The sequence below is a fragment of the Bolinopsis microptera genome, chromosome 7 (genome assembly GCF_026151205.1).
Source record: "Bolinopsis microptera isolate Bmic1 chromosome 7, MBARI_Bmic_1.0, whole genome shotgun sequence".
In the NCBI taxonomy this organism is placed as follows: domain Eukaryota; kingdom Metazoa; phylum Ctenophora; class Tentaculata; order Lobata; family Bolinopsidae; genus Bolinopsis; species Bolinopsis microptera.
Window position 1 is genome coordinate 10,761,128 of NC_087078.1, and position 117,495 is coordinate 10,878,622.

General features: G+C 39.2%; 6 protein-coding genes, 1 long non-coding RNA gene and 5 other non-coding genes across 13 annotated transcripts; 7 read left to right on the forward strand and 5 right to left on the reverse strand.

Moving 5' to 3' along the window:
• Positions 1-6,213: 6,213 nt before the first annotated feature.
• On the forward strand, positions 6,214-19,070 carry LOC134818686 (basement membrane-specific heparan sulfate proteoglycan core protein-like). Its single transcript, XM_063828325.1, has 23 exons — positions 6,214-6,281; positions 6,800-7,036; positions 7,204-7,382; positions 7,639-7,843; positions 8,059-8,162; positions 8,329-8,480; positions 8,657-8,804; positions 9,024-9,201; positions 12,520-12,641; positions 13,334-13,496; positions 13,628-14,129; positions 14,490-14,724; positions 14,867-15,172; positions 15,486-15,725; positions 15,974-16,300; positions 16,441-16,767; positions 16,928-17,053; positions 17,202-17,252; positions 17,392-17,552; positions 17,879-17,946; positions 18,077-18,204; positions 18,345-18,671; positions 18,832-19,070. The coding sequence occupies exons 1-23, from the start codon at positions 6,214-6,216 to the stop codon at positions 19,068-19,070; spliced, it is 4,593 nt and encodes a 1,530-aa protein (XP_063684395.1).
• Positions 19,071-49,377: 30,307 nt separating this feature from the next.
• LOC134818575 (uncharacterized) lies at positions 49,378-54,572 on the reverse strand. The gene is made up of 4 exons (XR_010160675.1): positions 54,040-54,572; positions 53,470-53,576; positions 50,589-50,747; positions 49,378-50,003 (listed from the first exon to the last, which is right to left on the reverse strand). It is a non-coding gene; the product is annotated as an uncharacterized LOC134818575 (long non-coding RNA).
• A 2,539-nt stretch (positions 54,573-57,111) lies between these two features.
• On the forward strand, positions 57,112-60,096 carry LOC134818867 (acid ceramidase-like). 2 transcript variants are annotated; one of them, XM_063828563.1, is made up of 9 exons: positions 57,112-57,356; positions 57,496-57,587; positions 57,844-57,915; positions 58,051-58,227; positions 58,362-58,492; positions 58,640-58,823; positions 58,988-59,120; positions 59,238-59,378; positions 59,436-59,527. In XM_063828563.1, the coding sequence occupies exons 1-8, from the start codon at positions 57,140-57,142 to the stop codon at positions 59,372-59,374; spliced, it is 1,143 nt and encodes a 380-aa protein (XP_063684633.1). In that variant the 5' UTR covers positions 57,112-57,139; the 3' UTR covers positions 59,375-59,378; positions 59,436-59,527. The 2 variants fall into 2 exon arrangements, with proteins under 2 accessions (XP_063684633.1, XP_063684632.1); XM_063828562.1 differs by having other exon boundaries at positions 59,238-60,096.
• Positions 60,097-62,921: 2,825 nt separating this feature from the next.
• Positions 62,922-65,826, forward strand: LOC134818868 (large ribosomal subunit protein mL37-like). The gene is made up of 6 exons (XM_063828564.1): positions 62,922-63,094; positions 63,277-63,368; positions 63,683-63,794; positions 64,046-64,228; positions 64,539-64,687; positions 65,142-65,826. The coding sequence occupies exons 1-6, from the start codon at positions 62,931-62,933 to the stop codon at positions 65,582-65,584; spliced, it is 1,143 nt and encodes a 380-aa protein (XP_063684634.1). The 5' UTR covers positions 62,922-62,930; the 3' UTR covers positions 65,585-65,826.
• Positions 65,827-66,176: 350 nt separating this feature from the next.
• On the reverse strand, positions 66,177-67,052 carry LOC134818687 (carbohydrate sulfotransferase 10-like). The gene has a single exon (XM_063828326.1). It carries the CDS (start codon positions 67,050-67,052, stop codon positions 66,177-66,179), a length of 876 nt encoding a protein of 291 aa, XP_063684396.1.
• Positions 67,053-68,135: 1,083 nt separating this feature from the next.
• On the forward strand, positions 68,136-117,008 carry LOC134818869 (splicing factor 3A subunit 1-like). Its single transcript, XM_063828565.1, has 19 exons — positions 68,136-68,255; positions 68,676-68,799; positions 69,049-69,223; positions 74,190-74,296; positions 78,057-78,216; positions 81,317-81,391; positions 82,474-82,552; positions 82,763-82,911; positions 83,040-83,192; positions 103,078-103,159; positions 103,403-103,588; positions 103,862-103,953; positions 104,216-104,355; positions 104,614-104,762; positions 108,340-108,524; positions 109,009-109,112; positions 109,468-109,594; positions 113,145-113,252; positions 116,596-117,008. The coding sequence occupies exons 1-19, from the start codon at positions 68,204-68,206 to the stop codon at positions 116,695-116,697; spliced, it is 2,349 nt and encodes a 782-aa protein (XP_063684635.1). The 5' UTR covers positions 68,136-68,203; the 3' UTR covers positions 116,698-117,008.
• Trnam-cau (transfer RNA methionine (anticodon CAU)) lies at positions 74,627-74,698 on the reverse strand. Its single transcript has one exon. It is a non-coding gene; the product is annotated as a tRNA-Met (tRNA).
• Positions 75,375-75,446, forward strand: Trnam-cau (transfer RNA methionine (anticodon CAU)). Its single transcript has one exon. It is a non-coding gene; the product is annotated as a tRNA-Met (tRNA).
• On the reverse strand, positions 76,051-76,162 carry Trnal-caa (transfer RNA leucine (anticodon CAA)). Its single transcript has 2 exons — positions 76,125-76,162; positions 76,051-76,096 (listed from the first exon to the last, which is right to left on the reverse strand). It is a non-coding gene; the product is annotated as a tRNA-Leu (tRNA).
• Trnal-caa (transfer RNA leucine (anticodon CAA)) lies at positions 76,467-76,578 on the forward strand. The gene is made up of 2 exons: positions 76,467-76,504; positions 76,533-76,578. It is a non-coding gene; the product is annotated as a tRNA-Leu (tRNA).
• On the forward strand, positions 77,584-77,695 carry Trnal-caa (transfer RNA leucine (anticodon CAA)). The gene is made up of 2 exons: positions 77,584-77,621; positions 77,650-77,695. It is a non-coding gene; the product is annotated as a tRNA-Leu (tRNA).
• On the reverse strand, positions 100,412-103,185 carry LOC134818871 (uncharacterized). The gene is made up of 2 exons (XM_063828567.1): positions 103,065-103,185; positions 100,412-101,550 (listed from the first exon to the last, which is right to left on the reverse strand). The coding sequence occupies exon 2, from the start codon at positions 101,529-101,531 to the stop codon at positions 100,440-100,442; it is 1,092 nt and encodes a 363-aa protein (XP_063684637.1). The 5' UTR covers positions 101,532-101,550; positions 103,065-103,185; the 3' UTR covers positions 100,412-100,439.
• Positions 117,009-117,495: the final 487 nt, after the last annotated feature.

The window sequence follows — 117,495 nt, forward strand, 5'->3', positions numbered from 1 at the left end:
ATTGACCAATTCCTTGATAGGCTGCGAATCGTTGGACGTAGGAGTAGAAGTGCCATCATCCTTGGAGTGATTGTTCACGCCACACTTTCGATTGTAGAGATCATTGAAGAATTTGTGAAAGAGGAGAAGATCGTAGATGTCAAAGGGTTCCTCATCTTTGTACTGATCAGATAGCCGTTTGAGCGCTGCCCAGTTAACCTCACCACATTCGTTTATCTTCTGGTTCATCTCGTACAGAAATTTCCCCTTTTTCGTCCTCTTGATTTTTCGGTACTCCTTTTTTCTGAGAAAGTGCTGGTCACGAAGGAAGTTGCTGTGTGGGTTACTGTTGGCATTTCTGTCAGCTCTGTTGGCTTCCCTTTTAGCATGTTTGCAGCTTTGGTCAAACCATTTTTTCTTGCTGGTGCGTTTGCCGCTTTTGGTCGTAGTAACCGAATTCGCAAGATTGTGGTATGTTGCGACTACGTCTTCATTAAGCTGTGCAGCTTCGTTTGCCGTATTCACTGGTTGATTAAGGAGGCAGTCCATTTTGTCTTTGAATGGCTGATCACTCTATGCTAGCCGGAATTTAGTTGCTGTATCGGCAGAGAGGTTCTCTGATCTGTTCCATTTAAAAGATTTAGGAGCATCTTGGATATCTGGTGATTCAAGACTGGTAGAAATCCTTCTTGAAGGATTTGTGGATATTGACATAGATAGCGCCCTGTGATCGGAGTATTGAGAGATGCTCTCAATTTTCAGGTGGCGGACTCTGTCGTGAAGACTCGTTGAGACGCAGATGTAATCAACTGTGCTGACGCCATGGCGCTGAATACAAGTGGGTTCACCGAATATATCACCGAGAGTTCTACCATTGAGGATGACTAGGCCTGTCGTTTGGAGGAGTTCAATGAAGGGTCGCCCATTCGTGTTTAGCTTAGGGTCTGAGTTATTGCGTTTAGCCAACTGTTTAAAGAAATGGGGGTCGATCTCGGTGTCTTTCATTTGACTATGGTCAGACAACATGTCGTCCAGGGTGCCAGTTCTAGCATTGAAATCCCCGAGAAGGATGACATCCTCGTTGAGCGGTACACCCGCCAAGAATTCTTGAAGATACTCTAGAGTTGTCATACTGTCTTCAGTTTCTAGACCTTTTCTTCGCTTCTTGAAGGATCCATTAGTGGGTGAGTCATAGACGTTGATAAGATAGGTGTTTCGGTCTAGGTCGAAGTAGTTAGCTTTCAGTTTAACTACAACGATATCTTCCGTGGAGTTCATACGAACATTGGTTACACCGGCTTTTAAGCTTTTGTGTACTCCTATACATACCCCTCCTGAATTTGATCCCTTCCTGTTAGAATTAAAGCAACAGTAGTTACTTATGTTGATCTCCCCTTTTGTTTCTTGCAGAGCAAAAATATCGTGGTTGTCGAAGAGCTCACGAATTTCGGGAATGTCAACCTTGGCTCCTTCAACTTTGTCCCGAGAGTGGTTGATATTCCAGCACAGGAACTTAAGGGAGTGGCGGGACCTCGTTTGTGTGGGTTTAGTCATTGCTAAACCTGTTGGTGCTGCGTCTTGTAGTTGTTTCATCATTGTCGTGGTAGCTTATTCGGGGGAGGCGCAGGGTCTTCCTCAGGCCCTCCCGGAGGCGAAGCCAGAGCATGTTTTGACCTCTCTGTCTTAGTTCGAATCCTGTGTTGAACGAATAAAAGTTTTGATCGCCAATTTTGTCGTTGGTAAAGGTGAAGATCCTATCTTTGACATCCGGCCTGTGTTCGCGGAGCCAACTAACATGGTTTCTAGTCTCCTCGTTGACGACACGTATTCTTTCATTAATGCTAAAATCATTGGAGGAGGGTATCAGCGCTGAGAACCATATTTGGGCCTTTGTGGTTTTTAGTAGATGTTCGTAGAGTTCCTTCACATTACCCACAAGGCTTGATTTCTTCTTGAGGAAATCATTGCTCCCTGTGTGGATATAAATGCACTCCGGTCTGAGTCGCTTTATAGTATTGTTAAGCTGCTTTGTTTTTTTCAGCATGTCTGAATAACTATTTGCTTTAAAGCAGTGAACATTGAACTGACTGTTAAAGCGCCTTGGATCAAATTTGTCAAAGCTCTCGTCATGGACCAGAAGAACTGTGTGTCGCCTGTAGCTTTCCGTAGCTTTAGCGGCAGAGTTTGCTTCATTAAGACCCCGATCGGGGGTGTTGGTTTGCTCTACTTGGTGTCCAGGATCATTTGTTCGGCTTCTACTGTTGAGGCTCCCTTGATTTAGCCTCATTTCTTTAGTAGGTCGATCATCTTTGGGGCCCCTTTCATTGTGGTTTTTCATGTTCTGCTTGTTTGCCACTGTGAATCGTTTGTTGTTGCTTTGTTCGACCACCTTTACCCAGGAAGTCACTGATTGGTTGGGCTCGTTTTCTCCTAGACGTGCTGTGGCATTACTGGAACTGTTACTGAGTGCACTGGGTTTATCGCGATTGGATGTTGACTTAGAGTTCACTGTGAGAGGACTGTTGGGTGCCACGGTTATGTTGGTCGCTGCAGGTTGGTCAGCAGTATTTAGTGCTTGTATAGTGTCCTCTAAGTTGATCTCCAGGGCTTCTATTCTCGTCCTGTTAGAAGCGCTTGTGGTATCAATTGCATCGACGATGGGGCGAAGCTCGTGTTTGAGTTCTTGGGTTAAGGCATGAGATTGGTTGAGTGCAGACTTGGCAATTCCCTTCGTGGCCTTCGTCAAGTTTTCTTGGCCGATCTCGAGGGTCTCAATCCGCTTTTTGTGAGCGGAATTGGCAGATGTTGAATTGATCAGTTTTTCGAGAATTATGTTCTGCTCATCTACTGCTGCTCTGAGTTGATCGAGGTCAGCCCGTATTCCATTCAGCTTGGTGTCAATTGGGCCAACCTTGTTTTTAAACAGGGATGACATGCTTTTTTCAGATGTGGTTGGGGACGACAGGATAAGGTCAGAGATTGCTTTTTGTTGGAGCATCTCTTCCTTGAGTTCGAGCAAACTGTCCTGAAGTATAGACATTGAATGTTTTAGCTCTGAACAGTTATTGCAACTGGTCTGGGTCAGGTGATCATCAGGGTTATTATCACGAGTTGATTGGTTTTCAACGCTGGTTCCAGTACTAGGGTCATTGGTGGTGATCCTAGCATCATGTTTACCAGAAGCATTATTTGCATCAGAAGTAATTCGCTGAGATTCCTGATCACATCACCCAACCTTGCTGCGTGCTGACACCACCCGCACACTTATCAATACATGCAAACTTTTGATCTCGTTGATCAGCTGACATGAATCATATCCCGAAATAAACAAGCTCTGTCACTCTATTACGCCATCCAACTAGCGCTGGATGGCGACAACTAGCGCTATCCAGCGCTAGTTGCCGCCATCCAGCGCTAGTTGTCGCTATCCAGCGCTGGATAACGCTATACAGCGCAAAATATATATGTTCGATAATTGTCGCTATCCAGCGCTAGTTGTCGCCATCCAGCGCTAGTTGCCGCCATCCAGCGCTAGTTGTCGCTATCCAGCGCTAGTTATCGAACTGTTTTCTGCGATGGCCAGTTGCGCTGGCCATCGCAAACTATCGGGTGCAACAGTGTCGCATAGCCAGCGACAACTAGCGCTGGCCAGCAAAGTTGGCCAGCGCAAAATTTTTGCCAGTTGCAAAATGTTTGCGATATTACTCGTCAGCTAGCGCTGTAACCCTTGTTCCCTAGCCGTGCCTTAACCGTGCCTTAGTTAACCACTTGTTTGTTTATATGAGTATTGCTGAAAGCACAGTGTAAGGCCTACACGGACCGCCTCTAACTAGCCAATCCCTGTTTACATGCCGTGTAGCAGGGGACTAGAAATATGTTATATTTCCCCAACCGTGCGTTAACCGTGCGTTAACTGTGCCTTAAGCGACCATAATGGTTGCTTTTGGGCAGTTTGTGCCTTAACCGTGCCTTAACCGTGCGTTAACCGTGCGTTAACCGTGCCTTAAGAACCGTGCCTTATGTAACCCTTGTGCCTTAACCGTGCCTTAACCGTGCGTTAACCGTGCCTTAACTGTGCTTTAACCGTGCCTTACCGTGCGTTAACCGTGTTATGCCACACTACTGAATTGCCTTTCGTTTCCTTGTTAGCTTGTTACTTGTTAGAGAGTGAGAACCGTGTCTTCGAAGGAATTTGTTACGAGAACTTTACAGATCAACGATATAATTTAAGCTTCCTCTTATTTTTGTATTTCAGAGTTGACGATATCCTCAAGTGCACCGTCGGTAAAGTCCGGTGAGGCTGGACATATCACTTGTACTGTTGAATCTAGGGACGTCGGAGTTGCTATCCAGTGGTTTAAAGGCGACTTAGATACCCCTCTAACAAGTGACGATACCACTTACACCATATCAACTACACTGGCCACCTCCTTTGAAGTCGATGGGATAACAAAAATTTCGGAGTCCGATCTGATTGTTTACAGTTTTGATGCTACTGACGTTGGGTCCTACTCATGTAGAGTTGATTATGCTGATCCGATTCTAGATGATTCTTCTACTGAAATTACCTTGAATATCCTTGGTAAAACGTTTTATTGAATACATTCTGATTCATTAAGTCATTTGGCAGATAAATATCCGTCATGACTCATGAGCTAAAATCAATACTAAACAACAAAATTTGAAAGTTGTATTACTACTAAATTGTTATGATCAAGGACATATTCTTACCAAATAATGTTAATTACAAAATATTGTCGTCATGTCGTCATTGTCGTCATGTTAATCTCAGCTCCGTTCAGATCTATTGGTGACCCCTACAGAAGCCCAAATCGTATCTGTCACTGAAACTCTTCAGATGTCTTGTTCGTTGAATTTAGATCCAACTTACACTTCCAGGACCTTGAGATGGAAACTAAATGATGCCGATGTTCGTACTGCTTTATTTCTTTGATTATGTTAATGTAGTGAGTATTAGGAACCGACCGATTAGGCTTTTGGCTGCCGGACTGGATTGGCTTTTCGGTCTTCCAAATTCTTTAAACTTTTTTCCCACGTTTCATGCTACCCTGTTCATTAATAGCAAAAAATATTTGTTCGGTTTTCCGAAGTCTGCATCTACCCCTCGATACACAATTTTGGACTCGAGTCTTCCCCTTGTAATGTGATCTCAAAAGGCAGGCCGCCCCTTTGCAACACGAGCTCGGAAGCGGGAGCTTTGCCCTCAGAGGTACGTATCGAATTCGAGAATGACTCGGGCATTATGGAAAATTAATTCAAAAAAATCGTTATGTTTTTTCGAATTAGTTTTCCATAATTTATATAATTACATAAGCATAAAATAAAATATTTACAGCAAATACTTGGAATGCTAAAAACGAGACATTTTACGGTTCAACTTATATCACGATTTTCCATTACCTGGGGACCTCAGGCTATCATGTTCACAATCTTATAGCATGAGATTCGGCGGAATGACAGGCTGAGCGCGGCCCAGTAAGATTTTCCAGAGCTTCAGTCACATTAGCAAATATTTTCTTATCGTTAAAACGTGACATCATGATTACTACCTGCCGGCTAGAACACTTACCAAACGTAAACAACAAATCGGTCATCTTGCCTTTAATTGATCTGTTCGCGGAATTCAAGAATTTCCGGAACTTTAGCAACCTAAAACTAAGCAGTTTTGGCTCCGAATCTGCTCGGTAACCAGAGATCTGTGAATCTCAGTCATAATGTCATAATGTGAGGTACGGGAAATAAAATACTTTAAAGCTGACTTAAGAAACCAGGAAATTAATTTTACTTTCCTAAAATTAAATCGTTGATTTTATTTCAATATCACTTTTTTTTTCAAACATTAATCCAATACATGTGCAGAAAGTTGGAGATTTAAATTTTGGAAGCATGTAGGGATCGAGATATGATATTGATCGTAAATACAAAAAATACTCTAGCACAATTGTAACTGCAGTTTTACAGAACTCTAAATGCTTAATGAACACACTTGCAGGTACTTCTCGTATTCACACTCAGAATTGAGTTTAGTTATTTTCCAATACGAGATTGGGGACGGGTTCTATAAACAAACATACAAAGTCACAAATTTAAAACATGTTTTTCTCCACGTTTCATACTACCCTGTTCATTATTAGCCGAAAATATTTTTTGGTTTTCCGAACACCTGCCCCTTGATACACAATTTTGGACTCGAGGCCTCCTCCTTTACTTGCAATGCGATCTCGGAAGGCAGGCATCCCTTTTCCAAAACGAGCTCGGAAGTGGGAGCTTTGCCCTCAGAGGTACGTATGTTATAATTTTTTAAGGATTCGAGTCAAAATTTGACGAAAACTATGCATTTCAAGATTTTAGAAATATATTTTTTTGAAGAAATATCCGGCAAAATTTTCGGAAACCGGACCGGAACCGGAACCGGATATTGAAGCCGGATTCAGCCGAATATCCGGTCGGTTCCTAGTGAGTATAATGTACAATTATCCGTGGTTACCGTAACTCGTTAAAGTGTAAAAACTAGGTTTATAGCCTCCAGTATGTTATTCATAACAATTATCCTGCACTAGGTTAACTCTGGTATCAGCACCTCTACCTCCAGCACATTCTACACTAACATAACATTTATCCTGCACTAGGTTAACTCTGGTATCAGCACCTCTACCTCCAGCACATTCTACACTAGCATAACATTTATCCTGCACTAGGTTAACTCTGGTATCAGCACCTCTACCTCCAGCACATTCTACACTAGCATAACATTTATCCTGCACTAGGTTAACTCTGGTATCAGCACCTCTACCTCCAGCACATTCTACACTAGCACCCTCTCCATCTCAACTGTAACTCTGTCTGATATTGGAACTTACAGCTGCATCGCCACATACACACACAGTGATGGATCCAACCCTGTTGTTTTGAGTGGAACTGTTGTGGTGACTGTGAGAGGATTTGAGACCCATCCTGCTGATCAGACAGCAGATCAAGGGTCGGATGTGGTGATGAGTTGTGTGGTTGTCGGGGATCAGAGGGCCAGCATCTCTTGGTGAGTACATCACGACACTTCCATGCGTGTTTCTCATTATCACACCGGCTAGTTTACCCAGGAAACTAACTTAACCTCTACTCATGACACATGTTTACCCAGGAAACTAACTTTACCTCTACACAGGACACATGATTACCCACGAAACTAACTTTACCTCTACTCAGGACACAAGATTCGGAGGACTTATCAGGTGACGAGGATGTATACGATGAGCCCAACAAGAAGACCACAAGCACACTGACTATCAGATCAGCAGTAGCAGATAATACGGGGGTGTATAAGTGTAGGGCTGACTTTGGGGGGACTGTTGTTGAGAGCGACACTGCTACTCTCACTGTCATTGGTAAGGACGCAGTTGAGAAACAATAATATGTTCTACGATAGTAACTCGCAGTTGAAATAGCTAAAGTATCTTCTTTTATTTTGTGGTCACCGGTTTCTTATGCCAGGTTGGCCCCCTTAGAGGAACTATTAAATATTTAACCCCATTAGCTTCCCTTAAAGGGCTACCACATATTCTCCTTATTTCTTCTTTTCATTCTCTTTTCTTACCCATCAAAATCTTTAACCTTTTCCACATAATAATAAATACCTTTCAGATATTGGCATTATTGGAGACCCCACCAACGCAGCGTACCTAGTAGGAGAGGATGCTGTTCTATCCTGTACAATAAGGAACCCAGCCAGCTCCACCCTTACAGTTACCTGGTACAGGGCTGTTGGTCAGACTGACACTCCCCTGGATCTGACCCTCTTCAACTTTGATTATTCTAACCCTGCAACTTCAACCCTCACGTTTTCTTCGTGAGTTTTATAATTCTTTTTTTCCCCGTAAGTTTAATGATAAATGACATGATGGTTGATTTCATATCGATTTGATTGATTTCATATCGATTTCATTCAAATTGCTCCGGAATTTATTTTTCCTCGAGAAAGTACATTCGTTTAGCCATTAAACCACTGTATTTTCTTAACTGATCGGATAGAGACTAAATTTGAACACTCCTTGTACTCAACAGAGCGACAATGGATAAATCAGGTGTTTACAAATGTGAGGCTGATTATGTGATTAGTGGTCAGACTTTCACCAAAACAAGTGGAACTGCTAATCTATATATCAGAGGTTCGTTTAGGGTGCCAGTAGGTTATGAGCTTTGATACTCCGTCAAAAGATGTTACAAAATTGCATATCATTATCCACCATTTTTATTTGGATATACACATAAATTATACATTATTATCATACACATGAGATCAGCTCCACAATCATACCATATTATACTTTACAGAGCTGTCGAAAACACTAAACGAGTACACGGCTGCTAATTCCTTGGGTGGATCACAAAGATTTACTTGTGAGTATCATGGAGACGATAATGTGGAGGGCGTCACGTGGGTTTACAATGAGGGAGCTCTGCCGGCTGGTTACTCTGTTACTCAGGTAGAGTTATGGTTGTTATCTTCAGAATCTGAAGTAGTCGTTTTCATAAGATCTGACAATTTGTATGAATATTTGTTATCTTCATGGCCCACTTCTTGATCAAATACGAAACCTCTGAATTAAATTTATTTGTGTAATAAAAAGAGTACATTTTTAGTTCAATTTCAATGTCTTAGGGCAGTTACGGAGGAAATACGGAGAAATGGGAAACAGTTTTAACAGTAGACCCGATTTTAAAGTCCAGTGGGGGAGCGATTAAATGTGCTTTCTCATTCTCCGGAACCGGCCAGGACATAACATCAACCACAACCTTTAGGGTTCGATGTGAGTTAAATTAATGATTAGTTGTAATTTAGTTTTAACAAATTGATTGACCATGTCAATCCCTCACACATTAACGTCAACTCATCTTAAGAAGGCTTGACAGCTCCGGAGGGGCTTTTGAACAGTAAAATTAGTGTTAGTTTGTAAGGAACAATAACAGTAGCTTTTAAAACAACACGTGTTATCCGTCTTCAGCTTAGAAGCTCCTTATTATTTCAGCTGTGGATCCTCTGGACGCGGAGGTTTTATCTAGTTTAGAATCGTACACTGTTACCTGTACCTACAAGGGAAATGATGAGCCCTCTGTGTTGTGGGTGGTAGCTGGGTCAATCGTATCTGAATCTGATGAGGGAATATCTATAAATACCGGATCTGTGAACCACGACACGAATGAAAGGTATGATTTTCAATTGAACGTGATTCGTGAGTCACTTACTTTGTTACTTTGTAGGGTTTCATAGAATCCTCTATCGGGCCATCGAAAAAGTCGACCCCCCGGACAGTGTAGAAACTGTTTTATCACCACTCCAATCAAGCAAGGAGTTTCCATTCCGACGGCTGTATCCTGGAGCTGGAGGCTCGTCCGGAAATGACTTCACAAAGTTCGTTAAAGCTGCTTTGAATTGCATAGGATCCTCGATGGTGTGCATATGTGTTGAGATTACATTCCATAATCGAGGTCCAGTGACTGCAAATGAGTTGTCATGTAGTGCTTGATTACGTTGACTGCTGGACTTAGCTATACTGGGCACAACTGCTTTTTGTCCATGTCTGAGAGTCACCGAGAACTGGATACCAATATCATTAGGGCACTTGCAATGCAGAACTTTCCACATGTTGATGATTAAATACCGTTCTCTTCTTCTTTGCAATGACATCAGATCTAGGGCCTTTAATCTCTGCCAGTAGTTGAGGTGCTGGGTGCCATCTATTTTCGATGTAAACGTACGCTGAATCCCTTCTAGCTGTTGGATGTCCTTGTTCTTAGAGCAATTCCACAGAGGACAGCAATACTCCAGATGGCTTCTAACGAGAAACTTGTACAGAGTCATCATGGTGGCTTTGACTCTCGTTTTGAACGCACTTAGCACCCAAGAAGCAACTTTTCCTGCGCGTTCAGCTATCCTGTTGACGTGTGGGGTCCAGGACAAATCAGCGGAAACTGTCACTCCTAGATCTTTCACCGTTTGAGTGGGGTACAGCATGTTTCCGTTAGACACTTCATATGTTTGAGCTTGGATGGCGAATGGATGATCAAACAAGGAATTCTTGGACAATGCTTGTGAACAAGAAGCTCGAACTTATCCTCATGAAGGGCCATGTTGTTGCACTTAGCTCAATTAACAACAGAGTTGAGATCATCCTGCAGGACATCTTTGTCGGCCAAAATGTAGATATGCTTAAGAATCCTAGTGTCATCAGCAAAGAATCTGATGACAGACCCTTTAACACATAGCTTTATATCATTTATGAACAGAATGAATAACAGTGGCCCAAGAACGGTGCCTTGTGGAACTCCACTGAGGATTGCGGCAGCAAACGATGATACACCATCTAACACAACACATTGCTTCCTTTCAGTCAGGAAGGATCGGATCCAGTTTACCACCTTCTCATGAAACCCCAATCTCTTCATTTTCAGAAGCAGTAACCGATGATCGACCTTATCAAAGGCTTTGGCAAAATCCTGATATATAGCGTCAGTGTCTGCATTTCTAGTAAGACCTTGAACTATATCGTCTACGTGACTTAACAGCTGGGTAAGGCAGCTTCTTCCTGAGCGGAACCCGTGCTGGTTGTTGCAGAGTAACTGATTTTTCTCAATAAAGTCAACCATAACACCGTCACCACGGAGGATACGTTCGTACACTTTGATGATGTGCGAAGTGAGAGCAACTGGTCTGTAGTTGACTGCCTTGGCCCTGTCACCCTTTTTAAATAGTGGTGTAATGTAGGTGTCTTTGTAGAACGATGGCACTGTACCGTTTTCAAATGATTCCTCCCAAATAATTCGTATAGGAGAACACAACTCCTTAGCACAGTTTTTCAAGAGAGTTGTAGGTATTCCGTCTGGTCCACAAGCAGAATCTGTAGAGATACTTTTTATAGCTGAAATGATATCTTCGTCACTAATTCTAAAGTCCTCTAGTTCTTGTGGGTGCTGGATAGAGGGAGGGGAGAAAACCGGATCCTTAACATCAGGAGAGGTCGGATCGCTAAACACAGAGCTGAACTGTTCCTGCAGCAGATCGGCCATTTTCTTGGGGTCTGTGGTTATCTCCTGGTTGCTATCAAAGAGCATGTTAATACTGGATTTGATCTTCGACAGAGACTCAGCATAACTGAACAAGAACTTGGGATTTGTTTTGATCTTTTCTACTGCCCTGGATTCCTTTTCATCAAGTCTCTTGGTATGGGCACATCGAATATCATACTGTAGGAGTGCAACCTTGTTCCTAACATTTCTGATGTGATCGTCAGGTGCACCATTGTTGACTAAGGCATTCATCCTTGCCTTGAGTCGGTTCCTTTTACGCCGCAAAGCATTGGTATGTTTTGGGCGCCCAGAAGGTTTAACCTTTCGGGGAACATGAGACGAAAATATCTGAAAGAGGGTCTCAGTAAACAAGGCTGGGAAGTCTTCAAAAGAGCATGAAGAACGAAGTTGAGACCAGTTAGTGTCTTCTATCTCGTCTCTGAGCGAGCTGAAGTCTGCTTGGAGAAAATCAAGGCATCTGTACGAGTTTTCATCAAACTTCGGCACTGCTGATTTCTCCTGTTCAAGTGGATTATATGCTAGCATAACATCTACCACGTGATGGTCTGACATTGTTGTGGTTTTGCAGTCAACATTTCTAACAACCCGGTTGTTGTTAGTAATAAACAGGTCCAAAACATTGTTTCCTCTCGTTGGACACATTACGTACTGACTCAGCAGATGATCAGACATGAAAGTTAAAAAATGCTGTGCTGACTGCTGAATTTCTTGCGTGCCTCCAGATTGAACACAATTTGTCTGCCAGTCAATTGAGGGTAAGTTAAAGTCTCCAGTCATCATGATATCGTAGCTGTCGTCATTAATACTACTGATACACACGGAGAAAAAACTGAGGAGTGCTTTAAAGCTTGACAAGGATGCATTAGGCGGACGATAAGCCACAGCAACACATGTCTTTATAGTGCTGAAACTACAGAAAAGTCCCTCACACGTGCCGTCATCAAACGTGTTACACTCACTGACCGGTAAGTTGACATGAGAGTAGAGTAGAACACCCCCTCCCACTCTTGCATCAAGGTCGCTGCGAGATACCGTTGTGCGTCTGACATATAGGACTTGAGCCACGTTTCCGTAAGTGCTATGAACGGTAACGAGTGGTTTCTGGATTTCTTATCCTGAATAAGAGCTGAGATTTCTGGCACTTTCCATCTACTCGTACTTGATGCACTAGGATTCATGGACTGGACATTTAAGACGAGGCATGAGGAATAAGGGGCACGTGTGTCCTCTGAGGCGGTAGGAACTGCGGGTACTGGTAGTGCTATAGTGGGAGCGCTGTTCCTGGCTGAAGAGGTGGAGGTGGTCTGGGGTAGTGGTAGGGCATTTGAGTTTGAGAGAGTCACACAATATTTTAATTATCCAGCTGTTATTTGTCGAGTGAGAACTTGATACTGTTGACAAATATTTCTTTTAAAATGTATCAAACATAATATCCAGGAACGATCAGCTGATTGTCTCGGGACGAATTTATTCAGATGCCAGCAAACCAATCACCTGCAAATACATGTTCACGGACCCCGCGGCAGAACTAACAGCTTACACTGTGTTGAAGTTCAGAGGTTTGTTCGAAATGTTGGATGTAAATTCGTCCAGACAAATAATCAACAATTTTTGAAATAGTCACTGATACAATTTTAATATCAAATGGTTGTCGGCCGCTTAAAAAAGCAGAGTTGTTTACAATTGAAATAACAGACAAAAATACAGAACTAAAATGTACCTCATCATGTGACACTGCAGTCTCAATAGACACCTCCATAACATCTACAAATCGAACACTAGTGTGTACTGCATGTCCTATATGCGGCGGCGAAGAGGAGGCTGTCCCTAGTAACTTCGTCGGACAGTGTCCAGCTGTAGCACAGCTGAGGGGGCAGCACTTTCAGGACTACAACCTCTCCGTCAACGACATATTCGACAACCAACACATTACCACTATTGTAAATTTCGCTAACCACACCAGACGCTTATTAGTGCCAGAGGAACAAGATCAAACAGGAGTGACTTAAAGCTATCACAAACGCGGTCCAAGTCACCCTCTCTGGTCATCACATTAATAAACACTAATACATCTTCACACCATCACCACCTTAACACATCCACCCATTTTACCCCGGTAATCGGTATCCATCAGGGATACTACACCCAGACGCAGACAAAGCATCTTTATGTTATCCTCTCGTCGGCCAAGAGGTCCAGCCTCTCTTTAAAAAAATTGAAATGCAGGTGATTTTAAGATAGTTATTTTCAGGTTTGACGAGCGGATTGAACTCAAAATACTACTCGAGTGGAGCAGCCGTCATAATGCAGTGTGGACTTGGAGTTGGTTCAGAAGGTGCAGATCTAGGTGAAGATCTACCTGCAGGTGCAGATCTACCTTCTTCAGAAGGTGCTGCACCTAGATCTACCTTCTGGTACGTACAAAGTTGTTATTGAAAAATGGTTCATCATGAAGGTGAATCATAAATAAAAACTATCGGGAAAATTATGAGTAACAATATAATCCATATCATTTATCATCAATCCATAATTCCTTCTACCTCAGGTACAATATCGACGTAGATGCCAATGACCCCCTAGTTACGGGCTCTACTTACAAGGTAACAACAGATACCGAGGTAAACAACGGACTCTTCAAGACCACACTGACCATCAAAGAAGAGGGAATCACCACAACAAATGCTGGGGTCTACATGTGTATGTTCTCTGTATCTGATAGTGAGAGTTATGCATCTAAAGGCAGACTTATAGTGGGGCTTGTTCGCACACTTCCTTCCGAAGACAGGGTATATAGTTACGCTAATGCAGGGTTGCAGCTCAGTTGTATTCTTGATGCGAGTGATGAGGTGTCTGCTATTACATGGTCAGGTCCCGATGGGAAGATAGACCCTTCGCAGTATAGTAGTGACCAGGACGACCCCAACACTCACATTCTGACCCTAACAAGCCGAGCTTCCAGTGGTGAATACAGGTGCTCGTTTGTTTTATCTGAGGGAAATGTACCTGAGGGTATTTTCCCTGATGTGAACTTGAACCTGGTAGAGATGGTAAGCTCAGCTGCTATTTACAGCACCTACGGAGCTGGAATTTCTGTCACACTCACCTGCCAAGTTACCTCTCCCAGAGAAGTTGATCTCTACTTCCACGATGGTTCCCAAGACATTAGTTCAACAAATTCATACTATAGTGGTCCAACAAATTCATATTATGAAGATGGTAGGACAGTCGCAGAGTATGTCATCACAATTGACTCCTCAAACAAAGAAGGTATTTTTCAGTGCAATAAAAGCGCAACAGAGTTCAGTCCGACCTCAAGTACCCTTACAGTGTTCTCGATAACAGAGCCACTGACTTCACCAACTCGGGGTAACATTGGAACAACTGTAACCTTTACTTGTACCGCTCAGTTCCATGCAGATCTGACTGTTCCTGAAGTATCATGGCTGAATGGAGACATTGCAACTCAAGAGACACCTGAGGCTTTGGTGGTAGCAGAAGATAGCTCTACCATTCAGAGCAAATTGCCCATTACCATATCCCTGGAAAACGACAACAGTGTTTACAAATGTGTCATTACTTACAGCGGGCTTGCTACTCATGCTGGGAACTCCCTGGAAAATTCAACAACCGTCATAATGAACAGTAGGTTAATTACAGCTTTATAGACAGAGCATATTTCCTCAAAAACTTCAGTTTTATAAAGCCAGTTTAATTGTAAACATTCTTTTAAACAGAAACTTGTATCGTTCATTACTGTGATGTTACCAGCACCACATTTCCCTAGAGATTGTAACCAGCTCCCTCGACGCCCCTGTCCAAGTGTTCGCCGGAGACTCAACCACACTCTTCTGTCTTGCCACGGCAGCACCAGGTGTAGATATTAAGTGGAGGAAGAAAGCGGCAGATTACACCGGACAAAACCAGAACTACATCACTCTGATAGCTGAGCAAGAAGATTATGACATCCAGACTGGCACTAGGAAAAGTATTTTGACTCTGTCTTCGCTGATGGGAACTGATGCTAGTGACTCTATTGAGTGTTATGATGATACTGTTGGGATTTCTGAAGTAATCACTTTAGAAGTTATCGGTGGGTAAAATCTTTGTAATTATTTACATAATTTACATAATATTATATTTTAATTAAAAAAACATTTACTTAATACAGTTTTTTTATAAACGTAACATTATAGTCCTCACAATACGCAGACTCCGAGCAGTCTTATTAACCCAAAGATCTCACTGTCACTTTATTTACTTAAGGTTTGTTCTTTAGATCGGTATGTATGGAAATTGAAAAGAAACCTTGATAAACAGTGCATAACGTTTAAAATTTAAAATCTTTATTTTCATGGCTACAGGTTATTTTGAAATCATATTGATAGGAAAATTCGTAACTTCAGAGGTAGTCGCAAAAGATAGCGAAGTTCTCAAGGACACAGCGGCAACAATATCTTGTGTAGTGAACGGCCTGACAAAGCAATTGGACGCAGTAACATGGGAGAAACCTAGTTCGGGTGGTGTTATAACTCACGGTACTGCTGCTGAGGACTATCAGATTGCCGTTGGAACTTACGATTCTGGTTCAAACAGTCAAACTACAGTTCTGACAATTCCTGCCTCTGCAAACGGGGCTGATGCTGGTTACACATGTGTCATTCAATGTGACGAGCATGGAAAAGACATCAGGGGGGTCTGAAGAGAAAACTAATGTTAACTCGAACGTGTTCAGTGAGTATCTTACTAATATTAACTTTATACGGATGTTCAGAAGTTTAATTTTGTTGATTGTGAAGGCACTAACCATACTACACCAATGCAGTTTGTCTAACAGCCGGTTTAGCTAATGATATTAAATGATCTTGAAACCATTTATCTCATATTATTTCAGCTATCACTCCTGTTGACATGTCAGCAACCACCGCTGTGGATCAGACATTGGTCTGCAATATCGGAGACGTAACTACAGCTGTTACTGTATCATGGACGAGTGGAGATAACACCCAAATAACAGACGGTCAGGGAGGATACACTATCACGCAAGGGACAGTTAGCAGCAATATCCAGGAATCTAGTCTGACCATCACAGCTGCTACGCTACAAGCACAGGACTACAAGTTCAGCTCCGTGATATGGAAGTGTGCAGCTAAGTCCTCACAATACGCAGACTCAGAGCAGTCTGAATACCAAGATCTCACTGTCACTTTCCTTACTTTAGGTTTGTTCTTTAGATCGGTTTGTATGGAAATTGAAAAGAAACCTAGATAAACAGTGCATAACGTTTAAAATTTAAAATCTTTATTTTTATGGCTACAGGTTATTTTGAAATCATATTGGTAAGAAAATTCGTAACTTCAGAGGTAGTCGCAAAAGACAGCGAAGTTCTCAAGGACACAGCGGCAACAATATCTTGTGTAGTGAACGGCCTGACAAAGCAATTGGACGCGGTAACATGGGAGAAACCTAGTTCGGGTGGTGTTATAACTCACGGTACTGCTGCTGAGGACTATCAGATTGCCGTTGGAACTTACGATTCTGGTTCAAACAGTCAAACTACAGTTCTGACAATTCCTGCCTCTGCAAACGGGGCTGATGCTGGTTACACATGTGTCATTCAATGTGACGAGCATGGAAAGACATCAGGGGGGTCTGAAGAGAAAACTAATGTTAACTCGAACGTGTTCAGTGAGTATCTTACTAATATTAACTTTATACGGATGTTCAGAAGTTTAATTTTGTTGATTGTGAAGGCACTAACCATACTACACCAATGCAGTTTGTCTAACAGCCGGTTTAGCTAATGATATTAAATGATCTTGAAACCATTTATCTCATATTATTTCAGCTATCACTCCTGTTGACATGTCAGCAACCACCGCTGTGGATCAGACATTGGTCTGCAATATCGGAGACGTAACTACAGCTGTTACTGTATCATGGACGAGTGGAGATAACACCCAAATAACAGACGGTCAGGGAGGATACACTATCACGCAAGGGACAGTTAGCAGCAATATCCAGGAATCTAGTCTGACCATCACAGCTGCTACGCTACAAGGATTGACTACAACTTCAGCCCGTGATATGGAAGTGTGCAGCTAAGTCCTCACAATACCCAGACTCAGAGAAGTCTGAATACCAAGATCTCACTGTCACTTTCCTTACTTTAGGTTTGTTCTTTAGATCGGTTTGTATGGAAATTGAAAAGAAACCTAGATAAACAGTGCATAACGTTTAAAATTTAAAATCTTTATTTTATGGCTACAGGTTATTTTGAAATCATATTGGTAAGAAAATTCGTAACTTCAGAGGTAGTCGCAAAAGACAGCGAAGTTCTCAAGGACACAGCGGCAACAATATCTTGTGTAGTGAACGGCCTGACAAAGCAATTGGACGCGGTAACATGGGAGAAACCTAGTTCGGGTGGTGTTATAACTCACGGTACTGCTGCTGAGGACTATCAGATTGCCGTTGGAACTTACGATTCTGGTTCAAAGAGTCAAACTACAGTTCTGACAATTCCTGCCTCTGCAAACGGGGCTGATGCTGGTTACACATGTGTCATTCAATGTGACGAGCATGGAAAGACATCAGGGGGGTCTGAAGAGAAAACTAATGTTAACTCGAACGTGTTCAGTGAGTATCTTACTAATATTAACTTTATACGGATGTTCAGAAGTTTAATTTTGTTGATTGTGAAGGCACTAACCATACTACACCAATGCAGTTTGTCTAACAGCCGGTTTAGCTAATGATATTAAATGATCTTGAAACCATTTATCTCATATTATTTCAGCTATCACTCCTGTTGACATGTCAGCAACCACCGCTGTGGATCAGACATTGGTCTGCAATATCGGAGACGTAACTACAGCTGTTACTGTATCATGGACGAGTGGAGATAACACCCAAATAACAGACAGTCAGGGAGGATACACTATCACGCAAGGGACAGTTAGCAGCAATATCCAGGAATCTAGTCTGACCATCACAGCTGCTACGCTACAAGGATTGACTACAACTTCAGCTCCGTGATATGGAAGTGTGCAGCTAAGTCCTCACAATACCCAGACTCAGAGAAGTCTGAATACCAAGATCTCACTGTCACTTTCCTTACTTTAGGTTTGTTCTTTAGATCGGTTTGTATGGAAATTGAAAAGAAACCTAGATAAACAGTGCATAACGTTTAAAATTTAAAATCTTTATTTTTATGGCTACAGGTTATTTTGAAATCATATTGGTAAGAAAATTCGTAACTTCAGAGGTAGTCGCAAAAGACAGCGAAGTTCTCAAGGACACAGCGGCAACAATATCTTGTGTAGTGAACGGCCTGACAAAGCAATTGGACGCGGTAACATGGGAGAAACCTAGTTCGGGTGGTGTTATAACTCACGGTACTGCTGCTGAGGACTATCAGATTGCCGTTGGAACTTACGATTCTGGTTCAAAGAGTCAAACTACAGTTCTGACAATTCCTGCCTCTGCAAACGGGGCTGATGCTGGTTACACATGTGTCATTCAATGTGACGAGCATGGAAAGACATCAGGGGGGTCTGAAGAGAAAACTAATGTTAACTCGAACGTGTTCAGTGAGTATCTTACTAATATTAACTTTATACGGATGTTCAGAAGTTTAATTTTGTTGATTGTGAAGGCACTAACCATACTACACCAATGCAGTTTGTCTAACAGCCGGTTTAGCTAATGATATTAAATGATCTTGAAACCATTTATCTCATATTATTTCAGCTATCACTCCTGTTGACATGTCAGCAACCACCGCTGTGGATCAGACATTGGTCTGCAATATCGGAGACGTAACTACAGCTGTTACTGTATCATGGACGAGTGGAGATAACACCCAAATAACAGACGGTCAGGGAGGATACACTATCACGCAAGGGACAGTTAGCAGCAATATCCAGGAATCTAGTCTGACCATCACAGCTGCTACGCTACAAGCACAGGAAACAAGTTCAGCTCCGTGATATGGAAGTGTGCAGCTAAGTCCTCACAATACGCAGACTCCGAGCAGTCTGAATACCAAGATCTCACTGTCACTTTCCTCACTTTAGGTTTGTTCTTTAGATCGGTTTGTATGGAAATTGAAAAGAAACCTAGATAAACAGTGCATAACGTTTAAAATTTAAAATCTTTATTTTCATGGCTACAGGTTATTTTGAAATCATATTGGTAAGAAAATTCGTAACTTCAGAGGTAGTCGCAAAAGACAGCGAAGTTCTCAAGGACACAGCGGCAACAATATCTTGTGTAGTGAACGGCCTGACAAAGCAATTGGACGCGGTAACATGGGAGAAACCTAGTTCGGGTGGTGTTATAACTCACGGTACTGCTGCTGAGGACTATCAGATTGCCGTTGGAACTTACGATTCTGGTTCAAAGAGTCAAACTACAGTTCTGACAATTCCTGCCTCTGCAAACGGGGCTGATGCTGGTTACACATGTGTCATTCAATGTGACGAGCATGGAAAGACATCAGGGGGGTCTGAAGAGAAAACTAATGTTAACTCGAACGTGTTCAGTGAGTATCTTACTAATATTAACTTTATACGGATGTTCAGAAGTTTAATTTTGTTGATTGTGAAGGCACTAACCATACTACACCAATGCAGTTTGTCTAACAGCCGGTTTAGCTAATGATATTAAATGATCTTGAAACCATTTATCTCATATTATTTCAGCTATCACTCCTGTTGACATGTCAGCAACCACCGCTGTGGATCAGACATTGGTCTGCAATATCGGAGACGTAACTACAGCTGTTACTGTATCATGGACGAGTGGAGATAACACCCAAATAACAGACAGTCAGGGAGGATACACTATCACGCAAGGGACAGTTAGCAGCAATATCCAGGAATCTAGTCTGACCATCACAGCTGCTACGCTACAAGCACTGGACTACAACTTCAGCTCCGTGATATGGAAGTGTGCAGCTAAGTCCTCACAATACCCAGACTCAGAGCAGTCTGAATACCAAGATCTCACTGTCACTTTCCTTACTTTAGGTTTGTTCTTTAGATCGGTTTGTATGGAAATTGAAAAGAAACCTAGATAAACAGTGCATAACGTTTAAAATTTAAAATCTTTATTTTTATGGCTACAGGTTATTTTGAAATCATATTGGTAAGAAAATTCGTAACTTCAGAGGTAGTCGCAAAAGACAGCGAAGTTCTCAAGGACACAGCGGCAACAATATCTTGTGTAGTGAACGGCCTGACAAAGCAATTGGACGCGGTAACATGGGAGAAACCTAGTTCGGGTGGTGTTATAACTCACGGTACTGCTGCTGAGGACTATCAGATTGCCGTTGGAACTTACGATTCTGGTTCAAAGAGTCAAACTACAGTTCTGACAATTCCTGCCTCTGCAAACGGGGCTGATGCTGGTTACACATGTGTCATTCAATGTGACGAGCATGGAAAGACATCAGGGGGGTCTGAAGAGAAAACTAATGTTAACTCGAACGTGTTCAGTGAGTATCTTACTAATATTAACTTTATACGGATGTTCAGAAGTTTAATTTTGTTGATTGTGAAGGCACTAACCATACTACACCAATGCAGTTTGTCTAACAGCCGGTTTAGCTAATGATATTAAATGATCTTGAAACCATTTATCTCATATTATTTCAGCTATCACTCCTGTTGACATGTCAGCAACCACCGCTGTGGATCAGACATTGGTCTGCAATATCGGAGACGTAACTACAGCTGTTACTGTATCATGGACGAGTGGAGATAACACCCAAATAACAGACAGTCAGGGAGGATACACTATCACGCAAGGGACAGTTAGCAGCAATATCCAGGAATCTAGTCTGACCATCACAGCTGCTACGCTACAAGGATTGACTACAACTTCACCCGTGATATGGAAGTGTGCAGCTAAGTCCTCACAATACCCAGACTCAGAGAAGTCTGAATACCAAGATCTCACTGTCACTTTCCTTACTTTAGGTTTGTTCTTTAGATCGGTTTGTATGGAAATTGAAAAGAAACCTAGATAAACAGTGCATAACGTTTAAAATTTAAAATCTTTATTTTTATGGCTACAGGTTATTTTGAAATCATATTGGTAAGAAAATTCGTAACTTCAGAGGTAGTCGCAAAAGACAGCGAAGTTCTCAAGGACACAGCGGCAACAATATCTTGTGTAGTGAACGGCCTGACAAAGCAATTGGACGCGGTAACATGGGAGAAACCTAGTTCGGGTGGTGTTATAACTCACGGTACTGCTGCTGAGGACTATCAGATTGCCGTTGGAACTTACGATTCTGGTTCAAAGAGTCAAACTACAGTTCTGACAATTCCTGCCTCTGCAAACGGGGCTGATGCTGGTTACACATGTGTCATTCAATGTGACGAGCATGGAAAGACATCAGGGGGGTCTGAAGAGAAAACTAATGTTAACTCGAACGTGTTCAGTGAGTATCTTACTAATATTAACTTTATACGGATGTTCAGAAGTTTAATTTTGTTGATTGTGAAGGCACTAACCATACTACACCAATGCAGTTTGTCTAACAGCCGGTTTAGCTAATGATATTAAATGATCTTGAAACCATTTATCTCATATTATTTCAGCTATCACTCCTGTTGACATGTCAGCAACCACCGCTGTGGATCAGACATTGGTCTGCAATATCGGAGACGTAACTACAGCTGTTACTGTATCATGGACGAGTGGAGATAACACCCAAATAACAGACAGTCAGGGAGGATACACTATCACGCAAGGGACAGTTAGCAGCAATATCCAGGAATCTAGTCTGACCATCACAGCTGCTACGCTACAAGGATTGACTACAACTTCACCCGTGATATGGAAGTGTGCAGCTAAGTCCTCACAATACCCAGACTCAGAGAAGTCTGAATACCAAGATCTCACTGTCACTTTCCTTACTTTAGGTTTGTTCTTTAGATCGGTTTGTATGGAAATTGAAAAGAAACCTAGATAAACAGTGCATAACGTTTAAAATTTAAAATCTTTATTTTTATGGCTACAGGTTATTTTGAAATCATATTGGTAAGAAAATTCGTAACTTCAGAGGTAGTCGCAAAAGACAGCGAAGTTCTCAAGGACACAGCGGCAACAATATCTTGTGTAGTGAACGGCCTGACAAAGCAATTGGACGCGGTAACATGGGAGAAACCTAGTTCGGGTGGTGTTATAACTCACGGTACTGCTGCTGAGGACTATCAGATTGCCGTTGGAACTTACGATTCTGGTTCAAAGAGTCAAACTACAGTTCTGACAATTCCTGCCTCTGCAAACGGGGCTGATGCTGGTTACACATGTGTCATTCAATGTGACGAGCATGGAAAGACATCAGGGGGGTCTGAAGAGAAAACTAATGTTAACTCGAACGTGTTCAGTGAGTATCTTACTAATATTAACTTTATACGGATGTTCAGAAGTTTAATTTTGTTGATTGTGAAGGCACTAACCATACTACACCAATGCAGTTTGTCTAACAGCCGGTTTAGCTAATGATATTAAATGATCTTGAAACCATTTATCTCATATTATTTCAGCTATCACTCCTGTTGACATGTCAGCAACCACCGCTGTGGATCAGACATTGGTCTGCAATATCGGAGACGTAACTACAGCTGTTACTGTATCATGGACGAGTGGAGATAACACCCAAATAACAGACAGTCAGGGAGGATACACTATCACGCAAGGGACAGTTAGCAGCAATATCCAGGAATCTAGTCTGACCATCACAGCTGCTACGCTACAAGGATTGACTACAACTTCACCCGTGATATGGAAGTGTGCAGCTAAGTCCTCACAATACCCAGACTCAGAGAAGTCTGAATACCAAGATCTCACTGTCACTTTCCTTACTTTAGGTTTGTTCTTTAGATCGGTTTGTATGGAAATTGAAAAGAAACCTAGATAAACAGTGCATAACGTTTAAAATTTAAAATCTTTATTTTTATGGCTACAGGTTATTTTGAAATCATATTGGTAAGAAAATTCGTAACTTCAGAGGTAGTCGCAAAAGACAGCGAAGTTCTCAAGGACACAGCGGCAACAATATCTTGTGTAGTGAACGGCCTGACAAAGCAATTGGACGCGGTAACATGGGAGAAACCTAGTTCGGGTGGTGTTATAACTCACGGTACTGCTGCTGAGGACTATCAGATTGCCGTTGGAACTTACGATTCTGGTTCAAAGAGTCAAACTACAGTTCTGACAATTCCTGCCTCTGCAAACGGGGCTGATGCTGGTTACACATGTGTCATTCAATGTGACGAGCATGGAAAGACATCAGGGGGGTCTGAAGAGAAAACTAATGTTAACTCGAACGTGTTCAGTGAGTATCTTACTAATATTAACTTTATACGGATGTTCAGAAGTTTAATTTTGTTGATTGTGAAGGCACTAACCATACTACACCAATGCAGTTTGTCTAACAGCCGGTTTAGCTAATGATATTAAATGATCTTGAAACCATTTATCTCATATTATTTCAGCTATCACTCCTGTTGACATGTCAGCAACCACCGCTGTGGATCAGACATTGGTCTGCAATATCGGAGACGTAACTACAGCTGTTACTGTATCATGGACGAGTGGAGATAACACCCAAATAACAGACAGTCAGGGAGGATACACTATCACGCAAGGGACAGTTAGCAGCAATATCCAGGAATCTAGTCTGACCATCACAGCTGCTACGCTACAAGGATTGACTACAACTTCAGCCCGTGATATGGAAGTGTGCAGCTAAGTCCTCACAATACCCAGACTCAGAGAAGTCTGAATACCAAGATCTCACTGTCACTTTCCTTACTTTAGGTTTGTTCTTTAGATCGGTTTGTATGGAAATTGAAAAGAAACCTAGATAAACAGTGCATAACGTTTAAAATTTAAAATCTTTATTTTTATGGCTACAGGTTATTTTGAAATCATATTGGTAAGAAAATTCGTAACTTCAGAGGTAGTCGCAAAAGACAGCGAAGTTCTCAAGGACACAGCGGCAACAATATCTTGTGTAGTGAACGGCCTGACAAAGCAATTGGACGCGGTAACATGGGAGAAACCTAGTTCGGGTGGTGTTATAACTCACGGTACTGCTGCTGAGGACTATCAGATTGCCGTTGGAACTTACGATTCTGGTTCAAAGAGTCAAACTACAGTTCTGACAATTCCTGCCTCTGCAAACGGGGCTGATGCTGGTTACACATGTGTCATTCAATGTGACGAGCATGGAAAGACATCAGGGGGGTCTGAAGAGAAAACTAATGTTAACTCGAACGTGTTCAGTGAGTATCTTACTAATATTAACTTTATACGGATGTTCAGAAGTTTAATTTTGTTGATTGTGAAGGCACTAACCATACTACACCAATGCAGTTTGTCTAACAGCCGGTTTAGCTAATGATATTAAATGATCTTGAAACCATTTATCTCATATTATTTCAGCTATCACTCCTGTTGACATGTCAGCAACCACCGCTGTGGATCAGACATTGGTCTGCAATATCGGAGACGTAACTACAGCTGTTACTGTATCATGGACGAGTGGAGATAACACCCAAATAACAGACAGTCAGGGAGGATACACTATCACGCAAGGGACAGTTAGCAGCAATATCCAGGAATCTAGTCTGACCATCACAGCTGCTACGCTACAAGGATTGACTACAACTTCACCCGTGATATGGAAGTGTGCAGCTAAGTCCTCACAATACCCAGACTCAGAGAAGTCTGAATACCAAGATCTCACTGTCACTTTCCTTACTTTAGGTTTGTTCTTTAGATCGGTTTGTATGGAAATTGAAAAGAAACCTAGATAAACAGTGCATAACGTTTAAAATTTAAAATCTTTATTTTTATGGCTACAGGTTATTTTGAAATCATATTGGTAAGAAAATTCGTAACTTCAGAGGTAGTCGCAAAAGACAGCGAAGTTCTCAAGGACACAGCGGCAACAATATCTTGTGTAGTGAACGGCCTGACAAAGCAATTGGACGCGGTAACATGGGAGAAACCTAGTTCGGGTGGTGTTATAACTCACGGTACTGCTGCTGAGGACTATCAGATTGCCGTTGGAACTTACGATTCTGGTTCAAAGAGTCAAACTACAGTTCTGACAATTCCTGCCTCTGCAAACGGGGCTGATGCTGGTTACACATGTGTCATTCAATGTGACGAGCATGGAAAGACATCAGGGGGGTCTGAAGAGAAAACTAATGTTAACTCGAACGTGTTCAGTGAGTATCTTACTAATATTAACTTTATACGGATGTTCAGAAGTTTAATTTTGTTGATTGTGAAGGCACTAACCATACTACACCAATGCAGTTTGTCTAACAGCCGGTTTAGCTAATGATATTAAATGATCTTGAAACCATTTATCTCATATTATTTCAGCTATCACTCCTGTTGACATGTCAGCAACCACCGCTGTGGATCAGACATTGGTCTGCAATATCGGAGACGTAACTACAGCTGTTACTGTATCATGGACGAGTGGAGATAACACCCAAATAACAGACAGTCAGGGAGGATACACTATCACGCAAGGGACAGTTAGCAGCAATATCCAGGAATCTAGTCTGACCATCACAGCTGCTACGCTACAAGGATTGACTACAACTTCACCCGTGATATGGAAGTGTGCAGCTAAGTCCTCACAATACCCAGACTCAGAGAAGTCTGAATACCAAGATCTCACTGTCACTTTCCTTACTTTAGGTTTGTTCTTTAGATCGGTTTGTATGGAAATTGAAAAGAAACCTAGATAAACAGTGCATAACGTTTAAAATTTAAAATCTTTATTTTTATGGCTACAGGTTATTTTGAAATCATATTGGTAAGAAAATTCGTAACTTCAGAGGTAGTCGCAAAAGACAGCGAAGTTCTCAAGGACACAGCGGCAACAATATCTTGTGTAGTGAACGGCCTGACAAAGCAATTGGACGCGGTAACATGGGAGAAACCTAGTTCGGGTGGTGTTATAACTCACGGTACTGCTGCTGAGGACTATCAGATTGCCGTTGGAACTTACGATTCTGGTTCAAAGAGTCAAACTACAGTTCTGACAATTCCTGCCTCTGCAAACGGGGCTGATGCTGGTTACACATGTGTCATTCAATGTGACGAGCATGGAAAGACATCAGGGGGGTCTGAAGAGAAAACTAATGTTAACTCGAACGTGTTCAGTGAGTATCTTACTAATATTAACTTTATACGGATGTTCAGAAGTTTAATTTTGTTGATTGTGAAGGCACTAACCATACTACACCAATGCAGTTTGTCTAACAGCCGGTTTAGCTAATGATATTAAATGATCTTGAAACCATTTATCTCATATTATTTCAGCTATCACTCCTGTTGACATGTCAGCAACCACCGCTGTGGATCAGACATTGGTCTGCAATATCGGAGACGTAACTACAGCTGTTACTGTATCATGGACGAGTGGAGATAACACCCAAATAACAGACAGTCAGGGAGGATACACTATCACGCAAGGGACAGTTAGCAGCAATATCCAGGAATCTAGTCTGACCATCACAGCTGCTACGCTACAAGGATTGACTACAACTTCACCCGTGATATGGAAGTGTGCAGCTAAGTCCTCACAATACCCAGACTCAGAGAAGTCTGAATACCAAGATCTCACTGTCACTTTCCTTACTTTAGGTTTGTTCTTTAGATCGGTTTGTATGGAAATTGAAAAGAAACCTAGATAAACAGTGCATAACGTTTAAAATTTAAAATCTTTATTTTTATGGCTACAGGTTATTTTGAAATCATATTGGTAAGAAAATTCGTAACTTCAGAGGTAGTCGCAAAAGACAGCGAAGTTCTCAAGGACACAGCGGCAACAATATCTTGTGTAGTGAACGGCCTGACAAAGCAATTGGACGCGGTAACATGGGAGAAACCTAGTTCGGGTGGTGTTATAACTCACGGTACTGCTGCTGAGGACTATCAGATTGCCGTTGGAACTTACGATTCTGGTTCAAAGAGTCAAACTACAGTTCTGACAATTCCTGCCTCTGCAAACGGGGCTGATGCTGGTTACACATGTGTCATTCAATGTGACGAGCATGGAAAGACATCAGGGGGGTCTGAAGAGAAAACTAATGTTAACTCGAACGTGTTCAGTGAGTATCTTACTAATATTAACTTTATACGGATGTTCAGAAGTTTAATTTTGTTGATTGTGAAGGCACTAACCATACTACACCAATGCAGTTTGTCTAACAGCCGGTTTAGCTAATGATATTAAATGATCTTGAAACCATTTATCTCATATTATTTCAGCTATCACTCCTGTTGACATGTCAGCAACCACCGCTGTGGATCAGACATTGGTCTGCAATATCGGAGACGTAACTACAGCTGTTACTGTATCATGGACGAGTGGAGATAACACCCAAATAACAGACAGTCAGGGAGGATACACTATCACGCAAGGGACAGTTAGCAGCAATATCCAGGAATCTAGTCTGACCATCACAGCTGCTACGCTACAAGGATTGACTACAACTTCACCCGTGATATGGAAGTGTGCAGCTAAGTCCTCACAATACCCAGACTCAGAGAAGTCTGAATACCAAGATCTCACTGTCACTTTCCTTACTTTAGGTTTGTTCTTTAGATCGGTTTGTATGGAAATTGAAAAGAAACCTAGATAAACAGTGCATAACGTTTAAAATTTAAAATCTTTATTTTTATGGCTACAGGTTATTTTGAAATCATATTGGTAAGAAAATTCGTAACTTCAGAGGTAGTCGCAAAAGACAGCGAAGTTCTCAAGGACACAGCGGCAACAATATCTTGTGTAGTGAACGGCCTGACAAAGCAATTGGACGCGGTAACATGGGAGAAACCTAGTTCGGGTGGTGTTATAACTCACGGTACTGCTGCTGAGGACTATCAGATTGCCGTTGGAACTTACGATTCTGGTTCAAAGAGTCAAACTACAGTTCTGACAATTCCTGCCTCTGCAAACGGGGCTGATGCTGGTTACACATGTGTCATTCAATGTGACGAGCATGGAAAGACATCAGGGGGGTCTGAAGAGAAAACTAATGTTAACTCGAACGTGTTCAGTGAGTATCTTACTAATATTAACTTTATACGGATGTTCAGAAGTTTAATTTTGTTGATTGTGAAGGCACTAACCATACTACACCAATGCAGTTTGTCTAACAGCCGGTTTAGCTAATGATATTAAATGATCTTGAAACCATTTATCTCATATTATTTCAGCTATCACTCCTGTTGACATGTCAGCAACCACCGCTGTGGATCAGACATTGGTCTGCAATATCGGAGACGTAACTACAGCTGTTACTGTATCATGGACGAGTGGAGATAACACCCAAATAACAGACAGTCAGGGAGGATACACTATCACGCAAGGGACAGTTAGCAGCAATATCCAGGAATCTAGTCTGACCATCACAGCTGCTACGCTACAAGGATTGACTACAACTTCACCCGTGATATGGAAGTGTGCAGCTAAGTCCTCACAATACCCAGACTCAGAGAAGTCTGAATACCAAGATCTCACTGTCACTTTCCTTACTTTAGGTTTGTTCTTTAGATCGGTTTGTATGGAAATTGAAAAGAAACCTAGATAAACAGTGCATAACGTTTAAAATTTAAAATCTTTATTTTTATGGCTACAGGTTATTTTGAAATCATATTGGTAAGAAAATTCGTAACTTCAGAGGTAGTCGCAAAAGACAGCGAAGTTCTCAAGGACACAGCGGCAACAATATCTTGTGTAGTGAACGGCCTGACAAAGCAATTGGACGCGGTAACATGGGAGAAACCTAGTTCGGGTGGTGTTATAACTCACGGTACTGCTGCTGAGGACTATCAGATTGCCGTTGGAACTTACGATTCTGGTTCAAAGAGTCAAACTACAGTTCTGACAATTCCTGCCTCTGCAAACGGGGCTGATGCTGGTTACACATGTGTCATTCAATGTGACGAGCATGGAAAGACATCAGGGGGGTCTGAAGAGAAAACTAATGTTAACTCGAACGTGTTCAGTGAGTATCTTACTAATATTAACTTTATACGGATGTTCAGAAGTTTAATTTTGTTGATTGTGAAGGCACTAACCATACTACACCAATGCAGTTTGTCTAACAGCCGGTTTAGCTAATGATATTAAATGATCTTGAAACCATTTATCTCATATTATTTCAGCTATCACTCCTGTTGACATGTCAGCAACCACCGCTGTGGATCAGACATTGGTCTGCAATATCGGAGACGTAACTACAGCTGTTACTGTATCATGGACGAGTGGAGATAACACCCAAATAACAGACAGTCAGGGAGGATACACTATCACGCAAGGGACAGTTAGCAGCAATATCCAGGAATCTAGTCTGACCATCACAGCTGCTACGCTACAAGGATTGACTACAACTTCACCCGTGATATGGAAGTGTGCAGCTAAGTCCTCACAATACCCAGACTCAGAGAAGTCTGAATACCAAGATCTCACTGTCACTTTCCTTACTTTAGGTTTGTTCTTTAGATCGGTTTGTATGGAAATTGAAAAGAAACCTAGATAAACAGTGCATAACGTTTAAAATTTAAAATCTTTATTTTTATGGCTACAGGTTATTTTGAAATCATATTGGTAAGAAAATTCGTAACTTCAGAGGTAGTCGCAAAAGACAGCGAAGTTCTCAAGGACACAGCGGCAACAATATCTTGTGTAGTGAACGGCCTGACAAAGCAATTGGACGCGGTAACATGGGAGAAACCTAGTTCGGGTGGTGTTATAACTCACGGTACTGCTGCTGAGGACTATCAGATTGCCGTTGGAACTTACGATTCTGGTTCAAAGAGTCAAACTACAGTTCTGACAATTCCTGCCTCTGCAAACGGGGCTGATGCTGGTTACACATGTGTCATTCAATGTGACGAGCATGGAAAGACATCAGGGGGGTCTGAAGAGAAAACTAATGTTAACTCGAACGTGTTCAGTGAGTATCTTACTAATATTAACTTTATACGGATGTTCAGAAGTTTAATTTTGTTGATTGTGAAGGCACTAACCATACTACACCAATGCAGTTTGTCTAACAGCCGGTTTAGCTAATGATATTAAATGATCTTGAAACCATTTATCTCATATTATTTCAGCTATCACTCCTGTTGACATGTCAGCAACCACCGCTGTGGATCAGACATTGGTCTGCAATATCGGAGACGTAACTACAGCTGTTACTGTATCATGGACGAGTGGAGATAACACCCAAATAACAGACAGTCAGGGAGGATACACTATCACGCAAGGGACAGTTAGCAGCAATATCCAGGAATCTAGTCTGACCATCACAGCTGCTACGCTACAAGGATTGACTACAACTTCACCCGTGATATGGAAGTGTGCAGCTAAGTCCTCACAATACCCAGACTCAGAGAAGTCTGAATACCAAGATCTCACTGTCACTTTCCTTACTTTAGGTTTGTTCTTTAGATCGGTTTGTATGGAAATTGAAAAGAAACCTAGATAAACAGTGCATAACGTTTAAAATTTAAAATCTTTATTTTTATGGCTACAGGTTATTTTGAAATCATATTGGTAAGAAAATTCGTAACTTCAGAGGTAGTCGCAAAAGACAGCGAAGTTCTCAAGGACACAGCGGCAACAATATCTTGTGTAGTGAACGGCCTGACAAAGCAATTGGACGCGGTAACATGGGAGAAACCTAGTTCGGGTGGTGTTATAACTCACGGTACTGCTGCTGAGGACTATCAGATTGCCGTTGGAACTTACGATTCTGGTTCAAAGAGTCAAACTACAGTTCTGACAATTCCTGCCTCTGCAAACGGGGCTGATGCTGGTTACACATGTGTCATTCAATGTGACGAGCATGGAAAGACATCAGGGGGGTCTGAAGAGAAAACTAATGTTAACTCGAACGTGTTCAGTGAGTATCTTACTAATATTAACTTTATACGGATGTTCAGAAGTTTAATTTTGTTGATTGTGAAGGCACTAACCATACTACACCAATGCAGTTTGTCTAACAGCCGGTTTAGCTAATGATATTAAATGATCTTGAAACCATTTATCTCATATTATTTCAGCTATCACTCCTGTTGACATGTCAGCAACCACCGCTGTGGATCAGACATTGGTCTGCAATATCGGAGACGTAACTACAGCTGTTACTGTATCATGGACGAGTGGAGATAACACCCAAATAACAGACGGTCAGGGAGGATACACTATTACGCAAGGGACAGTTAGCAGCAATATCCAGGAATCTAGTCTGACCATCACAGCTGCTACGCTACAAGCACAGGAAACAAGTTCAGGCTCCGTGATATGGAAGTGTGCAGCTAAGTCCTCACAATACGCAGACTCCGAGCAGTCTGAATACCAAGATCTCACTGTCACTTTCCTCACTTTAGGTTTGTTCTTTAGATCGGTTTGTATGGAAATTGAAAAGAAACCTAGATAAACAGTGCATAACGTTTAAAATTTAAAATCTTTATTTTCATGGCTACAGGTTATTTTGAAATCATATTGGTAAGAAAATTCGTAACTTCAGAGGTAGTCGCAAAAGACAGCGAAGTTCTCAAGGACACAGCGGCAACAATATCTTGTGTAGTGTACGGCCTGACAAAGCAATTGGACGCGGTAACATGGGAGAAACCTAGTTCGGGTGGTGTTATAACTCACGGTACTGCTGCTGAGGACTATCAGATTGCCGTTGGAACTTACGATTCTGGTTCAAAGAGTCAAACTACAGTTCTGACAATTCCTGCCTCTGCAAACGGGGCTGATGCTGGTTACACATGTGTCATTCAATGTGACGAGCATGGAAAGACATCAGGGGGGTCTGAAGAGAAAACTAATGTTAACTCGAACGTGTTCAGTGAGTATCTTACTAATATTAACTTTATACGGATGTTCAGAAGTTTAATTTTGTTGATTGTGAAGGCACTAACCATACTACACCAATGCAGTTTGTCTAACAGCCGGTTTAGCTAATGATATTAAATGATCTTGAAACCATTTATCTCATATTATTTCAGCTATCACTCCTGTTGACATGTCAGCAACCACCGCTGTGGATCAGACATTGGTCTGCAATATCGGAGACGTAACTACAGCTGTTACTGTATCATGGACGAGTGGAGATAACACCCAAATAACAGACGGTCAGGGAGGATACACTATTACGCAAGGGACAGTTAGCAGCAATATCCAGGAATCTAGTCTGACCATCACAGCTGCTACGCTACAAGCACAGGAAACAAGTTCAGGCTCCGTGATATGGAAGTGTGCAGCTAAGTCCTCACAATACGCAGACTCCGAGCAGTCTGAATACCAAGATCTCACTGTCACTTTCCTCACTTTAGGTTTGTTCTTTAGATCGGTTTGTATGGAAATTGAAAAGAAACCTAGATAAACAGTGCATAACGTTTAAAATTTAAAATCTTTATTTTCATGGCTACAGGTTATTTTGAAATCATATTGGTAAGAAAATTCGTAACTTCAGAGGTAGTCGCAAAAGACAGCGAAGTTCTCAAGGACACAGCGGCAACAATATCTTGTGTAGTGAACGGCCTGACAAAGCAATTGGACGCGGTAACATGGGAGAAACCTAGTTCGGGTGGTGTTATAACTCACGGTACTGCTGCTGAGGACTATCAGATTGCCGTTGGAACTTACGATTCTGGTTCAAAGAGTCAAACTACAGTTCTGACAATTCCTGCCTCTGCAAACGGGGCTGATGCTGGTTACACATGTGTCATTCAATGTGACGAGCATGGAAAGACATCAGGGGGGTCTGAAGAGAAAACTAATGTTAACTCGAACGTGTTCAGTGAGTATCTTACTAATATTAACTTTATACGGATGTTCAGAAGTTTAATTTTGTTGATTGTGAAGGCACTAACCATACTACACCAATGCAGTTTGTCTAACAGCCGGTTTAGCTAATGATATTAAATGATCTTGAAACCATTTATCTCATATTATTTCAGCTATCACTCCTGTTGACATGTCAGCAACCACCGCTGTGGATCAGACATTGGTCTGCAATATCGGAGACGTAACTACAGCTGTTACTGTATCATGGACGAGTGGAGATAACACCCAAATAACAGACGGTCAGGGAGGATACACTATTACGCAAGGGACAGTTAGCAGCAATATCCAGGAATCTAGTCTGACCATCACAGCTGCTACGCTACAAGCACAGGAAACAAGTTCAGGCTCCGTGATATGGAAGTGTGCAGCTAAGTCCTCACAATACGCAGACTCCGAGCAGTCTGAATACCAAGATCTCACTGTCACTTTCCTCACTTTAGGTTTGTTCTTTAGATCGGTTTGTATGGAAATTGAAAAGAAACCTAGATAAACAGTGCATAACGTTTAAAATTTAAAATCTTTATTTTCATGGCTACAGGTTATTTTGAAATCATATTGGTAAGAAAATTCGTAACTTCAGAGGTAGTCGCAAAAGACAGCGAAGTTCTCAAGGACACAGCGGCAACAATATCTTGTGTAGTGTACGGCCTGACAAAGCAATTGGACGCGGTAACATGGGAGAAACCTAGTTCGGGTGGTGTTATAACTCACGGTACTGCTGCTGAGGACTATCAGATTGCCGTTGGAACTTACGATTCTGGTTCAAAGAGTCAAACTACAGTTCTGACAATTCCTGCCTCTGCAAACGGGGCTGATGCTGGTTACACATGTGTCATTCAATGTGACGAGCATGGAAAGACATCAGGGGGGTCTGAAGAGAAAACTAATGAACTCGAACGTGTTCAGTGAGTATCTTACTAATATTAACTTTATACGGATGTTCAGAAGTTTAATTTTGTTGATTGTGAAGGCACTAACCATACTACACCAATGCAGTTTGTCTAACAGCCGGTTTAGCTAATGATATTAAATGATCTTTAAACAATTTTATCTAGTAAATTTTATTTTACAAAAGCCCAAAGGTCTTTCGTATTTGGTCGTTTCATTATTTCTAAATGAAATGTTTGTCCAAATTTTATTTTATATAGCCCTTGAGAAATCCTGCTCCTATGTAATTATGTAAGATAGCAGATTCCCAATACCACTATTACTAATAGTAATATTAATGAGACAGTACAGCTTTGTTTGTTAATATTGTACAATGCTTGTAATTTACGGACCGAAAATCGTCTTTTATTTTTATGACTACAGTTTATTTTAAAATCATATTGGTAAGAAAATTCGCAATTTCAGCGGTAGAAGCAAAGGACAGCGAAGTTCTCAAAGACACAGCGGCAACAATATCTTGTGTAGTGACAGGCCTGACAAAGCAATTGGGGGCAGTAACATGGGAGAAACCTAGTCCGGGTGCTGTTATAACTGATGATACTGAAGGTTATCAGATTGACATTGGAACTTACGATCCTGCCACCAACATTCAAACTACAATTCTGACTGTACCTGCTGGTGAAAACACGGCTGATGCTGTTTACACATGTGTCATACAACCTGACGAGCATGGAAAATCATCAGCGTCTCCACAAAAGACTGATGTCAACTCTAATGTTTTCAGTGAGTAATATTGATACATTTTGAGAACCACAATGTGTATAACGAGCTGTCTTATTCGAATTTTGCAGCAGTAATCTTTCTTGATTTAGGCTATTTTAGTTACAACTACATGTAATGATATTTTAACACATTTAAGTGTGCGTTAACCGTGTGTTAACCGTGTGTTAACCGTGTGTTATTTGACCACCGATAGTTTACCAATTTCCTGGCTATTGCAGTTGGAGGGGGTGTTTTAATCCAATCTTACTATATATAAAGCGAGACGATATATATTTATCCGTGCCATTTTACTGACACCACGGCATCAACTTTAACGCAAATTTCCGCAAAACCCGTAAAATATATACAACTGAAACTTTTTTGACTGGGTCAAATGCTTTACTGGCCTCCAAATCAGCATGAAAAAATAAAAAATAGGCCAAGAAATAGGAGTTTTAGAGCCCAAAATGTGGTACCCCAAGTGGTGTCAAAAACGCGAATTAAATAGGTAATAATTATTTTGGTTTCTTGAGTCTTGACACCATTTTAGGGTTATACGGGTTCCTGCTAGTAATACGAAACAGCCAAGGTTTTATTTGTTATAACTATTGACGGTGGCTCGATGAACGCATTTGGTTTCTTTGTGGACACAATCGAATGATTTTGCTGCTGCTGATATAGTAGAAGATATTTAATTAATTTCAATACACTCACTCGACAGAGAGCAAGTATAAAAGGGCATAGAAAGTTTTAGCTTCGTAAAGTTGCCCCTTGATGTCAGTTATTTCAGTTATGAGCTCCAATAGAACAAATGTGATTCTGTCTATGAAAGGAACGTCGTTGAATTCACTAGGAATGTTTTCCAAGGGGGCCGCACTTCATTGTGGCACATTGCCCAGGCTTTGTATCTGTTTTTCGACCAGTTATTTTGATTATTTGACCCCTGACCCTCCGAATCAGCTGCCAGTAGCTGCAATTGATCTTCACTCAGTGGTCGCATGTTCATGAATAAAAAAGGATCAACAAAGGATCTAGCAACTGACTAGCGACTGACAAGTTTGGAAATGTTCAGATTTGGGATCGTGCCAAAGTGTGCAGCACGTGTCGACGAGATTTAGTGCATATAATTCCCCGAAATAGTTCCAAAATCCAAGCCTAAGTCATGCACGATCCTCTTATGAGAGATGTAGTAATCTGGTGGATTCGTGAAGTGTTATTGAGTCTCATGATTTGATAGTTCTTTCATTCAAATTTCTGATCGTTTCTGAATAAACTCAATCAGAAATTTGAATGAAAGAGATGTAGTAGCTACATTTCAATCATTGTGGATATAGTAAAACCATAGAATACCCTTGTTAACTCGATGTTTACATTTATTTTAAAGGTATCTAAATCTTTGTTTTTATAAAATCTAATTGCAGCGCTATCTACAATGGATACTGTGTACTACAGCCCCACGAGTATAGAGGTGACAGTGGAAGGACGTTATGAGCCACAAATAATTTGGTTCATTGGAGGACAGGCGTACAGCTCTCAAGATAATCCCAATTTGACCCCAACAATTTCATCGGTATGGTCTGGGTCCAAAAAGACCTTTAATCTAGCGTTCGATATGAGTGGGTTTGAAATATCTATGTCGCCGTTCACAGTTCGAGGAACTGTGTCTTTCGGAGACACCACTGATTCAACCTTCGACACGGTTACAACCAACATCTACAAGAGAGGTTTTCTATTTGTTTTCTTCTCTTATTCATTGTCTCATTTAAGTTTATGATTCGATATTGCTGAAGCTTGAGTGATATCTAACTCTCATTTAACCTTAAGATTTTAATCTTAAATATGAATTTATTTTCATAGCTGTATTGTACCTAATTAATGCCCATCCCAGAGTTTGTTGAGAGCCTTCCAGCCTCAACAACATTCCGCAACGCTGACATCCCGAAAGAATTCTTATGCTCTGCTTTGGGCGAAGTCAAGGAATTACTTACGTTGTCTTGGAAAATAGGTTTGTTTCTAACGATCTCCTGTTGCTCACATTCAATGTAATGTACACATTGTAACTCGTCCCTTTGTAATATACACCTTGCAACTCGCTCCTTTGACTGTGATACGTACGATACATAAATTTTATGACCGGTCAGTTTTGTCAACACTGAAATGCAAGTATCCTTTTTCTCGTGCTAATTAAAATTACACACTAAAGAACGATACCACCACTCAACAGGAGATGTACTAGTAGATGATGAGGTAGAGCACGTGACCCTAACAGATGAGTCAGACAGCAGCTCCACCACCACCAAGATCAGCAAGTTGACAATAACAACCAACAAACCAACTTTCAACGCTCAGTTCAAATGTATCGCTACCTGGAGTGGCGTAAATGGAAAGTCGATCGAGTCGACGACTGACGTTAACGCTGTCGGAGTAGCCGTAGATGAGTACACGTTCAGCACCGGTTCCTCTGGAGACGGAGTGATAAGTTGTGTGGTGTGGGGTGATTCACCCCCACACTCTGTCACGTGGTCTAACGAAAGGGGTGATGCTATCACCAACCAACCTGATGAGGTAACTGCCATAGATAGCCGAGAATTAATAGTCTCAATGTACGATTTTTGAGCATGATTTTGATTATATGTTTTGATGTCTTCCAACTTTTAGTTCCCAAATGACCCAACTTTCAGACAGAAATCGCAGAGAGTATAACAGAAGGCATTACTTACACCCACACGCTCACTGTTAAGAAGATGACGTTTGGGGATCAAGGAAAGTACACCTGCTCAGTTGTGTTTGTGGAAAACGAAACCCCCGTTAATGTCGTCACAACTCTTAACAAGCTTTGTAAGTTGATTATCAGTGATATTCAAACATCTATCCATCATGTTGCCAAAATTATATTTACATATTGGTATTGTTTTATGCATGTAAAACGGATCGTTTGCCCGCCAATTTGATTGTTTTCAATTGTTCGAAATATATATGTATATATATAATATATATATTCAATAAATTCACTGCTAAGTGATTAATTTTCAGCTGCAAGTTTCGAACCAGCAACACCATATTTCGTCCACGAGAAAACTGTCCAGTTCTCCTGCGTGTACAACGGTTTGGATGACCCGCAGAAGATCGAATGGTTCAGGGTAAATGAATACGCCGATATTAATTAATAATTAAACCGAAATAAACTGAAAATCTAAAATATCTTAAAAAGATGTCTTGTGAAAAACTACGTTTTCTTTTGTTTTTGTTTCATTGACTCGTTAAAACCATCACCATAAAGAGCTACGATCTCAGAGTTCAACAGACGATGCTGAAAACCTAATCAGCAACAGTGATGCTAAGTACACCATTACCACTGGCAACTTCAAAGAGGCCTTCAGTACGAAGACTAGCGTTATCACTGTAGAGAATGTTGAAGTTACTGACAGTGGCGACTACACCTGCAAATGGACCACCGAAACCTTCAATCCTAAGTCAACAATGGTAGTCTCTGTTCGATGTAAGTGATTCTGTATTTAGCACGGTGTTCCTCAAGAGTTGTGAGCCTTGTCATGATTTTTTATAATTTCTATATTGTTCCAGAATTTTCTGCTTTACAAAATTCAATCATATTACAAACAGAAACAATTTCAGTGCTGACCACTCTCTACAACGGCATACAGCACTCTACAACGGTATACAGCACTGACGGGTCAATAAAGATCACGTGCAACTATGAGGGTACAACGAGTGGCACCATGGAGTGGTACTATAATAGCCAGAAACTGGAAGATGCTGCTGATGATGCCATCACCATCAACCCTGGTTCCCTGCAGAGCAATGCTCAGCAGTACACTTTGACAATTACTGACGTTACTCCTCCTGAAAATACGGGGTCTTACAGCTGTGTTCTCTCGTTCACAGACGGGGACAGTCTGCGAGCAAGCACGGAGGTTGTGGTGCGAAAATCATCCTCAGTCGACAGAGCGGGCACTGCTGAATCCACCATAGTTGTAACTGGTGATGACCTTTCTGCCAGATGCCTTATGGAAGGTGACAAGGTTCCCTCTGGAGTGACATGGACTAAAGGTGGCGATAATATCGTGTTCGATGGATCCGTTAAGATAGAAAACACGAATACCAAACAACTGGAAAGCAGCATAAAGTTTTTCAGCAACATAACTATAAAAAGCTTCAATTTTGCTGACGAGGATAGTTACATCTGTAGCTTCATTTTTGAGGACGGTATTAATGTGCAATCAACAATAGAGGTCGTGTCTGCTAAAATTACCAACAATGAATGTGAGTTTGTAGACATCCGAACCGACACCAGCAATACCTTAACCTGTGCTTACCATGGTAGTAGTGCTGCCACTGCTGTTTCCTTTACTCTACCAGACGACTCAGTTGTTGCTGGAGTATTGGCTGAATTCAGCGCTGGAGGGGATGCCAGTACGGCAGGTTCCCAAACGGGTAGTTACGCTGTATCTAGTGTGAGTGAAGCGTCCAGTGGTTCGTACAAGTGTACCTTCACTTTAACAGGAGGGAAGACTGTGGAGTTCATTCAGAGACTAACTGCAAGGAGTAAGTAAAAACTGAAATGTTTATATAATTTCCATTCGCTTCTCCGCGAAATGTTGACTCCAGAAATTAAACATAAAGTGTGCTTATTAACCTTGAATGATCTTCGTGCAGTAACAACAAACGTTATTTCAGAGGCTGTCATCGAATCATCAGCTGGTCTAAATGCAAATCTCATCGTACAGGATTCTATAACTCTGACTTGTACCGTTGCCTCTGGTGCACGGTCCTTAGACTGGTTAGTGTAGAACTTGTTGCAGAACTATTCAGGTCCTTCGTATAATTTACATTTGATTCAAATTTCAGGTTTCAATATGTTCATCCTCCGATGTGCTATAACATTCCATCCATTTTCTTAATTTTAGGTACAAGGGAGCGGTCAAGCTGATCGAGGAGGAAGATTACGAACGAATAAAACTGTCAGAATCAGACGACTTGGTTTCCAAAATAACTTTTGACATCGCTGACGACAGCGCAGGGTCATACACGTGTCGTGCGGTTCAGTACGACGACTTCTGCCCTACCGAGGAAACGTTTGACTCGGAACCGGTTGCGGTGTCAATCATAGCGGCCGCTCTGATAACAAACCCTGCTAGTGCCACCGCTTATGGTGGTGCAAGCCACGTGTTTGAATGCGTGTTCCCTAATCCATTCGGAACTGATAATAACGAAATCACGTGGTCTTTCAAAAGTGCTGGGGATTCTGTTGCTAGGGTAAGTTTTGACATTATGTTTTGGTCCTACCAAAAATAAAAATGAAAATATCCAATCTCGTCGTAAATCTGATGTACATTTTTTACCGAAGTACTGATCACATCTAACGAGCAAACTCATGTTTCATGTTAGCAGTATATTATAGTGACTGCAACAAATAAAATCCGGTGCCTTCACTAATACTTTTCTCACTCAAATTTATCCCATAATCGCAGCCGATGATAGGAAATGGAGATGTGTACAATGACCAAAGTGAGAGAGTAATCGATGGAACAAAGGCATCTGACAGCTCGGTTGCAAATAAAATTTCAACCACCCTCACCATCGGAAGTGTTAGTCAAATCCTTCAAGTGATATCTGAGATTGCTGTTTAAGTATTTGCCGTTTCAGAGGTTTCTTTGACTAACTTTCGGACGCATTTAAAAGCTGGATAATCACCAAGCCTTTGCTGATATTTGAATTGTTAACTTTACAGGTAAACTCGGAAGCAGCAGGAGAGTATATCTGTTTCATAAAGTGGGGAAGAATATTCATCAAGTCCGCACCCGCCACACTAACAGTACGAGAAATCTCTTCTCCGCCCGAAACAACCAACGTGGCCAAGGGAGGAGAGGCTAAGTTCACTTGTAAAACTTCCGGTGACAGCGCAGCGTTAATCACTCTCCACAAGACAAGTAGTGATGAGTCAGTTGGTACAGTTGTTGTGACTGAAGCTACATCTGGTGACATTGTGACTACCACTGGAATATTGACCATTGCTGGTGTCACAGCTGTAGATCACGGTATTGAGTATTATTGCAAAGCAGCTTGGGGTGAAAACACAGTGGAATCAGGTAACGTGTTCTTATCTGTTTTGGATATAACGAGCTCAACAGAAACTGTGTGGGGCCTCGCTGGTTATGTACCGGTTTTCAAATGTTATTCAGATGCTTTGCTCAAAGTAAACGCGAACGGCGATCCGTATTTGGTCAACAAGCAGAAGACATACGCCGATGCTCAAATAAGTTGGGAGTTTTTTGACACTTCAGACACATCCTGGAAATCAACTGCTTCAAATTCACGGTGAGTGCATGCTTGAAAATATGACCATTTTAAACTATATTAAATAAGATAGCAGCTGAATACTAGGGGTATAAACTCCCTGCGTTGTGGCTTGTTTGCTGTACATAATCTAAGCTAAAGCGAGTGGTCGCTGAACTTAAGTTTAAATCTTCCCGAATGGAAATTCGTGTATTTTATTCAAAAACTAAATCTTAAACTTGCCCCTAGATTCGTGGTTAAGACATCGATGAGAAGCGTTGATGGGGTAAATTTGTCTCCTATGTCTCTCAATAACCTGGAGGAAGTTGATAACGATCTGAAAGTAAGATGTAACATCGCCTACCAAACAGATGCAGCCAACAACTTCTACGGAGGTACAGTCACCTCAGGAGAAATGACCATGAAGATCAGTTCCATCACATCCTTCACTTCCTCAAAATCCGACCCACTGGTTGGAGAAACCATCACTCTAACCTGTACTGCAACCGGAGAAACTGCTCCTACTTTCTCTTTTACAACCCAAGGGAAGAACCATTTCGACACTACTTTCTTTAAGTTGGTGAAGGCTGCAACTGTTACTTCAGTCGATTCAGTACACACTGCGGAATACACTACAGAGACTCTCAGGGTTAACACGATGATAAATGGACAAGTTTTCAACTGTCTGGTAAGAAGACAATAAAAAAAAGATTATTGAATACGTTTCAAACTTTACAGAGTACAGCAATTATAACGTATAAAATAAACTCGAATAAATTATTGCCCCCGTCTGTAAAATTTGACGGGAGACCAAACATGGTACTGCACAGTACAATGTGCCCGCAATTACATGGCCCCGATATGATTACAAAAATGTGAAACAAAATTGTGAAAAAATAAATGTGTGGTGAAGAATGTGAAACAGTTCAAATTTCTTCAGACGATGCTGATACACTGTTTTTATCAAAGCTGACAATCTTATTGTTCCTTATTAAATGAACTTTGTTAGGCTCTGCTTTCCTCTTCTCTTTCAATTCCTCCCAGAGCTTCTTGAAAGCTTTCCTTTCTTCCACTGATCTGTCCGGGCAAATGTAGATACTTCCCTCTTTTGTGCGTAGAAGTTTATAAGCTTCCCTCAGCACCTAAGCAGCCATATCAGATAGCTTAGTAGGTCGTGATGTGTCAGCTCAGACCAACTTTACAACAGTCACGAAATGAAGTTTTCTCGTTTATCTCACCAAGAACAGCAACTTTGTTTTCTAACTTCTCACCGTCGGATTCACTTATTCCATAGATTACGACGTTTCTGCTTCTTTCATCCTTTTGAGCTATTGTTTTAACTGCAGTACATATCTTCTTTGGCGTAAGAGCAGCTGCACAAGTCTTCTTCAGGGCAGATAAATATGATTTCATTTCTGTCTGCACTGTTGTTTGGACTGACTTGAGTTCTTCGTCCTTCTTTTCAATGAGCTTCTTTTGCAAATCAATGACAGTTTTCTGCTCCGCGATAAATGAAATGTTTTGTTTATATACTCTCTCCGCAACCATTTGCAAATGAGGGGCTGCATAACGATTCAGAATGAAACAAACAGTTTTCAGCCAATCACACAGTTTTTCTTTCGAAACTGATCGCTTGTTCAGGTTTTTTTATACAAGATCACCGTATTCTTTAACATCCAGTTCGTGGCACATTTCATTAAAAACACTGTTTGTAGCTCTCGCTACCTGATCTGCATTCCTAATCCTATATTCCAACGTACAGTTCTTGTATGCAGGATTGTATACAACTACAATATTTTTGTAAATAATCAATATTTATTGAAAATGCATAAATCTTGATTGATAGAACAATGCAGTTCAGCACATTTTATCCATTTTTCTTATCGAGATTCGCTATATTATTTCAGGCTGACTACGGATTAGCTCAGAAAACAGAAAAAGAATTGACAGTCACAACATATTTCAATTGTGCTGATGTCACATGGAAATCATTAAATCCAGGTAAGGCATCACTCCTGATCTTAGATCATAGAACTTTTAAAGAAAATATTATATTAACAATCGCCCTGCAAGCATCGGATTTAATAACGCTCTGGTTTTGGTTTCTTTGGACCAACTTCTTGCCAAGAGTATATGCAACTTTAATACTTGTACTTGTAAGTAGATCTACGATTGGGGTTAAGTCAAGTTAAGGGTTGAAGAGTTCCAGGTTCTGATAAACCTATCAACATGCATCTGAGTCAAGATATGCACAACTTTTTAATTCTTACTTCAAAACTCACCTACCCTTCCATACAGATGGAAATGGAGCGACAATAGCAGAGGAAGATCTTGGTGATGGTTCTCTGAAGCAGACTATAACCTGCCCTGTTAACTCAGACCAAGCTAGATTTGAATTAGTTACCCGTGAGTATTATTACTAAACGTTTTACACAATCTGTTGAAAATAAGCATAATTACACATCCAATTAACGTTATCTTTAGAACCTTGCCCGTGTTTTATTATTGTGGTATCACTTTCCCTATTCATAACCAAAACTCAAGCTTTTTATATCATTTTCCAGCACCCGGCTCGGCTGCAGCAATAACTTGCACCAAGGAGACTGGAAAGTATGACAACTTCCTTGCCCGGTGCAAAGAAACAAACCCATTGTCAACTGGTACGGGAATACAGAAGATGGTTGTTGCAAACAGCGCAGAGCAGGTGCTTTTTTGTTTATTTGTTAATCTGTTTATATGCTTTATTTAGTATTTATTACATTCCATTTATTTGTAAAGTTTTCACAGGTAAGAAAAAGAGGCTTGTAAATAGGCCGCTTTTTCTATATATAACTATAAGCCGCTTTTTCGCCAAAGAAAGTTGTACTCGTTGTAGATGTACCTGTCACAACTTTAACAGTATATATTTCAGCCAGCGCCTTGCACTGCCGAAGCAACTGGTGAATATTCGATTGCAATAATGAAAGAAAAACTGAACTCACCGGACGATAATGTTTGTGGTTTTAGACATCAAGTTACGTGTTTGGGTGACGGAAGTAAGTGTTTTCTGTAGTTTTACGAGTTGATAAAATCATCGTGGTGACTGTTGACGATGATAATAAAACTGGTACATTCGCGTGTTTATGACGCATATATTCTCAAAACTTATTATCTAAAATGCACCATAAACTTGATAAAGTGCCAAGCGAAGGCACTCACGTGACTTTAAGTGAACATCTATGAACCATCATTGTACCGCTTACTACAAAACACTCCCCTCACAGCGTGCACTCTGGATACAGACAAAACAGATTGTCGTTACGAGGACGGCAAGGTGATTATAGAGTACTTTGTTAACTTGACACCTGGTGTTTGGACTCCCGCTGAGAGATATCCTCTCATAGTAGTGAAAAATAAAATTCAGTTCTGGAGCTGTTCAAACAGTTATAATAAAAGGTAGTTATTAAAAAGTTATTATTTATATTAAAATAGTTATTATATTTATATAATATACAGTCATTTTATTCAGTGAAGGGACCGTATTCTTTCTTAATATTAACCAGAATATTCTACGAGATATATTGAAAGATATTAACTTTAAGAAATATTGAGAGATATTGGGAGATATTGAGAGATATGGAAGATATGGAAGATATGGAAGATATGGAAGATATGGAAGATATGGAAGATATTGATAAATTATACTCGTAATCGGTAAACAGTAAATTTATGATATTTATCAGACGAAGACGAGGTGTTGATGATCCCGACTACGACTTTGAGCAAAGTAATGATAATTCATCCATAGCTACAGGTAATTGGCTGGAATTGAGCTGGTAAAATCAAATTGCTTCCTTGCCAAATACAAAGTGAGACTTCTTATTTTACTGATTCCCCAGTCTTCCCCACTAACATATATTTCTAATAATAACCATATTTTATGATTAACGTGTATCTGTACAGATGATTCTGAGTCAGTCCACCACCTAGCAGCTACAACCGTGGGGGTGGCGACCGTGGTAGCTATCACTGCCTTACTTTCCTTCCTTGTAGTCAGGTGAATTTACATTCTTCTTAATTGCAATGCATCGGTTTTATTTATGATGGGGAGTGGGGACCAATTATTTATGATCTATGGCAAACATATTGTTTAGAATTTAACTATTGGATCTACATATTTTAATTGGGTGCACTTCAATATAAGCTAGAGAAACAGTTCACTCTGTGTGAACATGACAATCACCATGTACACTTGTAGACTGCACTAGCAAAATAATTTCTATCATGATCTGGGCATATTGAGATTCATAGTGTATGTAACCTAATTTAATGGCAATTATATAATATTACTACTTTTGGCCCACCCTGTATTAGTAGCTTTATTGATTTTTTCGTTTTTTCAGATTAATAAAACGAAGGTCAGAAGATGTTTCTACACCCTAGAAAAATCACAAAATTTGTAAAGTATACGCGTGACGTTTACTAAGTTACTTTGAGAAAGAAGGCTTCGCTCTTTGATTTTTATTTTTTATTAATGACTGCTTGAAGTTAAAGAAACTTTTTGTTGACTATCTGAGATGTCTATGATTTGATTTTTACAATACTGTATGCTTGTAAATTACCTTTGTACTTTTTTCACTGTGTTAGGTTCTTGTTATGAAATTAGTATTAGAATTCCATTAATTAATTTTACATTTTCTCAAGAAAATAGGTGCATAATCCATATTCTGATCACATGTCAGAACTCAAATTGTTTTTGATCCATTACAAATATCATTGATCGTTTATATATATAATTATATTTATATCGTAATTAGATTGATGTTACGTTTATATGCTTTGCAGATTGTATTTAAATTTATATGATTGTTTAAAAAAAGAAAGCTAAACTAGAATTTGCATAATTATATAGGTTGGTGTCATAGCTGATAGCTGTTATGAAGCTTTGTCATGTTCATTGTTCGAAATAAACCTTGTTGAGATTGAATTTTATGCTGACATCACTGGATTACTGATAAAGAGAGTCTTGAGTTGGCTGTTGCTCAAGCATAGAGTGCTTGGGTCTGGGACCTGACAGCGCCCTAGATTACAATATTTTAAATTTATGATAATATCTCATGCCCTGAAGTGTGTTTTTTGTACTAATTTACTAACACTGCAATAACTTTCTGTTTTCAATATCAGCTGACTGACGCCGAGTAGGGTATTTTGGCCGTTCAAACTCAAGACTTTTAAGAATTGAAGCAGCCGTATTGATCCTCCAAACCTACAACTTTCAAGAGTTAGAATTAGCTGCATTTTGCCGTTAAAATACAACTTATACTGTTTTACTTCATGATTTGGCCGTAATTCAAAAGCCAATTTGACAAGAAGTGGAGCTCACGGTCTCACTTAACATCACTTATCGCTCAGTTGAGCGATCATGTCTTGCGACTACTTATAGACAGCAATACAGGCATATGATCCGAATACGAAATATCCTTGTGTTTGGCAATTGGCATGTAGTAGCCCTAATTGGGTACTTCGTCATCAGTTATAATATAAGTTTATTTTATAACCTGAACATTATCAATAATTGACGCGGTTTTTGACATAAAGACCACGTCTACAGGCTTAACCCTAGTGAAAAATATTACCAACTTCCTTTATCTTTATACGGCCATGTCAAGTGCAAAATATGTAACAAAGCAAAAACAAAGAAGTGATAAGAGCTTCGCGTAAAGGGAATGGCGTGCACAATAACAACTGACGGGGCCCTTTTAGAAATATTTTTAAATCAAGTTCTTGTGTAAAATTATTTAGCACGCTTGCAATCGTTTCGAAAAACGTTAATTAATTTGAAAAATAATGATCTGATCGTTTTGAAAAACGTTCATATTTTTCAAAAGGTTAAAGAAGGTTTTCAAAAAGGCCCAACGGAAATTATATGCTCGATGCGCTAGGGCCCCAAATACTAATAGTAATAAGCGTATTTTTACCGTAGAATTCATTAAAAGTAGTTCTGAGATGATAACTGATATGGAGTTTGGCTGTGTCATATCAGGTGTCCACCGAGCGGTTCTGCTTTGTATCACGTTGTGACTCCAACGTCGTTTCACAGTCGTTCTTATGATACATGGGGAGCCGCGCACTCATACAACGTATGACAAGGGCTCATCGGGTCACTTATTGACCATTGTTAATGGTCTGGCCCGGCGCGCGCTACTTCTTAGCACTTGCCATGCCATCGGGCCATAATATTTCGAGAAGAAAGCAGCGCGCGCTACTTCGAAGAAAGTTAGACGAGTAATATCCGTCAAGTCACTGACAATCACTGTAGTTGAGCGACCCTGTCTTGCGACTAGACAGCAAAAGGCATACGATTTTTATACGACAGATCCTTAAGTGTTTGGCTTGCAATAGCTATAATTGGGTACTTCGTCATCAGTTATGCGTTATGATACCCATGCCACCAAACCTTACTGCCTGGCGGGCTTGCTATCACCTAACCATGTGCTTTTGCGCCACTGCGGGCGTGCTTGTTTCACCACCGGGAGGCGGTCGTGCGCCATTTCAAGCCGAACGGCTTTGGATAGAGCAAGGGCTTGCTAGAGGTGATTATTTTTCAATAGCATGATCAATGATTGTCGTCGCGCCTTAAGGCCCTTTAGGCATGAAAATGATCTAGATCGGTGTGTTTTTGGACGTTGATTCCGAATCACCCCCCATGACGTAGGGTTAAAATGCTTCCCTGGAGAGTTATGGGCAAAAAACCGTTTTGGTCACGTGACAGGCTAGTAAGAGCCTTTCATGGGTGATGGGCCAAATAAAGGGTCGCAGCTTTATAATTTTGCAATTTAATGTGGTTGTCATGACTCCATTCATGGTGCATGGATGAATTCAGAATTCAAATTATAACAGTCCACTTGCAGATGGAAAAGCAGCAAGCTCTACGTTCAACGTTACGCGCGACGACAATCATTGATCATGCTATTGAAAAATAATCACCTCTAGCAAGCCCTTGCTCTATCCAAAGCCGTTCGGCTTGAAATGGCGCACGACCGCCTCCCGGTGGTGAAACAAGCACGCCCGCAGTGGCGCAAAAGCACATGGTTAGGTGATAGCAAGCCCGCCAGGCAGTAAGATTTGGTGGCATGGGTATCATAACGCATAACTGATGACGAAGTACCCAATTATAGCTATTGCAAGCCAAACACTTAAGGATCTGTCGTATAAAAATCGTATGCCTTTTGCTGTCTAGTCGCAAGACAGGGTCGCTCAACTACAGTGATTGTCAGTGACTTGACGGATATTACTCGTCTAACTTTCTTCGAAGTAGCGCGCGCTGCTTTCTTCTCGAAATATTATGGCCCGATGGCATGGCAAGTACTAAGAAGTAGCGCGCGCCGGGCCAGACCATTAACAATGGTCAATAAGTGACCCGATGAGCCCTTGTCATACGTTGTATGAGTGCGCGGCTCCCCATGTATCATAAGAACGACTGTGAAACGACGTTGGAGTCACAACGTGATACAAAGCAGAACCGCTCGGTGGACACCTGATATGACACAGCCAAACTCCATATCAGTTATCATATCAGAACTACTTTTAATGAATTCTACGGTAAAAATACGCTTATTACTATTAGTATTTGGGGCCCTAGCGCATCGAGCATATAATTTCCGTTGGGCCTTTTTGAAAACCTTCTTTAACCTTTTGAAAAATATGAACGTTTTTCAAAACGATCAGATCATTATTTTTCAAATTAATTAACGTTTTTCGAAACGATTGCAAGCGTGCTAAATAATTTTACACAAGAACTTGATTTAAAAATATTTCTAAAAGGGCCCCGTCAGTTGTTATTGTGCACGCCATTCCCTTTACGCGAAGCTCTTATCACTTCTTTGTTTTTGCTTTGTTACATATTTTGCACTTGACATGGCCGTATAAAGATAAAGGAAGTTGGTAATATTTTTCACTAGGGTTAAGCCTGTAGACGTGGTCTTTATGTCAAAAACCGCCCATGCAAAATTATACTTTTCGGGATAACTCTTGACCAGGCGCGAGCGCGCGCTACTTCGTAGCACTTGCTACTAACATTTAGTAAGTTAGACGAGTAACATCCGTCAAGATAACTCAAAATTGACTACGACAAACGATGTCCTTGATTGACGATGTCAACCCATCGACGCGACGATGCGAAGCAAGAATGCTAGTTCGCGCGGCGCGTCGAAGCGGCGTAGTCCTCCAAACGATGTCCCTAAATTTACATTCGGGGAGGGGAACGTTATTTTTACAAGGCAAGGCAATCATTTTGCTAAAAACCAAAATTCGCTATCTCTTTTAATTTTTAAGTTAGGCCCTACACTCCTGCGCGCAGTGTTGTGACCTCCCTTCGTCGTAATTAGCTCGTATTCAGATTGAACAATTTTGAAGTCAAATAAATGTTGTTTCTTTTAGACTTAAATAAACAATATGGATGTAGTCCGAAAGTAATTTGTCTACTAAATAACATTTTGAAACTATGAACAAAATTGGCGAAAATTTGCCGTAGATGTGACCAAAAAACTACGCGCAGAACTAAATATTTCTTCATAGACGCGTGAAAATTTTTGAGTTTAACATTGAATATTTTAGCTTGGTTATTGTAATACTTAATTTTCAAGTCTCTATCCGATAACTAAATATTTTATCTTTACGACAGTATAAAATTTGTTTGTATATTTGCTAAATTAAAAAAACAGTAGGAATAGAAACGTCGAAGGTCTTGCGCTTATTTCAGTCCCAAAATATACTCTAATCATAAACTTCATAAAACCCACTGAAAATGATGTCTACAGGCATATTAAGCCCTTACACCTTCCCAAATCATTTAGCAAGGATTCAGAGCCAGTTTTTAAAATTAGCTTTCGAATATCATTGTTAAGACATAAAACTATAAATAAATGAGTGCCTTTTTCTCTTTCGTCTCGATAGTTTCTCTTTCATTTTAACATTATACATTAGTAAAAGCAATCAGCGATCTTTATTAATCATTGAAAGAGTAGAGTAATTGGTCCTCGTCAATGTTTAGTGTCTGATTACAGTTTCGGTCCGACCTCCACAACTGAAAAGATATTGGGGGTATTATCAGTTATGTAAATGGAAAAATTATATTTGCATCATAAAACTATGAAAACATTGAAACTAATGTTTTTGAAGGCTCGCCTATTCGTTTAAGCAATCAAATAGTCAGTGCATGCACAGTAAAGAACAGTTGAAGGCACCGGGAATTTTCAAATATAACCTCTGTCTACTATCAAGTATCAGACCACACACTCCACTATCCACTATGTACTATAATGTACAATGGCAATTAAAATGTGTTCCCGCCATTTTAAAATGCGCGCATCTTGCGCCGTGACCATGATGGTCACAGCGCATGCTGGTGAACGGAGGTAGGCTGGTGAACGAGTTATTGGGACAAAATTGGAACATTTTGGAACATTGGTTACATCGGTTGTAGACATGCAGTGATTCCCAAACTTGGTTTGAGTGGTCCTAGGACCAATCTAAACGCTTTCCGGCCAGTTTTAAACCGTTCTGAGCACTTTTAGTTTTAGGAGAATATTAATTTTTGTTCATTTTCGTGCATTCCATGAACCTGGGTAATTTTCATGCTCATTGGAATTTAGAAGGTAAAATAACTCACATAACAGTGCTCCCGACAAGTTTCACGGATATAGTGATTGAGTTTCTAGTCACCTAGCCTCTTGGCCTGAAAGATTTCTTGTTCGGCAGGGTGACTGCTTGAACGTCAACTTCAACCTTTCCCACTGTGCACTGCATCGAATCGAGGTAGAGTTGTTAACTGAAATATTACATTCAGTCTAGCGACCTTTAAATCTGGGTCAAACTTAGTATTTCTGAAAGTTTCGCAAAATTTTATTGATTACAGAGGGTGTGTCACGCCACTCTCTCCTTAAGATCTTGCAGATGTTAGCACCATACCGTACCTGTTCATTATAATAGCCCTAGACTATTGCATGAGACAAGCCTTAAGCAAGCACCCTGAAATAGGATTTACCATTAAGCCTTATAGGAGTAGGAGAGTCAAGGTGGAGAAGATATCGGTCACTGGTTTTGTGGATGACATTGCTCTGATAGCAGATACTGAAAAGGAGACAGAGACGCTGATGCAAGAGATAGAAAGGGTTGCTGCCACAGTGGGACTTAGAATGAATGAAGGGAAAAACTAAATTCATTACTCAGAACATCGAGAACCCTGATACCATCAAGTCTCTGGGTAACCATGCTGAAAGAAAGCCTGTCTCTGAAGAAGGAGAGACGATAAAAACGTGATACGATACGGTATGTTGAAATAAAGCCTGTCTCTGAAGAAGGAGAGACGATAAAAACGTGATACGATACGGTATGTTGAAATAAAGCCAGTCTCTGAAGAAGGAGAGATGATAAATACGTGATACGAAACGGTATGCGAAAGCTATGTAGTTGATCAGACTTAAAGTTACGTGTTCTTAAGAGGGTGAGAGGTTCTTTAGTAAGGCCGACTGATTAAATGAGGCTCTGAAATGAACAGGAATCTAGCAATAATAGCATGGAGAGTGGGGAAAATCAAAACGCGGAATAATAATCTAACTCTAAGTTAACGATAAACTGGTACAGAAATCAAAAGTCCGAACACGGAGTCTAGGAGTAGGAAATAGCTGTGAACCAAACAAACAGAATGGCACCCGTGCATGATATATTAAAATATGTACCGTTCTAGGATGCCTCCGCAAACTTTTGCTCCTCTGTAAATGCATGTGTTAGTGCTGTAGCGAAAGCTATGTAGTCGATCAGACTTCAAGTTACGTGTTCTTATTAGGGTGAGAGGTTCTTTAGTAAGGCCGACTGATTAAATGAGGCTCTAAAATGAACGGGAATCTAGCAATAATAGCATGGAGAGTGGGGAAAATCAAAAAGCGGAATAAATAATCTAACTCTATAAGTTAACGATAAACTGGTACAGAAATCAAAAGTCCGAACAAGGAGTCTAGGAGTAGGAAATAGCTGTGAACCAAACAAACAGAATGGCACCCGTGCATGATATATTAAAATATGTACCGTTCTAGGATGCCTCCGCAAACTTTTGCTCCTCTGTAAATGCACGTGTTAGTGCTGTAGCGAAAGCTATGTAGTCGATCAGACTTCAAGTTACGTGTTCTTATTAGGGTGAGAGGTTCTTTAGTAAGGCCGACTGATTAAATGAGGCTCTGAAATGAACAGGAATCTAGCAATAATAGCATGGAGAGTGGGGAAAATCAAAACGCGGAATAATAATCTAACTCTAAGTTAACGATAAACTGGTACAGAAATCAAAAGTCTAGGAGTAGGAAATAACTGTGAACCAAACAAACAGAATGGCACCCGTGCATGATATGTTAAAATATGTACCGTTCTAGGATGCCTCCGCAAACTTTTGCTCCTCTGTAAATGCACGTGTTAGTGCTGTAGCGAAAGCTATGTAGTCGATCAGACTTCAAGTTACGTGTTCTTATTAGGGTGAGAGGTTCTTTAGTAAGGCCGACTGATTAAATGAGGCTCTGAAATGAACGGGAATCTAGCAATAATAGCATGGAGAGTGGGGAAAATCAAAAAGCGGAATAAATAATCTAACTCTAAGTTAATGATAAACTGGTACAGAAATCAAAAGTCCGAACACGGAGTTTAGGAGTAGGAAATAGCTGTGAACCTAACAAACAGAATGGCACCCGTGCATGATATATTAAAATATGTACCGTTCTAGGATGCCTCCGCAAACTTTTGCTCCTCTGTAAATGCACGTGTTAGTGCTGTAGCGAAAGCTATGTAGTTGATCAGACTTAAAGTTACGTGTTCTTAAGAGGGTGAGAGGTTCTTTAGTAAGGCCGACTGATTAAATGAGGCTCTAAAATGAACGGGAATCTAGCATGGAGAGTGGGGAAAATCAAAACGCGGAATAAATAATCTAACTCTAAGTTAACGATAAACTGGTACAGAAATCAAAAGTCCGAACACGGAGTCTAGGAGTAGGAAATAGCTGTGAACCAAACAAACAGAATGGCACCTGTGCATGATATGTTAAAATATGTACCGTTCTAGGATGCCTCCGCAAACTTTTGCTCCTCTGTAAATGCACGTGTTAGTGCTGTAGCGAAAGCTATGTAGTCGATCAGACTTCAAGTTACGTGTTCTTATTAGGGTGAGAGGTTCTTTAGTAAGGCCGACTGATTAAATGAGGCTCTAAAATGAACGGGAATCTAGCATGAAGACTGGGGAAAATCAAAAAGCGGAATAAATAATCTAACTCTAAGTTCTCCACTACCTGAATATTGATCGGGAACAGGTTAGCCGCGTATGTGGAAAGAGTGAGTTAGATTATAGGTAACAACGGGTAGTCTCAAGCTACCCGTCTTTGCACCGTAACTTAGCCATCTGATCTAGAAGAGGAAGGGAGGTTATCATCTACACATACTGTATTAGGAAGTTAATCGTGTCCTAGCTACAGATCATACCTTATTAAGAAGTTTATCGTATCCTGAAAAAAATACCTTATTAGGAAGTTTATCGTGTCCTAGAAACAGGCCATATAACAGAATTATCACTTTCTCCTCCTCCCAATCCACAGTATTCCGGAGTTTCTGCAACGTCACTAAAACTGCAAAACATTGTAAGTTCATATGTAGATTCTATAAAAGGTTTGAATTAAAGCAGAGAGGTTAATAAGCACTTATCATATTTAGATTATAGTTCAGTCAGTTTTTTTTGAGACGCCTCCATGAACCACCACGGGGCGACCTGCCCAGTAGTAAGAGCTGCCCAGTAGTAAGAGCTGCAGGAAATCACAAAAGCAATGAGGAATGTTGAAATTAAATGACTTTTGTCATTTATGGGTGCTTGTATAATAATTTTACCGCAAGATTTTGATAATCTTTGTAATAAACTAGTGCAATGATTGGACAAGTCACAATCAACAATGATAAAAGTGTTTTATATAAAATAACCTAAAGCGAGAATGTCGTTAGTTAACTATAAAATACAGTACCAAGCGATGTATTAAAGTAACACAATTATACTCGTTCTAATTGATATTAGCTTACTTTGATTCAACGAAAACCTACCTTTTATCTGCTTTCGTGAAATTCAAAAGTGATGTTAAAGTAACACGAGCCCTTTAAAGCTTGCAGGGGTTCCTCCTATTATCGTTGATCAATTATGTACCAAGTACACTATGTAATACAGCAAAGTCGTCAGTCGATAACTGCTGTTAAAGCCATGAAAGTTCAAAGCGAGTGCAGAAACAAGAAATGGCGCGAAATCATAATGTTCAAGCCACACGTACAACGTATGATCTGCATTATGCTCCTTCATCAACTAATTCTAGTTTTAAACGATTTTGACACGCTAAAATGCGCGCGTGGATTTGCGCGGCGCGTAGAAAAATTTTAAAGCTGTCGGATAGAGGTTAATAAATTTTTCTACTGTCAACACAGCCCAAGTTATTCATGTTTTAATATCAAAAAATGTCCGATTTTTTTGTATTATTTTTAACTAATTTCCTTTTCAAATCGCTGCCACATCAAAATTATTTTACGAAAGTACATTAAATTTTCACAGAAAGCAAGCTCAATCGTTTTAGAACTAAATTAAAAAAGAATTTAATATAAAAATGTTAAAACTTTAAAATTATCGATGGAATAAATTGCCAACGTCCAAATGTGTGTAAAATACGACGAAGGGAGGTCACAACACTGCGCGCAGGAGTGCCCTAGGATGTGACTAACGCGCGTGGAGCTAGTTTGTCATACTTTGTATGACCCGCCGCGCACGAGTGCGCGGCTCCCCCTGTATCGTCGAAACTCTACTATAGTGAAGCGACCGTGGGGGTCACCACGTGATACAAAAGCTAATAGGGTATTTTTATGGTCCAAACTTAAATTTTTAAAGAATTAAAAGTAGCCGTATTGATCCTTCAAACCTACAATTTTAATGAACAATGAACTAAAATGAGCTGTATTCCGCCCTTAAACTCAAAACTGCAACTTCAACTGAACTTATACCTTTTATTTCATGATTGGGTCGTAATTCAAAATTTAATTTGACAAGAAGTGGGGCTCATCGGGTCACTGCTTAAAATTACTATTTAAAAAACATATTACTATAAATGATATCAAAAAATTTATAAGACTGAAATTTTGATTCACGATGTCAATCTTTCGCATTTCGCCGATTTGCATAAGATCTGGTTGCGAGAAGCATTATTGGATGCGCGCGCGACCCAGTAGTGCATCGCGCTACAAACTGAAATTTAACAGCAAAATAAAACTACAAATTTAGGTTTCTGGCGGGCCGTGCATATTTACAATAGTGCACCGTGCATATTTCAACGAATTTTTCCTTACTACGAAAATTTCGAGCGCATTGTCAAAATCCGTCGAATTTTCAAGATGGTAATTACGGGCCTGCTAAATCACATTACAGTCGGAGGTGGTGTCTTGTTGACATGAAGAAGAAGAGTATTGGCGGAGAATTATTTTACCATAATTTTGATTGTAACGAATGGCATAAAATTGAATTATTGATTGTTTGACTGATTAATAGTAAAACAAAATTTTTTAGTAAAACAAAATTTTTATTTACCACAAAACAATCGATACATATTTAATATTATTATACATTTACAAATAAATCTAAATTTAAATTCAGCTATATACACAATACACAGCCCGCCGCGCAGACAGCCACACATTGCTGAGAGATTCTTAGGTGCAGATGTAAGCGCCGTGCGCGCGAGGTTTTTTATCTTACAATTACACGTTACGTATATTATTAATTATCAGAGAATTTTAGAAGCAAAATAATAATTGCATATTGGGAAAATTTCGGTCGTTAACGCAGTACAGGGCGTGGACACTGCAATGCTAATAACGGAAAATTCGGAGGCACGAGTTTCATTCAGATACCCAATTTATAAGTGACATGTACTTGTATTAAATTTAGATAAATGTTAGCAATAATCGACGTTAACATTGTGCAACTGTAAACTGCAAAATGTTAACGTCGATTATCACCAAATCACATCTAGCAAGTTACTAATTCTTTGCACAATATATGTTACGTCACTATAGCATATGTCATTCATATTGTACGTTATATAAGATAAAAATAAACATTTTATAATTGTTTCAATGTTCAACACTGCTAAAAAACAAATGCCTACTAGCTTGCCCATCGATTAAGCAGTCGCCAAAACAAGGCTCAAAGTTAATTTACCTTCACACCTCGTTTTGGAGACTGAAGGATGTCAATAAATAAATAATGGATAATATTAATACTGAATATGATGGATAACAGTGATTTCTCTCCGTGGAGACAGAGGTGCAAGAAAAAACATTGTTGATATAAACAGTCTAGATCTTAACTTGGAGCCACAAGCCCAAGGGTAATTTTTGATTGTTAAGGGAATTTTTTGAATTCTTAAAGGGTTGATTTTATATAGGGTCATCGCTATATTATGTGTATATTGTTTGAATAATTTTATTAATATGATGGATAATCAGTAATATCAATAAAATCCACTATCACTAATCATGTTTTCGATGGGCAAGCACTCGCAACTGGATGCCGAAACAAACGGCGCAAGTCTTGCACCGTTCATGCAGCATACGTCGCAAGATATCATGAGCTCCGTTAATGATCGACTGAAAAATCTAGCTTGCTTTACCAAGAAATTAGAATGCCATAATGCTCGAAAGCTTTTTTTTATCAAGATGCCGTGACCCGCCATATCGAAAGCTTTACTAAAATCAACGAGCACCGAGAGTAATATTTCTCTATTGTTCAGGGAGTTGGTGAACCAGTTTTGTCCATTTAGTTTTGCATGCCTACAAGATTGGCTGGGTCTGAACACGTATTGGCCATCAAAAAGTGCGTTGATAGATTCAAGAAAATTAAGGATTGAGTTTACAAGTGTACTCCCAACGTTCCTTTGTATTGTTTTTTTAACTCAACCCATTGCATGTTCATTGCATGTTCATTGCTTCTTTGAATTAAATTGTTCATACTCTGACGTTAGATCATCACTTTTATTACAGTTCTTTTATTACTGTACAATAGATATTAATTTGGTGAATAATTTGCCAACTAATGGCAAATTTTAAGTATACTTATTAAATTGTAATCAAGCTGAAAATCAAGCTGACTATCAAATTATTATTCAGGATGAAGGTTGGAATTGCCCTAGTTCTCACAAGCCTCCTCTGTATTTGCTGCAATGGACAAGTTGTAGAAAAATGTCGCACGGACACATTTCCTCCCCCAGATGACACTAAACTGTCTACTGTTGTCGTTAATCTCAACAAAGCACCTGAACATCGATGGGATGAAGCTATTACTCCTTACAAAGCTGATATTGTGAGCCTGATTGAGACCATCACTGGTAGGAAATTTCATCCATTATTAATGCTTCTATTATATTATCAGAAACACTTTCTATGACCCCTCATATTGTTAAGTTAAGTTCATATTTAAATTCAAACGTTTTACTAATTTAATAATCATTATGTTTTCTTATTCAGACAATGTGAATAAATATGTTCTTGAAGTAGCTGACATTGCATTTGATCTACTGCTGCAAACACTTCCAGATCCATATAAATCAGAAATAAAGGTATGTCCCAGTATAGATAGTTGTTTCTTTCGTACAATAGTCTCAAAACGATGTGACCTTGATCAAATTGTCTTAGACTTCTGTAACAGTGCTCTATAGAAAGGCGAGAAACCAGACCAATGGTCAATTGCCAACTGAAATAACTAAAATGAAGCAAGCTGGAACATAAAGCTTGTGCAGGAACCATGATTTACTTGATGATTGCTATTGCTCTGGCTAAGCTTGTCTAGAAGTATTAATTTTTGTTTTTCATCAGGGAGTTGCAAAGATACTTGGACTACCTGAGGGACAAGTTGTACTATACAACATATTCTATGAGCTTTTCACTGTAAGTTTTACATCGTTATTTGATGGTACATAATTACAGTGTGCCCAACTGGACGACTTAAGATTTTGTTTCTCATAAACGCATGATCACAGTATCATATATCTAATGCAAGTTTAATAGCCATCTTATCTCTAGGTTTGTACATCTATTATTGAAGAAGATTCCAATGGACAGCTCTACCACGCCAGGAACTTAGACTTCGGTCTCTTCCTCGGATGGGACAATGCAAATGACACCTGGCTTATGAGTGAACGTCTCAGAAAGATTGTTGTCAATATTGACTTCCAGCGAGATGGCAAAACTGTCTATCAGGTCAATTTTATTTCATATACAACTACTTATAATATAACGTATAATAACTGCTTTTTTCTCCCATCAATCAGAAAAACAAAATTATGCCATCATAGAATATGGTTTCATGAATATAATTTACAACGTTATTTCAGTCTGCATCATTTCTTGGATACGTTGGCCTGCTAACTGCTGTGAAACAGCCACTATTTACTCTAACTATAAACGAAAGATTCAACAAAGAGGGTGGTTTCGTTGGAATATATCGCTGGATCCTGGGAAACAGGCGAGTTGTTTTATAACACCAAAATCATATAATATAAGTGTACAGAACATGATGAAGATACGTACTGTATTCCCTATTCAATTATCAAATCAATCCCTACAAAGTAACACATTCATACTTGTTTAGCTGTAAAATATCTGATCTCAGGAACGCTAAATGGATGGGATTCCTGACCCGGGATGTTATGGAGAGCGCGAACAGTTACAGCGAGGCTAAGCACATGCTGAGTACCCAGGAGCTACTTGCTCCAGCATACTATATTCTGGGAGGGAATAGTACTGGGGAGGGTGTTATCATTACAAGGGGACTCAACGGAGTAGAGGATTATCAGGTAAACAATGCAATGTCACATTTCTGTTTGTGGACTTGATTTCAATCAGATTTTAATTTTGTACTCATTTGTAAGTTTAAAAAAGTTTATTTTGAAATTTTGTTGCATTCTTTTATTGCATTCTTTTCTTTATTTACCTCAACTGAAGTAGCGTGTGTTGTCAGGAGCTGAACATAACGTCTGGTCGGTGGTTCTTGCTCCAGACAAACTATGACCCTTGGGATGAGGCACCTTTCTTTGACGACAGGAGGACCCCTGGTAACATGTGTGTCAAACAGTGGGGTCAAGAGAACGTTGGTACGTAATAAAGTCAATCTAGTCACGTTACAAAGAAATTGAGGACACAAAAATAAACGAAATTTTGGGTGTACACTGCCACAGCATGTTTTACCACCTAATCTGAACCTTTCCTAGGATACAAGTCACTGTTCAATGTGTTGAGCACTAAACCAAACCTGAACAAGCTAACAGTGTACAGCACTGTCATGACTGTCAGAGGTGATATCCAGAGCTGGCTACAGCAGTGTAAAACACCTTGCACACCCTGGTAAAACACTTTGGTAAACACCTTGTTCAGTGTACAATGTACAATGTACAGTGTACAGTGTGCACCTTGTGTGTACAGTCTGGTGATTTGAAAAGTGAAGGTTGGGATAAGCTAGGATCAGCACAGAGCCTGGGCATCTTCTTATCGATTATGGTCCGGATGAAGGCTTTCAATTTGCGCAACGCACGCTTAGTAACCCTTAGTAACGCTTAGTAACGGGAACTCTTTTGTTATTGAACTGAATGTTTTGTGTGGAGTGACGAAATTTAATATAATGTGGCCTATCAGAATGATACGTTTGATTTTTTAGAACGTTTTTAGCGGTAAGATTGATTTTTGTAAAGTTCATGATTTCGTAAGTTTTGATGTTTGATAGTTTTGGATTTTTATGATTTTCTAGCTTGCAAAATTTTTCCAATTTAAGACAGATTTCAGACTGTTTGGACAGATTTCAGTATTTTTATAATTGATTTATTTGTTTTTCAAAATTGTTGAGTGTTTTACAAAATCTTAGTTAATATAAAGAGTTTAAATGACTATCAATTATCGGTTCAATGATAAAGAACATAGTGCAGAAAGACAGATTATTATATCAAGATAAATCAAGACTGAGCCTTAACTTTCACGCATGTTTTACTTTTTAACCTTGATACGAAAGTTTGGAATCAAAGTTTAAACATTGTAATGTACGTAATCAATTAAAATTGAATAATGATTTCTTTTCAATACGGTTGTTAACTTGAATATTCTCGACGTTTGTTCAAATACAACATCTAATCAGTAATTCAGACAGTTCATTGTATCAAGAATAATTTTATGATTGCTTTAATACTAATAACCTACCTTATCAGAAACATGGCTCCGAAAGTGACAGTACCGTTAGATTTTGGAATAGAGAACCTACACTATGAGTTTCACGGTAACGTGGTCCTAAAGTTACAAGGAGGAGAGGAAAAGAGAGCAAACTCCCTGATCCTGTCTTACCACAGTTCAGTGTTTGTTCACCTGTTCCTGGAACTGCACCAGACAGAACTAGAGATGGAGGACTTTGCGGGGGAAGCGGTGAAGAGGTTCCTGGGGGCCCTGTACAGCGGGGAGATCCTGCTGGAGAAACACTTGTTCAGAGATGTTAACAAGCTGTGTCACGTCTTCAAAGTAGAATGGTTAGCAGGGAGGTGTGGGGACTACTTTACCAGCCTGGTGGGTGGGGTGAGTCCCTCCTCTGATTACCAGACTTTGTTGTTCTTGTTTGAGGAGGCCAGGTTTTGTAGCAGGGTCATGAAATGTGACAGGTTTCTAGACCTGCTCCTAGAGAAGATTTATAGTCTGGAGAACAGAGCTGAGATATTTGTTGAGCCCTTTATGAGGAATTACTCTGAAGTAGAAACTAGTCAACTAGATTTAATTTTGCAGATTACAAGGAGTAATCCTGTTATCTTGTTGAAGATAATGCAGAAAAATATAGAGAGTGAGGGAAAGATGTTTGATGAAGCTTCTCGTTACCTCCTACAGAATGTTGATCTTTGTAAATGTATTTCTGAAGATGAAGCTTCTTTTGAAGAATTGTTTGATGTTTTAGATAGTGCTACACAATCATCTGACTCTGATGCATTATTTGTGAATAAGTTGTACAAGAAGTCAGTGAAGGAGTTTAAGAAAACGGTGAGTTTGAGTTCCTCTTCGCCATCAAATACAGTTTTATCTGCACCTGTACTTCCCCAAAGTACAACAGAAGCTTCTTTTGAGGAGGTGCTTGATGTTTTAGATAGTGCTCCACAATCATCTGATGCTGATGCATTATTTGTGAATAAGTTGTACTGGCGATCTACGAAAGAGTTTAAGAAAACGATGAGTTTAAATTCCTCCTCGACATCAAATAATACCTGGATCCATCCTGAATCTGCATATCCTCAAACAACAACAGAAATTCCCCACATATTTTGCTCATATGAAAGATTTCGTCGAATGAGTACCCAGGAATATCTTAATGCCGCTAAAGAATCTCCTCTTGTACTAAATTTGTATATGCTGATTGAAGGGCTTCTTCTGTGTGATGAATATCTTACCCCTGACATGGTACATGAAATAGAGATGGTTCGTCGTAAGAGAGGATGGAGCAGAATATCGCCTGAATTCCTTGATTCGTTGGATGATTCAGTCGCATTAGATCATGCATTAGAACAAAGCAATGATCTCACATCTATGGAAGAGAGTGTTAGACTAGTTGGAAGAGTAGTTGGGACGAACAAAAAGATGTTAAATTGGAATTCTTGCACAATCAAAGATTTGTTCGAGACGTCAAAATGTTATGCCTTTTATTTCGAGCACCCTGACACTACTGATTGTCATCTTCCTGGAAAATGTGGATTTGTTCTTAAGTTTACCCCAGATATGAAATCAGGGCAACCCGACAAGTTCAAAGTAAACCTTTGTTTAAATCAGGAAGAATATCCTGAGGGACTTCATATTCATCCTGAGGTTGTGAAAGCTGACAAAATTCATTTGTTGCCTATGTTTTATGAACGATATGATAACGATATACAGCCTGACATGTGCTACTGCTTAGCAACGTTTACGTGGAATGAGTTGGGTATAAGTGAGGTAACTGGTGAAGGTTACTCGTTAACGTGGAAAATTGGTCTCTCACTTTTAGATCCTTTTAGTAGTTTGAAGATGGTGGTATTTATAACTTTATAACAGTCATCGCATAAAAAATAATTCTCACACAAGTTTTTAAAGGTGTAGCTGTTGATGTTAGAATTTCAAGAATAACAAATGAAATATAAAAATTGTAATTTTAGTTTTAAATATATAACTTTGTTGTTTTAAAAAATTGAATTTTGTGAATATTTACTCTTTTTTTTCTCAAAGTTTGCTCTTATTTCCGTTCTTGCAAAATATGTATTTCTCAAGATGAAGCTTCTTTCGAAGAACTGTTTGATGTTTTAGATAGTGCACTACACAATCATCTGATTCTGATGCATTATTTGTAAATACATTGTACAGGCGACCAATGAAAGAGTTTCAGAAAACGATTAGTTTAAATTCCTCTTTACCATCAGATAATGCCGTCCTCCTGTTTGCGAAACAATTGCCTTAAAATTAGTTAGATATTAACAACTTGTGTAACAAAACACCACAAAACGGCTTTATGGCTATGCTATCATAATGAGCCGAAATCATTGTTATGATATCCGGCCAAGCACCTTCTAAACTACTTACTATTATAGAGTTATATTCGATCAATTTCTAAATTTTATCACTATCAGAGTGGAATTTGAATTAAAATATTGTCAAATTGTTATTATTCTGGAGGGTAAAAAAGAAAATGTTGATTACGTAATCAACGACCAAACCCCCCGCCCCCGTAATCAACCGTAAGCATTTGGAAACCCCTCCCCTCTCGGCTGATTACGTAATAATATGTAAACGACCCCATAGGAAAATATTGTTATATCAGATATCAAGGAATTAAGATTGGACATATTTTGTCTGTAAGACGTTATATAATACCACTCCCAGCAGAACTATATTTAATTTATCATCACTTATAAAGCAGCATGTCAAGAAGCAGTTTGGCACAACACAGCAAGCGAGCACTGCGCCACTGTTTACCACAGCACAACAAGACACCATTGCGCGCCAACCTCTGCGTAGCAAACAGGAATGCGGGAACTATTGCCCAGAAAACAGAGAATGCGTTTCCTTCCACTTCTTTTTATAGGTAATATGAATGAGTTTTATAGGTGTGAGGTTATGATGGGATCTAGCGTAAATCAATTGTAATGTTAGTCGAGGTTGTGTATTGGAGATATCATCAATTAAAACTTTTAAAGACTTCACATACTTATTACTTAATTATGTTAATTCATTCATTAGCTGACTAATTATCCTACTAATTCTCAGGATCTCGCCCACCACCCAGACTCAAATAGTGCCACATGACGTGAAAGCTGCTGCTATCTCTAAAGCTCTCTATATCGACTGTCTGCCTCCTGGTAGGTAATAGGGTATAAAGATAGCCACTAGATATAATATATACTATATAATAGTAGTCACTAATAGTGACTACTAAATATATCTAGTGAAAATACTAATAGTAGTCACTATTAGTATTTTTGGGAGGGAGGGCCGAAAATGGCAGAAAACTTGATGCTCGTTCCCCAACCCTGGTCACGTTTTTAAGAGTCTTTTAAATAATTATCTCCCGGATGAACAAATGAACAGTGGAGCAAAGAACATAGATATCAAGTAAGTTCTTCGTCTCTGTCTCTTTTGCTGCAATGATTAGTTATAAATTTACACTTTACAGGTGTGGCAAGTCAGGAATCAGATAAAGATTTTCACAAAACATTCAAAAAGGCAATATTGGAAACATTCTCTTTTTCTCCAACACAAAGACACATGCCTCTTGGTAGAACAAGGTAGTGATATTGATTTTATTGTTAATACTAAGTCTTTTTTGGTATGATTTTAATATCAAAGCATGTACTAAACTCTGGAATTTAAATATTGTTATTATTTATTTTAATCTTTCTGCTTACTGCTGTAAGCTCAGTTTCAACTAAATAGACAGATAGACTAATATAATGTTATATTTAACATTTATCATGATTAGTAATCGAATATTTAATCGATAAATTACAAAGTAGATGAAGTGTTCTAATGATTTCAGAAAGCCATGTGACGATGTTGTAGAAAGCATCTTCTCGGAGATTCTCAAGTATTTCTACACGAAAGTAGACAGGAAGCAATATAGATACATGGTGGACAGGGACGCTTACTTTCAGCACCCTTTCTTCAGGACTCTCCCTGATGAGAGTGTACCTGCTCCCTTTCTTATTGACGGACAACTCACGTTAGTTACTTTATTTTCTTTTTTCTAGTAGTTGAAACTGCTTGAACTGGGAAGTCCTTTTTTTTGTTTTATATTTTTGTTAATATTTTATTGTGTTCAGCAGAGTAGGGTCCAGTTTGTTAGATAAGGCCTAGACTGTAGTTCATTACTATAATCGTGCATGATAACTGCATTATCTTAAACCACCATTTTCATTTGACTCAATTCTCTGATTTATTGAACTGCCCAGCTCAATCCTTACTTCCTTAACATATTATGATCTCTGACATGTGATCCCTCATTTCTGACATGTGATCCCCACACTCCACAGGTACAGTATTCTGAGTGACACTCCTGCTGCTCCCCTCTTCTCTGTAGAACAATGTGAACAATCTGCCGACCACGCAATACAATGGCCTGATGTCATAAAGTCTACTTTGGATATTGAGCAGGCATTCCACCCTGAAAACATCATACCAGGTTACATTCTTTACATTTATATACAGAATTATTCGTTGAGAATATGGTGAAAGTTTATAACTGTTAGCACTTCTCAATAATTCTTTTAAGTTAGATAATCTATTGAGATCATGCGCATGTTTGACGTCACACCTTTATCAGATAAAATATCGAATTTATCTGATAACTGTTATCAGATTATTTGCAGCTACAGCACTACTCGGCTTACAAACATTCTACTATCTTCTCAAATTTCTCTATAAAATATCCATTTATAGAGTTTTACAGACTGCATCTCGAAATTACATTAGCTGAAGTATTTTATCTACTCTATTCGAAGTGGAACAAACTTTTCGTATCTCTTATTATATGTTTTAAAACTAATCCCCTCGAAGTGGTTTTATGTTTCTGTAATAACAGATCTAGAATATCCTGAAATAGAACTAAATATTGTTAACAGTACCCCCTCACACAGGTTCAAGTGCAGCAAGTTTACCTCACTTCCCCTACACCAGAGTAATCCTGGACTCTGCACCCGGCGCAGAATGGAGTGACACCAGCCGTGCACGTGGTATATACTTTCTGTTTGCGCGACTAGCTAGCGAGGCCATCCGAGACGGTTACCAACCAGGGGATAGATTAGAAACTCCACGTGTGGGAGTTTACATTAGCAGCTCTGCGTATAGCTATCATTTTGTGTTTTATCAGCTCAATACTCTCGATCTTATCAGTCCTGACGGGGTGAAGAACTTGGCTTGGGGCCAAACTGTTGAAAATATCACTACTAATCTTATGCCCTACATGAAGGTTAATCCTGAGAATTTGTTGGGACCTGCAGTTTTAGAGGAAGTCTGTGATCTTGTTAAATTGACAATGTTATATGATTTGCCCCTTAAGAAGGGTGTGACTGTTGAGTGATTAACATTTTCTTTTGATAGCTACGATATTTCATCGAGTTTGTTTCAGTTTGCTTGGGCTGAATATTATGATGTAGCAAAAACCGATTGTCAAACTTTAAGTTTATTCTATATCGAGTGGATAACTTCATTATGTGAATATTTATGGATTATGGTCAGGAATTTTTGAGAATGTTTGTCCTATAAATTCCCACCACCCAACAGCTGTTGTTGTAAAAATGTTACTGATCTTCTGCGTCCTTATTTTTAACCAATTTTATTGTGTCAAAGCCATTTAGACACCACTTAGACAAATATAGGAAACTAAATTAGTAAATGCTTTATTATAAGTATTAAATAAAATAACGATTGATATTTGATATTAAATAAAAGTAACAAGGAATAGTTAAAAACAACGCACAAGTCTAATCTTTCCAAATGTGGCTGTTCTTAACAACATAATCAACTTAATACGATCTGAAATATTATAACATCAATTGGCCCGAATAACATTTAACATGATTCAACTTATAGTGTGATTTATTAACAATCAATTCTTCATTTATAAAATTATCGACCAACCCTGCTCTATATCTTTAAATCTGCACCTAACATTATTCCGGGTAAATTGGTAACGGAAAGTTAGGATCTGTAAAATTAGAATAATTTGCCATTGCAAAGTCCTCTTTATAAAGCCCATAAATCTTATCAATAATCTCCTGATCGATCTCACTAAGCCACTCCTTGGCTCGTTGTGTAGAAGTCTGTTTCCTTGGGTCACTAGCACTATCATATGACCCTGAGAGGTCCACCGTACAGTTTATACGACTCCAAATGTCCTTATCTACAATGTTGGAGTACTCCAGAGGTACAATGTAATCATACCGACCCTGAGGAATGCACAACATCTCATGTTGGGTGGTGAAATGATTGTTATCAGTCGTGTTGTATCTTATCAGATACCTCAGGAACTCCTCGAATGTGGGATACAGATATGACAACCGAAACTGGTCTGTCTCACCACGAATCTCCCTCACTATGTCCATTCCTATGTCTCTCTTTTCGTTCCCAGCTGAGGGTTCGCCAGAGAGCTTGTCCCTGTATCCAGACACCATCCTCGTCCAAGGGTTTCTTATCACTGCAAAACTGAAATCTTCCTTTATCCCCTTGTTAGAATTTATATATTTCATTCTGTGCTTCATGGAGATTGTACCATGAACTTTGAAAAGTTCAGTGTGATCGAATTTTTTGGTTAGCGTACCCTCAGCTATCATCAGAGCTTCTATCCAGTTAGAGCACCCTGATTTAGGCACCCCCGTGAAAATAGTCCGGATATTTGTGAAATAATAGGTCTGTGCCAGGTGCTCACACTCAAACCAATCACTAGGTGCATTATACTGAACCCCTAACATTGTCTGTGCCTTCTCCATTTGAGCGTGCAGCCAGTCCTGAGGAGGTGGGGCTGAGAAATAATCTATTTTCTGGTTCATCTTCTGTAAAGGGAGCTGGTCTGGTGTGGTCCTGGAGATTGGTGGCCACCAGCTCAATACTTGATTTGATGGTTGTTGAGGTGGTGATGTTGAGTTGGGGTAGGTTAATGATGATCAGCATGCTGAGGGTTACCAGAGAGATGAGCAGAAAGCATCTGTTACTGGGGAAACTTCCTGAGTTCACCATTGCACTTCCTGGGGGAGTGTCACTGTTAGGTGTTATTATATGATATTAGCCTTTAGGTGTTATACAGGGTGTTTCAAAAATAATGTCCTGATTTGTCATGTCAATCGCCAAAATTGTAGGTTTTGGGCAGGTGAGAACCCCCATGCAACAGTCGAGTCGCCTATCACTAGAGAGAAAGTCACAGCTTGGATGTGAACCCCATTTTTCTCAAAATTCGACTTTTTGGAACAGAGCAAAAAAATTAACAAAGTTGTATCGCTGGAACAAATGAGCTTAACAAATTAAATTTGAAACACCCTGTATTTTAAATTGAAAGCAATAGAAACCTGAGCAAATGACTTATGACTTCTTCGCCGAGCTTGGTTTAAAGAGAATTATAGTGTTTAAAAGCTCTAGGTCACACTTTTAAATAGAATTGAATTAGGTTTAACAAACTAATTGTTAAAGACACAACGGGTACTCCTTTTACATTAACTAATAACTATCGTATCAAATGGAAACGTAACTGCAAGGATACTTATTGCCGTTTCAGACATCTATTTCTTAACTTAAAACAATAACTCATTAAAACATGCATGCGCGCTAAAAACAAATTCCTTAGTAGACAACCACTGGGAGGCGTGTCCAAAGCGGCCCTTCCAAAACAATAAACAGAGCAGCTGCTTAGCCACTAAGCACCACATACTATTATACGACGGTCCCACTACATCCACTCTCCGTAATTAAACAATGATCGACACTGATCATTGTGATGATTAATCATACTTATGTTGGGTATAAAACTTAGGGTTATGTTGCACGTTAGTATACCAATAATATGGGTTATAATATGGAATTATTACTAATATTGTTATATTGTCATAGAATTACCCTGAAATGTTGTTCCTATGCGCATGGTTTGTTTTTACATGGACCATTCACTACTAGCACTACAAACTCTTATCATAAGTATTTTAGTAGGGTTATGCCTGAAGCTGTTGCAGTCCGAGATGATAGTGTTGCCAAAACTGATACAGGTATGATAATAATAATAAATATACCGCTTATGATACTACTATGATAGATAGTCTATCAGATTAACTGATTGTATACGTACTTCATCGAAAGAACAGCAATAGTAATACCAGCTGCTACCAAGTTGTACCACGAAAATTGGAAAAACGATTGAAATTCTAGACCTCCATTAACTTCTAATTTCTATATTACTGCTACAAGGGTACTACAACAAAAGCCGTCATCACTTCATCAGTGACGTCATCACTTTATCGGTGACGTCATCACTTTATCAGTGACGTCATCACTTTATCAGTGACAATAGAGACTACCCTCATTATACATCCCAATAAACTGTTTTGACGGTATTCATAATTACTATAGCATAGTACTGTTGTATGAAACTTGATTTTATTTACTTATAATTAATTAATTTCTGCCAGGTGTTGATAAGGCAGATATCGGTAAAGCTGTAGTGGGTATAATCTACCCTCCACCGGAATTGAGAAATATTGTTGATAAGACCGCCTCGTTTGTTGCTAGGAATGGTCCTGACTTTGAGACCCGGTCAGTAGGATTTGATAAATATATTTTAAGTTTCTGATAATAAAACCCGATTAGATGTACAGTCATTAAAGTCTAAATTTATTGTAGACATTTAAAGAATTTAAAATAACCTTATCTACTAGGACTTATCGCACTATTTCTGTCTATCGTGCTTAACGCCGCATTTACTTTGTCTCTTTGAAAATCTAAGGAATAACAAATATCATTGCTACCAGAAATGTTTCGAAAAAGTAACTTCAATCCTCCCAGAATCAAAGACAACGAACGAGGGAACAGAAAATTCAACTTCCTGAAGGAAGGAGACCCCTACCATGCGTACTACCTGCACAAAGTCAAGGACTTTATAGAGGGTAAAGCTCAGGAACCTGCTGCCCCCCAGCTCCCTGCTGTACCCCAACAGTTACAGGGGAAAATGCCTGTCCCGGTATGTGAGGAGTCGTTAGCAAACTTTGCTATTGTTTTCTCGTTTTAATAGTATAATTATCATTTAAATATAGAGAATAAAGATCGTGAAGAGTTAATTTAATGCTTTAAAATATGAATGCAGCACCGTTTAACGTTATTTAAGAGAAAACGAACAGGACGTTTGCTAATAAAGAAAAGAAAAAGTACAATAATTGAATTAATGAGAATAATGAACAGTATGGAGTATAGTATGGACTATGGCGGCTATGGTGTGCATACCTCGCTTAACAATTCACGAAATGTAACTTAAGCCGTAGTTTGGACTTTGAGTGCCCATCCCGAATTAATTGCATACATTGCAAAACTTTAAGAGTACTGATAATAAGTGAAAATAAGTGGATTAAAAACATTTCATTTCCGGAGAACTCCAACATTGATAAGCACGCACCACAAAAACTTAGATTGGCACCAATCGCAGATAATGGGTTCAAAATCAGATCTCCACCGCATTCTAGCATTATAAAAACCTTTCCAGTGGAATAAAACGAAAATATCGCAGCTTTAATTCAATATATTAATCTTAAACAAGCTAAGACAAAGGACGTGAAAATGACAAATTGTGCCACTAAAAATGAATTTAAAATAACCTTATCTACTAGGACTTATCGCACTATTTCTGTCTATCGTGCTTAACGCCGCATTTACTTTGTCTCTATTTGAAAATCTAAGGAATAACAAATATCATTGCTACCAGAAATGTTTCAAACATTATGCCTGAAACTCAGAAAGCAGTGGTTATACATGTTCCCTACATGTTCCCTACTTGTTCCCTACATGTTCCCTACTTGACTTGCTTCCTACTTCCCTACTTCCCTACTTCCCTACTTGACTTGCTTCACAATCGGATAAATTAAAAAGTTGTAGAATATTCCAAATCGTGATGTTAAGTAAGGTTTATAATCCGATTTTAAAGATTCCGAAGGTTTGACAGAAAAACGTTAAGAACCTTAATAAGAGTTGTTGATACATATAACATATTTACAATTAGCAAATAGGCTTGCAGATCAATTATTAACGAACTTGCCGACGAAGGTCAACGTTTTATGAGCGTGTGAACGAAAGATGAGATGATGTTGAATTTGTTGAAAATAATAAAGAATACCGGTAGGGCTACATACAAATGCAGATACGAGGAAGATACCATTTAGGGGTTTAGCTTTTGAGAGTGAATTAAAACATTAATTAAAACGACAGCTATTACAAGGAAGGATAGATATCAACATATAATGGACCATGCAATACACCGATATACACTGCAATACACTCATATGAGGTCCCAACGCAAGATGACCAAGATAAAGCCATGTTCTAGACCTGTTGCAGTTCAAAACAATTCTACCAGCTCCTAGATAATCAAATGATACATCGCTATAACATACGGAACACTGCCACCACGGTTTATTATTGGCATGTATCCATGTGTCATTTCATTTTAGGTCAAAGCGGTGGTCCGGACCGGTGGTCATGATTACAGAAGTCAAAGTACAGCCCCTTAATTAATTATTTTGTTGAATACACGGGTACCTGCACAAAGAAAGGATCGCTAACAGATGTAACAAATCTAGGAAGAATGCCAAGGGAAATAACACAGGGGAAACAACACAGGGGAAATAACACACCGGAACAACACTGAATATTGTAAATCCAATGCTACACAGACACTGAACCTCATTGAAATGTACCGAGTACCTGAACAGTATCGAGAATAGGGAACCAAGCAAACGAGCTTACTAAGGTCTGAACTTGTTATATTTCTTGCTACCCTAAGGGCTAAGGTCATCTTAGGGTAGCAAGAAATATAATAAAGCGAAATATAATAAAGCAACCTTGATCAAACGACGCTCTGAATAATTATATAACATAACAATCATTACTTGTGTAAGCAAATTCAATCCTCTCATGACATTTATCAACATTTACGGGGTCAAATGTAATATTTAACATGATGACGAGAAAGTTGAGTGGCATGAAAATTAAAATGAGGGCGTAGTCCTGGCTGTGAGTATCATGACTGGGTCCCAATCCTAACGTTATTTCGTCCTGAGAAGCAACTTGGGTGTCCAAAGAGTCACGTGGTGTTTCATAGTTTGTGTCAGGTGGGCGGTAGTTTGTGTCAGGTGGGCGGTGGGTCAGGTTGGCGGTGGGTGAGAAGGAACGTTAGGGTCGGCTGGTTTTATAAAGCCCTAAGTAGAACATGTTACTGAAACAGTTTTTCTTATCGTGGAATGAGGATTTCTTGGCAATTTCTGCTTCCCTTCCTACACCCAGATTCGACCGACTCACTTTCGATGTGGTAGCCGGGTAAATTTTAGTGGCTGTGTTTTTATATGACATTAGAATATATTAGTCGACCATGACCTGACAGACAAGTTGAAAATGTACGAAACACACAACAGGATCAAACAATTATTTATGGCAAGCAGTTATTAATATTATATGCAGTATGCAATGTGAACAAAAAATTAGTCGATCTCGAACAATCTCGCGTGGCGACCATTTGAAACATAATCACGAATTTAACACGAACATATTACGAATATAACAAGAAAGTGCTGGTTGGAAATCAGTAAGCTGACAGCCTATTTTTACGTGATGTACCGATCAAAAGGTAAATTACAACAGTAAAACAGCTTGTTGAAGGATCGATCCTCGACCAAGGAGTTAGGACGAGGTATTTATGAATATTGCTAACAAATGTGGTGCTTATAATATTATACACCCGATTAAGCTGTCAGTGTTGAACAGCGACAGGTGTGACATGTCAGTATAACATCCCCTGAACTAGGGAGTAGCTAAGGATCCATTGGATCTATGCGATCTCCTCGGTCGACTCAGCCCAATGATAGGAAACTTAATTGAGGGTTAAATGAGGAGGGGTACCTGTTAAAAGTTCAAGAAACTTCATAGGATACCCCTTCAGTGCATACTGTAAACATAGTACTATTAACTATTATATTAACCATTACTATTTACTGAACTATGGACCACCACCCTTGAGGGGGATCCTGACTAATAACTTGTGGCCTAACTATAACGACTTTAATGGAACTGGATCCTGGACGGTAAAGAGATAACAAGGTCTGATAAGGTGTGAAGATCAAGATGGTGATCAAGTGTTATCGGGTATCGTATCGTTTATAATAGCCAGTATTTAATAGGTTCGGTTAACAATACCCTGATACATGATTGTAAACCCGGTTACCACTGTGTACCATTGTGTACCATTGTGTACCCTTGTGTACCCTTGTGTACCATTGTGTACCATTGTGTACCCTTGTGTACCCTAGCCTAGGGTATTGTTGTGAATACCATTTAATTATGTTTACAAGAAATTAGCGGCCCAGATTTTCAATAATCGCGTTAAAATCACACTTCAATAAACGGGCCTGCAAACACAAACAGCCTAATACAACCTGTAATACCATGTCAAAAATAATATGAAGCGTTTTACGGTTTTAGGGGAGTAATCTGATACAAAGAGGATAAGCTAAACAACGATAACGGGGACGACACGGTGCTTCCTAGTATTACGTATTATCTTATTCAAATCATACACAAGTAACACCTAAATAAGAGGTTACCTAGGCCTAATTCTAATAAATTTGCGGAGGGACGTCGAAATTATGGGTCTTCAAGGGCTGGCCGAGAGTTTGCAAAGAGTCTCCTGATATCTGTGGGCTGTGGCTATTAAACAAATGAACTTGTACCAAAAACGTTGATTGAATTCAAATTAAACTGTCGTCGGTCGTGGCAATCGATTTTACTGGTTTTACATTTGATTTACTATAGAAATATAGTAAAAACGTGATCCTTGTGCTGCGTAAACCTAACAAACTGCCGTTGTACTTATAGCATAATATGGCCTTGTGTTTCAGGTTGTTTGTTAGTTTAAATAACGGATCTTTTTATTGTGTGGTTTAAAAACGAATACAAGACAAATGTGAAAGGTGGTTGAGCTAGCAATGTAAAATGTACGGTGGGCAGTGAACACAAAATATGCGGTTTCCAAATATGTGGCTTAGATTATCCTTTTTAGTGATGTAATAGTCTAAAAGCATGTCCCGAATCTTAATTAATTAAGATTCACAGAAAATATACAATAAGCAACTCAGGAAACACTATCACGCGAGATTTATTTAGCCTGTATTAAGTATTAAACGTAGAGATGTAATATTCAAGAGGCTGTATTGTTCTCCATGATGTAATGATACTGATTGGTCAGTTTATAATTTTAATATTAGTGTGATGTTCCAACGTGACTACTTTAATTGTTTATCTAAATCTAGGATTACAAGATTTGTAGTGCAAATGCACTTTAACGCACGGAAAAATCATAACGCACGAACCAACTATGGTACAGTTCTCTAGCTCTATACTAACACAAGCAAAAAAAAATCGAACAAAACGTGAGAAAAGTGACCAGGTTAACTGGATAAACATACCGGAATATGTAACTGAAAAGGAATGATCTGTGAAATGAAAGTGAATCTAGGAACTATTAGTGATCCCTCTTTCGACAAAGCTAAATAAACTGTTTAGAGACGGTACTTAAATCTGTGGCTTTCCTTTGTATGAGATTGAAGAGGTGTGGATAAAATCTAAATTCTACAAGCACACGTACTGCTACAAGCTATCTCAGGAATGTAGAACGGGCTTTTCGAGTTTACAGACATTAGGTAACCCTTTGAATTAAATTTTAAATTGACACAGTCCAATATTATTATTCTACTGAGATTGGGTAAAGGACAAAAACCGCAACAAGTAGCACACGTACTGCCATGCTATAAGCAATAAAAGCATCATTGCATCATCTACATTTTGTAATTACGTTGTTCTACGTCTGGGCAATTATCCTCTTATTATGGTAATCACTCTAAAGTCTAATGGTACCTGAACTGTGTGTGATTATAATTCTAATGTTTCAGGCTGTTCCCAAGAAGAAACTGCCGGTGTATGAGCCCATTATCCTGAAGGACCCCCCAGCAGAGCCCATTTACATGCTGGATCCCCCCTCTATCTCAGCTTTAGAACTGTGAGATATTTACATTTTATTGCAGACGATGCTACCAAAAGCTAGCGTACCGGAAAACGGCATTTTTTGTTAATTTACGGGACATTTTTTCGAAAAATTCGGGATCGGCTCGGACAGGCTTGTGGGAAATTTTGGCTATGAGTACCAAGAAGAAAAATATTTGAGAAATGAAAGAATTAAGATGCTTATATTTTGCAAGTACCTAGTAAGATTTAACATTTCTGGTAATACATTCCAGCTGCATTGTTTAGCTAAGAAAGATAATAAATCATGGGTACCATTTGTTGTTCACAGGCAAAAAAAGGTAAAATCTACGATGAAAAAAGTAAGTAGCAGGAAGTGGTTTCGATCCACCGACCTCTGGGTTATGGGCCCAGCACGCTTCCACTGCGCCACCCTGCTTGCTATCATCGGATATGTCGTCCTTGTATTTTATTGCTGCTGATAGGGCTGATGATTCTAAATTTTAGTCGGGCGTTTCTCTTCATGATAATAGTGATCTATTTTAAAAATGTATACATATCCAGAACGTTAAAGTTTGTTTAAAAGAAGCTGATGTCAGGTGATCATCCCAGTTTCGTTTCATACAACATGGTTAATACTTTACTGGAATGGAGGCTTTTGTCTTGTTAATGCCACTTTTCACTCTCCCAGTCTCATTATCTTGGTTTCCATACTCAAAAATACGGGATCCCGTCTATTAAGAGTCTTCTGTCTTAGCTCCTGGCTCCGGCCTGCTCCTGGGTCACTAGTGCTGGCCGTACTGGCTGCAGGTTGCGGCGTGTAGTGGTGGACTTTACTATACCCGCCAAACAGTGCGCGCAATAAATCGCTTATTACTAGCCAAACTACTATGTTCAAAGTGCTTTTGCGATCGTGCGTGCGCAAATTTAACAAGATCAGATAAATTTAATTATAATTAGTATGTGATTTTGGGTTACAATAACTAAAAAAACTATCATAACTGGTCATTGAGCAGGTTTTGCCGTTCAAGGCATTCTAAATGTACGATCCACAAAATACTTCTTAAACAATTGTTGCGATGTTTAGAAAGGTCTACATTACATAGTGATCAGCAAGCAGGGTGGCGCAGTGGAAGCGTGCTGGGCCCATAACCCAGAGGTCGGTGGATCGAAACCACTTCCTGCTACTTACTTTTTTCATGGCGGTCTTCATTTACAAAAATATATTTGTCTGTGATCGAATAGTGCTCATAATTTGTGCAGTTTTCTCCGCTGGACACAAAATCTTGAAGGTTTCACCATGAATGCTCATTGCTAATTGATCAAGTATAACGAAACAGATGGTTCGTGAATTGTGTACCTTTTCTGCTACGATCAGCCTGCAATCTTCATCGTGGATCAGATTTGTTAAGCATCTTTATCGGTCCAGATGATGAATACTTGATTGAATCAGAAAGTTGCCTAAATGTCACCATCCGATTAGAACAGAAAACAGCCTGCCCCCTCCCCACAGTTAAGTAAGCCGTAATTGGTTATCAATCAAATTTCACGAATGAAATTTAAACTTGTGGACTCCAAGTACATATTGGATGCTTAAAATTCTTTATTATCGTTAAGGAATGTATGTTTAAGAAATTTGTGATAGTAATAGAAAATTGGTCATAGGTGAGATTCGAACCTACGGGATGAGTATATATTAACACAAATTAAACCATTTTTGGATACTAAATCCACCACAGATTATGAATCACCTTTTTTAATTTTCTGTAAAAAGAAAAGATATTCAAAAAGTGTCAGAAGTGGGATTTGAACCCACGCCCACATTCGTGGACCAGAATGCTCATTCGTACGATTGCAAGATAACTCTTGAGTCTGGCGCCTTAGACCACTCGGCCATCCTGACATGATGTTAAAGGCATATTAGCTCTCTATATACCGCAAAATTAAGCCTACGTCACTTCACCGTCATTACCAGGTAAATTATAAGCAGCTCAGTAGCTGCATCATATGTCACATGGTGCATATAACGCGATAAGATCATTTACTGCTACAACTATATATTGTAACGTGGTGAAACTATCGGACTACTAAACAACGTGACATATGATGCAGCTACTGAGCTGCTTATAATTTACCTGGTAATGACGATGAAGTGACGTAGGCTTTATTTTGCGGTATATAGAGAGCTAATATGCCTTTAACATCATGTCAGGATGGCCGAGTGGTCTAAGGCGCCAGACTCAAGAGTTATCTTGCATTCGTACGAATGAGCATTCTGGTCCACGAATGTGGGCGTGGGTTCAAATCCCACTTCTGACACTTTTTGAGTTTCCTTTCTTTTTACAGAAAATTAACAAAGATAATTCATAATCTGTGGTGGATTTAGTATCCAAAAATGGTTCAATTTGTGTTAATACATACTCATCCCGTAGGTTCGAATCTCACCTGTGACCACTTTTCTGTTACTATCACACATTTCTTGATCATACATGTTTAACATACACCTTAACATTGTAGAAGTGTTTATAAACTTGAAAATTAAAAAATACGTGCTACGAAAAATATGCTGCGACCCCCCCCCCTCCTATCATACTTTGTGCAGCACAGAGCAATATGCTGCAGAGTGTGATTTATTTCACCTAACCGTGTGTATAACGTTATAAGATCATTTGCTGCTGCAACTATATGTACGTTCTTCATTGAAGTAGTCAGTAAAACAAGGACATGATACTATGTATATATTGTAACGTTCTGCAGTTCTGCTGTGAGTGCCTATTACATGATAATACATAGTTGGCATATTTCCAACAATAAACGTTCAGACACTTTATGAAGATGTAATGTTGACACAAGCCGAGCTGTTGTTAATTGTCGTGATCATTACATGCGAGATTACTGATTAGGCTATACACTATACACTATACAGTATACCTTGTGCTGGTCCTTTGTGTTAGGAAGGACTATTAGCCCTCCCGGGTCATAAGGAAACCGATTTTCCAATGTATAGCCTAATCAGTAATCTGTAATCTCGCATGAAAAGAGCGGGACGAGTAACAATAGCGCGGCTTGTGTCTACATCTTCATAAAGTGTCACGTTTATTGTTGGAAATATGCCAACTATGTGTTATCATGTAATACTAATAGGCACTCAGAGCAGAACGTTACAATATATAGTTGTAGCAGTAAATGATCTTATCACTTTATATACACCACGTGACATATGATGCAACTACTGAGCTGCTTATAATTTACCTGGTAATGATGGTGAAGTGACGTAGGCTTTATTTTGCGGTATATAGAGAGCTAATATGCCTTTAATATCATGTCAGGATGGCCGAGTGGTCTAAGGCGCCAGACTCAAGAGTTATCTTGCAATCGTACGAATGAGCATTCTGGTCCACGAATGTGGGCGTGGGTTCAAATCCCACTTCTGACACTTTTTGAGTTTCCTTTCTTTTTACAGAAAATTAACAAAGATAATTCATAATCTGTGGTCGATTTAGTATCCAAAAATGGTTAAATTTGTGTTAATATTATACTCATCCTGTAGGTTCGAATCTCACCTGTGACCACTTTTCTGTTACTATCACAAATTTCTTGAGCATAATTTTAAACATACAACTTATAACATTGTAAAGGTATTTATAAACTTGAAAATTAAGAAAAAAGTGTTACGAAAAATATGCTGCGACCCCCCCCCCCCCCCCCCCATCATACTTTGTGCAGCACAGAGCAATAGGCTGCAGAGTGATTTATTTCACCTTACTGTGTATATAATAATGTTTCTATTCGCCCAGGGACGTGGTAAAGCTGACAGCGCAATTTGTTGCTAAGAACGGAAAATCCTTCCTACAGACCCTGATACAGAAGGAACAGAAGAACTACTTGTTTGATTTCCTGAGACCCCAACACGGACACTTCCAATACTTCACCAAACTTGTTGAACAGTACTCGAAGGTATGGTTGTGAGGTTATACTTATAGTTGAAATTGTGGTATGTGCCCCGTCGTACTGCTCTGGTCGAGCTTGGGTGAGTGAAATTAGAAAACCTCGCAAGAAATAAGTCCATAGAACTAAAATAGTCATTCAAACGAAAATAGTCACTAGAACGGAAAAAGTCACTAAAACGGAAGTTTGTCTCTGCAATGACAGTTAGTGGAGTAACACAGTTAGTGGAGTAACACTGAAAATACACGTGAACAAGACAAGGTGGGTAGTGTTTAGCAAGTATAGATGTAACAGTGTGTCAATTGTTTAGGATAAAAGTCGGAAAAGCAGTTAACTTGATCAATTAGCACATGCTAAGGAGTCTTCCGCAACATTTTACAAAATAATTCATATGCTAGAGATATTCTGCTGAACATTATTCTGCCAATTACGGATAGTCTGATACTCGACAAAATGTAAAAATCAATAAATGAGGTATGAAAATGGTTGCGGTATCTAAACTTCTAGACCTTAAATGCTTTCATTTCTCAATTTGGTACGTCTGTACTAAGCTGTAAAATATCGAATTGAGCTCTAAGCTGGACAGCAGCTTGTGGTTTTCTATTGTCCAGTCAAAATTCAGGGAGTAGGGACATAATAATCTTCTTGGAGAATTTCCTTGCAAATTGAAATCAGCGCTAACTAAGCGACGAATACCAAATTCGCTGCTTTTAGAGGTTCATATTATTGCGCTTGCCCAAAAATCACGTGTGACTTGGGTTTTTACGATTTTGCAGCCGAACAAAAAAGTTTTGCATAAACCCCAACCCTAACCCAAGCCATAACCCTGAAGCTAACCCTTACCGCAACCATAAGGACAACCCTATAACCCTAAAAATTTATTGGGGAGCGGCTTTTTGATGTTTGTTTCCGTCATCTGCATGTCAACAACAATTTAGTAAAGTCGTGACTCTTAACTCGGTAACTTTCTGAACTTTATGAAACTTAAGTCATTGACTGCGACATAACTCTCTTATTTGTCGTGACGGACGATGTTGAATGTATCGTCGTAAGACTCACCTCAATTATTTTATAATTTATAACACTAATACATTATAACTAATTATTGGTATTATGATATTCTACATTTCACCTCTAACCCGTATTTATGTCAGATTCCCAGTATCTTACCCTGCTCAGCAAGATGGTCAGGTAACAAATAACAACTCTATGAGATGTTCAGGGGAATAAACCACTGGCCGAGTTGGGATGAGGGATAATCAGTAATATCACACATTAATATCACACATTATCACACATGTCAGGGAACCTTGTTGTTGGCATGTTAAACTCCGAGGCGCTGGTATTTACCAAAATAAAATATAACATGAGTATCAAAGAGTATCAAAGAGTATATGTATGTATGGGTATCAAAGAGTATGGGAGTGGAATCGAGAGTTTCGGAGCAAATCGAGGCCATGAGCCGAGCAAGTGGAGGCAATGAGTGGAGTCAAGTGGGGGCAACGAATTAGGCAACCTCACGAACCAGTTGTGAGTCCTGTGTTTAAACTCCAAGCTATTTTAGTTGGTTCCGCGAAAGTGGGTGACCCTTATTTGGCCTTATCGATATCCTGTCGAATAGCTAGTAGCGTCATGCTTAGTGTAATAGCCTAGGTCACTAGGTCGATATCCTGTCGAATAGCTAGTAGCGTCATGCTTAGTGTAATAGCCTAGGTCACTTACATATTGTTTAAGTTTGTACGCATACTTAGCATAATAGCATAGGTTGGTTAGCCTAAAAATAACATCGAATAACACTAACAGTAAATTGTAAAAGTGTTCAAACAACGGTACTGAGCGAAGGGTCTGGTTGGATGGAGGTCGCCTCTTGTTTTAGTTAACGTTCAAGTGTTCCTAATTTCAGACAGTTTGAGTCTATAATGAGAGATTAGTGTCCGCAAGTTAACGTCATTATCATCATCGACATCAACGTGCCTAATTATATCTAATTAGGCAATTATTTCCTAGAAAGTCTCGAACGTTAAGGTTCCTGAAGTTGGGGGGACATTATTTTAAATTGCCGATGCACGATTATGGTTTAGGATCTTTAAATAATTAGGAGTCATAATTTTATAAAGAGAGCTTTAAATTGCTGGAAGTAGACCATTAAGGTAAGAGAGGAAAAGAAGAGGGTTTAAGAATTCTTCAGAAAAGAGTAAAATATCTGAGTTTAGGCATGGGTTTAGGATATTGGAGAGGGTATAAAAGAAAAGGGTAAAATATCTGAGTTTAGAATATTGTAGAGGGTATACAAGAAAAGGGTAAAATTTTTGAGGTTATGGGATTTTGTTTTAGAGAGGGTATAAGAATGAGGTAAAATATCTGAGGTTATGGGATTTTGTTTTAGAGAGTCGAGGGTATAAGAATGAGGTAAAATATCTGAGGTTATGGGGGCTTGGTCGGTGGTTCGGTACAGATAACAGATACTACACGTCGATGTATCCGCTATATATCTGTTAAAAGAGGAATTGCGCCAGGTTGCAAAAAAAGTTCGAATCTCAATCAATCAAACAATTTTTAGATTTTTTGTTTTTTTCAAAGATGCGACTATGCGGATACATCGACTCCAATTTATGTTTGCTTTATTCATATTTACCGTCTCTGATTGGTGTTATCAAATCTTAAATAGTCTCAATTGTTGCAATTTAATTTTGTACTGGTCGTTTGATTAACGACACTTTAGAGTTAAAACATATGGCAGCCTATAATACAGCATAATTTAATCCCCAAATGATCCCTACTGTCGAGCATCCCTATTTAGTATTTACATATTATTTGTTGTGAAAACTAAGCCTGGCCCCAGAGTTGGCTACCTTCACTAGGCTGCCATGTGATGATATGATTACGGGAGAGATCTGCAAGGAGCACATCTCTACCCGACCACCTTGTCTACTAACCCAACACTGCGCAGGTTGTTATAGAAACTCTTAGTAACGCGTGACATGACGTCATAGTAACGCGTGAAATGACGTCATGTCATCACGGTCACGTGATTCAGGTAAATGTGTGAAATTTAGGAGTTTTAATTATGTTGAAGCGGTTTCCTTAGATCTACAAGGTTTCTTCTCAGATCCTGCTGCCGGAGACAAAGATGCTGGAGAAATTGAAACTGGAAGATAAAAAACCGTCCGCCCTCTTAGACAAGGTACTAAATGAACCGAATGATAAACTAAATATCACTAATATAATGATAAAATACATAATTTATGTATTATCAATAAATACTAAAAGTTTTTTCTTTAATTTCTCTGTGGAAAGCTCAAACTGGAACAACTAATGAGTGATTCCGGTTTGTATTTATCATACAAAAGGATATTCATTTATAAGGACCCTTTGTTTACTTTGCCGCGGTTTGCGGGTAACCTTGATTTGCCTAGGTTTCTATCTTCCCCCGGAATTTTATACTTCAATGCGCTTTGTGTTGATTATTGAAGCCCATTCTTACAGAAAAATGTGTTGTGATTCACATTCTGAACATCCTATAAGGTCATCAATTTTTGAACATCCGAACAACCTCTTCTCTTCTTCGGTGATAAGGTTTTATGCGAACAATCTTTTTCAGAACATCCTCAATGAATGATGTCAAATTTAAGGTTAAGACTGGATCTGGAGGAGTCATTTTAGGGCCTACGAAATAATTTCTACCGGTATTTTGTTGAGCTGAACATCCTACACCCTTTGAACATCCTTGATTTGCTTGAATCTAAAAAAGGCGAGCTGAAGGCCAGTCTTACCGATTCTAATCGGACGTATGAGAGCTACTTCAGCTAGTGAGTTATGTCCGATTTAGGGGTAAGACTGGATCTGTAGGAGTCATTTTAGGGCCTACGAAATAATTTCCACCGGTATTTTGTTGAGCTGAACATCCTACACCCTTTGAACATCCTAGATTTGCTTGAATCTAAAAAAGGCGAGCTGAAGGCCAGTCTTACCGATTCTAATCGGACGTATCAGAGCTACTTCAGCTAATAAGTGATGTCAAATTTAGGGTTAAGACTGGATTTGGATGAATCATTTTAGGGCCTAAGAATTAATTTCCACCGATATTTTGTCAAGCTGAACATCCTACACCCTTTGAACATCCTCGATTTGCATGAATCTCAAAAAGGCGAGCTGAAGGCCAGTCCGTACAGGTTCTATTCGGACATATCAGTTCGGTTTTTCATAATCCCGGTATCCACGGTTTATCTGTTCAAGATTCAACATGTCTGATCCGTCCCCTCTCAGGCAATGTACAAAGTGGAGTGGTTGAAGTATCAAGAAAGAGTAAAGAAGAAGGAGCAAGATGATAGAGAAAAAGAGAGAGGTAAGCATCAGAAAACATCAGGGTCTTGCTGTGGAAAATTGTGAATATTCGATTTGTTGGCTCGGCTAGATTACCTGTTGGACAATCGCATGCTCTTTCAAGAAATAGTGAGTATACGGAACATTGATCCGGTTTTAAACATGTTGATTAATTCCTGGAGGAGTAATCAGCTCTATTTCATTGTATCAATTTTAAATAACTCCATTTCAGTTTCGTTTGCGCAGATAGACTGGCACGACTTTGTGGTGGTAGAGACGATTGACTTCCCTGTGGATGAGGCGGGAGACCTTCCTCCACCGGTAACCCCCGACGAGTTGGGAGCTAGACTCATTGCTCAGGAGCGATACGAGAGAATGAAGGTATTGACTATTGAGTTAGTACAAGTTCTTAAATTAATATAAGGGTAATACTAGAATAATCAGCGTCATCTTCGGTCGATCGTATTGCTGTCAGCTATCTGTCTGTTTAATGACATAACGTTTCCCAGGAGCATCCAGAGGAGTTCACAGGAGAAGATGATGAAGATGATGAAGAGGAGGAAGAAGAAGAGGGAGAGAAGGAGGAGAATGATACTATGGACGTGGAAATGGAGGTTACAGACGATGAGGCTGAGGATGAAGATGCCTTCAAACCTCCACAGGTAAACATTTGTTATTGCGAGGGGATGTATCATATTCGTCAGTTTTTGTATGGTTTATTTGAACTAACTCTTGAAATTTAAAGGTTGCGTTTTTAAAATAAAATAAAAGAAATGAAACTATAGGGAGCCCTGTCCCGGTAGAAATTGGTAGAATTGGAGTCAAATACCATCAATATTGTGCCTTCTTTTTGTGAGAAATATTCCCTTACGGACTTTCCTTTCAAAAGTGGGAACGATTTGTACGATAGCGTACCTGGAAAAGGGATTTATTGTTGTTGATTTACCGGCAAGATTTGAGAAATCCAATTTTTTTTGAAAAATTCGGGATCAGCTCGAGCAGCATTTTACCTAGGAGTACTGGGAAGAAAAATATGTTGAGAGGTAAGCCTACGAATATCCGCTTACTAAATTATCATGAAATGGCTGATTTCATCTTTGATGAGATGTTGGATATCTGAGTTAAAGAAAGATTTCTTCTTCGAAAGTAAAATAGATAGAAATTCCGGTTTTTTGCAAAATGTTCGCCTTGTAAATATAACGTTTCCTCCCCAGGAGGAAAATTAGGGACATTGTAGATTTTGAGTTATCCCAAAAGTCTTATTTTTGGCCTAATAAAAGTTCGCCGCTTTAACTTTGCAGATTCTTGTCCTCTGTTTGGTCGAATTGCATCAGGTGATGATTGCATTCTTGCAATGCGTGAAGCGTACATTAAACTTACGAGCGCGTGCAAGCTTGACCACGCTGTGAAAACACGATCACCTCAAGTAATACGCCCAGCCAGTAAGGTTTACTGGGGTCGAATTAAGATCGCCTGCGCCATTCATAGCTTATGATTTGATTTGTGACGAATCCCCCAGGGATGGAGCGGTGTAGGAATCGTGGATCTTGTATGCTGAGAGTAGGTCGTGTATTTTTTAATTATTAAAAAAACAATTTTAAATTTAAAAACCTGGTGTATCGCATGTAGGGACCTCGCACCAGTCCCACCTTACGTCTGAGGTTGTGTAACACCATGTTTCATGGTACTTCTCTGTTGGGTTCCTGCAGTAGTTGTGATCACCTACTCCTTTGTCACCATATTTGTCCGGAGTGTAGTGATGCGTGTGAGGTGATTGTTCAGTCCATTTCTGACAAGTTAAACCACTCTTTGTCACGGACTGAGTTCCTTTATACCCAGATCCCTTTGCGTCCCTGTCATCTTTGCTCCAACAACCAACACCTACAATTTTACTAGGTATATAACTTTTAAAAAGGCACCAATGGAAAACGAAAACTTAGATTATAAATCTTATAAACATATCCCCGAACCGTAACCCACAATTGACATTGATCAAAGCTTGAAATTTGTGATAAAATAAGCTTTTTACTCACCGTTTGCTCCCACTGAGTTCAATAAACAAGCAGCGACGCAGAATAAAACCGTCTTGTACATGTTTACCTGCATACTTTGACTTTGTATAGGGGTCGTTCACATATTAAACGTAATCAATATTTCAGCAATTTTTAACCCCCTTTCCTTTCCGTAATCAACCGTAATCAAGACCAGCCCCTTCCTGACAGCAAAATTACGATTAAATCATTGCCTGACCCCCCCCCCCCTTTTTGACTTTTTTCCCTGGAAAACACTTTTCTCTACGTTTCATGCTACCCTGATGACTGATCATTATGAGCCGAAATCATTGTTTTCAGTTATGATATCCGGCCAAGCACCTTCCAAACTACTTACTTAAGCAGCCGGATATCCTAAATTTTATCACTATCAGAGTGAAATTGAGTGGAATTTCAATTAAAATATTGTCAAATTGTTTAAATTATTCTGAGGGTAAAAAAGAAAATTTTAATTATGTTATCAACAGCCCCCCTCCCTGTAATTAACCGTAATTATTTGGGAACCCCTTCCCCCCTCGGCTGATTACGTAATATGTGAACGACCCCTTAGCATGGTTCTGAATTAATAGATTATAAGCACTGAGGAGGGAGGAAGGAGGTAGACAATGCAGAAACACACGAGAGAAAAAACGGAAAACGTTTTAAAGCAAGTCTGAGGTTTGCTGAGCGGAAAAAGAACACGTGTCGTTCAACTAACAATTCACTGTATAAAGCTATGACGAGCAGGTCTGTACACAGATTCAAAGCATGTCTGGACTTGTGATCATTATACTGCAAAATGCAAATATCTAAATAAAGTAGAGTAGTAACCTTCAGTGTAAGCGCAGAGTTGCTAAATAACAAATCTGAAAAGGGACCTTAACCGATTGTTGAAATTCGACATCTAGCGTAATCTAGCGTCATCTAGCGTAATCTAGCGTCATCTAGCGTCATCTAGCGTCATCTACCGTCATCCAGCGTCATCTAGCGTCATCTAGCGTCATCTAGCGTCATCTAGCGTCATCTAGCGTCATCTAGCGTCATCTAGCATCTAGATGACGCTAGATTTCGAATTTCAACAATTGGTAAGGGTCCCTTAAAAGCTATTATAATTTATGCTCCTAGCGAAATAACGGCAATTACACAAAGGACTAAACAAAGACCACACCTGCACTGAGCATATAGTCAAAATATGCTAAGCAAGAGCTCCTGAGTCAAGTTCTTGAGCCAAGTACCACCTGCAGAATCTCGTGGTTATGAATTAGAACGGCAAGACAGTCTCCGAGCTAAAATTAAGACAGGAAGATGCACCTGCCTCAGTATTCCTGTTGAGGTTGAACAAGGAACCTACTGCTCTGCGGTTTTGGCTGCCGGGCCGGAAAAAAAATTCTCGGCACTTTTACAACCGAGAAATATTTGGTCAATAAAAGTATATCTGGTATTAAGGAATAAACTGAATTATAGCTTGAAACAGCTATTGGGCGACAAATATAGGAGAAACAACGACATTCGACACTCGACAATAATCATCACAGTTAAGTAAAAATATAAATGATAAAATAAACGAAGGACCAACATCAAGGAAATTTAACGTTACTTTTTGTCAAGTGAAAAGCAAGCGAAAAGTCGCACATTTCGTGGAAATAAATACGGGTATATGCCTCACAGAATGGCCAAAAAAAAAGAAAGGTCTCTCAAAATCACAAAACACACTTTATTCCAGTTTTTATCTCATAAGAAGCTAAGTTGACACTCATATTTTTCTTCCCGGGGGTTGATTTAATCTCATAACTATTTTTTCTTTGAGAAAAATTGGCCGGAAAATCTTCCTCCAAAAAAACATGCCTCACAGAATGGCCAAATCTGAACTTCTATAATTTTTTGATGGAGATACTTTTTAAATTTCTATCACCACACGTTGTTAGAAAACCTATTAAGGAATGGGGTAAATAACCTAAAACTCACGAAAAAACTGAGCTTTGAAAAATTATTTCACAAACAAAAACAAATGCCTCACAAAATGGCCAAAAAAAAATGAAAACGAGAAAATTTTATTTTTCTAAAACCTTTGGCTCTTGTTTCAGGCATGCTGCTGGTATAAATATGCCTTGTTAACACCCCCATATAAGTGAAATTTCTTAGAACTGAATAAAAAAGGCATAATTTCCTACACCAAAAATTGCCATTTTGTTCATATTCCCTGATTTCATGATTTATAACCTTCATTCGGCTGTAAAAACACTCCATCTGAGGTGTTATTGTATGATAAATAGCTTGTGAATACTTTAGACCATCAAAACTAACATGTCTACATCAATAAAAGGAGTTTTAAATTTTGGCCATTTTTTTAGGCATATTTTGGCCATTTTGTGAGGTGTGTAGCCATTTTAGCGTTTTTTTCTTCCTATATTGAACAATGTTCGTTTTTTTTTGATGAATACTATTCTTTTTTTTTTGTTGGGGACCGGCCCGAAGTACCAGCCAATGTTTACTCAAAAAATAATATATATAATAAGTGTTATCAATTCAAACTCAAAACTCATACAAGATTAGATCTCATTAAAACGATTAAAATGTATATAATAGAGCTTGTCGAAACAAAACATAGCTGAGCACATATAAAGTTGCCTTTAGTTGAAATTATCATATTAATATGCTTTTAGAGTTGTTAGAGTGGAAACAGGCGCATAGCTACTGCTAGCTAGCTATTCCAAAATTTTAAAAATTTAACGACTGTCGCATAGCGTCATGCCGTTTTTGCTGGCGAATTGATGGCAGTGTAACTGAGATGGTATGCAGTGAAATTGATTCTGTGATGGCTTGCTTATGGGACAGAGTTATTATTAGCATTACGGTTGATGTTGCGCTCTGATTTCCTTAGTCCCGTTATATTGTACTAGCAGGAACCCGTCAAACCTTTAAGACTGGTGTCAAGACTCAAGGCTCTATGGTGGCCGGATCAGTTTCCTACCCTAAAGTCTCCCAGTAAAAATAATTATTACCTATTTAATTCGCGTTTTTGACACCACTTGGGGGTCTAAATTTTGGGTACTAAAATTCTTATTCCTTGGCCGATTTTCGATTTTTTCATGCTGATTTGAAGGCCATTAAAGCATTTGAATCAGTTAAAAAAGTTTCAGTTTTATATCTTGTACGGTTTTTGCGGAAACCCGTGTTAAAGTTGATGCCGTGGTGTCAGTAAAATGGTGCGGATAAATAAATATATATATATATATATATATATATCGTCTCGCTTTATATATAGTAAGATAACATAAAGTTAGGCCATTCGTCTGCAATGCCCTCGTTTTGTTGATCAATGAGCATGTTTTTTATGCACCTTTTGTAGATGTTAAGGTTGAATAGACTTGGCAAGGAAGTTGCTGCGACACTATATCTGTTTATTGCTAATAGTGGACCTTTGTAGAATACTGAATTATTGTAAGGGTGTTTACCGTATTCATCTGACCATAAAGTTGTAAGACTCGAATCCGGATCGGCGACGTTAAATATTGGTGCACTGTTAGGTATTGTTTTCTTTATAGAGGGAGGCACTAGACTTGGGAAGTTTTTTAGCTTATGTATAAAAACTAATGCGTTCTTCACGATGATACTTTGAACTGTTAATATTTTGTGTACATAGAAACCAGACTTGGTACTTGCTGGTGGTGTACCATCTTTGTACCAGTAATTAACAAAACCTGGTAGTATTGCTCTAAGACCCATTTTCTGTTTAACAAATAGTGTTTCTATATGGGATTTGGCAGCAAAACCCCAGACGAGGGAGCAGTAATTAAGGTGAGACTGCACAAAGCTGTGATATATTTGTAAACATCTTCTGTCATACTGGTGCCAGAAGTTCTCACCAAAATGCAAACTTAGTTCAAAAATTTGAAAACAAATTTTGTGAGGCATATTTTGGCCATTTTGTGAGGCGTGTATCCATTTTAGCATTTGTTTCTTCCTACATTGAACAATGTTCGTTTTGTTTGATGAATACTATTCTTTGAACATCTTCTGTCATACTGGTGCCAGAAGTTCTCACCAAAATGCAAACTTAGTTCAAAAATTTGAAAACAAATTTTCAGTGCTCAAAATTTCTACATAAACAGTAATATTTATGCCAGAAAATGTGGTCCTAGTTAATGATTTCACCACAGGAAGTGTTGCCAGAAGACTTTTGTTTCATATGGTATCCACAAAACCTACCAGTCTTATACAAAAAATTATTTACAAAAACATTTACAAATTTGGCCATTCTGTGAGGCTAGCCATTCTGTGAGGCATATACCCGTACATTTATGTTTTGAAATAGGCGATATGAATGACTAAAACCAAATGATTAGTACAGACAGATCCGTCTGAAAAAATCGATTTGCTGACACACGAACTTTTCAGAGGATTTTTGACGTTTTTGAGTGCCATAAGGTGCCCTTTATGGCTGACCAACTTTTCCAAACTTTTCCACTTGTCTTAAGGCCACTTTTTGCCACTTTACCACTTTTTACCACCTTTCTTGTTTGTCGAATATCTTTAGTTGTGAACATCGTAAAAGGTTGCGGATCAATCGAGTGTGTTCATATTATCAGGAAGAAAAACTTTTGTTCAAACAATTTTTACGTCAGATAATAAGTTAATTGGATAATTATCAATTAACTAATTAGCAAAATTCTAAAAATTTTTTATTGGCTCAAAAAGATCGGAATAGCTTAAAACACGGAGAAAAGTAGTTTTTAGAAAAAATTTGAAAATTTTTCACTTACATTTTTTTCGAGACTTTAAAAAAAATTTCGAAAATTCAAAATATTTTTTCCGCCAAAAGTGATCAAACCGCATGAAACACGGAGAAAAATGCCTTTCAAAAAAACTTAGTGAATTTTTCGTTTCAAGAATACTTAAATAGCCAATATTTGTAGTTGGAGTTCAGTAAATCTCGGCAGATTTTAATAGTCAGGAATTACTAAGTGAAGAGGTCTGAAACTGAAAAACGTTAACCATACGATCGCGCGGCGATATAAGAGTTTCATAAACTAATTTTCGCAGAAACTGCACCAATGGCACAGTCAAGATCGAAACGATAGCCTGCTGTACTGTCATTTTATTGATTTCAATGATGAATCAGTGGGGTTAAGATAATCACATTTGTAATAAATAAACATCTCTGTACCGTCAATTGTGCTAATCTAAACCAGCCTACTTGTATTACCAGACCTCTTCTTTTCCTCGACAATCAAACCAAGTTGTTCATATCGCATTTGGTGGGTGATGTATGTAGTAATGCGCTTAGTCAATAAAGACACCGTTATTTTTATTAAAAGGAGATGATGAAGCAAGTATTCATGACACAAAGAAGAATGGTCGGTGGGGATTGGGACCCACTTAAATCACCTTAACACAGTGCCCTCAGTAATCCATCCTGTCATTCAAATTATTTGTTATATAGTAGTGTTGAAAGTATTGAAACTAATACATATATCGAGCTGTATTCAATCAAACTACGACACAATACGTGTATATTATATGGCTCTTAATGACTAATGAGGTTTATGTAACGCTTTATACCGTGAGAAACCCGGTATAGAGACGTTTTAAAGTTTATCACGAAAATGTATACTTGACCTCATGGCTCATTTACAGTTCGAAGAAGGCAAGAACAGATCAGGGAAACTAAGGAACAGCCAGGTCCAGGAAGCAAGTGTAAATACACCTTCCAACATCAACTGTGACTTGTTTTGTATTGTAGTGCATACCGCTTCATTTACTATGCTGGATCGGTGGTTACCTCAAATCACCCCCATATGTCATCGTCAGGGTCGGCTAAACGTAAAATCAGCAAGAGTAACATACTGGCAAGGGTAAGATGTAGATACGAGTGACGGGCAAGGGGTAGTAAAGAACCGGTAATAATTAATTCAGTGAAATGCTCCACGAGAGTCAGGATATTTTGGAAATTGCTAATAGAGACAGATTCTGATCAGGAAGGATTGTTAATGTTATTGAGGGTGTTGATTTGAAATCCGGACGTCGTGAGGTAAAAATACAGGTTCTTCCCGTAGGATATTCGGGGCCATGATGATCATACATACATACATACATACATTTTACATGGTAAGGTCTCCTCCTAGTCGTTGGAGTGGCCTGCATCACACACATCGCGTTGGCGGCGTAACATATGTCTCCACTGTACTCGGTTGGTAGCCAAAGCTTCTGTTGTGTCGTTGTCGATGTTTTCAACACCTGTAAACTTAGCAGCATCTTCGAGTACGCAGGACTTCCAGTTCTTACGGGGTCTGCCCCTTGACCTCTTTCCATAGTTTGGCTTCCAGTTCAACAGAAACCTCGGTAGTCTAGAGTCTGGCATTCTAACTACATGTCCATACCAACGTAGCCTGGCAGCACTGATGAAAGTCTCAACTGACTTGATGCCAGCCCTCCTAAGAACTTCGTCGTTGGTTACATGAAAGAACCATTTAATCCTAAGGATCCTTCTCAAGGAGGTTTGATGGAAAACCTCGAAACGTTTCATCTGCTTTTTGGTGGTGTTCCAGACTTCAGCTCCATACAACAAGATGGTGAGGACAGCAGCCCTATAGATCCTGATCTTGGTTGGAGTCTTTATAGTTCTGCTATTCCAAATGTTCCAGAGCTGATGAAAGGCGCCATTAGCCTTCTGGATACGGACATCCAGGTCTCTGTTGATTGTCCCATCCCCACTAATAGTTGCACCCAGGTAGACAAAGTTGCTAACCTGCTCGACGGGTTCACCCTCAACCGACAGCTCAATACAATCATCCTTGATGAAAGGTCGCTGGGAGGCGCACTTGCTTACAGCCATGCATTGGGTCTTCTTTGCATTTATTCTGAGCCCAGCGTAGGAGCTGTAATGAACTAATAGATCAGTTGATTCCTGTAGGCCTTCCCCTGAGTTGTCCATAATAGCCATGTCATCAGCATAATCGGTGTCCAGAATGACCTTTTCCTCGACCGTCTTCATCTCTTTCTGCAGCACTGCGCCTTGACTGATGATCTTGTTGGTCTCAGCCAGAAATGCAGAAAAGTTTAGGCAGAAATTAAAGACAGGAGGTGCTTGAATGTCACCCTGACCTGTGCCTGAGTTAACATCAAACCAGTCTGTCAGCTCCCCATTAACCCTCACGGCACTCATGGTACCCCAAAAAATGACTGAAATATTCTGACATATTTTTCAGGCAGCCCATAGTGTCTCATACTGCACCAAATAAAGTCCCTTCTGATAGAATCGAACGCTGCCTTGAAATCCACAAAATTAATGTAAAGAGGAATGTTAAACTCAAGACAGTTATGAATAATAATGATGATCAGCTCAGGGTTAATATGGGACAGATCGAAGAGCATTGAAAAGAGCGAGTTGAAATTTTAAGCTTTCTGGTCTTTTCTTGCCTTCTTTGAGCTGTCAAAGAGCCATGAGGCCAAGTAGACGTTTTCGTGCTAAACTGTAAAACGTCTCCATACTGGGCCTCTCACAGGAGAAACGAGAAGTGTACGGTATAGAACGTTTCATATACCTCATTAAGGGCCATAATATAATATACACGTATTGCATTGTGTCGTATTGTGATTGAATACAATCACGATATGTATTACTACTTACATCACCCACCAAATGCGATATGAACAACTTGGTTTGATTGTCGAGGAAAAGAAGAGGTCTGGTAATACAGGTAGGCTGGTTTAGATTAGCACAATTGACGGTACAGAGATGTTTATTTATTACAAATGTGATTATCTTAACCCCACTGATTCATCATTGAAATCAATAAAATGACAGTACAGCAGGCTATCGTTTCGATCTTGACTGTGCCATTGGTGCAGTTTCTGCGAAAATTAGTTTATGAAACTCTTATATCGCCGCGCGATCGTATGGTTAACGTTTTTCAGTTTCAGACCTCTTCACTTAGTAATTCCTGATTACTAAAATCTGCCGAGATTTACTGAACTCCAACTACAAATATTGGCTATTTAAGTATTCTTGAAACGAAAAATTCACTAAGTTTTTTTGAAAGGCATTTTTCTCCGTGTTTCATGCGGTTTGATCACTTTTGGCGGAAAAAATATTTTGAATTTTCGAAATTTTTTTTAAAGTCTCGAAAAAAATGTAAGTGAAAAATTTTCAAATTTTTTCTAAAAACTACTTTTCTCCGTGTTTTAAGCTATTCCGATCTTTTTGAGCCAATAAAAAATTTTTAGAATTTTGCTAATTAGTTAATTGATAATTATCCAATTAACTTATTATCTGACGTAAAAATTGTTTGAACAAAAGTTTTTCTTCCTGATAATATGAACACACTCGATTGATCCGCAACCTTTTACGATGTTCACAACTAAAGATATTCGACAAACAAGAAAGGTGGTAAAAAGTGGTAAAGTGGCAAAAAGTGGCCTTAAGACAAGTGGAAAAGTTTGGAAAAGTTGGTCAGCCATAAAGGGCACCTTATGGGACTCAAAAACGTCAAAAATCCTCTGAAAAGTTCGTGTGTCAGCAAATCGATTTTTTCAGACGGATCTGTCTGTACTAGATATGTAATGCCTAAGAATATCAGATATCATAAATTTTAATTTAAATAATAAACTCAGCTGCCTTGTATACCTGGGTCAACACACTTAGGTCGTGACAGGTGAGAATAAAGGATCCCATTCTGACAAGTAACCGATCTGCTGCCCTGCAGAGTGTACCCAGTAGCACACTCTACTGGTATCACAGTTCCGTAGGTGGTAGGAAATGTTGCGTTAGTTGAAAGGTAGTTCTCTGTCATTAGCCCCCTGCAGTGATCTAGGGTATCACGATTTAGCGTTTCTTGGTGTTTTTGTATTTTGACATTGATTGCCATAAAAAATTAGCAAAAAATGGCCATCAAACTCTTTAGAATAATCAATAAACCTATAGCGCATGTGGGACGTATTCCGATAGTGAAGGAAATGTCTCTGATGCAAGTTATTGTATTGTCCCCGGTGAGAGTGTGGCCAGGCTTGCAGTTTACTTCCACCACTGTTCCTACTATCACGGGGAAGGTGCTGGTTGTTGTCATGTCTGACATAGCTGCTGGTAGTTCTGTACATGTGTCTGAGAAGGATAAGTGATAATCACGATATTGTGATGATTAACTTTGTCCAGTAATTTAACCACCCACATCCACTTAGTCACCCTCGTTCCTCTTGGAACTTTCACTCTCCCAGTAGACTTACATTGGTAAATGGTAGTGTTTTTAGGTTACTTCATAGTTCATTGTTCACTATAGAGTAAAACTCTAGAAAGCTCAATTCTATTGAAGGCCTTAAAACTAACCTAGAATACAGCGTGGAGTGTCCTCATACTCCCAGTTTCTACCCTGGTTACAGGTGATAAGTCTGCTCCCTGACAGACTGTACCCCGGTATACAGCCCACTTCCACTCTAGTTCCGTGGTCTACAGGTAGTGAGGTGCTGGTCTTCAGGTCGAATACATCTGGCAGGCCAGTGCATCTGTCTGAAGGTGTATTATGTAGCACAATACGTTTCGTAAATATTTTGTTTTATTACAAGTATTCGATCTAGAGAATCATGGCTAACAGTGCTTATACTTAAATTCTCATGATGATAAGAACATATTTTATTGTATATTGATAAATATACAATTGTATACACAGATGATTCCTAACCTTTGATACAAGTGGGGGATTGACCCAATGAGATGTATTCAGCGTCCTGTACGCAGGTTATCATCCTGTCTCCAGACGTGAGGGTGTACCCCTCAACACAGTTCACAAACACCATGTCTCCCTTCTTCAACGGGAATACTGAGTCTGTTTCCAGGTTTCCTGATATCGGTAGTTCTGCACAAGTTCCTGACAGTGTTGATAAATGAGCTTTATTTCATTCGGTCAAATTTATATAAGTTTAGTAACCAAATCAAATGTATAGTCAATCAGCATAGTGTATAATTTACTATCAAATTAACTAGCAACTTACCAACGTCGTTACATTTAGGTTTGTCCTGAAACTGGAAGTGTGTCCCCTGATTACACGTGATCACCTGGTCACCCCTCAGATCTCTGTCGTCTGAACAGCTCACTGTCACGCTAGTTCCGTAACTCACAGGGAAGGATGTGTCCGTCTCCAGATGTAAGATCTCTAGTGGTAAACCGGAACAGGACTCTGATATTAAAAGATATTGTTAGTGCAGGCTTTTAAAGATCGTTAACCACTCAAAATTGTCCATTGCAGGGGTGTAGGAAGACCCAATAAGAATTTTAGTGCCCAAAATTTGGACTCCCAAGTGGTGTCAAAAACGCGAATTAAATAGGTAATAATTATTTTAGCCTCTTGAGTCTTGACGCCACTTCGGGGTTATATGGATTCCTGCTAGTGTTATTAATACTACTCACTTCTGTAGTCAATGCAGGTATCACACAAGCAGTGTGCTGGTGTCTTCCCGCACCATCCCTTTGGAGAACAGCAAGTTCTGTAACCAGCTGGGTGGTCAGGATTACACTGAGCTGGTGTTCCATCAGAGAGAGGGTAATCAGGACCACATCGCCCGTCTTCTCTCCACTTCTTTGCTCCTGTTATCAAAGTTTTAGACAAAGCAAGAAATTGGGTTACACAATGTACCATTAAATCTCCCTGGATCCATTAAGGCATGGTTTGTTGCCATGCTTTGTGCTTAAATATTGATGCTTCTATCGAAGAGGTTGATGACTGGCTTTCAATATTCGGTGTTTCGACACTCTTTATAGTTTATTGCGACATTGTCTGCAAATTTTTCTAATATAATCGCGCATTCATGCTAATTGCTCGACTCGAAAAATTCCCAGATTCCCGAGAATTTCCAGAAATATTTTTCATTGAAAAGTTAGCTTCTACAAAAGGCCAATGACCAAGTTAATTGTTAATAATAGTTAATTTAGTCAATAGGTCTATGTTTATTGTTTACAGTATGCACTGACGGGGTATCCTAGGAAGTTTTTGAACTTTTATCAGGTACCCCTCCTCTAAGTTTCCTATCATTCGGCTGAGTCAACCGGGGAGATCGAATAGATACATAATATTCAATGGATCCTTAGCTACTCCATAGACTATGTGGCACTGTGATTCAAACCCTATACCTTCTGTGCAGAGGGCTGGTGCTGTAACCACTAGGCCACATACTCGATTGAAATGAAATCTATAACTTGCTGAAAAAGCAAACCTTAGGCTCGCGGTAAGACGCGCCTCATCGCGAGTGTGGCGATGAGATTTAAACGATTCTCGCACAAAACTCGCGCGTGTTAAGTCGAATTTTTTGACAACATAAACAAGTGATAAAATACACGTGATCGCACGCCATGTTAAGTTCCTAATTATTGTGTCCCTCAACTTTTAAGTTAAACTTTTTCTGTTTTCTTATTTTCTTGTTACATTTTTTCTAGTGTTTATTTACAAATTTTGTGCGATGAGCCTAACTTGCAATCTTGCATGAATCTTGACCTGGGCTCACGATGCAAACCTGGTGTATCGCATGTAGGGACCTCGCACCAGTCCCACCGGGTGTCCGGTGAGGTTGTGTAACACCATGTTTCATTGTAATTTTCATATGGGTTCCTGCAGTAGTTGTGATCACCTACTCCTTTGTCACCATATATGTCCGGAGTGTAGGAATGTGTGTGAGGTGATTGTTCAGTCCATTTCTGACAAGTTACACCACTCTTTGTCACGGACTGAGTTCCTTTATACCCAGATCCCTTTGCCTCCCTGTCATCTTTGCTCCAACAACCAATACCTACAATTTTACTAGGTATATAACTTTTAAAAAGGCACCAATGGAAAACGAAAACTTAGATTATAAATCTTATAAGCATATCCCTAAACTGTAACCCACAATTGACTTTGCTGAAAGCTTGAAATTTGTGATACAATAAGCTTTTTACTCACCGTTTGCTCCCACTGAGCTCACTAAATAAGCAGCGACGCAGAATAAAACCGTCTTGTACATGTTTACCTGCATACTTTGTCTAGCATGGTTGAACTGATTATTAATTAATTAATAGATAATTAGCACTGAGTAGGTAGGGAGGAGGTAGACAATGCAGAAACACACGAGAGAAAAAACGGAAAACATTTTAAAGCTAGTCTGAGGTTGGCTGAGCGGAAAAAGAACACGTGTCGTTCCACTTAACGATTCACTGTACGCTAGATGGCTACTTTATCCACTTATAACGATTAAGTTAGCAGTGTCGCGTAACTAGCGTCATGTAGCGTTATCTAGCGCTATCTAGCGCAAGGGTCGACCGAGTCCTCGGCCTCGGTTTTACCGAGTAATTGCGATTTTTCCTCGGCCTCGGTCAGGAGGACAATTCCTCGGTTTACCTCGGCCTCGGTTAAAAATTAAGTTGCTATTCCTCGCCTCGGCGAAATTTTGAAGATTTTAAGGGTCGACCGAGTCCTCGGCCTCGGTTTTACCGAGGAATAGCGATTTTTCCTCGGCCTCGGTCAGGAGGACAATTCCTCGGTTTGCCTCGGCCTCGGTTTTATCAAAGCAAAATTTACTCGGCCTCGGTCGCAAATCCTGCCCTCGGTCGACCCTTGATCTATAAGCGCTAGATCGTGACATTGTAAAGGTGCCACGCAATTGACGCTAGATGACGCTAGATGACGCTAGATGACGCTAGATGTCGAATTTCAACAATCGGTAAAGGTCCCTTAAAAGCTGTTATGATTTATGCTCCTAGCGAAATAACGGCAACTACACAAATAGGACTAAACATAAACCACACCTGCATTGAGCATATTGTTAAAATATACTAAGCAAGAGCTCCTGAGTCAAGAGCTCCTGAGTCAAGAGCTCCTGAGTCAAGAGCTCCTGAGTCAAGAGCTCCTGAGTCAAGAGCTCCTGAGTCAAGAGCTCCTGAGTCAAGTTCTTTAGCCAAGTATCACCTGCAGAATCTCGTGGGTATGAATTAGAACGGCACGACAGTCTCCGAGCTAAAATTAATACAGGAAGATGCACCTCAGTATTCCTGTTGAGGTTGAACAAGGAACCAACCACTCTGGGGTTTTGGCTGCCGGGCCGGAAACGGCCGGATATCAATCTGTTTGCCGAATTTTATCAAACCGGAACCGGGTGTTGGAAAATTGAAATTAATCCTTACGTGTTATGTGGGGTTTTTGATCATAATACTAAAATCCATGTGAACCTAAACGATAAGAAAGTGTTAGCAGTTCGAGTAACTGTGTTCAATTTCATGCCCTATCTAAATTTTCAACAGTCACTGGTTGATATTGTGTTGTGCTAGCATAGGCCCCTGGTTGATCTGCTGTATGAGCTGAGCTAGAAACGCGTTGGAATAAAATCAAAGCCTATATTTCAAGAATTTTATGCACCTTGCGAAGCACAAATGTAAAGATTGTTCTAGAAATAAAACCGAAACCCGAGCTATCACAAGTATGTGGTGTCGATATAACTACTAATACCACTACTACTAGTGACATAATGGCCTTCGTCACAATAAAATAGGAACCCTCTGCTTACAATGATCATTAGCAAAGCATCGCATCGTTGTGCCCTAGGCTTTGACTCCTTTCTTCGTGATACAAAAAAAACTCACATAAACGGGTCCCTCACATAAACGGGTCTCTCACATTCACTGACAGATTACAAGCTACCATGAATTCACTGTTCATTGAGAGTTATCCTGTCTATCTATTAGCAAAACCTTAGATGAGGATGATCTTACAGTAGTCAGTACCTAAATGTGTGTAGTTCGGTTACAACGCCCAACTTGAAGTTGAATCGATAAAATACCGCTAGACAGCGCTAGATGTCGCGGCCTTAGTTCTTAACCAAATTGTGTAGTGATGACTCTGTCCGCATGGCAGTTATAATTTGTCGGGCATTGTCCAAGATGATTTGATGCAGGCTTCCTGGCCAAGAACATATGCATATTCAGCTATAATGCTTTTGGACACGAAGGGTACATATTTAGATATGTCTTTAGGGTACACATACTGTAGTTTGACAATCATAAGTGAGCTAGATGGATCTCAGGTGGTTTACATAATCTCATCGTAATCTGCTGCCTTAGTTCTTAACCAATTTCTATGGTGATGACTCTGTCCTTGGACTATGGTTACTATCTGATTTGATGTAGGCTACCTGGCTACGAGCATATTTTTAGTTTAAAATGCTAAGGTAAAGCCCGTACCCGGTATGTGAGGTTTATGCGCTCATAAATACTCAATAGCAATTACTTGTCTTGATGAGTTTAGGTAAGTTATATGGTTCATGTCGTCCTGCCCTGAAAATCTTTACCTAGAAATGCCTGTACCACAACTATAACTATAACCCAAATATAACCCCGGTTAGATTTAAACCATATCCCTCAAAACCTCGCCTAAAAGTCATTTATAATCCAGACCCCTTGAATCTAAGAAATTTTGGGATAAAAGATTCGGGGCAGAACTGCAGCCACGTGGATCTACTAGAATTGACGAACAATAAGAGGAATATGTGGGATAAGTGGAGTACAGTAAAACCCCGATTCACTGCGGACTTGTAGGGAAAGCAAAAATGTATTTCTGCAATTTAGTATCACTAGCAGGAACCCTAAAGTGGTGTCAGGAGACAACAATTTTTATTTATTTAGTGATTTTGGCAATTTAGTCCAATTTCGGAACCCTAAAATTTGTATTTCTTGGCAAATTTTAAATTTCTTTATATACTGGTCAAAAGGCCATGAAAGCATTCGACCCAATCAAAAAAGTTTAAGTTGTATATCTTTTACAGTTTTTGCGGAATGTCGTGTTAAAGTTGATGACGCGGTGTCAGTAAAATGGTACGGATATATAGATAATCATATATGTATATATCGTTCTGCTTTATAAACAGTAAGATTTCCTTACTATCTAATTGCGAAACCTTCGATGAGGGTGATCTTCCCGCACCTACATGTTGCTTCAGCAGGGCACTCACTTCAGACCCCACATCCATAGACACGGCGGTCTAGCAGTCTGACTGCGAGGAAATTTTGGATTTGATAGGATATTTTGTGCCAGAGAGGAAATGTTCAGGGCTGCAAGACATTAGACTGCGAGGAAATGTTCAGGGGAGATAGACATTGGGCTGCGAGAACATTTGAATCTTTTTGGGCATCTGTCAGAATTTAAACAAACAAATAGCTTTAAATTATCGTTTAATCTTTAAATAATCTTTGCGTATAATGCTTTGTGCTGCAAATGATCATTGTCGATCATAGTAGGCTCATTTATCATTTAAGGAATAATTACGAAAAGCTTAAAACTTATAACACAAACAACTGTTTTTCTTTCTAGTGCAGTGAGCAAATTGTATTATCTTTAGCAAGGAAATTATAATCGACTTAGAGCATAGGGGGAAAAACTACAATGAGCACATTTACGTGCGACCAGTGAACCATCAAATTTCGAAATGAAATTAGTCAGAAGTGGTGTTTGTCAGCTGGCGCTAACCTCGACTGCTGTATAACTTGTATAGAGGTTATTTATAAAGCACACCTTGTTTTTTACTTATGAAATATGGTGGTAGTGGTTGTCACTTTACTATGGCTTGTGACTCCAGCTATAGTCCAGCTATAGTCATTAGTGACCTTTTTTTGCTGAAACTTATTGAACCTGCACGAAAACCAGATTGAATAGATCGAAGAATGACCCAGCCTAGTTTTGTTACAGTAAGCACAATTTGTTTTTTTAAATTCTCGACAACAAATTCATATACATACATAATTGGGTTTTCACTTTTCGATTTTTCTTACATTTTGAAATCAAATAAAAGTCTTCCATCTAACGATCGCGTCAAAATGACCAAAGTACATTCTGATTCTCAAAGTTCATTCTGATTCTCAGAATAGGTGACTACAGTTTCGTTCCAGAGCTTCGTTCCCTTTTGTTACCTTCGACTCTGCTCGTTGGGAGGCTTTGTTTTCTGCTACTTAGTTCCACTGTTCCTGAGATACTGACTAAATTAGTCCTTGACAAAGACCCCCTTTTCAATTTCAGCAAAAATCTCCTAAAAGAGGAACTCACGCAGACAAAAGAAACTGAGTTGAAAATGGATTGACTGAGCGGCAACCCATGCACCACTCCATACGAAATAAAGTTATCAGCTGTTGAGTATCTTTTAACTGGATTTAGGATCAAGTTAACAGCATGAATTGTGATTCCCAGGGTTACGAAACCACTGAAAGTGTTCATGATAACGATGATATTGATGCTCTTCCTATTTCTAGTGCTTGCTATTTTAGAAGCTGCTGTGGTTTTCTTGAGGATGTTCAAGTACCTGATGGTCATCACGCTAATCACCATCCCGTAGATCAGTACCAATCCTATCATGATGTATTTAACGTACAGTGTGACTAACGTCACGCGAAGAGCGTACTTTTCATTCATCGAGAAGACAAGTTGGCTGTGTCTCACTTTAAATAATGGCCTGAATACCCATTTGGATATTGCTCCAGCCAAGAAGAACAGCACTCGGAGAACAACAGTAGCAATTGTAATAAGTGAGATTGGACGGAGACTCTTTTGAGGGTACCTGACTCCTACATATCGCACTGTACATAGCGCCACCAGAAGAATAAACTCTATTTCCATTAAAAGAGGGAACATGTTATTAACATACCCCACCCAGCCCTTGTAGTCCAGTTCCAAGTAATGAGGTAGATCACGTGATAACAGTTTAGGGACCAGGATTATGGGAGAGTAGATACTCCTGGCCAGGTCCAGGGAGCTGATACAGAGGAAGAGGATGACAGCTAGACTTCGCTGTTGGACAGAGTGGTAGTAGAGGATGAGAGGGGTTAAGGTGAGTCCGATGAGGAAGGCTGTGATGCCGTGTACAGCACAGGCGTAGTTCAGGAAGATGTCGTAGTTGTTGGTGTCCCGTATCAGGGTCAGGTCTGTTGTGTTTGTGCTGGTCGGTATTCTTATCTCACCGAATATTCCCATGTTCTCTGATAGATCTTATCTGAGATAAAATACATTTTAAGGAAGACTAAAATAACAATTTAGAAACGATTAAAAGGAAAAAAAGGAGGGGAAAAACGAAAAGGGGAACTCGAAATACGTTGAGTCACATCTTCAAAGGTACTGATACAAAGGAACTTCAAAGGTACTAGTATGTAGTGACCAGAGGACTGTGTGCTAAAACAAATTACAACAACGCTTTTAATGTAATTCTGAAAGGTCCTGGAGGTACTCGAAAGTGGTAATGACGTGTCGTTAATTACAAAAGAAGTTAATAGATAACAGCTGGTTCCTCAAAGGTCCTCAGGAAGACTAAAGTGTGTTCCAGAAATAGCACCTAAAACATCCAACCTACGTACTCCCAATTTACAATTATAAAGACACGTGCAAACCAGCTGCCTGTACTTCATTACATATGATCTGCTATACGGCTGCGTTTTATAAGAGCACGTGGGATTCTATTAGTACTACTAGTACTAAGTACTAGATGCTATGAGTTATCATCATAAGCAGGACCCACGGGTAAATAAGTTCAACGTTTATTAAGACATACAAAGATGGGAAATATTGTTTAAACTAAAACTACAGTTATAAAGTAGTTGAACCACTTTACAACTGTTTAGTGTTTAAGAGGGAGATATTAGCGATATTGGGTACTCTCGTATTTGCTCCGGGACTATTTTAACAACAATGTGCGAATGTGAACTACACTACATACCTACACTACACAGGGCTGGTAAATGAATGTTGTAATAATTTTTGAGTAGAGGCTAACAGCTAGACAATGGTCTGGCGAAGAGACGCATCTACTTTAGAATTCCTGTATGTTTACTATTGTACTGTTTAGTGACTTCATATTGAGCACAAAACTACTTAGCCCATTCTTGCATGTGCAGGTTCATATTGAGCACATGTTTGTAGTGCTTTGTACAGGATGAGCAAACAATCAACTTCTTTTGTCGAATATTACTAAAAGATTGATCTTGTTTCCATTGTGAAAGTACAGAAACTGATCAGTGCATTACATTGTCTCTAGATGGAATTTCAAAATTTGACACGTGCTTACTGTGGTATTCTAGAAAAACAAAAAATAAGTCAGACAATAGTGCTTCTAATTGATTTCTACGTCTAACTCCAGAAATCTTACGGTAGTTTGAAATTTTATCTGTGCCATGTAAAATAGAAACACCAGATGTTTAACAATTCGAAAATAGCAGCGCACCAGAAAATGTTGTTAAATTACACTTTTATTTATGTTTTTCACTTTAGATCGACAATTGTATTGTAAACTGTTTTGAATCGCTATTTGTCAAAACGAACTTACACCACCCCTATCCACTATAATGTCCTTTTCTTGCGGTCAAGAAACTGTAGTATATAAATTAAAATAGTAATTACATTCAAGCTCTGATGAACTCTTATAGACGAAGAAGTTGCTGCACGTGCTCTGATTACAGCAGTATCATGTTAACTAACTTAACTAACTTTTAACTTACCCTTAACTAAATTACTAACGTATTAATTGCAGATTCCAGATGAGGTAGCAGCTGTAGACACAGCTCCCATACAGATCAGCAACGTTAAAGTCAGGAAGGATTACAATCCTAAAGGTTTGTTAATTGTAATTGCTGGCGAATGTTATTGATAAAATTAAAGAATAATTGATATTTCATAGTTTAGTTATCTTTAAATAATTTAATCCACCCAGAATTATCATTATTATACACTTCTTGAATGTCTTGTTGATATCTCTCAGTACATACTGTAAACATACTAATATTAATATATCCCTGCTGTTCCCAACCTCTTGTTAGATCTCCCTTTCTCTCTTCCTAACCTCTCTCTCATTTCAGCCAAGGCGGGAGCAGTACCCTCAGCACCATCTGACCAATGGGTGATATCACCCATAACGGGTGAGAGGATCAGAGCAGACCAGCTGCAGGAGCACATGAGGGTAGCCCTGCTGGATCCCAGGTGGAGAGAACAGAGGGACAGGGCTCTGGAGGAGAAGAAGAGGCACGAAGATCCTTATGCTCCTGGTATGAAGCTCACTTATTTTGTTGGTATTTTAGTGTGAATACCATTGAATCTGAATTATAAAGTTATAATGGTTATTTGATCGTGTCATGTTTAAGTAGATTGTAGATTTTAGTGACTTTAGTATGTCGTCAGGTTTTGATCAGAACAAGAATTGTCCGAGAATCAAATACTTACTGATCACAGAATAATCAGATATTATGTTCTCATTTCAATTAACAGATTGACTTGAGGAATAACAATTGCTCTATCGGATTTTTTTGACTGGTTTTCAGGTATTGATGTGAGCAACACGCTCAAACAGCTTGCTGAGAGAAGAACAGATATCTTCGGTAAGGGAGGAGAGGAAACTATGATCGGTAAAAAGGTGAGTTATTAAAAAGGTTTATTGTTGATCGGTAAAAAGGTGAGCTATTAAACAGGTTTATTGCCGGTCTGGTGTGCAGTATAGCATCAATTTAACTTCGCTCTAATGGAAATACTAGTATTATAGAGTGTAGACTGTATCAATTATGAATATAAAATTGATATTGAACATAAATATGAATGAAAATGAATATTGGAATTGAACATAATTAAGCATGAATGAAAATACGAATGTTGAATATAGATAACTCTGTGCCTCTCAGATAGGAGAAGAAGAAGTAAAGGACACGTCAGTACAATGGGACGGTCACAGTTCCAGTATGGAGTCCGCTATTGCCCAGGCTAAGAAAAATGTTACTATTGACGAGCAGATCGAGGCTATCCAACGTTCTAAAGGACTTCTGTAAGTAGATCATCTGAAATACTGACACGACTTCTGTAAGTAGATCATCTGGAATACTGACACCAACTGTAAGTAGATCATCTGAAATACTGACACGATTTTTGTTTCGTTTTAAAAATCTTTAAACCTACTGGTGAGTTAAACCTTAGAGAGTAGGAGTCAGTAGCGTCATAGTAACAACGCATGTAAAGTTATGTGTAAATATTATTATATTATAATATTAATACACAACAGTTACTGACCCCACATCCCCCTCAGACCTAACAAGGACGCTATAGGACCAGCTGTCCCCAGCTCCACAGCCCCAAGCTCCCAACCTCCTGTCAGTCTCCAGCCTCGCACTGGTACAGTACAAGTACCGGGACTACCCCAACAAGCTGTGTTGGTGCGAACTGCTCCTGTTATAGGTACGTTGTTATAGGTACTGCTCCTGTTATAGGTACGTTGTTATAGGAACTGCTCCTGTTATAGGTACGTTGTTATAGGAACTGCTCCTGTTATAGGTACGTTGTTATAGGAACTGCTCCTGTTATAGGTACGTTGTTATAGAAACTGCTCCTGTTATAGGTACGTTGTTATAGGAACTGCTCCTGTTATAGGTACGTTGTTATAGGAACTGCTCCTGTTATAGGTACGTTGTTATAGGAACTGCTCCTGTTATAGGTACGTTGTTATAGGAACTGCTCCTGTTATAGGTACGTTGTTAATTGTTATAGGAACTGCTCTCGTTATAGGTACGTTGTTATAGGAACTGCTCCTGATATAGGTACGTTGTTGTAGGTACTGCTCCTGTTATAGGTACGTTGTTATAGGAACTGCTCCTGTTATAGGTACGTTGTTATAGGAACTGCTCCTGTTATAGGTACGTTGTTATAGGAACTGCTCCTGTTATAGGTACGTTGTTATAGGAACTGCTCCTGTTATAGGTACGTTGTTATAGAAACTGCTCCTGTTATAGGTACGTTGTTATAGGAACTGCTCCTGTTATAGGTACGTTGTTATAGGAACTGCTCCTGTTATAGGTACGTTGTTATAGGAACTGCTCCTGTTATAGGTACGTTGTTAATTGTTATATGAACTGCTCTCGTTATAGGTACGTTGTTATAGGAACTGCTCCTGTTATAGGTACGTTGTTATAGGTACTACTCCTGTTATAGGTACGTTGTTATAGGAACTGCTCCTGTTATAGGTACGTTGTTATAGGAACTGCTCCTGTTATAGGTACGTTGTTATAGGAACTGCTCCTGTTATAGGTACGTTGTTATAGGAACTGCTCCTGTTATAGGTACGTTGTTATAGGAACTGCTCCTGTTATAGGTACGTTGTTATAGGAACTGCTCCTGTTATAGGTACGTTGTTATAGGTACTGCTCCTGTTATAGGTACGTTGTTATAGGAACTGCTCCTGTTATAGGTACGTTGTTATAGGAACTGCTCCTGTTATAGGTACGTTGTTATAGGAACTGCTCCTGTTATAGGTACGTTGTTATAGGAACTGCTCCTGTTATAGGTACGTTGTTATAGAAACTGCTCCTGTTATAGGTACGTTGTTATAGGAACTGCTCCTGTTATAGGTACGTTGTTATAGGAACTGCTCCTGTTATAGGTACGTTGTTATAGGAACTGCTCCTGTTATAGGTACGTTGTTATAGGAACTGCTCCTGTTATAGGTACGTTGTTAATTGTTATAGGAACTGCTCTCGTTATAGGTACGTTGTTATAGGAACTGCTCCTGTTATAGGTACGTTGTTATAGGTACTACTCCTGTTATAGGTACGTTGTTATAGGAACTGCTCCTGTTATAGGTACGTTGTTATAGGAACTGCTCCTGTTATAGGTACGTTGTTATAGGAACTGCTCCTGTTATAGGTACGTTGTTATAGGAACTGCTCCTGTTATAGGTACGTTGTTATAGGAACTGCTCCTGTTATAGGTACGTTGTTATAGGAACTGCTCCTGTTATAGGTACGTTGTTATAGGTACTGCTCCTGTTATAGGTACGTTGTTATAGGAACTGCTCCTGTTATAGGTACGTTGTTATAGGAACTGCTCCTGTTATAGGTACGTTGTTATAGGTACTGCTCCTGTTATAGGTACGTTGTTATAGGAACTGCTCCTGTTATAGGTACGTTGTTATAGGAACTGCTCCTGTTATAGGTACGTTGTTATAGGTACTGCTCCTGTTATAGGTACGTTGTTATAGGCACTGCTCCTGTTATAGGTACGTTGTTATAGGTACTGCTCCTGTTATAGGTACGTTGTTATAGGTACTGCTCCTGTTATAGGTACGTTCAGCGGCTTGTTTTGTGTTACATGTATAACCAACATTCAGAAACCCCCTTATACTAGATTGATTGTAAGATAATACTTTAAGCGATTTTATGGAGAACTCAAATTTCCAACAAAACAATTTCTCAAATTAAACGAATAGAATATATGAATCAAAGTTGACCAAATGATACTCTGTCAAAGAGCTAACTTCTAGATTAAACATGCTATTTTATGGGCACAGCCTCACCAATATAATATAATGTTCGCAACTCGGCAGCTCTTACTATTCCTCAGTAATTCCTCCTGTGCCATAAAAACCATCCCCGCTTCTGCTGCAGGGTACTGGCTAGCTGTTGGATACACGCTCACTGGGCCGTGTGCACTATCACTAACCAAGATGTTCATTGTGACAATATCCTAATTCAAAGCTGTTATTTTGAAGCGTTTTTCACACAGTTGTAAACGACATTGTAGTAGTTAAACCAGTGCTTGAAGCACCAGTGCTTCCAGAGGTGATATCATCTTCAGTATGTTCTGTTACGTAGTGCAGTTCCAAGGTTTCCTTTCTCGGCCATGACCCCTGCTGTAGAGCTTGTTTAGCCATTGACTCTCGTTTCCGCCCTGACAATGTTTCTGGTTTCCGTTTCTGTTCTGACCATCGTTCTGGTTTTGGTTCCCAGTCAGACCAACGTTCTGGTTCCCACTGCCACTTCGGTTCTGGTTCTGACCAGCTTTCTGGTTCTGGTTCCGGGTCTGGTTCTGGTTCCCACTCTGACCAACGTTCTGGTTCTGGTTCTGGTTCTGGTTCTGACCAGCGTTCTGGTTCCGGGTCTGGTTCTGGTTCTAACCAGCGTTCTGGTTTCAGTTTCGGTTTCGGTTTCGGTTTCGGTTCTGGTTCTGGCCAGCGTTCTGGTTCCGGGTCTTGTTCCGGTTCTGACCAGCGTTCTGGTTTCAGTTTCGGTTCCGGTTTCGGTTTCGGTTTCGGTTTCGGTTCTGGTTCTGGCCAGCGTTCTGGGTTTGGTTCTGGTTCTGACCAGCGTTTGTCCCAGTTGGTATCTGATTCGAATTCCAGTTCATCATTAGGTTCAAAATGAGGCTCCCTCCACCTTTTAGAAGGTACTTTAAGTATCCCTCTACCTCCTCTGGCTCCTAGAGGACCACTCTCAATCACTTCCAGAGTCTGAGCCAGTATTGATAGAAAAAGGAAGAAGACTTTCATCCTGTAAAATGTAGAAGTCGGTAGGTTGACAAAAGTTGTTAAAAGGGAACATTATTTAACGAAAACGCAACTCACATTCAGTATGCACTTAATTCAATAATAAATAATGTTGAAGCAAAGTTTTAAAAAGTTTTAAGTAAATCATAGACATTTTTGTACTATTTACAACATCAACTTGAAGAAATAAAGATAGCTAGAATAAAATAAGCTAACCACACCACACTCACATGTACATTGTGATTTATGAGAATTTCCAACAATACGGGGGTTTACACATTAAATAGTTCTACTAGGTGACATAGGTTGGTAACTACTAACTAGGTGACATAGGTTGGTAACTTCAAATCCGAAGAAAATCAGTGGCTTCCGGTACTTGAAACCTCGTCAAGCCTCCACTGATTTATTTATTATTGATATTGTTTGATTGTGCCGTAAAAATAAACAATTGTTTTATTAATAAGGCAACAGAAATTATAACAGATTTACCACTTTCAGTTCAGCAGAACCCCAACCTGCTAGCACAAGCTCAGATAGCACAAGTTCAAATAGCACAAGCTCAACAACAGCGGATAGTGCAGCAAGCTGCCGCTCAGCAACAACAAGCCCAAATACAGCAACAACAAGCTCAGATACAGCAGCACATGTTGCAGCAGCAGCTCATCACCCAGCAGATCGCTAGGGTGAGTTTATATTTACCTATTGAACACTTAGATTTCATAGATTTCATAGATTTTGGGACGGATTTTTGATATTTTTGATAGAAACATCAGATTTTTCAACAAAGAAATCAAAAATTGATTAAAACAGGCCACAAAGGGTAAAAACAACCGAATTTTCGCCGTTGGCACTGCTACAATACTCATTTTCGGGCCTCACTCGTTCTCGGGCCTCGAGCAGAATATGAAACCTCGCTGCGCTCGGACGGAAATATTCATAGATTTCATAGATCTTTTCTGAGATTCATAGATTTCATTTTCAAATTCACCTGGACACCCTGAATATATCCCAATATTGTGATATTAATGATAAGATAAAACTAATTTCTATTTCTCAACTAGAGACTGTAGGACCAATTAATGATATCTTCCGACCCTAATCTTCTTGTTTTGATAACAGCGATACTCCCTTATCAGTATATTATCTAACAAGATAACCCCCTCTCAGCAACAAGCAGTGCACCAACAAGCAGCCCACATGCAGCTAGCAGGACAACTCCTCTCCCAGCAGGCCGCTGCTCAAGCTGCAGCTGAGGAGCACGTTTCTAAACGGTTAGTTGTTATCTCGCGGTAACACGACTCCTGTCCGACAGCGACATCTGTATTCTGTCCGACTCAGGGTACCAGAAAAAAACGACATTGATCTGATTTCAATGTCGCCCAATCTTATCTCGCAATGTTTTAGGCTTCCTTGGTTTCCTTCTTAGTTGATCCCTGAAATCGTGAATAAACGTTGTGAAGATGGACATAGTGATGGATATAGTGATGGATAATATTAATGCGGTTGTCTGCAAATCTTAAATCTCCAATCTTTATCATAACAATCAATTAATTATCGTAATTAATAATCGTTATAATTAGCAATAAAATGATAAACTTTAGATCATATCAACCACTACTCCCTCAGTATAAGACTGGAAGAACCTGCCCTGCTACCGGAGGACCAATGGAAAGCTAGGTTTGCAGTTGGCAACTTCAACGTTAAAGTCATCATGCCTACCCAGGACCATGGAGATATCAAGCTCAACGGACAGGTACTGAGTCCAGTTAAATTACAGTAACTATTCAGGGACAAGTTTAGCGACAGCAGCTGAGCTCTGATATTATACAGCGTGTCCGATTCATAGTGTCAGCACTATTTAGTGGGTTGATGACACGGCTCTTTGTCATATTTTCTGTCGGTTATATTATTAAGTTATTATATTATTCAGTTATTATTTTATTCAGTTATTATTTAACTTTTTTTGCTATTACTACATCCATTCGGTTAATGTTTTTGTTTATTTAATTTTTTGATTTTAATAATTTACATATTTGACACGGTCCCTTTTTCCGCTGTTTTTCAGTTTTGATAAATTAACTTCAGGTCTAGAATCTAAACCCATCATGTTCCCTCGCTAGAAAGTTAATAGTTATAATTATCCACCGCTAATTTAAGACTCAGTAAAAACTTGATCACAATTTTCTGTGTGATTAAGTTAATCTCTCCCCAGTTTTAGTAACACGACGCCAGCTCCCACTATTATACTGGTGACTAGTGATTGACGGATGTTACTCGTCTAAATTTCTTCGAAGTAGCGCGCGCCGCTTTCTTCTCGAAATATTAGCGCCGCCGGGCCAGACCATTAACAATGGTCAAGACTAGTGACTACTATCCATTAGTTATTATATCGTCTTTTGTTTGGACTTTAAAGGAGCTAGTATATAACAGTTTAGTAACACACTCTTTAAATCTATACTAATAATATTATCTTTCTTACTGAGCAGGTGCAAAGTAGAATGGCCCGAACAGACTTATTACGTTATATGTTCACGAAATTTGTTGCATAGTTTGTTAGTTCGGTTACTTTGAACACCGGAGTTTGGTTTATATATGTATATATGTCGCTCGAGTTTTTAATTACCTGTCGAATAGTTTATAATAACGTGTAAGTTTTCATAACATCTATAAATCGCTTTATAAGTTTAAGTTTGGTTCTTTGCATTTAACATAGGGACATACTCGGAATACCCTACCGAAAAGAGCCTGTCGGTCGACTGATGGTACAAAGTATAAAATACCTTTTGTTATTCGCGTCCCCAAGTGTTCCCCTCTCAAACCCGCTCACGTGCATTCTAAAGATTTATCTCATCAGATAAGAACACATCATAATATGTCAAGACCGTTCCACTGGGTGTGTTCCTATTTAAGCGGCCAGGTGGTTGTCTTTGACCCGTGCTCTCCTATTTAAAGATTAGTCTCGTGGTTAATGACCTTGTCGCGGGTAATTTCACCTGCATCAAGTGTTGTTTCACCTGCATCATGTGCTGTTTCACCTGCATCAAGTGTTGTTTCACCTGCATCATGTGTTGTTTCACCTGCATCAAGTGTTGTTTCACCTGCATCATGTGTTGTTTCACCTGCATCATGTGCTGTTTCACCTGCATCAAGTGTTGTTTCACCTGCATCATGTGTTGTTTCACCTGCATCAAGTGTTGTTTCACCTGCATCATGTGTTGTTTCACCTGCATCATGTGTTGTTTCACCTGCATCACGTGTTGTTTCACCGTTAGTTTAAAGTTTACCTTGTGACGGTCACATCGCGGGGAAATTTCTGGTGGTAAAACTACCAGGATAATCTTTCGTTTTTCATGTTCTCCCAACCTTATCATAAATAACGAGTTTTAAAAAGTTGACATACTTTTTCGCGTTGATTCTCTCAAAGTGGAGTACCGTACCATCAGCAAACTGTTAGATACATTTGACATCAAATATTTTATAAGCATCATGTTGCTCTACCCTAGCTTACTACACTTTACAGTTCCTTTATGTGCCGGGCTTATATGATGTTGAAAATAGCGACTCCAAACTTACCCTAGCTAAATAACGCTGATAATTTGAGATTTCCGTTATATTTCGTTAATATAATGATGTCGATAATTTATTGGCGGGATAACTCAGTCGGTGTTATTTCCTAACTGCAGATCAGTGTACTGTTAACAGTATAACACGGGTATCAGTCAGTCGTGTCGATTATAATGACTTGAACGACAGATCTTTATTCTTCACGGTTGTTTGGTCTTATAGTTCCCAACAACGTCTGCTATTTTTAGTTTTTATAATTTGCGCCTACAGTCCTGTTGGATTTTTATATTGCTTATACTTATCGTCGTCCTTAATTATATCTTGAAGATTTCCGTGATTAAAATTCAAAGCAAATCTTCAAGATTTAACAAATGGTTCCAACAGCTCTACTAATAATGACAGTCTCACTACCCCCAACCACCACCATGACCACCACCTCCCTGTTCGTTCCAATATACAACAAACCTCTGGATATCTTCTACGGTACCCTGTGTTGTATCTGTTTCCTGATTGGGGTACCAGGAAATGTGGCGGCACTGACCTACTTCCTGAACCGTAAACCTGATGTCAGCGCCCTTCTCTACCGGATTATAACTCTTAATGATATTCTCATCAGCTTAGCAGTTTTTCCTGCTGGAATCTCCTTTTTATCGGGCAGAATGCCAGGGTTTCTGTTCGGTACCAATGTGTTGTGTTATGCGTGGGTTTACGTGTGGTTACTAAACTTGAGACTCAGCGTGTTTCTGGTTATGGTTCTGTCTTGTTCCAGGACCTATTCTCTGCTGAGACCCTTCGGAGAGAGACGACCCCGGAGTGTTGTTATTATCGTGATCATGTATTTCTTAGTGCAGTTGGGAGTAACAGTGGCGTTTCAGTGTTATCGGAAAACTAAGACGATTTATGTCGAGGAAATGGGAATTTGTGGGGTGGTACTCGCAGGAAGCAGTCCTCAAAAGAAAGGTTTTACCATTTTTCTGGAGATATTCAACCAAGTAGACGCTATAGCCCCGATATTTGTGGTTATCTTCAGTGGTCTAGTATCCTCTGTCGTGCTCTTAAAAGCAGACCCGTCAGGTTCCTCAAATATCATAGCTTTGAAACTCTCTCGAACAGAGCCACTGTTACAATCTTACTTTTCTCAGCTGTATATGCTATTTTTAACGTCCCGGTTGTGGCGAGTAAAATTTTATATCATATCGACATTTTCACTGGTTATAAGTTCAACTTTCATTCATTTGACTATGATCGGGAGTATTATTACTACTTTGAAAACTTTACTTTCACGTTGAGTGTTGCTCTGAATAGTACTTTAAACCCGTTGTTGTATTTGTGGAGAATGGATAGTTTCAGGAAGTTTGTCAGGGGTAGATTTTCTAGAATATTCTATGGAGATAACGTTGGAATCAGTAACTTACCTTCTGCTCTTTAAAATGAAACCAAGTTTTCCCGAAAACTGATTCGGTTATTTAAGAAGCAATTGGTGGAAGAATGCACTTAGAATTGATACAAATTATCTTTTTTATTTGTTAGAACTGATTCTAAAACAAACAAACAATAATTTCCTTAGCTGAATCCCACTAACTCGTACATATTTTGAAATAGAATTTTTCACAGTGCAAGAACTCTATCATCAAATATAAACGATATAATCAATAATTGTGCTCTTTTAAAACATGTAGTCGAATAAATGAATTGCTTCACAATACATTCTCTGTGCCACGTGACAATATTCCACCTAGGTAGTACCGGTGGAAGTATCTCTGGATGACACGGTGACGAAGATAAAAAGCAAGGTGACTGAGGTTATCGGACTACCGGCTGGCAAACAGAAGATTCTCTCTCCATCGGTCAGTCTATATATTTTTTTAGATTTCTATATTGTGCTGCATCGTTACCGAATAGAAACTGTAATAAGTAATTACCTGTTGCTTTGTTATATGGACACGTTCATTGAAGTTTGAGGAAATTGGTAAATTTCTAAAACAGCGTTTTTGACGATAGTGGTTTAATTTTAACATATATTAATCTAGCGTGTTCATAAGTTCTGAACATTAGCCACGTGACCCATACTCCCATATGCACTGCTCAAAAATAAAATGTATTGCTTTTAGGCACTGTTATGTAAAAAATGTCACATTTTTGTGACATTGTTTACCATAGCTGCCCAATTAGCATTTTTTGGTCTAAAATATAGTAGATTAGGTCAATCTAACAATTATGATACAATGTAGGCCTAAAGGGCAGTGATTTTCTACTGTGAGGTGTCCTCAAAACCCTTTCAACTCATTATTTGATAGTTCTTCTGCCAATCATAGCCCTAAAATATGTTGTTTTGAAAACTTAACAAATACATGCACTTGGCTATTGGGAAATGATGTAAATTCTGTCACATTATATGGAATTTGAAATTCTGGGTGAATTTCCGAAATCATTTGTATCTGATTTTGGTTTGGAAGGCGGGAAAACTCTATATGAGGACGATACACGGATACAGTTGATTGAAGTATAGAGCAGTTGATGTAAACATCGTCACAAAATGATACGAAATCGTAAATGGACACGTTCATGTTGAAGTTTAAGGATATTGGTAAACCAAAAAAAATAGCGTGTTCAGAAGTTCTGGACATTAGCCACGTGACCCATACTTCCATATACACGGCTCAGAAATACAATTTATTGTTTTTAGGCACTATAATGTAAAAAATGTCACATTTTTGTGACTGTGTTAACCATAGCTGCCCAATTAGCATTTTTTGGTCTAAAATATAGTAGATTAGGTCATTCTAACAATTATGATACAACATTTGGCTAAAGGGCAGGGATCGAACGGTTTTAAGGCAATATTTCGTAAACTTTGTCACACTCAGAATACGATACCTCTTTTCTACTGTGAGGTGTCCTCAAAACCCTTTCAACTCATTATTTGATGGTTCTTCTACCAATCATAGCCCTAAAATATTTTGTTTTGAAAAGTTAGCAAATACATGCACTTATTGGGAAATGATGTAAATTCTGTCACATTATATGGAATTTAAAATTTTGGGTGAATTGCCGAAATCATTTATATCTGATTTTGGTTTGGAAGGCGAGAAAACTGTATATAAGGACGATGCACGGATAGAGCTGATTCAAGTTAAGGGCAGTTGATGTAAAAATTGTCACAATGATAATAAGGGCAGTTGATATGAAAGAAAATCTATCTAACTAATGCAATGGCTGATGTGACGAAATTTACATTTCTTGACCCTATTTTGAAGAAACATGCCTCGATTAGAATTCAATATTCTTCCAGGATTATTAGTAGGTTATTATTCAGCAAATCAGAACTCAAGTTTAACAATTCTGAGTTTAATTTTACTAAGTTACCGAAATGTGACGAAATTCACTTTTCCTGCCCCAACAGTATAATTTCAATGTGATGAAAAATGGGCATGGGTTTCTATATTTCCTTATCTCTGAATTAATCATTTCAAACTATAATAATTAGGACTGTTGATGTGAAAGAAAGTGTATCTAAACTTTACAATGACGTATGTGACAAAATTTACATTTCTTGACCCTATTTTGAAGAACCATACCCCGATTAGAATTCAATATTCTTCCAGGAAATATTAGTAGGTTATTATTCAGCAGATCATCAGAACTCAAGTTTGACAATTCTGAGTTTAATTATACTAAGTTACCGAAATGTGACGAAATTCACTTTTCCTGCCCCAAAAGTATAATTTCAATGTGATGAAAAATGGGCATGGGTTTCTATACTTCCTTTATCTCTGAATTAATCATTTCAAACTATAATTAGGACTGTTGATGTGAAAGAAAATGTATCTAAATTTTACAATGACGTATGTGACGAAATTTACATTTCTTGACCCTATTTTGAAGAACCATACCCCCGACCCCGATTAGAATTCAATATTCTTCCAGGAATTATTGGTAGGTTATTTTTCAGCAAATCAGAACCCAAGTTTAACAATGCTGAGTTTGATATCACTAATTTACCGAAATGTGACGAAATTTACTTTTCCTGCCCCAACAGTATAATTTCAATGTGATGAAAAATGGGCATTACATGGGTTTCTATATTTCCTGTATAAATCCATTCCAATAATAAGGGCAGTTGATATGAAAGAAAATCTATCTAACTAATGCAATGGCTGATGTGACGAAATTTACATTTCTTGCCCCTATTTTGAAGAATCATACCTCAATTAGTATATAATGTTACTTTATCACCATCACTATGTCGATAAATTAGTTATTTTGCCAACACGGAGCAAATAAAGTTATAATTTTTTTTTGTGACGAAATTTACAAATTTTTACCCTGTTCAGGTATTGAAATTTATCCAATGTTAACATATCACTGCCATATAATAATTTATATGACCGGCGTATGGTTGAAATATTGTTAATTGACCCATAGTACGTAATATAGGGTGTTTAAGTGGGTATACTAATATTTACTCATTTTCACACATGTTGAGATATCATACAAATTTATGTGACTAAATTTACCTATTTCTGCCTTCTGTATTTGTATTTGCCTATAACAATGAAATATGTGAACAATTCCAAACACATTCAGCTCACAAAATAATGCTAGACTATTCGGCATTTCTTGTCAGGATGTCATAAACATCCCTCATATAAATTTCTTAAATGTGTGACGGAGTTTACATGGTGCTACCATTTAAGGAAAAAAGTCGCTAAATATGTAGATAATAGTCATATACAGCTATTCTATGAATTGGAAATTCGAAAATCTGGTCAAACACGGCAACAAGGGGTCCATATAAACTCCGTCACGTTTTTATAGTGTGACAAAGTTTACAACTCACTGCCGGCCGCATTTAAGCGATATCTTATCGTCTGATAAAGATATCGTTATGCGACAAAGTTTATCTAGAGGATGAAACGATTATCTTAGGGTTAGAGGGTTTATATAGTTTCATAGTGTGACACATTTTACATCATCGTGCCATTCAGTAGGGTTACTAATATTTACCAATATCCTCAAACTTCAATGAACGTGTCCATATAATCTCCGTTGGTCAGTTTCCTTTCAATTTTATATTTCTAACTCGTTTACATATTGTGGAGTTGGTGCGTAATCTTACGTATTTCTAGCTGCTTATTGCTCTGAATAATTTTGATAAACTGCACTGTTCCTAACAACACGTCCGGACAGGGTATGGTGCTGAAAGACACCAACACACTAGCTTACTACAACATACCACCAGAGGCTAACCTGACTCTGAGAATTAAGGAGAGAGGAGGAAAGGGAAAGTAGACGTTTCACCTGCTTATAATTTTATTTGCTACCTAGAAACGCTTATTTTAACCTTTCTTATTGTTGAGTAGGCTGTAAGGAGGTTATGTCAATTTGTTTTGGACGTGTCAGCTTTTTACAAATTTACGTCACTTTCCTAACAGACGTCAAATTCTGTATTTTATCGTGGTTATTTAAAATTTAAGAGGTTTTGTTCTTCGAAGCTGTAAGAGGTTTCCTTCAAACAATTTCCGATCAGAAATGCAGAGCAAAATGTTGAATCGAACATAAAAATATTCCTTTTAACCCTAATTTTAATTTTCATCGTATAATCGTGTTTTATTTCTTGTATCTTGGATTTTTTGGAATTAAAAATAAGAAATCCTTAAATTGTGAAATGAAAATTCAGAGTTGAGACACAGTTAATAAACTGCGGAGTGACTAAAATGCTATACAGCAAAAACAGAAGGCTCCAACCAAACACTCCACCTACTGATCCTAACCACCCTAACAACTCTCAAGCTCTCTCTCTTCAACCCTCATTCCCTCACTCCTCTTGGTGCACAAAACCATTCTAACCTATGTATGTCCCCCTTACGGGTTCCACAAGCCCAACGGTACATAGTTAGACGAAAAACAGAGAAGCCTTGATTGCCAGATCAAGGACTGCATCAGTAGCAGCGAAATACGGATATACCTTCTCCCTTACAGTCAGCGAGCTGACAACTATCTGCCTGTGTCTTTTAGGCCTTGCCACACCACCTTCGCTATTGCATCCGCTCGCCCGTATTCACTGACACATGCCACACCTGGTTTTAG

What these genes read in the sequence shown, in the direction of transcription:
- LOC134818686 (XM_063828325.1), top strand. Translation starts at nt 6,214, where the DNA reads ATGCGATCTCGGAAGGCAGGCATCCCTTTTCCAAAACGAGCTCGGAAG. An exon ending in TGCAAACGGGGCTGATGCTG is followed by an intron (nt 15,726 to 15,973) that starts GTTACACATGTG and finishes ATATTATTTCAG; the next exon opens with CTATCACTCCTGTTGACATG. An exon ending in TGTCACTTTCCTTACTTTAG is followed by an intron (nt 17,253 to 17,391) that starts GTTTGTTCTTTA and finishes TCGTAACTTCAG; the next exon opens with AGGTAGTCGCAAAAGACAGC.
- LOC134818867 (XM_063828562.1), top strand. Translation starts at nt 57,140, where the DNA reads ATGAAGGTTGGAATTGCCCTAGTTCTCACAAGCCTCCTCTGTATTTGC. An exon ending in CCTGATTGAGACCATCACTG is followed by an intron (nt 57,357 to 57,495) that starts GTAGGAAATTTC and finishes TTTCTTATTCAG; the next exon opens with ACAATGTGAATAAATATGTT. An exon ending in ACGGAGTAGAGGATTATCAG is followed by an intron (nt 58,824 to 58,987) that starts GTAAACAATGCA and finishes GTGTGTTGTCAG; the next exon opens with GAGCTGAACATAACGTCTGG.
- LOC134818868 (XM_063828564.1), top strand. Translation starts at nt 62,931, where the DNA reads ATGTCAAGAAGCAGTTTGGCACAACACAGCAAGCGAGCACTGCGCCAC. An exon ending in ATGCCTCTTGGTAGAACAAG is followed by an intron (nt 63,795 to 64,045) that starts GTAGTGATATTG and finishes TAATGATTTCAG; the next exon opens with AAAGCCATGTGACGATGTTG. An exon ending in CTTATTGACGGACAACTCAC is followed by an intron (nt 64,229 to 64,538) that starts GTTAGTTACTTT and finishes CACACTCCACAG; the next exon opens with GTACAGTATTCTGAGTGACA.
- LOC134818687 (XM_063828326.1), bottom strand. Translation starts at nt 67,052, where the DNA reads ATGAACCAGAAAATAGATTATTTCTCAGCCCCACCTCCTCAGGACTGG.
- LOC134818869 (XM_063828565.1), top strand. Translation starts at nt 68,204, where the DNA reads ATGCCTGAAGCTGTTGCAGTCCGAGATGATAGTGTTGCCAAAACTGAT. An exon ending in GAAGGATTACAATCCTAAAG is followed by an intron (nt 103,160 to 103,402) that starts GTTTGTTAATTG and finishes CTCTCATTTCAG; the next exon opens with CCAAGGCGGGAGCAGTACCC. An exon ending in GCGAACTGCTCCTGTTATAG is followed by an intron (nt 104,763 to 108,339) that starts GTACGTTGTTAT and finishes TACCACTTTCAG; the next exon opens with TTCAGCAGAACCCCAACCTG.
- LOC134818871 (XM_063828567.1), bottom strand. Translation starts at nt 101,531, where the DNA reads ATGGGAATATTCGGTGAGATAAGAATACCGACCAGCACAAACACAACA.